Consider the following 129,157-nt stretch of genomic DNA (forward strand, 5'->3'; position numbering starts at 1 on the left):
GTGCGTATTTATATTTGGCCACACTGCACTGCACTCATTCCGTAAATACTCACATTCACTCAGTACCAGTCTATCAAGTGCACCATGTCTATCAAACAATCAAACGCCAAAACTCAGCAGTGCTGCCACCTTTGTTCCGATGTTTACAGGAATGCTCTTATTTGTTTTAAATCGAAACAACTAACTTTGATATTTGAATTTTAACCAAGGTATTGTATTTTTTCATATGATGAATTTTATACGTTTCTTTTGTATCATCATATCGGCTGCAATTCTGCTCGAATTTAAAACACTTTGGAGTTGATAAGGATTATACGTCACGGTAGCCGTGATGTAACTTCGCTTTTGTTTGCCACAAACTATTCTGGCAGCACGGCTCCCATGTCAATCAGCGAAATAAAATGGAGAATTTCGAGTGATTGTTGTTTTGCACAACATAAATCTCGCGTGCGGGTTGTCAAAAGTTTGTGTATTTCGATTGTTTAAAACCGGATGAAAAGTGTTGAAAACTAAAGTGAAATCTGGCCGGATCATGATGGATATTGCGTAAATCGGAACCGGCCATCATCCAGCGCACAAGGGGCAAAGAAAAAAGTACAATTTCGGAGGTAACCATCCATCTCGTTGAGGCCCGTCCGTAAGAAGCAAATCGTAAGGAGGCTTGCTCTTCTGCTTGGTGGGAGTGAAAAGAAGGCTTCGAAAGAATCTGAAAAAATGCGCCTCTTCCCGCAATTCCGTGTTTGATATCGGTGTGGCATTACATCACAGCGTGATTTAGGAATTCGGTCAAAGTGAAACCCAGGGTGGGCAGAATCCGCGCAAAAGAACGATGCTCTTCAAGTTTTCTATATCAATTATCTTTTTTGGCGGTGGAGTGAGATCGACACTGATGGACAGTGACGTGAGTGAGCGAGTGAGAAGGTAACGGGATTAGGAAGAAAATAGTGTACAGAAGAATGGGAGTCCGAGTCGTCGCCGGAGGCCGCCGCAGGGTGTAAGACACAGCGCGCAGAAGAGACGAGAAACGCGAGAGTCTTCAGTGTGTGGCGTGGTGTGACCAGGTGGTATAGCGGGTTCAGTGCTGGCAAGTGAAAAATAAATATTTTGACCGGTGTGCGATGGGAGGGAAGATAACGCTAGCAGGTCGATTAGCACGTCACAGTAACGAATTGAATCAATCAAAAGATTTAAGTATCTGATGCTACTCTACCTATCTTTAAAAATAGCTTATCTCTAGCAGTAGATAAACGAGACTTCCCGTAATTCATAATAATGAATTTTAGTTGACTTCATGCCCCAAACCAAAATAACATCTTTTATTTTTTTTATAATATGTTCATAATTTATACGCATTTCTAATGCTTTAATCTAGCTGGAAGGATATTCTTATGGTTTAATTGGTCATGTCGCATGGTGAAGGGTTGAATGGTTAATATTTTTTTTTGGTTTTCCATTTTTGTTGGCCTGGTTTTCAATTTTAGTGTAGAGAAGCAAGTTAAAGCTGATTGGTTTCTTGGACCATAATTTTCACTGAGAGCTTATAAAAATACCTAATTGGGCTCCATGGACTTTTTAATTAGTAAAATAGTCCAATTCTATTGTTCTACAACAGAACCACATAGAATGACCGACAGTTTAATAGAAGTGACCTTTCCAACGATAGAAAACCATAAGAAAACGGATAGGTAGAATACGAGATAGGACATTATTTTGAAAAAGTTAACCCTCTCCTTCCCATGGCAGCATAAGTGATTCACAAGGTTTTGGTTTGCCTTATGTTTGTCAATGGATCATTGAATAGTCAGGATTGTTCTCATCCTTGTGTATTCTTGAGAATTCAACTGAGCAGCTATTGAAAAAAAAACAATTGAAATACTATTGATGTACTTTTGATCCAGCGCTTTTTTCAAAAATACATTTTTGCATCTAAAATCAATCGAAAAACCTTCTGGAAAGGAAAGGGTTAAGTAAAGCAACCATAAGCAGCATCCACGATTTTTGGGATCTTAAACCTGGACGACTTAAATTTCACTGCACATCACATCACAGTTAAAGTAAATCAAGGTGGCAACTACCTGGATAAATTATCAAGGAATTTCAATTAGCACTGAATTTTGCCACCAATGAGGGGCTGTCCACAAACTGGGTGGGTATAAGCGAGTGTCTACGGGTCATATCAATTGTTAAATAAACATATGAACGACTACTACACAGGGAGGTGGGTTTAAATCGCTCAAAAACTATCTTCAGTGTACTTTTTTTTGCAAGTAAATAAAGTAAATTTTTTGATTGATTGATTGATTCTATATTTACCGGAATCTTGGAAGTCCATGAACTTGCACTTTTCTTTAAACATGTCAGGCTTTTATTTGCGAGAAATCGACGGCCAAAGTTATTGTTTACAAAAGCATTTACGCCCCTTTGAAATGTTGGCACTGTCTAGACTAACATTTGAAAAGGGCGGAATTCCAAAATAACCATATCGAGTAAATCGCTTTAAAATTTTGATGACCTAAAAATTAATCCTATTTAACGACTTTCCATTTTCTGGATCATTTTATTAGCTTGACATATAGTTAGTAATGATCGTGCATCACTAAAAACTAAAAAAAAAGTTTTTCTGCCGTGAAATTAAGAAGAAAACATCATACGCCCTGATAATTTCTTACATTTTGTTACCCCCCGGATAGCGTTGCCAGATTGTTTTCGTGATTATCGGTATCAAATGATTAAAAAATCGGTATTTATCGGTATTCACTATTTTAATTAATTTAAAAAAATTTCAAACTTTTGGACTAAAATCAAAGGAAATATTTGAATTAGTCTCTTAATGGTACCGACAAAACTTCCAGAGAAAGAATAAAGAAGATCTCGTGGAGGAAGTTTGAAAAAAAGTTCTAAAAGATGTCAAAGACAAATATTGTGAATCTGTTGGCAAAAATGTTTAGAAACTTTCTGATAAAATCCAGAAGCTAGAAAAGTTTGGAAATCGGAAGCCAATCCCGGAGGAGCCATTTCCAGGGGAAGTTAGGAGAAGCTCGGAAAAACCTTACAATAAGTCGGAAAAAAACCAACCTTCCCAGAAGAAGACGAAAGAAACTTCTGGGGGAACTCGATAGATACATCCGGTAGAACTTTAAATGAACTTCCTGGAGAAGACGGAAGAAACTTCCAGGAGACACTGGGAGAAACTTCCAGGAGACACTGGGAGAAACTTCCTACGGTAGATTGGAAGAAACTTCTGGAAAAAGTCGGACGCCAGAGGGCTTACGGAACAGTCGAAAGATACTTCAAGGAGAAGATGGGAAATTATCTGGAAGAAATAGATTTCTGGGTTCTCTGAACTTCAGTGGCGTCGCGTCCACATGTGCAACCTGTGCACGACACAGGTGTAAATAATTTTCAAAAATGCGTTTAGATTTTCATAGATTTTAATGGTCAGTGATAGTGATCTTTACTGCAGACCACAAGTGACCATGAATACACTATTTTATAGTGTGGTTCAATTAAATCTTCGACCTTGGTTTGCTTCAAAAAGGGTTAACTTCAGTTCGGATGGTCTGCCTAATCCTTAATGCATTGATTTCTAAGCGTGTCGATAACACTACCATGACAAAACTCGTTAAATAGTGCACCTAAAAGCGAGCTTTTTTGGGTTGCGGGTTGTAATTGAAGCTTTCAGCAGTCACGCGTCAAACGGGAGCAACACGGAAACAGCAGTCTGGTACGCTTTGGACGTTATCATACTTGCAGACCGGTTCGAATTTGTGAGTTTAAATTAGAAGAAAATTTGTGATGTATGGGTGCCTAAAGCATGCATTTCTCGCTGTGCACTTGGATGTCTGATTTCAGACAAAGAAAGTAATGGAGAAAGAGAGCGCAAAAGCTGAACTTTCCAATTTTTTAATTTTTTTTAAGTTCTCGAAACTGCCGATAAAAACACAGAGCTTCCCTAAAAATGTTCTCACAATTTTCTAATGCTCATGTAACTTCCCTTACGTCTCCAAAATTTTCATGAACCTCTCGGAATTTAACTGAAGTTTTCGGAAATTGCCTGAGTTTCTCGGAACTCATTTAAAGGTTCAGAAATCTCCTTGAATTTATATTCCTGATGTTCTCAAAGCTTCCCTAAAATTATCTCAATTCTCCTGAAACAAATGGAACTATCCTGAAAACCATTAAATTTCTTTAAAGTTTATAAGTTTATTGTTGCCATACATCAACAGGCTGGCTGTAGCCCAAATGATGTTAATAATACTAATCATAATAATAATAATAGTAAAATTAAATGTCAAATAATCACAGAAAGAGAAACAAAGCAACATGGTCAGAATGTAAAAAAAAACATAAATGTAAATACACTAATTTTCTCTGTCAGTCACTCAATTTAATTATTAAGTGGAGCTGCATACAAGACAAGTCTTGAAAGGATGGTGGCTACCTTACATACATACATACATACCAACTGGCGAAGACATTAAGCTGATGTTGAAGATTGTGGCAGTCAGCGATCGAGCAAATTCGTAAAAATATTTTGAGGTCGTCTGCATATGCTAATCGAGGTCCTTCGATAACCAGGTTCACGTCGTTGAAGTAGAGTAGAAAAATCAACGGTCCCAGATGGCTTCCCTGCGGTATACCTGATGTGGCAAAGAAGCTAGCTGATTTGCAATCTCCTATAGCAACCATAAGTTGGCGACCAGTAAGATACGAACGGAACCAACTCAAGAGATTACCGCTCACCCCAAGCCTGTCAAGTTTAGCAATCGCAATGTCATGTCAATTCAACTTATCGAATGCCGCGGATAGATCGGTATATATAACGTCCGTCTGTACCCGTTCAGTCATACTATCGGTAATGTAGGATGTGAGGCATAGCAGATTGGTGGTTGTAGAGCGACCGCCAGTAAACCCGTGTTGATCAGCACTCAGATACTGCTTGCTGTGAGAGAGCAACGGTTCCATAATAACAAGCTCGAATAGTTTCGAAACAGCACTCAGCGAAGTTCTTTGGGCTTGTGAAGTTTCCAAAATATGTCAGTTTCCTTAAGTTCATTTGAGTTCTCTGGGCTTTCCTGAAATTCCCGGGTTCTCTGATATGAACAGAAGCTAATGAAACTGTCTATAATTTATCGGAACCTACCCAAAAGTCCGGACTTCTGAAGTTTCAGAACTTCTAAAAAGTTCCTGAAGTTTTCCTGAAACTAATGGAACCGCAATAAAACTCTGGAAGCATTTCTGAAGGGAGGAGACGGAAGAACCTTTCGAGCGAAACCAAAAGAAGCATCCAAGGGAAGTCGAAATAGACTTCCGGAAGGAATCGGAAAATAACTTACAGGGCAGGGTAAGGTGCACGGAAATTCCTAGGAAAAGTTGGAAGAAACTTCAAATGGAAGATTAAAGAAATTTCAGGACGTTCAAAAATTAACGTTTTTATGCGCCTATTGTTCTGTCCTGAATAAAAGTATTTCCCGATTTCCAGAAATTATTGGGATAAACCATCAGCTGTTTCACGACTCCTTGGTAACCAAAAACGCTAGGAACTGTAAGGATTAGTCGAAAGAGTAACAAGCATAAGACATTTTTGAAGATGTTTTTTTTTAGAGCAGGCTCAAAAAATTTAATTTTCAAGAAGATAAATGTCTCTCACAATAGTTTCCTCTGAAATTAAGTGCGGGCAGACAGTAATAATTTTGATTATTAATAAAAAATCGGTATTAAAACTCAAAAATCGGTATTCTGATAAACCTTATCTGTATATCGGTATCAAGTTTGAAAATCGACATAAATAATATATCGGTATATCTGGCAACGCTGCCCGGATCTTCCACCATTTGAACTGCCAACACTGGTGATGCGCCATGGAAATACACCCTCGGGATTTTTTGTTTGTTGTTTCGCTTTGGTTCTTCGTTAGAAAATTTTGTGAGAGTTTTTGGTCTTCTTTAATATCAATCGGATGCATTTAAAATTAATCGGGCCTGACTAGATACTACAGAATCAGTCCGTTTGGCATATTAAATCAATATAATTCGTAGTTTTAGTGCAAGGCGTAACAACCAGATGCATCATAGAGTTGAAAGTTGGAAATACGCCATGTAAGAAGAAACGTTTTTGATGATTTGAAGTGATACTTTTTCTAGTAGTTTGTGGACTGTTCTCTCTATATGTGGCAAAATATGGTTTGTTTACATTTTGGCTCTTCCGCCCCTTTCAAATGTTAGTCTAGAATTAATCATATTTAGGGGAAGAAACGAGAAAACCTAAGGAAATTGATTATCACTATATGCTGGTCATCGTAAATCATTTTATAAATAATTTTGTCGATTTTTTAACAAAACATATATAACTTACATTTTCCAATAATTTTACATGACAATCTAAAGCTTACTATTTTTCTGATCATCTCTTCGTTTATACTTTAAAGTTAGTTGCAATGGTTGCAATACTTTTCGCTGACCTTTCTTTGCATTGTAATGTTTATTTACTTTGCACGATAGGTAGACGGTTTGACAGTTCAGTAGGTAGATTTGGGTTCACTCTTAGGGGCGTTTCAAATATAACGTCCACTCTTAAGGGGAGGAGGAGAGTCCTAGAATTTGTGACAGTACGTGTAATAGCAGGAGGCTGGCAACCCCATATCAATCCTATACGTTTGACAGTAGGCAAGATCACGGGCCTTATTTAAATACGTGTTGTAAGCAGAGAGACATAAGCAGTTGATAGCTGAGTAATAGGGATGAGAAAAAAACGTGGGGCGAAGGGCGGCGGTAAATAAATCGAAAAACTTGTGGATGTAATATTTGAATCGCCTCCTATACACAGACTCTATCATCGTTGAGCCCCCAACGCAAAGTAAACAGGACGGAGACGGATGACGAGTTTGACGTCAATCTCCGTTACGATTTGTTATAGGGCATGGGGGTTTGTAGAATTGGGTTGTTTAATTTTGAAAAAAGTATCGGTTTACATCATCTGAAAGAGCTTCGTTTTCTGAGCACAGCGATATTTTTTTCGTACCCACACACTTTCATCTTGATTTTTAAATCAAAATTGAAAACAAAATAATAACTTCACTGTTTGACACTAAACTAACAAACTGACAGCTCGCTCCCATATAAATGGACACCGAGGGGCGCTAATAAAGTGATTTTTGCAAATGTTATCGTAATTATTTAAAATAGTTCCAGTTTACCAAAATTGATGAAATTTTGGGTTTAGGTTCCACTTTTAATGTAGATTACGAATATACATTTACCTCAATACCCTTAAAGAACCCAATTGGCATATTCCGCGATGCGTAATATTTGCACGGGCTCATATCAATCAACCAATTCTGTTGAACATATTTTTTTTAACTACATAAATTGAAGAGACACAGCTTCAAACAACAATTTCTATACACATTGAATATTTGTCATTCTAAAACATCGTCGCTAGAACACTACCGCCATCTGTTGAGTACACTGTGATGTGCACTACGCTCAACAGATGGCAGTAGTGTGTACACGTCAAACGCAAAGGAATTTACTATGCGCGCCTCAGGTGGCAGTACTACCATAGAGGTAACTCTAAGACTAGAAGGTCCCAAAGAAACGTGCTCAACTTTTTGGCTCAGCTCTAGCACTCTTTTCGGTTCCAAGCTAATCGATGCACCCCTCGAAACAAAGGAAAATCCACGAACCCCTCATTTTATCTGTCAAACTTTCATAGCGAATCAAAACATACATAGTGTAGTACTAGAATCTCGACTAGAATAGGGTACGTTAATCGATTTGCTTAGGACCAATAGGTTAGTCAAGTAGTGAGCCAATTAAAAAGCGTTATTTTTGTATTGATTGTTGGTACTACCATCTTAGATATATTTAAATTTACCGTTAAATGCTTGTTCGATGAACGACTTGCGAGTTTTATGACTGTTTGCCTGTGTCTAAAATGAATTTACAATTCAGTGTCAAAATTTCAAAGGGGCGTAATTGCTGTTGTAAACAATGGCTTTAGTCGTTGATTTATAGCAAATAAAAACTTACACCTCCAAATGCTTGCTGGTTCGTCTACCAGTCCTCTGTTTGTTGGTGTCATTAATTTTCATGCGTGAGCTTTTGTTCGCGAAAAATCAACGGCTAAAACAATTGTTTACAAAAGCAATAACGCCTCTTTGAAACGTTGACACTGAATTGATATATAGTGCAGTAAAATAAGAAAATACGTTGTCAATTAGACACGTCTACCTGATATCCGATAGTTGTCGGGTAGATTAAAACTGATGTCGACTCAATGTTGGGTTAGTGTTGGGTGAATGTTGAATTCATTTCGGTCGGGCTGGGGTCTGCTAAAAGGTTAGTTGGTGCCTGGTTGGCTCAAGATTCTCGTCAGAAGTTCGACCAAGCCGACCGACCAATCCCAATTTTGATCAAGCCTTATTTTTGGGAAAAAAACCTATAGAAAACAATAAGGTTATCTTCGGAAAATTTTAACTCGAAAATGGTTTGTTCGACCGGTTTGGTGCCTTCGGCAATGTTGTAGGTTAAATATATTTAAAAAACTGAAATTTTTGGAAAAATATAAAAAAAACATGGTCCCATTTTTCTTTCGACTTGATATAATGAAATAACATAATCAAATAGGCTTCAAGCTTCAAGTCTTCAACAGATTTTTTGTATTTTTTTTTTTTCAAGAATTTGATTTTGATGCGTGGAACATTGCACCGTTGGTGAAATTGCCCCACTTTCGCCTACATGCTTTCGTCAGTTGGGTTCTGTACAGGTGCCTTACCTTACCTTTACCTGTTCTGGTAATGCGTCCTTAGCCCCATAACGTGGGTAGATCACCTTTTCGTGGTACGTTACAGGATGTAAATCTACCACCAATTCCTAGTCCAGGAACACATCTTAGTCCTTTTTTCTATTTATGTCTTGTTGATAGCTCGGCTTTGTCTACCGAGGATGAATAGCGGGACCTTTCAATTAGAATCGATTCCTTGCGATGAAGGCAAGAATGACAAAGGTATCAAAACCGAATACTTCATCATTTCTCAATAGTGATGGAGTAATAGGACATGCACTAAACTAAGGACACGGGATATGCTACAATAGATCAAATTCGACAGTGAGCATGCATAATAGACTGATGCAAAATTTGAAATTTTCGCTCCACAGTGCTTAAACGGCTGCAAATTGGGTCCTGCTTAGCCTACCAAAATTTGAACTACTTTAGTAAGAAGCTGACTTGGCACAATCCATTTCAAGTTTATATGGGAATTGCTATGGAAAAACTTATGTATTTGTGCATATATATCTAACAATTCACTAGATTACTATGCTTCTAAAAATAATAGCAGTGATTGTAGCAAATTTTCTCAGCTACAACTTATTAAAATGTATGAAACAAAAGTTATTAATGATCCAATTCACTGATGTCTTATGATTATGCTCATTAAACTGTTCAGCAGGCAGCATTGGTATATCTGGTGAGAAGAATAGAGCACAAATATCATGGCTACTATGTCACACTGCAGAATACAGTGTTGCCAGCAGAACAGCTGCTTGATCATGCCATAAGATTATCAATTTCTTAAACAATTAATAACTATTTAAATTTTCAAAAAAGCGATATGGAAATTGGGTAGAAGACAACGAACAAAAAGTTTGGTTTTAAAAAAAATAACCATAAAAGAGAGCTTAACGATATGTTCGAGGTATAATCCAAACCATTCGTGGGATAGTTTACCCATCCGGGATACAGTTCGTTTATGGTATTTGCTTATTAGGGTAGTAATTTCCATATAAACTGCGAATGATTTGTGTCAAGTCAGTTTTTTACCAAATGAGTTTAAATTTTGGGTTGCTAATCAGGACCTTATTTGAAGCCGTTTGAGCACTGTGGAGCGAAAATTTCAAATTTTGCATCAGTCTAATGCATAAGGGCGTAAACGCGATGATCGATTCTCTTCGTCGATTTTCTCTTTTGTTAAAAACTCGCTAGATTTAACGTGATATAAAATCTTGGGGGAGGAGGGTGTCTAAAATCTCTCAAAACTGTCTACGTGGTTTGTGGACAGCGCTTTCCGGGTCGAAACAATATCATTGTGCTCAGAAAAGTGATGTTTCGTTAAGGCGGAGGCATTAAAAAATCATTTTTTGCGTTACGTAATATTAGAACGAACCTTCATCTCAATAATCCGTGAAGAATCCTATTTTTAAAGTAATGTGTGTGACATGTTTCCTTTCTATATAGGTAAAACTTGAAAATGATAACCGTGGTTACTTGTGACGGAAGTACAATGAATAAAAGACGTAGAACATGTACGCTTTAATAAGTGAAATGTGGAAGAGAACAGTGTATGGTCAAATTTATAACTTATAACTGAAATAAACATAGAAAATCACCACCGTATCTGGAAGAAGTCTTTAAAGAAATAACCAAACGAATAGTCTGTGCGGTTTGGTGGATGGGTAGTCGATTTTGACAGACCGCGGACCAGAATGAAGGAGATGGTCGGTGGTTGCTGTGTTTGCTCCGATGATCGGGGATGGTCGGAGAACCCTCTGGTCTATTGTGATGGACAAAGTTGTGCGGTGGCCGTTCATCAGGCGTGCTACGGAATAGTGACGGTTCCCAGCGGACCATGGTACTGTCGAAAGTGTGAAAGTCAAGAACGATCTGCTCGTGTTCGGTGCGAGCTATGCCCTTCTCGAGATGGTGCACTTAAGCGGACCGATAATCAAGGTTGGGCACATGTGGTATGTGCTCTGTACATTCCGGAGGTGCGCTTTGGAAATGTCACTACGATGGAACCAATCATATTGCAGTTGATTCCACAGGAACGGTATAATAAAAGTAGGTGGTCCTTGAATTTATTGCCCAAGCCTTGTGCAGTACATGATATCCGAATGAAACGTATTTCATCCTTCTCCTCCTCAGCATGTTACATTTGTCAGGAATTGGGAAAAGGTTCCCGCTCGACAGCAGGCGCTTGTATGCAGTGCAACAAATCAGGTTGTAAACAACAGTTCCATGTAACTTGCGCTCAGCAACTTGGACTACTCTGCGAGGAAGCAGGAAACTATTTGGATAACGTCAAGTACTGCGGGTACTGCCAGCATCATTATAGTAAATTGGTAAATTCTGCTCATAGCTTAATGCTACTTAATTAACTCCACTAACAATCAAATTTATCCTTCCATTATATAGAAAAAAGGAGGCAACGTCAAAACAATTCCACCGTACAAGCCGGTTAGTCACGAAACAAACTCCAGCGATGGACCATCGTCTCCGGAAAAGGAGCTTGAACCTTCTACATTGCAGCAACATCCCAGTGGCAGCAGTATGAGCGGTGGAAGTGGAAGCAGTAGCATGAAATCCAACAATCGATTACCGGGAGAGCAAGGTAGCTCATCTTCGGCATCATCGTCGTCGAAGCAAAGGAAGTCGTCCAGTGCTTCAAAAGGTTCGACCAATTCAATTGCGACGTCGTCATCATCTGCCATTGTTAGCAGTGGAAGCGGAAGCGGCGGTATGGTCAGTCAAACGGGAAGCACTGCATCTGCAGGAATTGCTAGCATAAACTCTGGAGCCTCCAGCAGTAATGCCCCAGGAGGAACCACTGTGAAAACGAGTTCGTCCTCTTCTAGTAGCAGCAATAAGGATAAAGATAAATATAGCAAAAATGTAAATAAAGTGTCCAGTACAAACAAAAGTCACGATAAGGAACCATCGTCATCTTCGTCATCGTCCTCGTCTTCACAACGGGACAAAAGCTCTAAATCATCTAAATCCAACAGTACCAACAGCAGTACTATGGGTAGTGGAAGCAGCAGCAGTACTACTGGTCTGGGATCCTCAGTTAGCAATTCAACTAGTTCCAATATGAGCAGTTCCCTTCCTAAAGAAAACGATTTCTCCTCACTGTCGGCACCTACGTCTTCAGCCTCACCGATCCCCTCCAGTTCCATCAAGCAGCAACAGGAAGGTTTAGCTATCAAACCAGAGAAAACTTTAGCCCAAATTTCTTCTGCAGCTGCATCTTCAGCTCGGGCAGCATCCCTTTCGCCTGCTGCCATTCCTACGACGCTGATCATCAAACCCCCTCACGACCATTCGGGTACCAACAAGGAGATGTTGTCGAAGGAAGCTATCGCTAAGTTTACCACGTCGAATTTCACCGAAACGATAGTTGTCAACTCTGATTCGGTTTTCGGAACCTGTACCACTAGTAGCAATAGCGGTAACACCGCCCCAAGTGGCCCTATGGGAGGAGCTTCTGGAAACAACCCGAACAGTGCGGGTTCTTCCACTGGTCCCCCTTCGGTGATCGAAACGGGAACTAGCAGCGGTAACAACAAGATGACTGTTTCCGGAGGAAGCTCGTATTCCAGCTCCAGCTCAAGCATAGCGAAGAAAAGGAAAGCCGATGCTAGATCTACACCGACCTCGATATCCAGTATTGACATTGATATAAATCGGTAAGGAAGTTAGGTCTATTATGAAGTTAAACAATCATGTTTAAGGTTCGTTTAAATTTCAGTGATTTGATTAAAGACGTCGCTGTTTCTCTTGTGCCATTGCCATTCAATAAGAGCGATAACATCGATCCTGCTTGCTTGAGTGGCATCGAGAAAACGATCAAGAAGGTAAGTGGACAACTTACATAATTACCTATTGTACACACAGTGATGGATCGCTCTTTTAGGGCTTTTTCATTACTTTTTATTATAGAATGCTAACGTAAAATCCAGTTGAATTTTCAGTTAACCCATCGTAAAATAGATAGCTTACTGCTATTAATCTCCCTATCAAAATGCAAATTTTCCGCACCGTAGAGCCACACTATGTTTTTACTGAAGGTGCACTCGAGAGTGCTCTCAAGTGCACCTTCAGTGAAACACAAACTGTGGGTCTGCGGTTTGAAAATTTTGAATTTTGATAGGGTGATTAATACCCCTAAACTATCTATTTTATTATGGGTTAACATTGAAACATTGTAATGCGAGTAATTTCAAATCAAGTTTCCTACCACTCGAACATTGTCGTCGAACAATATGTTGACATTTTTTTTTCAAGAAAATAAGGTCTTACTTATGCTTAGCTAAAAAAAAATGGAATTGATTGCTTCATTTTCTTAGAATCACTGGTTGAATCAAACCTGCTCGACAATATGATTAATTGTAGAAACTTATTCAGTCAATTCTCTTAAGCTGACACAATACCTACCACAAGACCTTATTTTAAACACAAGGAGTTTTTCAAGAAAATTAATCGGAAACCTAGCCAAAAGATGCTCTATGTTTTCTAACATTTTTAATTATTCACCATAAAAATTACTCAAAAATATGTGATGGCATGTGCTATGAATTAGATAATTGATAATAATTTTAAAATACATTTGCTCTTTCAATGATATTTTGTCGATTATTGGATAAGGCAACCATGTTAAATAATACACCCAACATGGAAATGTAAGATTTCTTTACAGATTTGCATTAAAGTTGTACAGAATCCGTAATGTATCACCGAGTGTATCACCACATGAGCAGATTGATACATTTTCCAATTAAGTTTGTTGCCACTGTAGCTAGAAAATCGCACCGTGAAAGTTTTAGGTATATGAAAATATTAATTCTTTAAAAAAAAAAACCTGCTTATATGATGCAATTCCTTGCCAGAACTCCCATTACCATGTTTTAAAAAATAAATCAAAGTATTAAAAAATTCCACCCTTACAGTTGATGTAAACGACCCTCTTTTCTAATTCACTGTAATTCAAATGACCATTATGCCAAACGACCCACTATCTTGTTTGCATGTTTTTCGTAGATTATAACAAATGGACATTATGCCAAATGGGCTTCCCCCGCTAAAAACATATTAAATTTTCTAAAGCATTGAAATTTACTGCGTCCTTACCCTTTTATATTTTGTACACATTCCTTGGAATGAGAAAATTTTGTCACGGTCTACTAGATGTTCCATTTTTCAGCAATTATCGTAAAATACGCTTTTTGTTGGTGCATTATGCCATTAAATCATAAAAAGCGGGTAAGATCTATAATCTATTTGATTCTGCTAAAAGATAGGACATGACTATATGCATATTGTTGATCGTTGGGGAAGGGGCAAGACTATAGACTGTCTAGTTATAGACATGCGGATGTCAGTTTGACGTATCCAAAAGAACTGTCAGAGCGTGTATCCAAACGAGCAGAAGAAATGTCACACGTTTTTGTTGGGGGAAGTATTGTAATTTTGGATATTAAAGATTTATTAAATTATTTGGAATATTATGTTTCGAAAGTAAAACGTATTATTTAGTTAAATTTGAAATTGATAAAAGCTTACGCAGTGAGTGAGAACAATTTACCTCGATTTTCCAGAGAAAAGTGTTCGAATATGAAAAATTATTGAAACGGTTTGGATGAAGCTTGGTCCTAAAGTAGATTTAGGAACCAACATTCAAACTACGGAAACAGGTGAAAAACGAATGAGGAAGTAAAAATCAACAAACAAGCTGCTGCCGAAATCGGTTTGTTTTGATTTTTGCTTTGAGTCATGAGGCGATTGAACTTTTTCCTTACTTACCTTACCAATCAGGCTAAGGCCTTGTTGTCCTCTGCTGTCCGAAGAAGTCGTCTCCACTCTACTCGATCCATGGCCACAGTTCGCCAGCCTCGTAGTCTGCGAAGGGTCCGCAGGTCACCTTCTACTTGGTCGATCCACCTTGCCCGCTGCGCGCCTCTTCTTCTTGTTCCTGTTGGGTCGCTTTCTAGAACCATTTTCACTGGGTCGTCGTGCGGCATTCTTACGACGTGCCCAGCCCACCGTAGTCGCCCAATTTTTGCAATGTGGACGATGGATGGTTCTCCCAGCAGCTGGTGCAATTCGTGGTTCATTCGCCTCCTCCACGTTCCGTCATCCATCTGCACTCCACCGTAGATGGTACGCAACACCTTCCGTTCGAAAACACCAAGGGCGCGTTGGTCCTCCACGAGCATAGTCCAGGTCTCGTGGCCGTAAAGGACCACCGGTCTAATCAGCGTCTTGTAGACAGTCAACTTCGTGCGGCGGCGAATTTTATTCGACCGGAGCGTCCTCCGGAGTCCAAAGTAGGCACGATTCCCTGCCATAATGCGTCTTTGAATTTCTCTGCTGGTATCATTTTCGGCGGTCACCAGTGAGCCCAAATACACGAACTCATCGACCACCTCGATTTCGTCACCGTCAATCTGAACTCGGGGTGGGAGGCTAACATTGTCTTCCCTAGAACCTCTTGCTTTCATATATTTTGTCTTTGATGCGTTGATGGCAAGTCCAATCCGTCTAGCTTCAGCCTTCAGTCTGATGTACGTTTCCGCCATCATCTCAAAGTTCCGTGCCATAATGTCAATGTCATCGGCGAAACCAAGGAGCTGGATGGACTTCCTGAATATCGTGCCACTCGTGTCTATCCCAGCTCTTCTGATCACACCTTCTAACGCGATGTTGAACAGCAGACACGAAAGTCCATCACCCTGCCGTAACCCCCTTCGAGATTCAAAGGGACTCGAGAGTGTCCCCGATACTCGAACAACGCACGTCACTCGATCCATCGTCGCCTTGACCAATCGCGTCAGTTTATCCGGAAATCCGTACTCGTGCATAATCTGCCATAGCTGATCTCGATCGATTGTGTCGTATGCGGATTTGAAATCGATGAACAAATGATGTGTGGGCACGTTGTATTCGCGGCATTTCTGCAGAACCTGCCGAATCGCGAAAATTTGGTCCGTGGTAGCGCGGGCACCCATGAATCCCGCTTGGTATTGCCCCACGAACTCTCTTGCATATGGTGACAGACGGCGGCATAGAATTTGGGAGAGTACCTTGTAGGCGGCGCTCAGCAGTGTGATCGCGCGGTAGTTGCAGCAATCCAACTTGTCGCCCTTTTTGTAGATTGGGCATACGACACCTTCCATCCACTCCTCCGGTAATATCTCCTCCTCCCAAATCTTGGCAATTACCCAGTGCAGCGCTCTAGCCAGTGCTTCACCACCGTATTTCAATAGCTCACTTGGTAGTTGATCTACACCAGTTGCTTTGTTGTTCTTCAGCCGACCGATCTCCTCCTCAACTTCTTGAAGATCAGGGGCCGGTAGCCTGTCGTCCTCTGCGCGTGCTCCAAGGTCTGTTGCCGTGCCACCTTCGTTTTCTGCTGCTTCACCGTTGAGGTGCTCGTCATAGTACTGCTTCCACCTCTCAATCACCTCACACTCGTTCGTGAGAAGGTTACCGTCCAAGTCCTTGCACATATCGGCTTGCGGCACGTAGCCTTTGCGCGAACTATTTAGCTTCTCGTAGAACTTCCGTGTGTCGTTTACGCGGTACAGATTTTCCATCGCCTCGCGATCTCGGTCTTCTTGCTGACGCTTCTTCCTTCGGAAAACCGAGTTTTGTCTGTTCCGCGCTTGTCTGTATCGCTCCACATTCAATCTCGTGCGGTGTTGCAGCATTCTCGCCCGTGCTGCATTCTTCTCCTCTACTAACAGTTTGCATTCGCCGTCAAACCAGTCATTTCTTCGGTCCGGGATTGCAGTACCTAGTGCCGCTGCAGCAGTACTACCTATGGCTGAACGGATGTCCCTCCAGCCATCTTCAAGAGAAGCTGCGCCAAGCTGCTCTTCCGTGGGTAGTGCAACTTCCAGCTGCTGCGCGTAGTCCTGGGCAACTCCGGTGTCCCGTAGTTGCTCAATGTTGGGTCGTGGCGTTCGACTTCGACGTGTGTTATGCACCGTCGAGAGTTTTGAGCGCATGCATACTGCAACTAGGTAGTGGTCCGAATCTATGTTCGCACTGCGGTACGTGCGGACGTTGATAATGTCGGAGAAGAATTTCCCGTCGATTAGAACGTGATCGATTTGGTTTTCTGTGTGTTGGTCAGGTGATCTCCAGGTGGCTTTGTGGATATCCTTGCGGGGGAAAAAGGTACTTCGAACTACCATACCCCGGGAGGCTGCAAAGTTCACGCATCGTTGGCCGTTGTCGTTCGATACGGCATGCAGGCTGTTTGGCCCGATTGCCGGTCTATACATTGCCTCCCGTCCTACCTGAGCGTTCATGTCGCCGATGACGATTTTGACGTCCCGTTGCGAACAGCCGTCGTACACCTGCTCCAGCTGCGCATAGAACGCTTCTTTCTCGTCGTCGGGTCTCCCTTCGTGTGGGCAGTGCACGTTGATGATGCTGTAGTTGAAGAAACGGCCCTTAATCCTCAACTTGCACATCCTCGCGTTGATCGGCTGCCAACCAATCACGCGTTGGCGCATCTTACCCAGCACTACAAAGCCGGTTCCCAGCTCGTTGGTGGTGCCACAGCTCTGGTAGAAAGTAGCCGCTCGATGCCCGCTTTTCCATACCTTTTGTCCCGTCCAGCAAAGTTCCTGCAGTGCTACGACTTCGAAGTTGCGTGGTTGAAGTTCGTCATAGATTAACCTATCGCAACCCGGGAAGCCGAGCGATTTGCAGTTCCATGTTCCGAGTTTCCAATCGTAGTCCTTATTTCGTCGCGTAGGTCTGTGCCGATTGTTCCGATCCGTATTTCTTTCTTCGGTATTTGCAACTTTGTTTTTTTCCAGGGCGGCTTGTTGGGCCTGCCCCAACCCCCTGTCTCGCCGGGGGACCATCGTGCACAGCTCTGTTTAGAGTCCCACGCTGGCACTAGGACGGTGATCAGCCGCTCCTAACATGGAGAACAGACGCCGTTTTGAGCCGCACCTCCATGGTGAGCAGACGCTCAGGTTTGGTGAAGCATTTCCTCTATCACCGTACTATGGTTACCGCGCCAGTGTTCGCGTCGCACCTCTTCACTTTGCTATTGCCGGACTGGCAACATTGCCCAGGCTACGCCAACCAGCTGTGTCCATGTTTCAGCTGGTAGTCTTTTGTTATCATATGACTCGAGGAGGCGTGAAGTAGGAACTTGTGAGGACCAGGGCTAGGTATTCCGCTCCTTCCAGGTTGTCAACTCACCATTTTGTAGCCCAACTTGAACTTTTTCCAGTGCTGGCAAATTTATGGTGGTATTTTCAGTTGCCAGATCTACGGATTCTGCATCCGCATGTCTATAACTAGACAGTCTATAGGCAAGACGGGTCACTGAACAAGATGAGTCATCTATAGTTCTTGATTTAGTTATTGTTTTGATTGTCAACATCAATAGGCTCGATGTAGCCCCAATGCTCGTTTGAAAAAGCAAACCATCATTGGGGTTGCATTGAACCTGTTGATTTTGACGAACAAATAAATTAATAAATGTACTAGCTGATCTATCTTGCCCCATGACCAATCTTTTCCCACTTTACCCTAGAGAAAGGATAAACATATTTTTTTTTTCATTAGGATCTTGATATATTCGCAATGTCACACAAAAACGTTTAATAAATATGATTTCCTTTGAAAAGGAAATAATGAAATAATTTATCACAGAGCTTTTCTGAGTGTTAGTTAGTTAGTAATCATTTGTGTTATATAACAAACATAGATCAGTGCACGGAATGATTCAACCTCAAATTCAGGGAACTGTAAAAAAGCACAACAAGTTGTTAGAATTAGTAACAATAGAACGAACCAATCTTTTAAATTTGTCGAACCTTTTAACGGAATCCCTCAACACACTCAAAGCTCTTTATATAAATAAAAACGAAATTTATTGTGGTCGTTCAGTTTTAAAGCTCTTGTGGATGTCCTCAGACTGTAATATTTCAATACTTAATATTACAGCCCAAACACTCCTAGTGACGTCATCGAAAAAAGTGTATATAAGACCCTGTAAACAAATTCCTTGAAATTTCAAAACTATAATAACGTCATCGTGCAATGGCGTCTATTGGGTCATAACTTTTTCTGGATTTATGAAAGCAAGTTCAATTATAGAGATTTTACCTCTGGTTTTCTTCCAGTGTGTCACGAGGCTTTACATGCAACACTTATCCTTAACACTTAAGAGAGAAGATCGTAGTTTTAATATCACCTTTCGTTTTAAATCCTTGTATTTCCTCTCACTGTAGATTACACGAGCTTCTCGACGCAACAGACAGGAGAAGGATAGCAGCTCCAGAAAAGAGGCAACGAATAAACGCAAGGTAAGTTCCCTATACACTAGAGTGGGTCATCGTTATATGGAAAAACGCATACTTTGATTGTATGACATTCCCCTGAAAGCCATTCCCTAGAATGCCATTTCCCAGAATGCTATTCCCCAGAATGCCATTCCCCAGAATGCACCATTTCCCAGAGAAAAAATCCCCAGAATGTACCATTCCCCAGAAAAAAAAATCCCCAGAATGTACCATTTCCCAGAAATAGAATTATCAGTCAGAAAGCAATAATAAAACTCGAAAGAACAGCTCATGTTTGAAAGAAGGGAAAATCTCTATTAAAAGTACGCCAGTGAGCTGGAAGCGCCAGTGGGACAGAAATGCCATTGTATCTATTCATCATATGTTGTAGAAGAAGTACCTACATAGTATTAATTTAATTTTTGTAGAATATTAATATTGGGTGTATGCGTAATATGTAATATAGTGTAATATATATAATATATTTGAATAAATAAAAAAAAAATCCAATAGATGATGATTTTTCCTTCTTTTATTATGAGCTGTTCTTCCGTATTTTATTGAAAAAAAATCAACATTTTCAAATATTACTCCTTTCGACCTTTTATCATGATCTATTTTAAAAAATATAAAAGAACAGTTTGTGATCAAAATAAGGGAAAATAATCATGGCATGTCGTATCCGTAGCGTAAGTTTCAAAGTATTCAAATTTAACATAACATAGCTGGTTTCCATGGTAACACATGTGCATGCATGCGTTGTCAGGCTGGACCCACAGTCTGAGCCCTCGCTTATATTGACTAATATAGTCGTTATATTCATAGTCTGGCGGATAGAATTTCGGGAACCAATTGAACTGCCAAATAACGGAACCAATCGAGCATATCACGACCAACAACAGATAAGAGCACATCAGGTTTTGCGACCTAAATTCCGGGAACACTTTTCTCGCGATTTAAAGCTTGTCTAGGCAAAACATCTCCATTCTCAGCTGTCTGCCGAAGATCTTCGAAAGCTTGGTGCATGATGTGCTGTACCAGTCTACCAAATGTATAATCTCTACTGAACAACACGGTTTCATGAAAAAGCGCTCGACCACAACGAACCTGCTAAGCTATGTATCGACTCTTGTGAATAGGATGGAAAAACGACAGCAAGTCGACGCTGTATACGTGGACTTTGCCAAAGCTTTTGATAAGGTGCCACACATCCTTGCAGTTGAAAAGTTCAAAAGGATAGGACTTCCTGAGTGGCTGACACAATGGATTCTGTCTTATCTCACAGGGCGCAGTTCTTCGGTGAAAGTCGGTGAGTCCTACTCTGTTCCATTCCAGGTTCATTCCGGAGTGCCTCAAGGCAGTATCTTGGGACCTTTGCTGTTTGTTTTGTTCATTAACGACCTCTGCATGAAGATAAAATCTCCAAAATCCTTGTATGCTGACGACCTCAAGTTTTACCGAGTAATCACGTCGCTGGTAGACTGCTGTGCGCTTCAAACGGATATAGACGGACTTCTGGAATGGTGCAGTTTGAATGGAATGGAAGCCAATATCAAGAAATGTTGCGTGATTACATTCAGTCGTTCACGTACACCGATTGCTTTCGAGTACAGAATGGAAACTTGTTGCTTGAAACGTACGAGCACCGTTAAGGATTTGGGGATTCTCGTTGACAGCAAACTAAGGTTTGTCGAACACATCGCTTCAGTAACAGCCAAAGCGTATTCTCTGCTGGGATTTTTGAAGCGTAACACGAAATTCTTTGAAGATGTGTACAGTCTAAAGACGCTGTATTGCTCACTTGTACGCAGTGTTTTAGAATATGGGGTGCAAGTCTGGGCCCCGTACCATGCAGTTCACATCAATCGGATTGAACGAATTCAAAAGAACTTTGTTCGATATGCTCTTCGAGGCCTTCACTGGAGAGATAGAACGAACCTGCCATCATATGAAAGCCGTTGCATGTTGATTGATCTACAAACACTATCAAGCAGACGAGTATTCCTTCAACGCATGCTCATCTTTGATGTCCTGACAGACCATATCGACTGTGCAGACTTACTTGAGAAACTCCGCTTTAACACACCGTTTCGGGTGACGCGGCAACCGGAGTTCTTCCGCCGATCGAATCACCGTACTGACTATGGAATGAACAACCCTCTGGATGTCTGCTGTAATCGTTTCAACGAGGTTTCCAATATGTTTGATTTTGGTATGACTAAAACTGTGTTTAAGCTTAGAATTAGTAGATAAGTTATTTCTGTCTGTACGATGTTTTTATATATCGAAGATTAAATACATAAATAAATAAACAACATAATAATTTACTTTGGGAACGTTTTCCCTATTCCACGATGCTTTTGATTTGCGTTCGGTTTGCAAGGAATGAACCATCTCAGTTTTGATTATAAAATTTGAGCCCCTTTTCATTTGTTGGTTGGTCCCTTTTCAAGATCTCTTTGGTTCTCTTTTTTTGCTGGATAAAATTTCTCTCCGCTAGACTATGAATATAGCGACTATATTGACTACTACCAGTTGTTGCTTGTAGAGATAGGAATGTCAGTCCCACACAGATAAAAAATCTGAATTTTAATAGTGATGTAAACATTCATTCACGTAATCTTGTATTTCATTTCACGCAACCGAGCAACTTGTAAACAATGTTGTTTACAACAATGGGCTTTTGTATACAATATTTGCTGCATTGCATGAAATGTCTTAGAACTTTATATGATATACTTATAATGTAAACTTATATGATGACGCTCCATTTATGTGCATCATACTGAACAGAAATTTACACTACTTTTTCGAACTGTGCGTGATTACATAAAGTTTAGTGCATTGAATATAGTTGAAAATGTAAGTACTCTGGTGTTATTTTTTAGTTGGTACGTGTTTATTGTTTAGAAAAGAGAGCTATAGCATGCAAAAAATCTATCTTGATGACATTTTTCTTGTCCAGAATAGTTATAATATGTAACAACAAGGGCTGTATTACGACAAAAGCAAAAACAAAATCACGGAAATGGAACAAACTATTTTTCAGGGAAATAGTCAATTCTGGGGAATGGTTTTATTGGAAATAGTCCGTTCTGGGGAATGGCTTTCTGGGGAATGGTATATTCTAGGGAATAGCATTCTGGGGAATGGCTTTCGGGGGAATGTCATACAATCCATACTTTACCTCACCAATCGAGATCAATCTTTTTTTTTATTTCATTTGGGGTCCCAAACAACTGTGCAAAATTTGGGGACAATTGGTTGTAACTCGGCATTCCGCATTGCGTTTGAAATTTGTATGGAAATTAGTATGGAAAAATGCATTTTTATCTCTAGAGACCACAATTTTGCATGAACCTTGCAAATAAGTATGTATACATATAGTCCAGGAAGTGCCTAACAACTTTGCCTAAGGAAGTTTGATGCTATAATGTATCTAAAAAAAGTCATAACTATTCAAATATTTATGATTTGAATTAAACACCAAAAATCCCTTTTTCTGCCAACACTGCCGGTGTACCAATGGGAGTCAGATTCCAAACTGAAATATTTTCGGAGTTTTTTTTATGAATTATTCAAACACAATTGCTCTATCTCATATGTGTAGTTTCCCGAGCAAAGCTGAAGATCAAATTGAAATCAAAATTTATTTTGAATACTCCAGTTGATCTCATTTTGGTTGACTTAACGGTTAACACAGCAAAAATGAGAGCAAAATTTTACACTGTTGAAGCAAACGGAAAACTAATCCTGCTTTCAATGAAATCAATTTGATTACTGATTTTGCATTCATAATGTTTAACTGAATACGGGCCTAGAGTAAATGGTTACCATTCATGTTTCTCAAGCTGAAAGACTTAGGCTCCAATCTCACCGCGGGCAAGTCACGAGTGACCTAAAATGTGTTAAACAAATCAGATAAACTATAATCATTAGTTCAAAGACAGATGAATTTCAATTAAATTTTAAACAAGACGTAATTAGACGTAAGACGGGATTCATGGGTGCCCGCGCTACCACGGGCTAAATTTTCGCGATTCGGCAGGTTCTGCAGAAATGCCGCGAATACAACGTGCCCACACATCATTTGTTCATCGATTTCAAATCCGCATACGACACAATCGATCGAGATCAGCTATGGCAGATTATGCACCAGTACGGATTTCCGGATAAACTGACGCGATTGGTCAAGGCGACGATGGATCGAGTGATGTGCGTTGTTCGAGTATCGGGGACACTCTCGAGTCCCTTTGAATCTCGAAGGGGGTTACGGCAGGGTGATGGACTTTCGTGTCTGCTGTTCAACATCGCGTTAGAAGGTGTGATCAGAAGAGCTGGGATAGAAGCGAGTGGCACGATATTCAGGAAGTCCATCCAGCTCCTTGGTTTCGCCGATGACATTGACATTATGGCACGGAACTTTGAGATGATGACGGAAACGTACATCAGACTGAAGGCTGAAGCTAGACGGATTGGACTTGCCATCAACACATTAAAGACAAAATACATGAAAGCAAGAGGTTCTAGGGAAGACAATGTTAGCCTCCCACCCCGAGTTCAGATTGACGGTGACGAAATCGAGGTGGTCGATGAGTTCGTGTATTTGGGCTCACTGGTGACCGCCGAAAATGATACCAGCAGAGAAATTCAAAGACGCATTATGGCAGGGAATCGTGCCTTCTTTGGACTCCGGAGGACGCTCCGGTCGAATAAAATTCGCCGCCGCACGAAGTTGACTGTTTACAAGACGATGATTGGACCGGTGGTCCTTTACGGCCACGAGACCTGGATTATGCTCGTGGTACCATCTACGGTGGAGTGCAGATGGATGACGGAACGTGGATGAGGCGAATGAACCACGAATTGCACCAGCTGCTGGGAGAACCATCCATCGTCCACATTGCAAAAATTGGGCGACTACGGTGGGCTGGGCACGTCGTAAGAATGCCGCACGACGACCCAGTGAAAATGGTTCTAGAAAGCGACCCAACAGGAACAAGAAGAAGAGGCGCGCAGCGGGCAAGGTGGATCGACCAAGTAGAAGGTGACCTGCGGACCCTTCGCAGACTACGAGGCTGGTGAACTGTGGCCATGGATCGAGTAGAGTGGATACGACTTCTTCGGACAGCAGAGGACAACAAGGCCTTAGCCTGATTGGTAAGGTAAGGCAACAAGACGTAAACAGCAGAACTTCAAGTTAAGTTGCTTTCATTTAAAACGTCTTGGCTGCATAATGAAAGCACAATACGATATCAGACTTATGTCGCAACATTTGAAATCAAAATGAGTTTTCATTATGATAGGAACTGCACACTTTAATATCGATTTGCTTTCATTTTGTTAACCGACTTTGCTCGGGTTGAGAGCGCCCCCACCACCCATATCAATAGAAGTAAAGTATCAAACTGAAATAACTTCGGAGTTTCTTATCTTATCGATTTGGTATGTTCAGGATGAATTATTCAAAAACAATTTTTCTATTTCATAGGCATATTAAGAGATGAAGGGGTGGGAGGGGGCTAACTATACCTCTGCCCCCTCACTCATATAAATGAAGGTAAGGCTTCAAACTGCAATAACTTCAGTGTTTCTGATCTTGTCAAGTTGGTATGTTCAGATGTATTCAAAAACATGTGCTCCATTTAATAGGCGTAGTTAGATATGGGGGGGGGGGGCTTACTGTATGCTTTCCGGCGCTCACTTATATCAATGAAAGTAAAGATAAAGACTAAAATAACATCGGAGTTTCCCATCTCTCGAGTTATTTTGATGGGTTATTCAACAACATTTGCTCAATCTCATAAGAGCAGTTTGAAAACGAGTACCCCCTCGTTTAGTACGATAATCATTCATAAGATGAAATGCCTAACTGATGCCTATGGAATTCATAAGTCTCGAGCAACATGTGAAAAGGGCATACAAGCCAAACGTAAACAATGGCTTTCAACGTCGATTGCTCACGAATCACAACACGCCCAACCAAACTACAGCATTTGTTCGCTAACTGGGCTAAAAGCGCAGGTCAGTGAGCGAATTCCACTCGCTACCTTAGCTGGCTTGTCAAACGTAAAAAAAAAAACACTGAGAGGAACTTCAATGGATTGTTTGATCGACGTTAAAAAAAAAGTTCATTGAATTGACACAGCGCAAAGTTTGTTATTGTTAATTTCACAGCATTCAAACTCGCGAATTTATAAAGGCTTGCCGCTTTCGCTAAAACGCTTTCAAGTCTTGATTTCAGTGTGAAATGAAAGTAAGTTTAAATTTATGTATATTAACACTTAATATTACATTCGAATACCCCTCACCAATTATGACAACTAAATGTGATGTCTATTTTTGACGTGTAATTGCTTTTCAACCGGGCTACAGCCCAGTTAACGAACACCCCGTTAAAAAGCAGCCCAGTTAAAGAAGGCCCAGTTAGCGAACGAGTACTGTAACTATAGAGCAGTTCTACGCCTAATGATGAACCGTTCAAATGCGACCTTCTTCGATTTTTTTTTTTTCCTTGATTTGTTTTTCGTCGATCTTGTTTTCCGTGCTGAGCACCAATGCTACCGACGCCAGGAAGGCAGCTCCCACACCTGGACCCTACGTATCGGCCCATCAACTAATGAACCGAGGACCAACGGCTTTACTTCCCGTGATCAGAGATGTTATGTCTCAGAACATCCCGGCGGCGCCGACTGGGATTGAACCCAGGCCTGCTGGGGTGAGAGGTAATCACGCTTAGGGACCGTCCATTAATTATGTCACGCAAATTTGGCCCATTTTCAACCCCCTTCCCCCTTTGTCACATTTTTTGTATGGATCGTCACAGTTTTCAAAACCCCCCTCCCCTCTAAATGTGTGACATAATTTATGGACGACCCCTTACTACTAAACCACCGGCGCCGCTAACCTTCTTCGATTGGCATGAAACATTTGAAACAAAAAATCAACAACTTTTAGTCATATTTTTGAACATTTTTTTGTGAAACTTTGCACGGCAAACCTTTTTAGAACTTTCAAATCGTTTTCTGTGCAGAAATTTAAAAAAAAAATGTTTAAATTTAAAAGTTTAAATTGTTTACCAAAAGTTTTACACTGAGGCAAATAAGCTTAAGAATTTCATAAAGCACAATTTATGAACGACACTAATGAATAATATAAGCGTGACTTATGAATGGTTATTGTCTTACACGGGGTTGTATAACTTTACCCTTTTCCATTCCCCAAGCGTTGACAAGAGGTATGGTCCAGCTCCGTTTGATTATTGATTTTTTTTTTTTATTATAAGACCTTTTGCATGCCGTGATGTTGCATTCGACCGTGCGCATTTTAGTGGTTTAATAAAAGAGAACTACGAAGGCCGAATCACAAAAGGCCGAAAAAACTCGGGAAAGCGACAAAGTGGACCGGTGCGAGCGCCCGAGTTTTTTTCGGTCTTTCGTTAATTTGTTTTTAATAATTTAAATTACATTATGAAAATAAAAAAAAAATAAACTTGAAATTTGGGTAGTTTTATTTTTATTTTTGTTTGAGTGCTTAACGACGATTTAATGACAAGATGGCTTCATTTTTTTTTTGTGAATGCAGACTAGAGTGATGCAAAATTTGAAATTTTCACTCCACAAGACTTAAACGATTCCAAATCGGATCCTGATTAACCTCTCAAAATTTGAACCCATTTGGTGAGAAACTGAGATGGCACAAACCATTTGAAGTTTGTATGGGAATTACTATGGTAAAACCAAGATTTTTGTTCATGTCTATCTAATAATTCACCATATCGGTCTGCTTCAAAAACTTTCAACTATACTTGTAGGAAATTTTCCCAAGTACAACTTTGCTCAAGACCACTTTTTGATTAAATGCAAGGATCAAAAGTTATCAATGGTTCAATGCGCTGATGTCTTATGATCATGCTCAATCAACTGCTCAGCAGGCAACATTGGTGTTTGTGGGGCGTTGAATAGGACACAAAAATCATGGCTACTATGTCACGCTGCAAAATACAGTGTTGCCTACAGAGCAGCTGCTTGATCATGTCATAAGTTTACCAATCACTTAAAAAATTAATAACTTTTTCCTGTCTCGTTTTACATAGAAACGATCTTCAGCAAAGTTGTAGCTGAGAAAATTTTCTATAATAATGGCTATCGAATTGTTTCGCAGCTCAATATGGAAAAAGACTAGAAGGAAATGAACCAAAAGTTGAGATTTCCCATAGTATTTTACATGTAAACTTCAAATGGCTTGTGCGAAGTCTGTTTCTAACCAAATGAGTTGTAACTTTGGGAGGCTAATCAGGACCCGATTTGAAACCATTTAAGCACTGTGGAGCGAAAAAGTCAAATTTTGCATCAGTGTAATGCAGACCATTCAACGAGGTAACTGAGTTGTAAGAGCAGAAAGGCTTCAGATGCGAGAGAAAGTGCTTCAGATGCGAGAAAAAGTGCTTTATTTTTCCGGATGTTTGAGTATTCAAAATAACGACTATAAGGTGGCTTCGTTCAAGATGAAATTCAATATGGGAGGTATTAGCAAAAAGAAAATCGTCATTAGCAGCGATATTGCTCTTGGTCCATTTTTGCTGAACGTTCTAGTAACACATATTCAACAGCTTGCGCAACTCGCCACCCTATCAGAACGTTGCGTAAATAAACCGTCACCTTTCGCCTCTCATATTTCCTTACTCTTCTCTAACCCGCAGCCTACCACTTACTGTTTTTTTTCCCAAGAAGTCACCAAGTGAGAACACCGCTACATCTAATTACATCTTGGCTTCATTTTTTGTGAATGCAAATCATTTAACGCGCCGAGTCAGTTGTGCGAGCAGAAAGGCTAAAGCAAACCCCACACGCATCAATATTTTGACGCGAAGGGGAATTATTGACAATAATATTGATGATGTGAATTCAGAAATATTGTCAATCTCGATATATTGACGTCAATATCGAATGTATTGACAATACGATTATTGTCAATAAAAGTAATCGTGTAGGGTCCACTTAACAGATTGTTTGGATGCGGTTTTCAACAAATTCAGTTTTTGATAAATTTTTGACCTTTTCGGTTTTCGGTAATCTAAGTCTGAAATTTAGATGGTCGAAAAATCTAATGCTAGTGAATTAATCTACAAAAAAAATCTTTTTTCATCTTCTGCATCTAAATCCATCTACTCGCATCGCTCTCCACCTTTTTGCAGGAAATCTTCAAAATCTTCATCTATCGTTTCAACCAGTTGGCTTCGGATACGGTTGTATCTAAAGTTTGCTCATAGTTTTCGGCTGCATTTTCCGGATTAGCGCTGGCACTCTGCCTCCCGGACGGTTATACGTGTGTGATTGGTGGTTTTCTCGCTTTCCGAGAAGTTTTAGAATCGAGAAAGAAAACATGATTCATCGTGTTTGCAAGCATCAGAAGATTTGGCGCTATATCCGTTGTTTGATTTAATCTCCTGGACCAGAAATTTGTAGCATCGCGAGTGATTAATTTCAGTCTATTTACGCGGTGATGATGTTGGGGTTTTGCTTTCGCTGGCGCTGATTTTATGTGTTTTTGCATATTTTTTAATTGTAACAAGTCAAAAATTAAAATAAAAGTTTTCGCGTGTGGATAAGTGTAAATTAAGATCTATCATGTTTTAAGAAGTTTTTTTTTAGTGATGTTGTAATTAATGTGAAAAGAGTTTTGAATAGTTTTGTGTCACCGTAACGAAGAAGATGGGAGTGGCCGGCAATGGTAATTGTCATGCTTTTCCTGTTATGAACTTTGAGTGGAGAACTATTCACTCCCAAAAAGTTTTCCTTAAGCAATCAGAATAAGAACGTTAAAGTTGATACATGACAGTTGCCAGTATGCAATCTACGAATTACTCCGTTACACACGCACTCACGCAAATCTTCAAAATCTTCATCTATCTATGCGTACATCTCACAAAAGCTAAGTAAAATTGTTTCTGCATCTTAGATAGAGCCCCCCCCCCCCCGGTTTTCGGCCTTTCCGGTTTTCGATCTTTTTGGTTTTCGGCCTTTTGTGTTTTGGCCTTTTGTGCTACGGCCTTTTGTGCTTCGGCCTTCTGTACGCGTCCCTTTAAAAATGAATTACAATGAGTAATACCTCACAGAAAGCGTAGTTAATCCTTAAATGAGATAGCGGGCCCAAATTTTGCTGTTAGGAAGAGTAATCAGTGTCTGGTCAATTTGTTTACGTTTGTTACATACGATCTATTCAAATTGCATTCCAGAAATTTTTGTTCAGCGTAAGGAAATATTGATACACTTTGTAGCTTATGAAAACACTTTCCTGTTGACTTGAAACGATGATTAATGTGAATTTAGGTGCACTTGCAGTGTAGCTGCGAAACTTCGCGTTTCAACTGCTTAAGAGAAACGAATAAAAAGCGAACCACAAGAGAGTCATGCAACGCTCATGCACTGATTTGCTATGTTTACCAATTTGACACCGAGTGGTGACTACGACGTGTCTTAGTCAGACCTAGGTTATAGCTATGCTAGCTGCAAGTTGCAACAAGTTTATTTTTTAAGCATGTAAAACAAACTCTATTTGTAGTAGAGATCATTAGTATCTGTTAGTATCCTGGAAACTGAGACGGATTTAGTATACAAGGTATTAACAACAATCAATTCGAAACTAATGAGTTTAAATTGGCTCACTACACTAGGCTATTAGTCCCAAACAAATCGATTAACGTACTCCATTCTAGTATAAATTCCAGTATAACACTATGTTTGTTTTGATTCGCTATGAAAGTTTGACAGATAAAATGAGAGGTTCGTGGATTTTCCTATGTTTCGAGGGGTGCATCGATTAGCTTGGGATCGAAGAGAGTACCAGAGCTGAACCAAAAAGTTGAGCTCGTTTCTTCGGGCCCTTCTGGTCTTAGAGTTACCTCTATGGTATTAAGATTATAATGGCACTATTTAGGTCAACATAATATTTCACATAAAACGGCTTTAAGTACTTAAAATAAGATTTTTTTTTTCCTTGATTTGTTTTCCGTCGATCTTGTTTTCCGTGCTGAGCACCAATACTACCGACGCCAGGGAGGCAGCTTCCACACCTGGACTTACCTATCGACCCATCAACTCATGAACCGGGGACCAACGGCTTTACTTCCCTTCCGAAGGCAGGCGTGATCAGAGATGTTATGCCTCAGAACATCCCGGCGGCTTTAAAATAAGTTATAATTAATAACAATATTGAAATGCTAATTTTGAATATTTTTTTTTGAACTTTTAGATTTCCATAGGCAATAAAAAATCTTGAATTTTCCATAAATAATCCAAGAATTGCCATTTTTTGCAATCTTTTATGTAGAGATATTTCCATTGCTAGTTTTGAATTGATTGGATTTCTTTGTTTAGGGGATTTTCAGCCGGAAATTGTTGAATTGTCTGTTGCGACTTTTCAATTTTTAGTTTTACCGGTAAACAAGTTATTATGTATTGCAAATTTTTAATTTTCAATTACTACTTCCAATAGTTAATTGCTGTTTAGGCTGTGAACCATTTGCCGAGTTAAAATTAACTCGAAGGACATTTCGAAAGTTATTATCTATGTTCGAAAATCGATCGACCGGTGTTCGAGAAGAACTTAGCCAAGGTTGTCAAAATTTAACTTCTTGTCTGTCAGAAGTAACCACGCTCGGATAGCAGGGTTAATCGATAACTTTCCATCTGTCAAATGTTAACCAAAAGTTGAAATAATTCACCAAATGGTTCAGAGCCTTTTTTATCTTTATTAAGGAGATTTGCAGCCGTTGGCTGGCTCGTCTCCGATGGTTCAGAGCCTTAGCATGCAGCGTTATTGGTAGTTTCGGCCATTTCAAGTGCAAAATGTGAATGTTTTAGGTTTCGTGTCGTTTGTATTTTTAGAAAGAAAAAAATCATACCGATTAATACATATTCAGCCATCTGGGCTGTACTTCAACGGAATTTGAGAGAACAGGTCATGATTAAAAGATGGGACAAAAAATTTAATTATTATTTTCCCTACTTTTGATCATGATGTGTTCCAAATGGCATTATGCCAAGTGGGTTAGAGCCGATGGTGATTATTTGGCTAATTCGTCGTACTTAATCTGTATATCAGAGCTATTTTATGCTAATATAGCAGCATTATTAGCCAAATGGAAGTATATACATTTACTACGCCCATCTTTTTTTTTACAAGGCAGAGAAAGTTCTAGTTCCAAAGAATCTCTAACATCAATTCGACTAAATATTATTCTGCTATTGATCCTATTACTTTCATAAGATGAAAGCATATCGTTTAATTTAAACGTCACGAATTTACTCTAATCAGCGTTTAACTTGTCGCTTTTCAGCCTTAAATTTGGTTCTCGAATATACAATGCAAATTGATTCTTGCCACAGCAATCATCTACGATATTCATCTAGCAAACCCAGACTAGACCTGATCGTTTCTTCCCTTGGCTCTCCCTTCCATTTTCACTTATTTGCCGCATATTAGTAAAAGTTGTAAAGGTATTTGTCTGAACGAATCATAATCCTGTGATGAACTAAAAAGAGAGCGAGGGCAACAACATCGCTATATAAAACTGAACACATTTCATTAGATACGTCTCTACATGCTGTCCATATATAACGTAACAGTATCAACTTGTTCGTCCTCTTTGCAGTCTATCCATCGGGCAAATAAATTCTAGATTTGTGAGAGAATAAATTCTAGCACGCGTATGGTAACGTCTTCTACCGCCACGCAATAACATCAATATAATAAACGAAAGCCAGAGGGGGTAGCCGTAGGAGGAGGAGAACGCGATACCCTGCTAGGATTTTATTACTCTCACTTTCTTTGCCGTCGTTCGCTGTAACGGTATATCCTTGTAGATGTGATAGCCACGGGATGCACAGAGAAGCATATCACAAAACCAAAAAGTGGCGTCAGAAACATGTGCTCTCCTCTGTGCGCGTAGATTTAGTTTCAGTTCAGTTTTGATAGCTGTGGAATATTGCACAAAACAATACCATTTCTATACGCAAAAATGAGTGTTTGTGGTAGGGTTTCCGAACGTCCGGCTTGTGCTATTGATTATTTGTTTTGGTTTGCATTCGGTGATCAACGCAGGGCAGACTGTTGAAGTTGAAGTGTGATTGAACTCGGTTGAAGATGAAACACAAGAGTCACAAAAAGGATAAACGCGAAAAGAAACGCAAACGGGAGCGCACTGATGACGAAGTGTGTAGATAGGCACATACCTAGTTAGAATATTTACATGAATGAACATCACGTCGATGGCTGCAGGTGATTGATGTTTTTTTTTTTAATTTTCTCTTCATCAATGTTCGTCCTAGGCTAAAACGGAACCAAGCTCTCCTCATCACCCGAGTGGTGACACCAACATTCAAAACGTGAGTCCAAATTTGGTCCAGTCTCACACGTCGAACATCGTCTCATCATCAATTAAACATCAACAACAGGTAAGGCTGCCTATGCTTGATTTTAGCGTTATTTATTAACAGACATTCCATAAATAAGCAGACAGTATGGTGACTAAAAATGGAGTTTGAATCAAGTGGAATAAACGCAATCTGCATGGACAATAATTTTGATTTTCTCATGTTTGGTTTTGAAGATCAATATTCAATTATTAATGTTATGGTATACTCAATAATAGGTAGTTATGACATTGGTTTAATTTAACGCAACACAAATAATTCGTTACTTGGTCGTGTAGATTTTAGTATAATTTACAAATTTTAGAGTGATGGTGTTAGGGGATGTATCCGTCGTAGTGTTTAGCATCCATGCCTCGTACGCTAAATGTCACGTGTCTCATCCCGGACAATAATGTGTTAAAGTGATTGTTTTATAATACAAAAAATGAGGGTGTCTGCAAAAAGTATAGGTGAAAACCGAAAATGAATGAGAGTAGTTGAAGATAAGATACGACTTATTCCGTGGTTTTGCAAAAAAAAAACAAAATGTAATATTTTTTTCAATTTGGAATTATTTTCATTTACAATATAATAAAATCATTTTGTTTAAATGAACTTTAATTTTCTTTTCATGTCATTTCTGGAATAATATTTGAAATGGTCGGGTCTGATACGTTTGGCACTGGACACTTAGCATAATCGATTAGATTTGTTGATAATTGTTCATTCTTTGTATTGCTGCTCGTTCATTCGAAAAATCCAATCTGGTTTTTCGTTTGTTTCTTGTTTCAAATACGACGTGTTCTTCTACTAACTTTTAAGACTCGGAAGAACAGCTCATGTTTGAAAGATGGAAAAATCTGCTGCAACAATATTATCCAAAGCTCATACATGTTGAGCAGGCTGAGCAGTTATAAAACGTTATAAGCGGGAGCGGGACATTCAGCCGAAGGACATTTCGCCGAAGGACGTTTCACCGTATGTAATTTCGCAGAATGGGTCATTTCGCCGAAGAACAAGCCCTTTTCTGCGGTTTTGAATTTTTCTCAGTAAATTTGAATAAAGATGAACTAGCCTAAGGCTAAAAATCTCTAAAATAAAGATAAAAAAAAAGTAAATTTGAAATCAGTCTCGAAAAAAGATTAAGAAGGTTCGATTTTTTCAACCTGGCAAACTGTTCAAATGTAATGCTGCCTTCATGTTTAAATGAGCAGTTCTTTCGAGTTGTACTGATTTCAGAAATTTTTAAATCAATATTTTTAATTTATAGGAATGCTTCCGTCTTTTAAACATGAGCAGTTCTTTCGAGTTGTACTGAATTCGAAATTTTTTAAACAATCAATGTACAGATATACCTCGATATAACGTAACTGTCACTTTTGACTTCAATCTTAATAATCTTCGTCAATTTCTCGCTTATAACAATTTAATCATACAAACTAATATTACCAATAATTGGGGAATAATCTCATCTGTCCGATGGTGATATTACTTTGCTTGTTTGAACGATAATTTGCTTGAAATCGACGATGGAAATCAAAAGTGACAGTTACGTTATATCGAATACCTGTATGCCTCAAATAACAATGGTTTTATTATACTGTTGTAGATCATGACTAGATCTTGAAGTTTTACAGATTCAACAATGTATTGCAGGGTGTTTCGACTAAATTTGTGAACCTAAAATGCTTCGTAGAGCCTCATGTGGAATAATAAGTTGTAATGACAAAATACGTTGGGCTCTCTAAGTTATCCCGGGGAATTGGGTCCTGATGTTCTACAGACTCAACAAAGTTTTGAATTAGGTCTAGATTTATTATATGAATTCAAGAAGCTCCGTGAGACCTCGTCACATTAAGTGAGATAAGAAGTTGTATTAACAAAATATGTTCCATTCTCCAAATTGTCCTGGAGCTTCGATCTTAAAGGGGTCCCTAATAAATTTTTTATAGTTATTTTGTTTAACGACGTGTTCAGGGTATCATCCAAACCATTTGTGGTTAACGTTCGGGTATGGTATTTTCTTATTAGGGTCTACAGATACAACAAAGTTTTATACGATGTCTCGTCTAAATTTGAGAATCCAAAAAGCTTCGTGGGGCCCCATATTATCATGTGGAATATGTAGTTATAATAACAAATTTTTTTTTGAATATGTTATTCAGAGGTTTGAATCTTGAAGTTCTACAAGCTCAACAAAGTATTGTATTATATCCAAGTTTCTTATAGGAATCCATAAAACTCAATGCGACCGACCTCATCACATCATATGACATATGAATTTGTACTAAAAAATATCTCTGATTATTCAAATCAAATCTTGATGTTCTACATATTCAACTACGATATCTCGACGAAAATTCAGAACCTCTCGCAAATATCCTGATCTTGACGTTCAACAGGTTGTCCATAGAGCGTTTGTCTGATAGATTTGTGAAACTTTATCCTGAAGATTTATGCGACTCTATAGTGGCAGTAGTCATGATTCCATGCTGGAATATCTTGTGTGGACCATATTATCTAGCTTTGTATCATCCTGAAGAAGAGCAACGAATTTCAAGTTACCCTGTATTAGATATTCATTATGATATTAAAAACGCTTTCGATTTACTCAATCGCGAGAACTCTTTTACAGCGGTCCTCACTGGTACCTACTTTCGTAGTCTACCATAGTTCCCGAGATAGTCCGCTGAAATCGATACACCTTGAATGAATAATCTGCTATGCACTTAAAAGCTGCAGGTGTTTATGAACTGATGCCTGTAGTATATTCTTGGTAGCCTCACAACTGGATCTCGAATGATTGATCTTCATCTTCGATGTTAAAAAAAGAGCTGAAACGAGATATGGATTGGAACCTGGCAGGAAATCGCAGTAGAGGCAAACCCACTGGACCCTCAACAAGAAAATGAAGCAATTCGATAAAATAGTTTTGATTCTTCAAACCATTTTAACTAAACAACAGAGAGGGTCCATGAAGATCTGCGGCTTCAAAAAAGTTGGTAGTAACATCGTACAATATCTCATAGAGTTTGTGGAATCTCACGATTTGAGCTCCAATATGAATTTAAAAAAACTTAGATATTTTTTAACACATCTACGTAACTCATAATACGATTTGGTCCTAAGTAGCTCCATGAATTAAAAAAATAAGTCAGCGCATCGTACAAAACATTGGTTTAGCCTGTAGAACTTCAAGATCTGAATATTAGGATGATTTGGATGAATCGAATTATTTTATCGAATTTTCAATCAAATTAATAGAAGCATTAAAATGTATCCTATAAAAAATTCAATTGTTTTTTTAATAACTTGATGTGTATTATTTGTAAATCTTTGAATAATTGACCGGGAAAATTTGTAATTTTAAAATGGAAATTCAGTTGCCACCCTGCCTTTGGCATAATTGTCACAAATATCATTGGCTCAACCGAATTAATTTTACAGAACCGAGGATTCTTGTTCACTATACAATACATCTTAAAACTATAGTGAAAAGGTACAACACAATAAACATTTTATCTTCCGCTATCCAATAAGCCCCTTCCACCACAACGGGAGCCGCTTCCAGTGGTTTCATTGTATGGCAGATTTGCCAACGGGGTTCAGAGCGCTTCCACTGCAGCAATGGACGTAAAACGTGCCCGCATAAACAATAACCATAAGAAGTGCCTAACCACCAATTCGGGATATCATCCCAACTTTATGTGGTAGGGTCGTACCATCTATGATATCGTTAGTGTATGATAGCCGTTTATTAGGGTGGTCAGCACTCACACATTTATCACGAAACGGTTGATTTCCAAAGTCGACGACACATCAACCGAAAGAACTGCTGATGAAGAAGAATGAGGAGAACCACACAATGGTTGCTGCTGCGTAAACAGGCGATCCCGTGACACATATTAAGAGTGGTCTGCTTCTGTCGACAGCCGAGTGAACACTGAGGCTGTGAACCATTTGCCGAGTTAAATTTAACTCGTGGTTAAAAGTGACATTTCGAAAGTTATTTTCTATGCTCGAAAATCCCCGTGCTGTCGATTTACCGATTTTTGACCCACGGTTGTCATAAGTTAACTTATTGTCTGTCAGAAATAACCATTCTCGGATAGCAGGGTTAATCGATAACTTTTCATCTGTCAAATTTTAACCAAAAGTTAAAAAAATCCACCAAATGGTTCAGAGCCTGAATAATTCTTTAGGAAGAGGGAATGTATTGTCTATGTTTACTTCTATGCTTATAAAGATTATTTTGAGCAACAGTTTCGCAAATCAGCAATTACTATTAGAGATTTGCATCTTACTGATACCGGTGGTGATATTGGACTCTTTCACTCGAAAGCAAAACATATTACAAGCCCATCATGAAGTTAGATTGGATGTGTGTGTGTGTGTGTAATTTCTCCTGTGTTTCTGTTTGCGTGGTAACGATTGAAATATAATGAAAATGACCTCGAGTATGATATCGTCCTATTCCATCGGCTTATCATCTAAGAGGAAGAGAAGATAACTGGCTTCTAACTCTTGTATCTCTATCTATCTCTATCTCTACCTTACGCACTTCAAATCAGCCAATCACGAGCTGGTTCGCGTTTGACAGAAAAAAGTGGTTCGTTTTCGTCCCCGTTTTGGCGTTGACGGCGCCCCTGTAGCTCTTTACTCCAATGGTAAAATCCATAAGCAAACGTCAGACTGTGTGTGAAACATGGCGAACTTCGTACTATCCTTTCATCCACGGAAAATTCCCATAAGAAACTGTCAATCTTTGCTAGAAAAGAAGATTTTTCAACGGTGCCGTCAACGCCAATTATTGTCTCCTCTTCCTCTTAGTTTATCATCAACGTCCGCTCTGACATCTGTCATGCTGTCACCTTTCAGTTATTGAGACCTGCTGGTAAAGTTGGTGGGGGATTCCCAACAGTTTTAATGTGCACTTACCAGATGGCACTGCGATTACCTAAGGGTGGTGTATCCATTGCCTTGTTCGAGGAAATTGATTAGTGGGATATCTTGTTAATTAGATATATTTGGTTAATGTTACCTCTATTTTGCGTGGCATCTTTTAAACATGAACAGTTTTTTTTTCGAATTTAATATTATTGTTATGACTACCGATGGAATATTTTTTTACACTGCTCATGGTTTAGTAAAATGGGAATCCAGATTTTCGTCGATCTAAGAGTTCTAATATTTTGTAATCTAAATAAGCTATACATATATTATAAAAATAGTAGTGAATTTTCACATTAATATTAAGTTTTCCGTTTGTTCAGTGTAACAAAGTTTTAAAACATATGTGATCAAAATCAAGATACGATCAAAAATAGACGAGCATGTCATCATGAGGAAGCGCGTCAAATATGGTACCCTCACTTTATATTCGAAAATGTCTATAAAATATCACATATCCGTCATTCAATTTTACAACAATTGTTCGTCTGTTTTTCTCTCTTTTCAGCCGAACTCACCTCAGCTTCAACAACAACAACAGCAGCAGCAGCAGCAGCAGCAGCATCCACAACAACATCAACATCAACAACAACAACATCAACAACAACAGCAACAACAACAACAACAACAGCCACAACCGGGCCAGCAACATACGCCTAGCCTTGTGGTGTCCGTTCCGTTGTCGACAGCTACCGTACCTGGTGTGAATTTACCTGCTAATAATAATGGTGGTAGTAGTAGTAGTAGTAGTAGTAGCAATATCTGCAGTGCAAGTACCAATGCTTCAACTAGTAGCGCTAACAGTAACACGCCGAACATCGTGTCGCCTGGTCAGATGGCTTCTGGATCCAGTCTGTACCAACAGCTGACACAGCGAACTGGCGATCAGCTTATGGTTGGTATCGTTGAAACTATCCACTGCGACAAATATCGTTTTAATTTTTACCATCCCTCCACATCTCAGAGTGCAGCTACTAACCGGGCCAGTCCTGTGATACAACAACAACTGAGTGCGTCGAGTCACGTAATACAGAATCCCGCTCATTCGATACTGGAACGACAGTCACCTTCGATGAGATTGTCACCTGCCATCATCTCTAGCGCTGGATCGCACCAACATCAGCTACATCCTTTCTCCACCGGAGGAATGGAGCTGACCCCGAGCAGTCTCTCGTCCAATGTGTCCGTACTACAGAGCATTTCACCTGTGCCGATGAGTGCCATACAGAGTACGTCATCGTCGCCAATCATTCCGGGAGGTGACAGCGGTCTCAAGATTACCTTCGAAAAGCAAACAACGAATGCGCGGATAGCTGCCATTCAGGAGGAGGAACTTTCCGGAAGGAGATCAAGGTAGGATCGACGTTTAGTTCACTTTTTGTTTTGTTTATTTTCTATGATTGGTACCTATTTTTGGTCGTTTCGCTTGTAACTAGTTTTCCTTTTGTAAATTAGCTTCTGGGAGCTTGAAATCAGCAAGAGATCAAGTTAGGCCGCGTTAAAAATTTACGTTTTGTTGTTGTTGCATACGCAGAACAGTTTGCTATTTGTCTATAAAGAAATAATTTTCATTTTGAGTAAGTTGTGAAAGTATAGTCATCAAATTTGTGCTTAAACAGAGAAACTAAATTACCCAAACAACTTTAACTGGTGATTTGCGTTATCAAGATTCCCCATACTCAATTGGTATATAAGTTACCTATGTACACACTCAGAATTTATTGTCGTTTTCCGTATTTTTTTTACTGAAATCTCAACAGCTGAAAGTTCCGTAAAATTTTGACCTTCATTTAAAAGCCTATTTTGCTCAAACTTAATTTCAAACCACATTTAATCTTGTTTAAGTGTTCAAATCTTGTAATTGTAGTGCAGATTTCGGTTGAAAGTAGCTTTAAAACAATTAAATTGAATTGTCTTAATTTTACCGAACAGTTTAGCTGCTGAGATTTCGGTAAAAATTACTGAAGTCGGCAATATTTTCTAAGTGTGTAGATTTACATGTATCATGATTTACATGATACATGTAATACAGTGACTGAACCTGATTTTCCGGATTGCGTACTTTTTAATCAGGCATTGTTGAATTATCAAAAAAAAAACGAGTCTTTTGCATCTAAGCGAAGCTTACTGCCCACAAAAATAATTTTTATGGCTCGTTTTAATTTGTCTAAAATGATTGGAAAACGATATCTATCAACAATCAACGAAAATCTGTTTTTTCCTTAGGTTTCTGAGAAATTTAAATGTAAAGCTATTTGTTCTATTTCATAATGAAACAAATTGGGATTTTAAACAAAATCTGCGTTTTTTTAAAGTCCAACTTTTTGATGATATAGAAAAATGTTTTGACTCGTAAATTTTACTTTTCCTAATTATGTATCTATTACTTAAGGTTCTACAAAGGGTAATTAAATTTGTATTCGTCTTCTTTTTGAAATATTCTTCAATCGTCATCATTGGTTTACACATACATTCTCATATTATTAATACAAAAATTTAACACTTTCATGATTTTAGGACGAAAACTTCCTGGGTAAAATATCACTGTATTTACTTACTTGTGTTCTTCGAAGCTTAGTATAATAACACACAATCGAATACACAAAATCCAAAACAACTGCTACTCAAAACTCTTGGTGAACAAAATTGAACACCAAGAAAACCACTTCAACTTTACGGCACTCGTAAAAGTATCATTGAAAAAGCGTTGCCAGATGTATTGCCTCTAGCAATGGATTTAAGTTTATTAAAACAAGCAATTCCGGAGTGATTTGAGATTTGGGCGTAATTGCTTTTGTAAACAATCAGGTCAATTACTGATTTCTCTTGAATAAAAGCTCAATCTCACAAACAAACTATACCAAATGATAGAGGAATTATTCCTCTACCTCATAGTGTTATTGCTTTTCGAGATTGAGCTTTATTCGCGAGAAATCGGTGATTGACGTGTTTGTTTACAAATGCAATTACGCCCAAATCTCAAATCACTCCGGAATTGTGAAGTTTGACTCATTAATATAGATGAGTGGATGTATTTAATGGTGAATAAATATCAGAAACTGAGTAAATAAAACAAAAACGACCATTCTAGGCATTTTACCGGTCCAATTTAAAAATCCACAGAAGATTGAATTCAACACTAACAGGGTTGATGGCAGCAGTGCACGTAGCCTGGTATTCGCTTTCCCGCTCAGGGGTGTAAACAAACTTGCATACAGCGAAGTCTGGCATAACCATTTCAGTTAAAGTTTAGCAGGGATTATAAACAATTTTTAACAATTTTAGGTAAGGTCAATTTATGGTTCGCGTTTATGCGGGTACCTAAAAGTAAAGATGGACGAATTATATATTATATTTGAGAGTATTGCAATCGAACCGAAATTCAATCACCTTTATGTTTCGTGTGCCTCTCAAATTCAACTAGTATTTTTTGGAATCAAAAACAATATTCTAACTCTATTGATTAATTGATATTAGTTGGTTAATTAATGGCACCAAGAAATGTGCAAAATATTGCGAGGCAATCAATTATTATTTTGCACGTAAATCGAATCAAAAATAAAAGTCATGTGAAATGCTGGCTTCTAGCAAGGGTTACAAGATAATTTAGGTACAAATCCCTGCTGCCGAATTGTATTTTGTTTTCTCTGCCTATCTCTCCCTCGGAGTATTTCTAGTTTCAACCTAGTAAATATCATGGTCGTCGTGTGAGAATGAAGAAACAGATCCTATCATTATCACCAAGCCTACCTATCATGAGTTTTTGAGATTATTTCTCATATATTAAAAAAAATCTAACAAATTTACATTCATATAGACATTTAGATGTATCAAACAGTTATGCAAAGTTTCATGCAAATCGGAGATGGTCGAGTCAAAAATTCATTCTTTTTTGTTATTTGGCCTGCTTTTTTCAAATAATTTCAACTAAAAACTTTCTGGGAAGTAAAAAGGGTAGTCTTTTCGTACTTTGCTTAAAATTAGTATTGTCCTGATGTCGTATTAGAACTATACATTATCAGTACAAAACAAATAGCTTTTTCATTGGTTGCTGATGAAAATTTGATCCAAAATGCTTTATTTCAGGATTAATGCATGGTCCCAATGTTAGGGACACTTAGGCTGACATTTGGGACATCAATTATATTGTCATATTTTTCTGTTAAGTTGTTGCTATTATTTTTGCCCTGCATAAAAAAAATATTATTTAAATTCGCGAAGTTGGCAATGGCCTAATAAATCCAAATACAATCGAAATTCGCTCGTTGGACTATCTTTAAGTGGGTTACGTTTTAGTTGGACTGTAGCCTATAGTCGCTATATTTATAATCTGGCGGATAGAATTTCGATCTATCAAAAGCGGGACCTATTCAATATATTGTAGACCAACAATTGAAAAGGTACTGTCAACTTTCAACGCAAATTAACAGCATCATCGGATAGGGAAAACTTTCCCCAACCTGATGATGGTGTTGGTCTGCGTGGGCGAGCCTTGAGTCACGGAAAAAGGGTTTCCGAAGTTTTGATCGCAAAAAAACGATGTGTTCTTTTCTGTTGTTGGTCGCAGGGCTGGTAGCAGGTCACTTTTTAGTGACTTGGTCACTATTTTCAAGTCAGTCACTAAAAAGTCACTTTTTTCATCAAAAAGTCACTAAAGTCACTATTCCTTAAAATTTAGTCACTAAAGTCACTTTTTAGACCAATGTTGAGAGTAAATAATTTGAGTTTAAAAACTCAGAGTAAAGTCTGACAAGAAGAGTTGCGAACATAAGGAAACGTTTACTGTTCACGAAATCTAATATTTTATTTATTTTTATCTTGAAATTGTCATAGACCTATCATAAATTTTCAGAGATTTCTAAAAAAGCTTTAGACCCAATATTCTGGCTGTTTTACATGAAGATCTTGAAAGTTATCCAAGCCTACACTGCAACTAAAAGTTACGTAAAATTCAAATGAATAGGCACGTTTATATTTTCCATCATACTTTTCAGCATGCTTTGCATTCACAGTTGTACACACCAACTGCTCATTTGTTTCACTCAGCTATTGAAAATTGATTTTCTTTAAAGTAATTGATAGATAAGGATCATAGCTTACAAGATATGCAAAGAGTAGGTAAATCTTAACATTTGAATCAACAGCAAAGAATTACACATAAAGTCCGAGATGTGCAGCGAGCATTTCTCACTTGATTTTTACAACGCAAAAACAAATACAGTTTATTACTTGAATTAAAATCTACTTTTTCTTACTTAAATTAGTTAACAAGTTATTAGCAAATGAGCAGCTCGTGACGAAAACTGTGGATGGCAAGCATGCTTTTCAGGTGAATATTACGTATTTTGGGGGAGAGATTACGTTTGAGTAATTCACATAGAAATCAATTGATTTTCACGAAAATTTTATCGGACTTTCCGATAATCTTCAAATTGGCATAACTCAAAAGCGAAGTAGATGTTACTGGATTTTGTAGTAATGATAAAGTGAATTGGTGACAGACTATAGATATATATTTCGATTTATTTGAGTCATTAAATGATTGCATTCTAGAAAAATTGAAATTCACTCATTTTCTGAAATTTTATTTTTAATTTATAAATGAGTGTTCATGCGCCTTTACCAGCATGATATGTGGACTGGACCAGTGAATCCAATGGAATTCATAGCCATGTCATTGAAGTCCTATCTTGGAGAGGTTACCTGAATTTTCAGGTAAAAATTACCTTTCTCGTTGGTTCAATGTATAACAAGCTCTCAACATTTGTTCAAAGGCCAGAAATTTGAATAATCTTTGACCCCCGGTAGCTTTAGTATCCGTGATGTTTGTTTTAGTTGGTGTGTATATATGTACATTTAATTCTAAACTGCAGTTCTTCATGTTGCTAAATGCATCGCTTCATATATATCCTATATCAAGAACAACAAGTTTTTTGTAACCAAGCTTTCTTATGCCCTTTTCTCGCCTCCCATATGACACCAACGCAAACCATCAACATCGCCGGATAGGGTAAAGTTTCCTCTTTCCGATGATGTTGTGTTTGTGTGGGCGACCCTCGGTTGGCGAGAAGAGGGTATACAAAGCTTGAATGCCCTTTTCACATGTGGCTCTTGATATCTTCAAAAAATGCTATCTAAAATCGGTACTTTGAACATTTTTCTCTGTGTCTCTATTTAGCGATCCAATAACAAATTCATGATCTGCAGAGTGAGGAAATGGAGGTTAGAATTGGAACGTGCTCTTGCTTATTCAATTCATATGTATGTTTCGATAACAAATTTATGTGATCCTTAAATCATTTATTTTTTTTTATTTTTAAAAAGCATGAAAAATACCGGAATAACGGATGATTGGAACCATATCTTTCCGATCAATAAATGTCACTATTGGTCACTTTATTTTTGTTTAAAAGTCACTATTTGGTCACTATTTTCGTAATTTTAGTCACTAAAGTCACTACTATTACATCACATACCCACTACCAGCCCTGTCTGGTCGTGACATGATCGATTTGTTCTGCTATTTGACAGTTTAATTGGTTTTCGAGATTCTATGCGCCAGACTATAAATGATGTAGCCTAAATAGCCTAAATTTATAAAGAGGCGACATGTCAAAATTGGAACAATCGATTGTCTGTCAAAGTCATAGGAAAAGTCATTCCAATCGAGCAGAAGACCTGTCAAATGGATAAGATGGTCGTCTCTTTATTGGCGTCTTGCAGTGAAACTTTTCCAAGCTTTCGCCACCTACATTTCGAAGTGAGAACTACTATAAGGAGGATAGTTTCCATATTTTCCAAGTAAAACAGACGCTTTTTGGGGCAAAACGATTAATAAAGAAAAACTAAAAATTTCCCGTGGAAACTTTTGCCTGAATCGTGAAAGAAGACGTGTTTGAAAACTTTTTGTTATTATTTCGGTACGGATCGGAGATGTTTTCATGGCAAATTATGCATAACAAGTTTGCACCCACAGGGAGAGGTTACTTCCTGCGCAGCTGCATTTTTCGGAAAATAGTGAATATGTGCGATTTTCACTAAGATGAAAGTGGAAATTAAGTGAATTTACTTAGGAAAGCTTGTATCATGCTGGTGGTAATAGAGAATTGGTTGTATAGGACGCCAATATTCAATAAATGTTCATTTTGGCCTGTTTTAAGCAAACATCTTGATACTCACAATTTTCGACGGAAAACGCTCCGGACCTTGATTTACTCAACACGCACCATACTATAAAATGGTGCTAGATGGTCTTCAAAGTGATAACAAGATGACAAATCATCTTTATTTTGAGTAATTGAGCAATTTACTACTGTTTACATCATATTTAGGATGCAGCATTGATGGAGCCGTGAAGTGAAATGAATATATCTTATGAAAGTTCACCTGGAAAAGTCAAAGATGCACATCAGTCTGATCGTAAAACGTTTTCTTCTTCAATTCGAATGTTATTTTGGAAGGATTTTACGCAGGCTTGATGAAAATTATGATTTAATGCTAATTTTCACGAACTTTATATGCAGCCTGTCAACATTATCATCATCAGCTTTTGCGGCAATCTTCCAATAAATTCAGTCTCTTTAATGTAGCCCACCTAAATCGAAGTCCAACGTCATTTCTGACAGCGCTGATGCCTTTTCGAGGATGGACAATATGGATAATTGTTAAACTTTTGATGATAATAAACATGGTGTTTCCTCAACCAATTTTCAGCTTTGACAGCTCATCTCAACCTTTCACTAAGTGGGCTATGGGTTTAGCCCAACAGGCGAACGATATGATAAACTATGAGCATGTGCCTTATTTGTATAATAAATCTCATGCTCATCCTTGGTCCTGTATATTTCTTGTATAGTGTTTGTATAGTGCTCATTATTATTATACAAAAAATGCTCATGCTTGTAGTTTGTTATACAAGTGTATGCACGTCATATGTTCAAACTACGGAGTTGTATCATTTTATAACGCTATCTTGAATAACACTCTTGTAACATGTTTCAACTCTGTAGTCTGAACCAAGGCATAAAATGCAGAAAGAACACTTGAACATCCACTGATCGTGCTGATTTCTTGCTCAATGTTTTATGTACATCTAGTTTCATTTTTACTTCCGTTCGGTCAATTTTTAACTGTTAGATCACTCGGTAATAGCTTGCATTCAATACAACCGATCATTTACCCACCCAATATTGTACACAGATCACAATCAAGAGATCGTGGTGGTGGTACCGGAAGCGGAGGCAGCTCTGGTAGTGGCAAAACGCGTACATCCAAGAAACGCTCCCTGCAACAACAACAGCAGCCGCAGCGTTCATCGCCATCGATCACCACTGGCTCATCAACCACTTCCTCTTCCTCTGCCGCCAACAATGCAATGTATGCTAACGAACCCACCGCCACCTCCACCACCACCAGTCGTAGTTCGACGCCTAGCAATAACCACAACAGTAGCCACCCGAACGCTAGTAACAATAACCAGCTTAATCTGATTCTTAACAGTAGTGCCAGTAACTCTAGTCATACTAACACGGCCAATGGTAATAGTAGTAACAGTTTGCCACCATCTTCGGTCGGAACTACCATCATCGGATCACCGATTCTACCCCATGCAGAAAAGATATCCCAAATCAATTCCTCTGCTTCATCCTTGGCAAGCGCTGCAAATGCAAACGCATCCAATTCTTCGTCTATTTTGACTCCCACTATTACTTCCGCTGCTTCCGGTACACATGTAATTGAAACGGTCGGAATGATCTCTACCTCCAACTTCCAAAGCAACCATCCCACCAATACCGCTGGTCAATCACACCATTTGACATCTGGTGGCAGTAACGTTAACAGCAGCCACTCCGGCAGCAACAATAGTAGTAGCTTAACTGCCGGCACCAGCACCGAACACGGTCACGGCAATCCCAGTAGCAATAACACCAGTAGTAACAGTAACAGTAATAATGCTGTGGTGGTCACGCATAATAGCAAGAAGCTAAGGTCTTCGCAACCTTCTGCTGAAATACCCTCGCCATCTTCTTCCAGAACACCGGACAATAGTTTCAGTTCTTCATTCAGTTCCGGCGGAGGACTTAAGTTCTCCTACGAAGCACAACCCGGTACCAACCCTGCAGCTGTTGGCGCAACGTCAACCATTATTACACCTCTACCGACGGTGAAAGAATCTCCTCCCAGTTCTCCCGGTTCAGATCCCGGAACGGTTCGTAGCAATAAACGTAACCGAAAGCTATCGACGAACTCAAACACCGCTCTTGGAGCTCCCGAGCCCAAGGAAAGTAAATTGTTTCAAAATGGCGTAGTCCATGCTACTCATATGTTGGGCAATCAACTGAATCCCAACAGCAGTGTTGCGCAGAAAATGTCCGATCAGTTGACCATGGAACTCGAAACACATGCATTTGTGGAAGCGCCACAAATAGTAGGACCTCCTTTCCCGGGTAAAAATCAAACGGTGAGTTCCACTCCTTTCAGACGACCTTCATAATCAGTGATTCTAAGGTACTGTTTTTCTGTTCCGCTAGGCAAGAAGCAATACCAGTGCACCAGTACCAAGTGGACCTTCGCTAAGCTCGATGCTTGCAGGGGGAGGCACAGCTACCGCAAACGGTAATACGCCTCAGAGCCTAGAACAGCTGCTGGAACGGCAATGGGAACAAGGATCTCAATTCCTAATGGAACAAGCTCAACACTTTGACAGTAAGTATTCTTACCTTTTTTTTCCAACACAAATTTATGGATTAAAATCAATGTTATTCCCCCTAGTTGCGTCATTGCTATCCTGCTTGCATCAACTGCGGAGTGAAAACATACGGTTAGAGGATCATGTGAACAACCTGGTTGCAAGGCGGGACCACCTACTAGCTGTGAATGCCCGATTAGCTATCCCACTGAATCCCACCGCGATAGGCGGTGTGGGTCTCGGTGGCGGAAGTGGCACGGGTGGTGGTGGAGGTCCCGGTGGAGCAGGAGGACCCGGCGCTTCCGGTGGAAGTGGACCTGGTTCCATTGGATCTCAAGGTTTTTATAGTGCCAATCTAAAGCAATTGAAAACTGTTTAAATAGCGACTGCATTATGCTTAGGTCAATTCAATAACATGCACGGTAACGGACCGCACGAATCTGCTGGAAACTCAACTACCACCACCATTTCGAGCCGAAGTAGTCGGATTCAGCAACATCAAACTCAACAACAGCAATCACAGCCACATTTTGGCAGCAGCAGCAGCACCGGCAACCTAATACCACTGGAAAATGGTATCGATTTTCGGCATTCGAATTCGTCCCATCAAAATACCTCAAGTTCATCAATCAGGTAGGAGAATTTTCAAATTCCATCTCTTCTAAATTATGGTTTTTTTCTTTCTTAATATCTTCTTCTAATTAGAAAAATTTCGATTTAATTTATCTGTAAACTTGATTCGCCTTTTCTTTATTTATTTTCAACTTTGACCACACAAACCACAATCTGCCAGTGAGAAACCAAACACAATCTACGTGAACCTCTGAGAGTCGTCCTTCCTCCATTCTGTTCCGTGTGCCGTAATTCGTGTTCGGTTCCCACTATTTGGCCAAGCCATATGCCACAATGCAACTACTTCGCGTCATGCATAACGAAATGATACACACACATACACACAAACACAATAGGCAATGTTTCGCCTTTTTCGTATGCTCTTCAAATAACTAGTTATTCGTCTATGAACGTTCTAAATGTTTTGCGTTTGTACGCAATTGTATGAAAGTGACAAAAGTAGGGAAATTAATTTTGAATAAACCATTTAATACATTTTTGGAATCTTTTTTTTTGTGCGACAGCTGTAATTAGACCTTTGAACAACTTTTATAGTCTGTAAATTGATTTAGTTGTCCTGCCTTTTTAGGTTAAGATATTTTTCGTTTGCGTAATAATTTATACTTGTTTTACAAGGAAAGATATCAGTCTAGTTGGAAGATCGACCAGAAATATTTAATTTAATTATTTTAGTAAATAAAGTAATTGGATTCGACAATAGTGAACTTTTGTTTTATTTATGTTCGACATACCTATTTTCTCGATTTGGTTTTGTGTTGGTGTTGTTTGTAGACGAGCGAGACTTAACGAATTATAGTTCCATTCCGTGGGCAAGAACTAGAGATACCTGCAAATCATAACAATTTTTTCACGCTTAAAAATATCTGAGTTTAAAAAAAATGTCTGGAACTTGATAAAAAACTTGAGATTTCTACTTGAATAATTTCCGAAACTTAGAAGGTAAAAACCTGACACTCCAAAAGATTTCCATAATGTGGTAATTTTTTTAATTCAGGTTTTTGTTTTTGTTTTTTTCGTTGCTTATGTTCTTTTTCATTCTGTTTGTGTGTTTTAAAATATTAGAAATTCTTTCAAATTATATTCTTGAACTGACATTATGTGTGTTATGTGACTGTATTTAGAGTTTTGTTGAAATGATCGTATTCCGTTGCGTATTGCAACATAATTTTGATGTCTATCCTTTCCTATCCCCTATTCCTACATTCGAAAAACGGATTAACCATAAAAACATAATATTTATGGGACCTTAGGGAGGCCGAGTGTGCCACCTTAAATAATGTGTAAGTAATGGCATTTTCTGTACTACCTCACCCATGATACACTTTGTTCAAAGAAGCATTGCAAGAACGTTTCATCCCAAATTCATAAACTATATATCATATGGTTTTGCAGAGGTGTACCCGTGCAGTCGTTTACCATAAAGCTGTGAGGCATTACGTCATTTGGTATAATAGTTATTTGTCATCCTGGCCATTTGGCATAATAGTCGGTTGACATAATGCTGGGGAAAATTGTTATTTTAATATTGCACAAACATAATAGTAAAGACTGGACTCTGAAAAAATGATCACCAAAAATTCATTTTAAATCGGATACTTCTCAAATTTTCAGGGATTAAATAACTATATATTAGCTATGTTTTGGCATAATTTATTTATTGAATTACCTCCCCCAAGCTGAATGCTCGTACATTTCTCTTAACACTGCTCATGAGATCTTGGGCGAGGCTTTGCCCATCTTGCTTACACAATTTCTCCCAGTTTTTCTTCAAAGCTTCATCATCTTCAACTTCTTCTTCATTATCGCCCAAAACTTTTCGATCGGACGAAGTTCTGGTGTATTTGGCGGGATCGGGACCACATTAACGCCCTTCGCTTCGTACCAATCCATTACAGGCTTGGCGTAATGGCACGAAGCGAGATCCGGCCAGAACAGCGTGGGACCACGGTGAGAGCGGAGGAAGGGCAGTTAACGCTTCTGCAAGCATTCCTCTCGATAAATCTGCCCGTTTATGGTGCCGGTTGTAACGAACGGCTTGCTGTATCGTCCGCACTAGCAGATCGCCTGCCACAACAGGTACTTCTTCGCGAATTTGTCCATCTTTCTCTTCCGGAACTTTTCCGGAACCTCCATGCGGGACTTACATACAAAAAAAAACTCGAGGCCGGGGATTTGTTTGGTGTCCGCCTTGATGTATGTCTCGTCGTCCATGACGAGACAGCCTGGCTTGACCAGCCACTCACGGTACAGCTTCCGCGCACGCAATTTGGCCACCGTGTTTTGCTTGTCAGTCCGATTTGGCGCCTTCCTGACCTTAAAAACACGTAGCCCAGTCCGCTTCATAGTCTGCTGGACGAACCACTTCGACGAATTGACCTTTTTGGCCACGTCTCGGGTGGAAAGGTTTGGTTATTCTTAAAGTACTGCCTTATCTTCCGCGCCTTCTCTGGGTATTCCGTTTTCGGTTTTCGGCCGCTTCCAGCGCGCCGCTCGATGGTCTTCGTCTCCTGGAACATCTTCACAACGCGGGACACGGTGATTCCAAGTGGATTCCAAGCCTTTTGCCGATCCATCTGTGCGACTGACCAGGATTATCGATCACCGCGCCCAAGATTGGCTGGCGTAGCTCCTCTTGTTTCGAATGCATCTTGAAAACTACTTGACAGATCGCGATAAAATTTTGCACTCATATACATAACACTCTAAACTAGTATTACCCAAAATTTCATTAATTTTTACCCACGCGATAAAAAGTTACACCCAAAACAAAGTGTCGCATTTTTTCCGAGTCCAGTCTTTACATTTTACCTCTATTTGATTTCTCGTAAAATATAAACATAGGAGAAATAAACCTGGATCAACAATAGAAAAGGGCCCATCAGCATTTGTAAACAAACCGTTCCAAAGCCCTTTACTCACAAAGCGAAGGCCACCCACGAAAACCAATATCATCATCGGATAGGGGAAACTTCTACCTACACGATGATGGTGTTGGTTTGTGTGGGCGGCCTTCGATTTGTGAGGAATGGGCTTTAGAACGGTTTGTTTACAAATGCTGATGGGCCCTTTTCTATTGTTGATCCAGAAACCTCTTTTCCAAAGTTGACGAAATAAATAAATAAAAAAAATAAATAAATTAAAACAAATATTCAGTTGTTGGCTACAAACATGATTTATAAAACCAGGAAATTTTCGAACTGTTGCCAGGAAAACCGTGAAAAAATCCTGGAATTTTAAAATAATAATTCAGTGCCATCCTGTTAATTTATAGGATTTGATGCAATAAAACCACTGAGCGCATGGGTTACGTAAAATATTAGAAAAGATTCTTAAAAAGCGGACTGACAAAATCGGGTCATTACTGTAAAAACAACTCTATTATAAATCAGCATTGTACGGTAAGTGTACCAATGTTTGGTCCAAGATGATCCCTTATGGGCCCCATCTTAAATTTTAATTTTATTCATTCTTCACCAAATTTAAATTCATGCAAGGTTAGAACACAAATTTTGCATATATCTACGCAGTTAAAACAATAAACATTCATTCCAAATTTGAGTTAGATACCAAACTGGAGCACTAGTTACATAACTGGCACACTTACCCTAGTTGAAATTAAATTTCGTCAAAAGTTGTTTACGATTTATTCAAAATTTCATCTCAAATCTTTGTTTTTTTAAACTGCAACTGCAGTGCTATGGGGCAAAAGGGCCATGCGTCTTAAATGAAGTGATTCATATTAATGCTTGTTTATAAACATGTACAATGAAGCAATTTCTTTGACATTTTTGTATAGTTTAACTCATAAATGTAGCGATGGCACACTTGCCCCGTGTGAGGTTCATTTTAAGGCTGTGAACCATTTGTCGAGTTAAATTTAACTGGTGGTTAAAAGTAACATTTCAAAAGTTATTCTCTTTGTTCGAAAATTCCAGTACTGTCGATCGATCGGTTTTCGAGGAGAACTCAACCACGATTGTCAAAATTTAACTTCTTGTTTGTCAGAAATAACCACGCTCGGATAGCAGAGTTAATCGATAACTTTTCATCTGTCAAATTTTAACCAAAAGTAAAAATAATCCACCAAATGGTTCATAGCCTAAGAAGGTTATGTCGGAAAAAATAGTTGGGTATTTGAAATCCTTATTTTATGATGTCCAATTATTATAAATAATTTCTATTTTCGACACATAAGCACAAAATGATTTTTTGCTATTTTTGTAAGACGTCATTTTGGACAGAAATTTCTACAATGCTGCATAGGAACACCACTCATAGTTTCAAGGGTGAGCTAGTATTGAAAATATATTTATTTTCAAAATTATTGGGGTGGCACTCTTACCCTACCTGACCCTATTTGTATTTCATTATTAAAACTTTATTTACCATATTATAGGGGAAATGGATGTAATATTGGCCTAAATGCCCCTAATTTGGGCCCGCCATACATAAATTCAGCAATAGACTAAATTTTCAATAGCCACCAAAATATCCATTAGTACCGTCCCAATGACGCGTTCATCTAGATAAAATGGATAAATAGCAGATTTTTAGCGATGGGCCCAATCTTAGATCCATAGACCAACATTAGAGCCATTTCCCCTACTATGTGTTTTCAAAAACTAAAAAAAATTGTTTCACTGGAGAACGCTTCAGTTTCAAATATATTTTTCCTACGCATCATGTCAATCGGCGGTATGACAATTAGGGGCTGTTCATTAACTACGTAGACAGTTTTTTTTTATTATTGACCCCCCTCCCACTGCGTAGACAATTGTCCATACAATTTTTTTTTTAAATTTATATGGGCTGTGGATAATTTCCAACTCTCCCCCCTTAACACCTTCTGTTTTGATACAGGGAGTTCCCCGGAGACTGTGATAGAACGATTGTAATGAAGAGGTGTATTCTCTCACTGCAATAATTCTTAACTCATTTGACAGCCAGAAGGGCTTTCGTGCAGTAGAACCGTTAACGAAATTGGCTAGTCTTATTCAAATATAACAACTTCTTCATCCTTTAAGTAACTGATTATCGATAGCTGGGTAAACAGCAAAGTCTTCAAAACTAAATTAAAATTCAGAATTCAGAGTTCTCTGATCAATACACAAAATCCTACTCAAATCACATCCAATAGACATAATCGTTAATCGCGTTCGGTTTTCGAGGCCGCATGGAACGTCTTGGTTGCATGTTCGTTAGATCCACCCTGCGTTTACGTTTCGATTGGATTTTCTCATTGGAAACCTACATCGTCCGAATTTCAGACCCGTTTTCCACCATCGTCGCACTTCGTTCGATAGGTTTCTCTGCCATTTGGTCAGACCTTTTTAATGATACCAAGACGTTGGGAGCTGTCGACAGAATATAACCCTGAGTGACCTTCAGCTGCGTTTGGTAGTGACCACGCTTCCAATCTGAATCTGAGTTGTATCCGTCCGCCTCGTCGTCCGAGTCTCGCGTTGTCATCCTATCCATCAAATCGTTCAAGTTGTCGTTGTCCTCTGCACTGGGTCTTTCCTGGGGATCCTCCTCAATCCAATTCACCTGACGGTTCCACAACAAATTTTTGAGCTTGAAACATTTGCGCCTAATATGACCTAGCATGTCGCAGAAATCGCAGATCATGTTCGCGTACTTCGATTTGTTTTTCGGCTGATTCCTCCTAAACACGCTTTTGTCTGTAGAACCAGCACTGGCTGTACCATGGAACTTTGGCCTGAAATCCAACCCTTAACTGATGCTTTGTTAAGTTTTCTCGCATATTGATAAGTTCTCGCCAGTTTATCCAGTTTTGTAGCAGGCCTCAGCTAATAATTAAGAGTTTGCAAAGAACCAACCTGACCAGCGTCGCCGTCCCTGTTCGGAGATTCCGCATTGTTCGATGTCATTTCCCAGGTTGCTACAACTTTTTCGACTGTTTCCAAACCCGAGCAGGAACGAATATCTCCATACCTTAAATTTGTATGGATGAGCCTGACATAAGAGGTAAAATACCAAAAAATAATACCAAAAAAATGTTCCCACAATACCATTCCAATACCAAATTATGATAATGCAATACCAAAACAATACCACCCCGGTATTCTTTTGGTATCCAAATATCAATGTATTTTCCATGTAATTTTTTGGTATTATTCTTTGGTATTTTACCTCTTATGTCATGCTGGTCAATACCAAATTTTGGTATCAGATCAGAATAAGGTATTCATTAGTTATTTTCTCCTGCTCGGGAAGTGGGGTTATCCTCATTCAAGAGACGCTGTTGCAAACGCTTGTCATGCACCCCGGAAATGATGCGATCCCTGATCGCGGAATTCTTAAAATTTCCAAACTTGCAAAACTCCGCAAGAAGTTTTACGGCGAGAGTAAAATCCTCCACTGACCCATTGGGCTGCTGTTCCCTATTGACCACTTTGTCAAGCAGTTTTGGCGTGACTTTCTACCAACGATAACACAAAACTGGACAAACTAATTTCTATTTTTTTATGAAACGCACAAATGTTTGCTACTTTTATCGTGGTTCTAGAAGAAAAAGTCTAAAAAAAATGTTTTATTTCAAAGTTCGAGTGGTAGTAAACGTCATTTTAACTGCTAGAATGAAGTGGTTAATTGTTAAATTTCATAAGACACCTCGGACAACTCAGTGTTAGGAAACAAGAGTTTCAACACAGTAAAAACTGTTGGTCTACTCATAGTAATAAAATACGCTCTGTAATCACTTTCTTTGACCTTGTTCATCGAGAAAGAATAGGTGAAGCGTTCAACCCAATCAGAAAACTGTTCCGCCTCGGTGGTACAACTCAATTGTGAACGCCATACTGGATTGTGCCATGGTACGATTTAACTGCTCTCATCCTTAAGCGGCACATGGTCGCCTCCGATACTACCAGTGAGCACCGTATCAGGTTCCTTTTTTTCTGGGGATCTCCGCTTGGTCGTCAAATGGAACGCCTCAAATTTTTCTTTTAAACGCAATCTTAAACTGTACCTAGCTAGGTCCACAGACTATCAATCTAAATGATCTTTTAAATCCTACGAACTTCTAAACTAAAGTAAAAAGAGAAAACACTCTTAATGCCATGTAAATTAACGGTTATAGTCCTATCTAATCACTTCCAATCGATCACTGTGTGCTTTGTCTCTTTTTTTTATTGGGGGAATAAAAAAAACAAGGTTACCAATGCCTCTAAACGCACAATGGCGTCGGTAGCAAGAAACACGTTTTTTATTTGTCGGAGGGTTTGGAAACTATTTTGCTGTTTTTTTGCAATTCATTATGACCTCCAAACGAAATCGTTACCACGTGTTTGAAGTAAACCGCAACCTCACTTTCGCGGTAGCATTGGTTCACCGTCGATTTTTCACTCGTTTGACTGGCCGAATGCACTAGAAAAAAAAAATTTAACTCGTCGCCACTATTTTATATTATTAAATACCTTCTTGTTTTGATACAGAGAAGTTCCCGGGAGACTGCGATAGAACGGTTGTAATGAAGAGGTGTGATTACGTTGACGAACCAAACTAGAAAGATACCTTGTTTATAACTCTTTCATACAATCGCTTGTCTACTCGCACTGCAATAATAGCATACACGCTATTTCAAAACTACCCAAATTTGGGTAGAATCCACCCAGATCTGTCAAAACTGAACCTACCCAAAAATGGGTAAACTATGTTGGTAGTAACAAGTTGACATATGAACAAAGTCGATCGGATTCATGTCGATTTTGTCCATTTGTCAACTTGTCCCTCCCAACATAGTTTACCCATTTTTGGGTAGGTTCAGTTTTGATCGGTCTGGGTGGATTCTACCCCAGTTTGGGTAGTTTTGAATAGCGTGTAGCTCATTTGACAGCCAGAAGGGCTTTTCGTGCAGTAGCACAGTTAACGAAACAGGCTAGACTAATTCAATTATAACACTTACATATGTATGCAAGGCTTGTGCTACATTACCCCGAATGGCAGCTTCCTCGAATGAGATTTTGCCATCTTTTGACTGCTGCTCGTTCTTTTCACATTCGGAGTAGGGGAATTTAGAGTGATGGCGTTCGAGTAAGTGATATTCGGAGTCGTGTCTAAATCTAAAATGTCTCTAAATTGGACCACGTGGTTTCTGGATAGTAAGTTATTATTCGATATGTCCCACTTCATTCTTGATTACATTCTCCAACCGATGCGATGATGGCGGAATCGAGAGCACGTGAAATTCTATCAAAGTTTTGCATGCCATGGTAAAGGAAGCTTTTAAGAACAGGGTTCAGCAAAGACTCATCTGGTCCATCATTTCACATTTTTAGGGGGCTCAAATGTCATCCAGGATCCACGCAGATGTGGAAATTTAATTCGATGCATTTTTATGAGTATCATTTACATCCACTTTCAAGTAGATCATCAGTTGTGTGTTCGAGATAAGGCGAGATGTGGAAAAAAAAGTACGATTAAAAGGCTGCCCATGTCCTTAATGAGTAACACTAATGTCACTATATTTATAGTCTGGCGGACACAAAATTCCACAAACTGGCAAATTTGATTTGTAAAATTTTCAAATTTACATAACGTTTTCGTCGAGGTTTTCGTATTACGTTATCGTCAAAAAATATCGACAACTTACACTTTTCAACGCATATCTGCAATGCATTTCCCAAATTAAAATTAACGTTCCATCCGTAAAAAATAAACTCTCAAAAAGTATATTGTTTGTCATCTACACATTAGCCGTGTCGATGTTCTTCGTGAAAAACTTAAAAATAGCATTCAGCAACGCATTGATAAATTCACACCGAGATTATCATTGTGTGTGCCACGAAGTGAGGGTTGTTGTGTGTTGTCCGTTGTATAGTGTTGAGTGTTCAGTCTGTACAACCTCTGGTTGACGACGATGTGAATTATCTTTAAAAAGAAAACATGTAGGGGAATTTACGTATTCTCGTCAATCTAAGCAGCGTCCGCACTTCTATTAGCATTTTGTCAGCGTTACCCACATATATCACGTGTCTGTTTGTTAACATTCATCTGCTGCTTGCTTTTCTATCCATTCCAATCGACAGAATTTTTCAAACCGGTTTGAAAGCGATTTTACAACGCTTCAAACTTCTCAGGTGAGTGTGACTATTGTCGGCAGCCTCTTTTTCTTCGGCAACCTTCCCATTAGAACTGCGTGTTAACCAGCTGTTCTATTATCGGCAACTCGAAATCAGCCCCATTTTGTAGTGCGTATACTTCATTTGAAGAAAAATCTGGCATAATAGGATTGCTCGGTCGTACAAATATAATCAGATTGAAGCTGAAAGACTAAAGAATCGTTTGAATACATTCAGGGAAGTGTGTTGATCGGAAAACTAGTGAAATTATCGTTTAAATTTTGGTTGCCGAAAACAGTCAATGGGTGCCGAAGCCAACATTTACCCTACGTCGATATCAAGGGGCTTCTTTTTACCAAAATTTAACGTTCTTCTTTCAATCACCCTTGGGTCCGATTAGAGTTATGACACTCAGCTCCTTCGAGCTGAATAAGATAAAACATTGGCTTCATCTAAACTGGCCTGGGAAACTGGAGACATTAGACTTAGGTAATGGCTCCCAATATCATAACTGTAGCGTGATGCAATTCCACTGAATTCCACGTTCTCTGGAACATGCTCGATCTGTTGAGGTGGAAAAGCTGGTCCGTGCGCGTATTACTTTGCCATCCAATAACAATTCTTCTTCATGTTGCTTAGTGGATGTTCCCCTTAACCCTTTTTGTTTTATCAAGGTGTGAATTACTTTTTGCAAAAAAAAAGTGTGACTCAATTTTGCAAAAGTAGGCTCAGTTTTCAAATCTCAAACCTCGGAAAATTCAATTCACTTTGTGAGTAAATTGCTTTTTGCTAAATTGAGTCAAATTCAACTATATTTTGAGTCGGTCTCATCGTCCGTGTAGGTGAAGCATTTGTAAAAATGTTGTTTTGTGTGAAAAATACGTTTCGAATGCGAAAATATGGGCGTTTATTTTGTACCTATGCTAAATGTCATAAATTTTTTTTAACGAAACGGATTTCCAGTATTTTGGGTAAGGGTGCATTAATAAATGACGTTACGCGGAATTCAAGAAAAAATAGCTATCCTTCCCTTTGTCGTGTTTTTCCTAAATCTTATGCATTGCATTCACCACTCTCAAGGAATAACTGATGAAAATTACTCAAAGGACATCGTGGCATAATAGCTAAGTAGTATAAGAAGATAATTAAAAAATAAAATACTACTGACTTGGCAGAATACGATGAGCTACAACTTCCGGAGCTATCTTCAAAATCGGACATCATCTATATTCTTTTAGAATAACTATCTTGCTTATTTTTCCATTATTATTCCGTTGAATATTTTATTTTGGTTCGGTCATAATTGTGTAAAAATAGTCATGATATATTACTCAAACATATTTCTAGACATCACTCTCCATCGAATCAATCTTGTCCGCCTCCGTCTAACTCATCTAGCCGTCAATCATCGTCCGCATCTAGTGGTGGCCTATCTACGGAGCAGACTACGTCGCATTCCCGCTCCAACCGAGGAATCAGTAGCAGCAGTGCTAATAATCCTTCAAGCAACAGTGTTACGAGTGGAAATAATAATCCCTCATCTTCATCCGTTTATCAGGCGCAGCAGCAAACTATCTATAACACCGCCCACCAGGTAGAGTAAATAACAGTCATCCCTATAAATAATAGGAATGCTTTTCCTAACAACTAATCTATGTGTAAGCTATGTATATGTTTAACCACTCATCAGAAGAAACCCATACGGTCACCTACATCCAAATTCATCCAAATTGATAGGCTATTCATTTTCGACCATGATTCTAACGTTCAACTTACGGTGACCTTTCACCCAATAACGACAAACTTTACTTTCCGATCAAACTAGATTCCACTCTTGTTGGAGCATCACCAACAGGAGCACCATTCCCAACAGCAGCTACAGCCGCATTCGCAACAACAGCCACAGGCGCATCACCTACGGCAAACATCTCCAACCGTCTCGTCACGTTCCCATCTGTCTCACTCGGCACGTGCAGCGGGCGGAAATCCACCTGCCTCTCATTCCCACCATCCCGGTCCGCTTTCCCATCACCATCAATCACTGACATCCGCGGCTTCCTCACATGCGCCACCATCGCAGCAGCAGCAACCGCTTCCGCAACGGCAGCGACACTAAGTCAGTTTTAGTAGGCTTTATGGAATATATATAAATAGGCTAAAGGTTATGGCACCCTCTTTTGAGTACAAAATGGATGATAAATTCTCTTCGTAACCTACAGAAAAGTTTGCTGTGAAGCCGCACAACACGGTTTGATGCTTCGAATAAGACTGTAAGACAGATCAGGCACCCGAAATCGAGGTGCATGCCAAATTTTAAGACTTAAATGCACCGAAACACACCGACATGGATCATACTGCACAGTTGCAATTCATATCTAGTGCCGAGGAAAGTCCCACTAGCATATATCTACTATCCCTAGCGTTGGAGGTTTTTTTTTTAAAGTAGCACAATCACAGCACAGTTTTTGAGGGTTTCTGACTTGGTGATACATTCTCCAGCATGCTAATAACTTATACTACACTTAAAAAACTGGTTGTCAGTTTTCCATGTAATTCTGTCAGCAAATCGCAGCGAAATTCTCCTCGAAGACAATGCATCAATAGATCGTAACTGCTCTGCGGAATTGTCATAGCTTTGGTTCATACAATGAATTCATAACAACATTCTACGAGAAAAATGCGGATACAACCTTATTTGAGGGGGTCAGAAGGAAAGGGATGTAAATGACTTTGATCGGTTCTCTTCATAGACTTTCTCTTTTGATAGTCACAGCTTTACAGACAGATTTTGCGCTATTTCTGCCACATAGTTTGATAAAGGAGCTTCTCATCTGTCATCCAGAATGGCACACGAATCAAGGAATGTGTTTGCAGCTGAATTATTAACGAAAGAGAAAGTCGATGAAGAGAATCGATCAAAGTCACTTAGACCCTTTTCCTTCTAACCCCCTAATTTAAGATAAAGATCATTTCGATTATAAGTACGTGTCGACCGCAGATCAGCTTCAATCATCTGATACCGTGAAGATCCATCATTTCGCGCATCACTTAACTTCGCTCATTTTGTAGTGTATGTATTGTGATATTTTCTAAATTTTAATTTTTCTCATACACTAGTGAATAATGCCTATCTGCATTTTCAACCCAGTTTAAATATCAGCATTAAACTTTTTTAATGTGTGAAATTAGGAACTAGGTGCGTGAATTTATGGAAATCCATGCGGATGGTTTGACTAACGATATATGTTTACCGCTTACCTTTTTTTTTTTGGTTTTACCACATTTTTCACACAGAGGGCAACATGAGTTGGTCACAAAAATTAACCATTTTATATTTGTTCCAATCCTAGTCACTGTGCCACGATAAGGATCCAGGATATGATAGTATACAACTTCGTTACGCCGTCTAATGTTCAAACTTCAGTCTTCTGCGGGCCTCGCATGTTATCTAAATCTCTATGAAAATTTATGCATGCATGGCCGAAATGGTTGGGAAATGCACAGAATGCAACTGAAAATATGAACAATACACACAGATGGGTACAGCCATTGATAAAATGGGGGTTGGTTACCACTAGGTTACCTATTGCGTCTTAAAGCATCGCAGAGGGTCTTCTGTTTTTTTTCGCATACACAAGTTTTTTTTTCTATAACTAACAACTCAAAGTAGCACATTTTATGGGAGTAGTCGCTTGGCATAACGCCCATTAGGCATAACTGTAGTTTGGTATAATAGCCATTTGCCAGAAACGTAGAACAAATCATTCTATAGCTTTTATCGATATTTTCTTCAAAAAATATGAAAAAAAACAGCTCAATTGAAATGGAAATACCCACTAAATGATAATTTTCTCTTCTTGTGGGCTGTTGAAGCCCATGAAAAAATAAAATAAAAGAATTATTTATCGGTATGAGTAGCGTTTTTCCGCATTTATGCTCAACGGCAGTTATGTCTAATAGGCATTATGCCAAACAGCAGTTATGCCAAATCGAGGTGGACCCCGTTTGGCATACAGTCGTTTGGCATAACACTTGGAAAAATGGTTACTTGATGTTGCTAAGCGGTAACAAACCTGTAAAAAACAAACCATTATTTTGGAATTACGTATCTTTACAACATTTCGAATATATACTGCGTGGCATTTCGGATTTATTAGATTATATTAATAAACTGATTTTTAGTTACAACATTTTCCAGAATAGTTTTCATTTCCTGGAATGCAATTTTCCGGAAAATAGCATTTTCCGAAAACAATTTATTCCGAAAAAATATCAGTATTTTGATAAAGAACGGAATATTACAAAAAAATGGCAATTGATTTTTTGGTATAATTTTATAAAGAAGGGAATATTTTGTTCTTTGAAAATTTTAATAAAAGTAATAAATTATAAATGGAACTCTGGTGAAAAGCTCGGAAAATGAATTTAGGGAAATGGCATTCTGGCAAATGGTTTTCATGGAGATAACACATTCCGGGAAATGACAACCCGGATATTGTGATACCATTGTTTGTTCTAGTAAATTTAAAAATAAAGCTATAGGGTAGAGAACTACTTCAGTCTAAGCGCCCATTTTGGGCCTATCAAGCAGAAAACATGAAATAAATCCATGATTTCGGCGTTAACAAGTGCATGATGCGTTTGTTAAGATACTTTAGTTCAAAAGCTACCGAACGAAGTCAATAAGAACGCGTGATATGAATGTTTGCACCCAAATGAAGTGCTCCGACCGAATCAATCTTTATCTTCATCCGATAGGCCAAAGTCAATTCATTGGCGTTTCAATGCGTTAGGCCGAGTTTAGAATCCGTAGGCCGAGTTTGGCGTTAAGAAGCAGTGTTAGACTATCTGTTAGAATATCTTAACAATTTGTTTCTCTTTATCAATTCTTACGGTACGTACGGAAAGGTAAATAGATTTGGAAGCCATCAGTCCGTTTGGTGCTAAACTACGCAAGATTAAGAAAGATTTAGTAGTGCTTAATAGGCCAGAAATGGGGTAGTTAGACTTCTGTTAAACGGCATTATGCCAAACGGGGTAGATTCTGGTACTAAACTAAAAGTAGCAGAGAACAAAAAATTTGAATTTTTTTTTTCGATTTTGTAAGGATCGGAATCAATGGAAAAGTTCAGAGGAGTTTTGTGTGATAAATGGCAAACATGGTGCAGGCCTTTGAGATATCACACGCTCCCGATTGCCATTTTTCGAAGAACAAATTCATCAAAGAATTCATAATTGATCATTTTAGATGGTCAAGGTTTGAACCCACCACAGCATGCTGTTGGCGCTACTGTATATGGACGATCAAATGTAAAATACTGTGGAAGTCACAGCATAGTTCTGTCCAAACCTCAGCATTTTCATTTATCCATTATTCGATTTAATCGAACGCATATTAAATATTCATGGCAGAAAAAAAATCAATAGCAATCCATTTATGTTTAGTATATTATACTATATATTCAATATCGTTATTAAAAATTACCTTCCGGTGACCCGCAATCAGTTAACAAATGTTTTATTTACCTATTTATACTAGTTCTAATCCAACCTGATCAAATATCGTCCCATCAATGCTACAACTTGGTATCTTTGTATGAAATCTATACAAATATACTTAGTTGTAGCACTGAGGGGGTGATATGATGGTTTAAATTTATTTAAAAAATATTTTCGCATTCTTATTTTCAATCCATAACTAAATACTTCCATTGTTTCCGTTTCGTTGACGTTAATTTGACAGATAACCCATGGGTCAAATTCACACAAAAGCAGACGTAACGTATTCATTGTGGGTGGTCCTTAAGAATTGTTTTCTACGCGCAGACAGGTCTTCTGCTCGATTGTGACAGTTCATTTGGCTGCTGATCGGAGTTTTCGTTTCTCTCTCTTACAGGGCTTTAGTTTCATCTTCGCTCGAGCTCTGCGCTACTGCATTTGTCTCTTGGATTCTTTCAAAATCGTCAGTCTTCTTTTATGTTGTTTTCGATTTTATGATTTTGATAACTCCTGATCATTTTTTTGAGCATGGTCTGTAAATAGATATTCAATCATGTATTTTACAAGCAAAACAGGGCTGCCCAAAGTTTCCAACGTTGCTTTTTTACATAGTTGTATCTATGTTCGAGCTCATTTTTCAAGATGCATTTAGTTTATTTCCTAATCATTCTGGCTTAAAATCGCTGAAGTTAATTGGGCTAGAATGGTCTCATTAATCAGATTCAGAGACCACATTCGTTCTATGGACAGGCATGCCTTAAACCGTCTAAGACCAAACTAGGTTCTTAGCACCTCTGGTGTTTCCTATTCCCAATCACTGCTATGGAGGATATATATGTAACAAGCATGTGGAAAAGTAGCCCAAGTAACCAATGAACCCGTTCATTGTTTTTTGGCCGAATCGTCTAGTGGTCTACGTTGTGTGTAACATTGGCGCATTGCTTCACTTTGCCTGTTGACACAACTGACCATTAAACGAGTTTTTTGTCCAATGGTATTGTTATAACTTTCAAAACGACAGTAGGGGAATTTAAGTATTCTCAGCGACCATCTTTCTATAGCCTTTTTCTCTCAGGAACGCACACATATGCAGTATTGGTTTGTTTACAATTTTTTGCTGTCAGCTGCTCTAACAATTTCAGTCGAAATAATTGTCAAAAACTGTTTTGAAACGCTTCTACAAAGCTTCAAACTTCTCTAGTGAGAGCGACTATTGTGGGCATCACCTTTTTATCGGCAACCTTTCTATTTGAGCTGCGTGTTAAACAGCTGTGCTTTCATCGGCAACTTGAAATCAGCAGCATTTTGTAGTGCGTGTGTTTCATTTCAAGAAAACCCTGCTAGATTGCTTTTTCTCAGTGGTAAACATATAATCAAATTGAAGCTGAAAGCCTAAAGAATCGTTTGAATGCATTCAGGGAAGTGTTTACGTGAGAAAATCCAATTAAATTAGCGATTCAATTTGTGTTGCCGAAAATAGTCTGTCATGCCGAAACCGTCATGTCCCTATGTCAAACAACTGTATGTTAAGGTGATTCTTTGTAGAGACCAAAAATGGCCGCTACGTAGGCTATACATATACTTCCACTTCGAATTTTCAATTACACAAATCTCGGAAATCGATGCTCAATTTAACCTGAAATTGCTACTTCATGTATGCTGCAGTGCAGCAAACGTAGTGTAACAATTTTAATGTTGCACATGTCGTAAAAGCTTATATTTGTGCACATAATGTTTCGAAGTGGCTCCGGAAATAAGGATATCACAGCGAATCACCTTAAACTATGTTTACACGAAACGCAATTCACTTTTGACGTAAGTGATGAAACGTATACACAATTTGAGGGATTATTTTTAACGCAGGAGTCTGCTTTGGTGCAAAATGCGCACAATTTTCTCTATTATTTTAGAGATCAGAACATTTGTTTTTTGTTGGTTACTTTAGTGCAAAATGCATAATATTAATGCGATATTAAATAATTTGTATACACCAAGTTGGACGGATTTTAAAAAGATCATGTTAGTCTATTTACTAAGTTCATTCTATAATTACTTATTTTATCCGTTAATTAGATGTTACAACATCAACATACTTTCTTTCCCCATAACGGAGTTGATGGGCGTGGCCGGCAATGGTAATACTTTTTTGGTGCTAACCTCTGATTGGAAGCCTATTCACTCCCAAATAGTTTTCCTGAAGCAATTAAAATCAGAACGATGAAGTGGATACATGACAATTTCCAGTATGCAATCTACGAATTACTCCGTTATAACGTAACACAACGCATTCTATAATTTCTTATTTTATCCATTCAGTACTTCGTGCTGCATCTAGAAGAATTAACAGCTTTTCTTTGAACTAATTTTTGGTGTCTATTGTGTCCTGAACATGTCAAGTGGAGTTTTCTTGTTATTTTTGTGATAAAAATTCCTTATTTTAAAATAAACAACAAGCCTACAGTTTCAAAACTGAGGTTATGTACTTCAGCTAAAAAAAAGTTCATTGTAAGTGCATATGTATATACTAAATTCATAAATTACCCTCGTACATTAGTATTTAAAATCACTGTTGGAAACCATAATAACATAATGACAAAAGATTTTAAAACAGCAGTCTTAGGAAATTAGTAAGCTACTCGTAAGGTGTAGAAAATACTAGCAGTAGGTACTCGCACCAGGATGATGTTTGTTCAGTTGTGTCTTTTTAGAAACTGCCTTATTTGTTGAGTAAACCTACATCTATTGAACAATCATTGTACACGTACACTATTGTTTTACCCACACACAGTGCAATCTGATCAGCATTATTTCCGTTCACACGTGTATCCTATTTATTTCATTAATATATAACTAAACAAACACAGCACTCAGGTCAAAGCTCCGTTAGCGATAGCCAAACGGGGTTGCAGATTTGCGCTTAGAAACAGGTAGAGCAAAGAAAACATTGAACGATTTCACACAATTGGCGGTAGATTATTGGAACTTGACAACTACACACCCGTAACATATGAAATACACTAACCATGTTGAATACAACAATATCTAAGAAAAATGTAAAAGAATAAAATAAAATCACCCTGGTCTATTCTTAAGAAACCGGATGCACTCTGTAATCATTATCTCATTAAAAAAAAAGGAATAATAAAACAAATCTATCACATGTTGTATTGGTTAATTCAATATCACAGCAAAATAGGGCTACAAAATTCAGAGTAAATTGATCGCATTCATCTAAAAAAATATTAACAATATGGATGACAGGCCATAATGGATTAAATGAGTAATTCTGTCAGTCTATGATGAACTTGCCGCTGACACTGACTGCTAATGAGAAATAAGAATACGTCGTTCAACGTTACAAAAGAGTGTGCAAGAACAGTGAAGGCATACGTAAGGTTTAAAGGACACTGCCCTTAGATGACATTCGACCTATGAGGCTTATTCGAATCAAAGAGCATCACTTAAAAGTATCACGTTCCAATCCAAATGATCATCGTGCAGCTGAGTTTCCACCGCATGTATCGAAAATGTTACAGGCAAAAAGAGCGCAGTGTAAGCGTGAATATTACTCACGGTTGATCGTCACGGTTAAGCAAGTTTAAACGAGTATTTTTGTAATGTTTGTATCGACCTGGCGTCTACGATGACAAGTAATCGGAATATACATCGATTCTAAACCTCAACACTACCTTTTTTTTCCCTTTGGTTTGTTTTTTCCGTCGATCTTGTTTTCCGTGCTGAGCACCAATGCTACCGACGTGCCAGGAAGGCAGCTCCCACACCTGGACCCTACCTATCGACCCATCAACTCATGAACCGGAGACCAACGGCTTTACTTCCCATCCGAAGGAAGGCGTGATCAGAGATGTTATGCCTCAGAACATCCCGGCGGCGCCGACTGGGATTGAACCCAGGCCTGCTGGGGTGAGAGGTAATCACGCTTACCACTACACCACCGGCGCCGTTGACACACTACCTTTATCGTTTATGTTCCTTAGACCAGCCTCATCATTATGTGCTGCTGATCAACAGCCTGAACTCAAAAAAAAAGCTGCGGACCCAGACAACTTAACGACGGCTTTAGTAAAACCTCATTTAATATATGTGTTTCATAATATGTGTTTTTCGTTCGTGGCTGCTTAGTGACATCTTCAACTAAATTATTTAAACTGACCAGTATGCCGATTGTCTTAAGTGATTCTAAAGAACCTAACAACTATCGACCGATTTCTACGTTATCTGTCATTGATAAAATTTTCTAGAAACTTATTTTGACTACACGAAACGAAAATTAATTATTTTATTCATGTATTTTACTTATACATTTTTGCCAAAAAATCAGCCTTATACATTCCATAAGACAAACCACATACGTCCTGCAACTTCCACCATAACGCAGTAACCGCACTGGGGGTTGCTATTCAAGTGCGGGAAATAACAATCTGCCTCTCGGTGAACACCGGGTTGCGGCCGATGAATTGCTATCTATGAAATATTTGTTTTGTTTTTCATTTGAACATTGTGGTATATGAATAAATTTGGATTTGGGACAAAAATGTGGACCCAAGGGACAGCAAAGCATTCCTCTGGAAGACCCGGAACATCCGTAAATTTGGAAAATTAGTAATAAAGGATGTATATTTTTTAATCAACTTGTTGTTATTCTGCATGAATGAATTTGGATTTGAAACCAGTATGTGCACTCTGGTGGCCATGGAACGGTTCTTCAAAAGATCCGGAACATCCGTAAAGGGGGTCAATTTGTAGAAAAGATCCTAGAGCTCCGTATTTCTTAAAATCACTTATTTTGATGCTACATCAATGAATTTGGATCTGGGATCAGCATGCGAACTCTGCTGGCCACAACCCGGGAAGTCCGGACCATGCGTAAAAGCGATAAAAAAGATTCAAGAGCTTCACCATTCACTTATTCTGAAGCTACATGTATGAATTAGGATCTAGGACTAGCATATGCAAACAGGTAGCGGTGTGGTTCTCTGGAAGATTTTGAACATTCACAAAAGTAGTCAATTCGCGTAAAAATCCTAGTTTTATTTGGAGTCCCCTGAGATTTTGATTTTTTCCTGAAGTTCATTAATTTTTCTATTGTTCCGGCAATTTTAATCATATTTATTAAATTTTCTGAACACCTCGCATTGTTTCTGACATTGTGTGGTTGGATTCGCTGGAGGAGGAATTGTTTAAAAATGACTAGAGAAAGTTAAGCATCGGGAATGCGCTCCCGGATATATTGATTTGGTGAGTACGTTCCAGTTGAAGATTGTTCTCTCTAAATAACCCTTTTTTGAATACATTTCATTAATCAAACATTATTATATGCTGGGTTTGGGGGGGCAGCCTAAGGGTTTCAAAGGATTTGTAGATTGTACAAGGGTTCGTACATCTTGTCGTTTGTCTTCCAAAGGTCTTCAATGAAGTTGATTCACCCTGCTGCAACAAACCATCAGGCAGAACTTTACAACCAGTGAAGTATCTGCAGTCATAGGTAATCCATGCACTGATGGTGGGTTCTATTCACATCACATCACATCACCTCGCATTGTTTCTGAAGCATCGCAAAATTATGGAAATTATTGAAATATTCCATAATTCCTTTGAATTCCTTGAAATATCCTGCAATTTTCCTTAAATAAATGAAACTGATATGAAGATCTCTAATCTTCTACGAAGTTCCGGGAACTTCCTAAAATATAATGAAACTACCAATAAATCTATACTGGTAACCAATAACTACCAATAAATTTAAACTTGGTGGTCTTTAGACGTTTTTGAAGATTTCTGAACATTTTAAAAGATCTCGCGATTTTGTTGAACATAATCTGATCGTCGCTGAAGTTCCTGTTTTTTTTGCAGTTCTTTAAACTGCATTGAATACCATGGAACTTCCTTAAAATGATTTCACATTTTTCTGATGCTCATGTAAGATCTCTTATGTTTCTGATTTTTTTTTTAACTTCTTAAACATTCTTCAATTTCCATGAAATTAGTTTATTTATTTATTTATTTATTTATTTTTTTCATTCCTGAAGTACTTTCAATTCGATTGAAGTTCTTGGTACTAGCAACAATCAATACGAAACTAACGATTTTAAATTGGCTCACCACTTTAGTAGCCTATTGGTCCCAAGGAAACGATTAACGTACCCTATTCTAGTTGAAATTCTATTACTACACTATGTTTGTTTTGATTCGCTATGAAAGTTTGACAGATAACATCAGGGGTGTGTGGATTCATGCAGAACATGCAGGGGTGAGTGAAATAGCTTGGGACTGCTTGGGACCGTTGTTCTGGTACTGAGTGAGCCAAAAATAATAATGATTTTCTTCGGGACCCAGTGGTCTTAGAGTTACCTCTATGGTACTAGTCCGAACTAAATAGAACTGTCAAAAAATTCTCGAAGTTTTTCTGAATTTTATTGAATTGACCGGAATTTATCGGAGCTTACGCATACAAATCTCTGAACTTCCCTGAAATTCCTGAATTTCTCAAAGTTATGAAGTTATTGGAAATGCCGTTAATATCTTTGAAATTTCCTAAAGCTCTGTAGTTTAACTTCTTTGAGGTACTTGGAAGTTCTTTAAAATGTCAATTTTCCTCAACTTTCCTTTGGTTCCCGCAGTTTGCCTATGAAACTTCCTGAAATTCTCAGTACTTTTTTTCATTCCTCAGACTCTCCTGAAGATCTGTTTCTGAAATGTTTTCTGAAATTTACGGAACTTCCCTTATGTTTTTCTGATGATGTTCCTGGAATTGTTTAGAAGATTTTTAAATTTCCCTTTAAACATGGATCTTCTGTGTAGCTTTCTTAATGTTTTTAAGTTCATTCTCTGATTTTTTTTACTATCCTTACATTTTCGGAACTTCTTGATGGTTTCCTCTATTTTACTGAAATAAATGGAACTGCCATAAAGTTCTCGAAACGAACCTAAAGTTTTAGGAAGGTCCCTCAACTTCTCACAGTTTTCCTGATATTCATGGAACATTTTCAGAACTTACCCGAAGTTCACGTAACTTACTCATAGGTCTTTAAATTTAAATTTTCCTGAATTTAATGGAACTGCCCTGAAGCTCTTGATCTTGGCTGAAGTAAATTTTTCTGAATTCTTTTAGATTGCCCTGGGGCTGTCCAAACTTACTCTTAACGAACTTCTTAAAGGTTTCAACATTTTTTGATAAATTCACAAGCTAAAATATGTAATCTAGTAATCCAGATGGGCATCCGAAAATGCGTTTATGTCTTTTGGTGTGCAACTTTTATAAAATGAGCACACGAAGATCGATATTTCGATCATTTTTACGAATTGACCACTTTTATGGATGTTCCGGATCTCCCAGAGGACAATTTCGTGACCACCAGTGTGCGCATGCTGGTCCTAGATTCAAATTCATTCATGGAGCAACAAGTGATTTTTAAAAAAATCACTGGGCTATTCGGATCTTCCGGAGGACCGTTTCTTGAGTACCTGGGTCTGTAGTTGGATCTTAACCTTCAATCTTCAGTCTTCGTGGTTAGGTATATCAATATTGTCGAAAAAAAAAACAATCACGAAACTCTGTGATCAATTTCAGTTCGAACTTCGACGATAAGTTTAGCAACTATCGGTGCAAATTCACAATCGTGATAGTAACGACCGGTGCGTAAACAAGTTGCTAACTAAAATAGCAATGGCTAAAGTTGTCAAACTACCAGCACGAATAGAAACGCATTGGTGCGGGTGCTCTAAGAACGCATAAACGGTATGTGTGACCATTTATACATTTCATTTGACACACGATCTTCATTAACTTTTTGAAAGGCGTCTGCGTATTAGTTGAGCAACGGAAATTCGCCAGAAAGTATAAGGGGATTTCTATTCATGTAGGCTCGTCAAATACGCATCTCAAGCAAGCAAAGCGTTTGCTACTATTGATCACAACTTGCTAATACAAAAACTTGAGTCATAAAGAGTCAGAGGAACCACCAAGATGAAAATTTATCTTACAAACCGGTCCCAATACGTTTCAATTTAAGGGCATTACTGTAAGTGGTCAACGTATTCGACGCATTTTCTTTGATAATCGACTGCCTTTGCTTCCGACACTTGCAAAACAAGCTATCAAATGACAGCACCAAACTAATATGTCATATGACCGTCTCTGTCATACGACACTGTTGCCGAAGACCGCCCGTAGTTAGGTATTTTAGTTTTTCTCATTAGAAGAGCTGCTAATGTTGGTGGGCGTTGACTCCTAAATAGGACCTCAAATCCTTGCTCTGTCACAATGTTACATTGTGATTAATCAACACTCAAAGGGGTAAAATATCAAATTTGGGGTGAATTTGAAAGAAAGGGAACTTGGAGTGTAGAGCGGACTGCCCACTGGACGATTCTGAAGCCTGGGCAAATGAGTATGGGTACGGGTTCATTTGATTGAACGTCATTTCCAATGTATATATTGATACATTCAAACCATTGGAATTTGGCATTTGTGATAAGGCAGAGATAGGATGCGGAGGGCCCGCTTAGGGGGAGCGTAAGCCATGTTATGGTTTCCATTTATTATATAGTTCAGATAGGTTACCCAGACAACCAGAATGCACGTATATTCAGAATTGTTTTCGTGATATACAAACATATATACAAACAAACAATTCGTATAGAATGCAAATAAATGGCTTATACGTACAAAAGTAGAGGCCATATACGTGCATATTTTAATTTAATTTTAAACGAGTTGATTTAACATCATATACGATTTAATCTGTAATAACAAATTCATTTTGAAAAGTCTTACGATGTAATCCGATTTAATTTGTGATACAGTACGACGGAAAAATGAGTCATCGCATATAGGTCGGAAATTTGCATTCTATACGATTTAACTTAAACATAATGCGAGGTATGCCATTCTTATATGCGATTTTGACTTAAACTGTAGCAATTTACGATACTCTCTGTACATTGTTATACGACTTCTGGTTGTCTGGGTAGAAATGACAGGTTCATAGTGAGAGAATGTACCATATGGTGCCCGTTCACTGATCAAAATCATCAGGCCCTGCTCAAGAATAAGGGGATTGACGATGATTTGTTAAAGTTGGAGGGGCCGGCAGAGCTGATTACGGATCAAAACTAACATAACTCTAACACTAAAATGATCATGAAAGTAACGCTCATTCATTGCCCTTTAAGTCATAAAGTAGTTTTATTTATTTTCGGTAGACATTGGCCAAAATTGGATTTTTTTTTATATATAATCCTAAAAGGGACCTAGATAATAGTCTAATAACCTTTAGTCTGCGCTCGGTCACAATTTGTATTGTGATTAATCAACACTAAATGGGTAAAGTTTGAAATTTGAGATGAATTTGAAACAAATGGAACTTGAAGTGTAGAGTGCACTGCCCACCGGTTGATGCTAAAGTCTGGTCAAGTAAGTGGGTTATGGTCTAATGATTTCTAAATGGACAATACAGTGCAGGTGGGGGCGATCTGAGAGCTGAATAGAGTCAAATAATATAGGGAACACAACTGCCTGAGAACAAATGGGAACACGAACAGAAGGAAAAATAGCGAGAAAGCATGAGCAAGAAAAGAAGAATTAAATAAGACATTCATCGGAAAGAGTAAGCAGTCAGAAAGGATCACGGCGGTTGAAGACAGCTTATTTATACTGGACGGAACTGGTAAGTAGGATAAGAATTGTGAAAGGTGTGTGCTTGCATGATTTACCTATTTTAGAATTACCAATAATCCACATCAGAGCCTCATTTCCTTCAATTACTACTCCATCGCAGCACACACCTAATATTGATTACTAACCTTCATATAGTTTCAGCCTTATTATCAAAGGTGAGTTATAAAGTATAATTACCATGCATAGAGATAAGTTAATGTACCAGAACCTGGACGGACACGAACCTACCCAGGGAAGGACCCGGATACGACTACCCATGTGTGTCTAGAGTATCGCACGAGCTGACGAGTGCAACGGGAAAGACAGTAGGTGTATAGACTAGGGGGTTAGACCCTAGATAAGGCAACTAAGCGGTCGGCACAGCCTATACACTGAACAATTACAATTTATAATTGAGATTTAGACGTGACGCCCCCCTCGGATCACGGGGAAGTAAAGCCGTTGGTCCCCGGTTTATGAGTTGATGGGTCGATAGGTAGGGTCCAGGTGTGAGAGCTGCCTCCCTGGCGTCGGTAGCATTGGTTCCGTAAAACGGGGTATCTTTGATAATGCTAATGATAATGATAGTATAATATAAAGATTAAATTTACTCGCTCCACTTTTTCCAAATTAGAAACATTGGTTCCATATAGTAGCTTAGGGTATTTCCGTTGATATCGTATATAGTTTTTACATAGTATGTGTTACATATTTTACTAACAAATTAAAAAAACGATTTTCGTGTTTTTCGCCTGTTTAAAAAATCACTCAAACCATCGCTTATGAAATGTATTTCCGATATAACTATCACAAACTTAATGTTGTATTCTTATTGCTTATGAAGTTTTCTGATTATATCTCATTCAAAGTTTAATATTTAAAGAACTAAATTGTTTGAGTTACACTCATTTTTTTTCTACATTCATCGAGCATTATCAAAGTAACCCCAAATCAAAATACTAAAGTTCGGTAACAAAACTAAAAAAATAGTGCAAATGCTTTAATTTTTGTTCAACATACTAACGAATTAATTCTTCCCTGCGCTTTGGTCAGAGAGCGTATAGGGCGTCGTTGTGCCAATTTGGTCGTGGCACATTTCGAGTATGAGAGTGATTGCAGTTTGCTCAAAAGTGCCTGAGTAAAATGCAAGTATTTTCGATGATTACCCGTAGTTGTTACAGTGAAGATATACACCCATATTCTCGTTTATGTCTGGACGTGTTTGCCATACAGAAACATTTTTATTTGATTTTGTGTGGTGGATGGGTTTCTGGCGTGGACAGGCATATGGGTGATAATACTAAGTTTACGTTAGGATAACGTTGAAACATTGAGAAATGTATCGCTTCAGTTTAAGAGGCACTTCACTTCGCAACCGATGAACCATTCTGACGGCCCACATTGCCGTGCAGGTGCCGTGTGTTGGCAGGGTCCAATATTGGACAGTTTGACGTTTATAAAGTACCATCAGTTAAAACTGTATTTTTGAACTTTATCTCTATACATTCTTAGATGTTTCTTAGTAGATTATCATGTTGGTGTAAGCTGATTCAAAGAGTAAATGGTATTAACATTGAGCTGTCCATAGTTGGGCGTTGTTGAACTTCTGGTACTTGCACAACATTTCATGTGAATACCAAAGTAACCATATAATCACAAAATAGCTTTAGGTGTGGGCTCAGAGTGATACAATGTCACTGAGATATGGTTAGTTGGGTATTCAGATGAAACTATTACTTTAAAAAACTAATCCTGGTTGCATCTCTTTTTCGTTTTTTTCGTTTGCATGTAACACTGTTTGATATTACTAACCGCACCGAGCCTTCATTCCGGGTGGTGAGCGAACCTGAAGAAGAAGAAGAAGACCATAAACCCCTTCTCGGAACGAGTGTTTTGTTAGTGGACCTGGTCTGCGATTCAAGGTTGGACTCTGTGATGATAAGTATCACATAACAGGTAAAGTAGGCAGCATCATCTTTATCGAAATGTAAGTATTATTGACAATAATCATAACTAGATTATATGCACATTTATATGATAGGTACCTGGATCAACGTTGTTTAAACATGCGCATTCAATCGTGACGGCATCTAATTCTGCATTTTAAACCTACCCAACCCTTTTCCTTTCTACAATCCCTGAGCCGCTGGTTCACCATAAGTGTACCTCGCAGAACTTTTTTAACCCCCATGGGTAAAGATGCTGTGTTGCTCACTCCTCTCCCCTTCCCTGGTGTATTATGGATGGTGTGAATATTCACATCGGTGACATGGCCCCTGACCCCCTTGTACATCATAAAATGAAAATGAAAATGAAACATACTAACGAATTAATTCTTGGATCCTCAGTACTTGTTTTAAAAATATAAAATTTGAAAAACATTCATTGCTGTAAAAAATATTTAGAATATACTTTAAAAAACTATCAATGTAACCCCGTTTTACGGTATTCAGTACGGAAAACAAGATCGACGTAAAACAAATCAAGGAAAAAAACAGTTTAATTAAGATCATTTCATCAATATGGTATAAATAATCATTTTAATCCATAGATGAGATCAGAATGCCGGTGGAACATGCCATTAAGATGAGATAACGGAAGGAAAATTGCGGTTACATTCTCAATTACCCTGGAATGACGATTAACTCAGCTATCACTATCTTTTCCAGATCAATATGCGGAAGGTCGATCCTAAGTAAGATTCATCTGATTTTTTATTTGTGTGAAGTATGAAGTTTACTCTACTTATATTTTTTTATAAATAAAAGCAGCATTATTATTCCGCCCCGATCACGTTTGCTTTGTCTATTAATTAAAACATAGTGAACAATATTGAAAAGGAACCACATAAATACTATACCGCATTCAATGACTCTTATGCTTTAAACTACATAGCAAAAATCTATGTGGTTTGCTTAATGCATTCAATATAAATAATTCTTTTCGTGAAGGACAACTGTTCTTCAAAGTACGACTAACCATCATTTAATTGGGCAAATCGCAATGAAAACTATAAATCTAAATTGCGAGGAAATGCTTCCTAGCAAACGAGTCTTGTATTTGCGAATTTAACGATACGTAGAATGCGCTTATCGTTTCCGATCAATTACAAAATCTTCATCCATACCTACTGGTAATAACGGTCAGTAAGAATCAATTTCTACATTCATACGTACTGAAATCAACATGAAATAGCCAAATTTATCATCCATATCTGCTGGTAGCAATATTCAACAAGGTTCCGGATCTATCTATGAAGACATAGCAACTAGTTAAAAAAAAAAAACAGCTTTTGGAAATGACAGTGTACTATTCGGGGGGATAATGACGTTCGGGGTACTATACCAGTCGATGTAACAGCGTTCGCAGTAATCAGTCCGCATCGTGCTCTCTTGCCGTGCGGATCTATTTGCTTTTTGCTGAAGGAAGTGTTACTACTACCTAAAGCTACAACAAATTTAAACAGCACTTTTCAGTGCTCAACCTGTAAAATTTCTACCTTGTTCAACTCCTCTTATTCCTCTTCGATCCTTGTTTGGACCCTACCCGAGGTAATCCTTCTTGGATATCGATTTGGAAAATTCCTCTTCGATCCTTCAGATTCTTATAGTAATCTGCTTGGAAGTCGATTTGGATAAAAATTTACTGCCGCCATGGCGCCTAAACGCAAAAGAAAGGGGCAAACTCTTGACCCCCCTTCTGAAGAAATTAATTTGAGTAATCAATTTGATTTGCTCACGGATGATGAGAATGATCCATCATCCAAGAAAAATTCTAGTAAACTTTCCCGGCTTAATGCCAAGAAGGAAAAGATTCCCCCTATTGTGATAACCACTACCGATTTCCATGCTCTTCGCATGGAACTATTGAATTTCGTGAAAGTTAAGTTTTCACTACAAATTGGACGTCGGGGTGAATGCCGTGTATTGGCTGAAACCTTGGACGGATTTAAATGTCTTCTCAAGTATCTTACTGAGAAGAAGCACAAGTTTTTTACTTACGACACCAAAACTGAACGTGTGTTCAAGGTTGTCATGAAAGGACTGCCCAGTGGTGAATCCCTGGATCAGATCAAAGATGAACTGGCAAAATTACTTGGAGTTGTGCCACTCCAAGTAATCAAAATGAAAATGAAATCCCGTCCTGGCGATTCGCGCAACGGGATTTCTAATGATTTTTATTTAGTTCACTTCAAGTCTAGTGAACTAAACAACCTTAAGGCCTTAGAAAAAGCTAGCCTTATGCTCCATGTCCGAGTGAAGTGGGAACACTTCAGGAAGACTGGAGGAAATTTCCAAAACCTCACCCAGTGCCGTAAGTGCCAGGGATGGGGTCACGGAACTAAAAATTGCTACATGCCAGCTAAATGCATGAATTGCGGTGATTCCTCTCACGCAAAGGACGACTGTCCTGTGAAGGAAGATCCTAAGAAATTTAAATGTTCAAATTGTGGTGAAAACCACAAATCTAATTTTTGGGAATGTAAGACTCGCAAAGCGATCCTACAATCTCGTTCTAACCGTCAGGTAGGAAACGCTCCACGTTTCCGACCAGGTACAAATTCCTCTGCTGTTAACAACGGTCAGCGAGGAACAAATTCTACATTCGTACCCGTAGGTACAAATATCTCCCCTGCTTCAAATGTTTCATCTGTACCTACTCCCCTCACTGCTAACAATGTTCAGCGAGTTAATGGAGCTACCTATGCTGCTATTGCAGCGGGTAGAAATCAAAATACTAACCAACGTTCTAACGGAAATTTTGACAATTTTGACTTAGGAAGCATTACTGCCCCTAAAATGGAATTTTTACAGAAATCATTAATTGACATGATTTCTGATATGCTTAAATCTAACTCCATGTTTGATGCTATTCAAACTGGAGTAAAATTTGCAAATAATATTGTCATGACTTTAAAATTCAGTAATGGATTTTAAAGCATTAAATATTGTAAATTGGAATGCTCGATCTCTTAAAGATAATGAAGACGAGCTATTTAACTTTTTGAGAGTTCATAACGTGCATATTGCCGTTATAACTGAAACGTTCCTTAAACCTGACCATAAGGTTAAGAAGGACGCAAATTACTTGATTTATAGAAATGATCGTCTTGATGGACCCTGTGGTGGCGTTGCCATCATTATTCATAGACGAATCAAACATAAAATTCTTTCTTCATTTGAAACCAAAGTTTTTGAAACTTTGGGAGTTTCTGTTGAAACAAAATTTGGACAACTTACATTTATAGCTGCCTATTTGCCATTCCAATGCGTAGGCCAGAAAAAGAATTTTCTCAAGGGTGACCTCCAGAAACTTACCCGTCATAGGTCTAAATTCTTCATTATTGGTGATTTTAATGCAAAACACCGCTCATGGAATAATGCTCAAAGCAATTCCAATGGTAATATTCTGTTTGATGATTGTTCTGCAGGTTATTACACTATTCAATATCCAAACAGCCCAACATGCTTTTCTTCTGCAAGAAATCCCTCCACTATTGATTTGGTCTTAACTGATTCATGTCAACTTTGTAGCCAATTGGTTACCCATGCTGACTTCGGTTCTGATCACCTTCCAGTAACTTTTGAAATATCCCAAGAAATAATTTCTAATCCCAACAGCTCTACTTTCAATTACCATAGAGCTGATTGGGAGCAGTATCGAACATTTATGGAATATAACTTCGATCCAAACATTCCTTTGCAAACCAAAGATGAAATTAATTATGCTCTTGAATCTCTGACTACTTCTATAGTTGAAGCAAGAGCTGCCTCAGTACCAAAATGCGAGGTTAAATTCGATTCAATTATAATAGACGATGATCTTCAGCTCTTGATCCGTCTTAAAAATGTCCGTAGGAGACAATATCAAAGAACACGCGATCCTGCCATGAAAGTTATCTGGCGGGATTTGCAAAAACAAATTAAAAAGCGATTCTCTGCCCTGAGGAACAAAACTTTTGAAAATAATATTTCTAAATTAGACCCGAGTTCCAAACCCTTTTGGAAACTCACAAAAATTTTGAAAAAACCTCAAAAGCCTATTCCAGCGCTTAAAGAAGGTGGTAAAATTTTGATCACAAATTTGGAAAAAGCTCAGAAACTTGCTAAGCAATTCGAGAGTTCCCATAATTTCAGTTTGGGTCTTACTAGTCCTATTGAGAATCAGGTTGCTCGAGATTTTCTGAATATTTTCTCTCGGGAAAATATTTTTGATGATTCCTGGGGGACTGATTTGGACGAAGTAAGGTCTATAACTAAAAATTTTCAAAATATGAAAGCTCCAGGTGATGATGGAATTTTCTATATCCTCATCAAAAAACTCCCAGAGAGTACCTTGTCTTTCTTGGTAAAATTATTTAACAAATGTTTCCATTTGGCATACTTTCCTGATAAATGGAAAAATGCAAAAGTTGTTCCAATTTTGAAGCCGGATAAAAATCCAGCTGAAGCTTCTAGCTACCGTCCAATAAGTTTGCTTTCTTCAATAAGTAAACTTTTTGAAAAGATAATTTTGAATAGAATGATGCTTCACATCAATACGAACTCAATTTTTGCAGATGAGCAGTTTGGATTTCGCCATGGGCATTCAACTACTCATCAACTCTTAAGAGTTAACAATTTAATTCGTTCAAACAAATCTGAAGGCCACTCAACTGGAGTTGCTCTTCTAGACATAGAAAAAGCATTCGACAGTGTTTGGCATGAAGGTTTGATTGCTAAATTAAAAAAGTTTAATTTTCCACTTTATATTATGAAATTAGTTCAAAATTATTTAACTGACAGAACTCTGCAGGTAAATTATCAAAATTCCAAATCTAATCGACTACCTGTTAGAGCAGGAGTTCCTCAGGGTAGCATTCTTGGGCCTATATTGTATAACATTTTTACTTCGGACCTCCCTGATTTGCCTCAGGGTTGCCACAAATCTTTGTTCGCTGATGACACAGGCATTTCCGCTAAAGGAAGAAGTCTTCGTGTTATTTGCAGCAGACTGCAGAAAAGTTTAGATATTTTCTCTTCTTATTTACAAAAATGGAAGATTTCTCCCAACGCTTCCAAAACTCAACTTATAATATTTCCACACAAGCCCAGAGCTTCGTTTTTGAAACCTAGTAGTAGTCACATAGTCACTATGAACGGAGTTCCAATTTCCTGGTCAAACCAAGTGAAATATCTTGGATTAATACTTGACCAAAAATTAACTTTTAAAGATCACATTGAGGGCATTCAAGCCAAATGTAACAAATATATAAAATGTTTGTATCCTCTTATAAACAGGAAATCCAAACTTTGCCTGACGAATAAACTTCTAATATATAAACAAGTTTTTAGACCGGCCATGCTTTACGCTGTGCCAATATGGTCTAGTTGCTGCACTACCAGGAAAAAAGCACTTCAAAGGATTCAGAACAAAATTCTGAAGATGATTTTGAAGTTGCCTCCCTGGTACAGTACAACCGAAGTACATAGAATTTCGAATGTTGAGACTTTAGCACAAATGTCCAACAAAATAATTAATAATTTCAGGCAAAAATCGTTGCAATCCTCAATTGCAACGATTAATTCCCTTTTTACTTAGATAAGATTTAGTTTTAGTTTTTAGTTTTAAGATATCAATTGTTATACTGACATGCAGGTTAAAAAACCTGTTTAAAATACTGAATTGCCAAGACATGAACAATGTAAAAACACTTAGATATATATCATAACAATTAAGGCTGGTACGTTACTGCAGTAACTGGAGCACCTAGGTTAAAATGAAATGTAATTTATTTTGAATTTGGAACAAATAAAGAGTTAAAAAAAATAAAAAAAAAAAAAAAAAAAAAAAAAAAAAAAAAGCGTTCGCAGTAATGTCATAGAGTTTTCAATTATGGCCAATGGATTATGATGATAAATAAATTACATAAACGTGCGGTACGAGATGTCAACGTTCCAACCATTTATTGTTGGATTCTAAAGCATCGTGTTTAAATCTTAGTTTCAAACATATCCGATATTTTTAATCATCTTACCCCTTCAATCCCTACTAGTGGGCCTGGCCCTTTTTATATGTGTTGTGTATCTCTGATACAAATAGACTTTTAAGACCTGGCTGTATTGGTGTTAGATTAGATTAGACTTGACATTTAAGCAAGCATTTTTGTAGAAGTCATCAACTCTCTATCCCTTATATTTTTTAAGTCATGAAAGATTTTTGTATGGTTACTTCTAAAAATCAATAATTTGTGGTGGCAATTTCTCGTCGTTGTGCACGTTTCTTACAACATTTTGTTTTCGGAAGTAAGTCTATCTTCAATACTTCATAAGCTATGCAAGGTTTCGACCAAAAAACAGCACTTTTCTAAAACTAGCAACTCGAAGTTGGGCTAAATCTAGCCCGTTATTTAGAAAGTGTACACACAACAATTGGTCCCGAAAGGGTTAAAGGAAAACAATGATGCAGTTAAGTATTTGCCATTTTCTTTTATTATCAACTGTTAAGGCAAGCATTTGCTAGAATACCAACTAAATCACACAACTATGTTTTCACATAAAATCTCTAATTCGATATTACTAAACTAAAGCCCAGTAAACGGTTCACAAAATTGCACTGCTTCCTTAGTTCTTTTATATATTTTCTATCAACAGGTTCATTTTAAAGCTGCAACTATCACTGGCTAGCAGCTTACGGATGTTTTCCTCAAACTTCTTCTGTATCCAGCTAAAGTCCATAATGCTTTTTGGCTTACATTCTACCCAGTAGCGGTCGAATTCGAAAAACAAATAACAATAAAAGTGGTGAAACGATTCAATTGATAATCTAGGCTGATTGTAAAAATGGGTTCGCGCCAGGCCTGATTTCAGAAGGTGATAAGCCATGGATGTGAGGTTGATACCAACGATAGCCAGAAAGTAGCCATGCGTTGGATGGTGAGAGTGGGACAGAAGATGTCGAGCAGCTCCGTTGTACTCACGGGCGAAAAATACTAGGTTGTCCAAACCGAGAATGCCCATACCACGGAAGTCAGTTTTTGGATCGTCTCCCTGGAAATTGAGTTTGAATGAGAATCGTTGAACATTGTGGTATAGTTCCCAGTTACCTGAAATCCAATGTTTTGCCACTGATTGGAAATTCTATTCTCCAGTTGCTCATCTTCTGCCATCAGTAGCTTCCACAGAGTTAGCAATTTTTGTTCGTGCTCAGGATTCTCACTATCGTACTGTGTGCTTCTCAACTGTTCCACCAAGCAAAACAACCTTTTGTAGCTCCAAATCTTTTCAGCACAAACACCAAATGTCCTCGGGAAATCAACGTGTACCTTGGGATTTATTTTCTTTACTTGAAGAACCGTTCCAACAGCTCGGTTATGAATTTCTTCAAACAAGAAGTATTCATCAACATCTCGGTTGACCAGCTCGTTTAGAATCACAATCATTTGCTTGATCTTCGGTCGTCTAGAGAGTTCTAACGACGTCTGAACCTTTTTGGTTCGTACAGCTCCTGGCGCACATCCATAACAAATCCGTTGTAATTCACACAAGCTTGTGAAACGATGTAGGAGCCACTTCAATAGAGGCCTCGTTAGAAGGTAGAATAAGTTGAATATGTTAAATATCATCCGAGGATAGGCTGGTAACATCTTGATCCACACAGAGGTTGATTGTTCAAGAATTGCAAATAGATCCACGTACTCGGTTGCTCGCTACCATAAATCAGTCTATTGAACTAACTGTGTACGTAGTAACATTTCCATGGTAATGAATTATTGGTAAAGCGCTCTGTTGACTACCGGGCAGGCCCTCGATATAAGCATATGCCTCAGTATTCTAGTTAATACACAATGCGCATGACTCGTAAACTGCCAGAAGTATTCCGTGTATGTATCTTCCGAGTGTAGTTCGGGAGATGGCAAAATTTTCTATCTGGAAATGCTTTTCTCTAGTGCTAGAATCACTTTTACGGCTACTATTTGACCGATAGAACAAGACTTCACTTTAATGATTGTTTAGAAAACGATGACAAAATAATGGTAACTAAAAGTCCCTATATATAATGGGACATATAGCACGAAATGTGTTATGAATATTGGAGATCGAAAGATGTAAAGCGACTACATAGAATGAAAGAAGTGACAAACGGGCATCGTTGAAACGTGAAGTTGAAATTCGCTTACCATCTGGATTTGCTGGGAAGAGCAAAACTATAAATGTTATATTCCTGCCACTAGATGGGTCTGCTCTTAAATTACTGTTTCATAGGGTTGTAAAAATGTTGAAATAATGGTAGAAAACGTGCATTTTTAACCTTTTTTTTTCTTTATTTGTATCAATTTTTAATTTACATTCATTTTTTTCTATTGTGTTACCTGATTAAAAACGAATAAGAAAAGTGCACCAGTATTGGCCATAGGTTCCTATTTTGGCCACACCTTAGAAAACCGATTAAATGATAATATTCGTGCATTTTGTGGTCGAAATGTTTATGTACACCGATGAATATGTTTTGTACCAACAAACTGAACGCAACTGAACATTTCAAAATTGTAAACAACGTGAAATATCGTCAAAAGGTAGCCAAAATATGAACATGGCCAATACTGGGGCGTCTTATTGAACATAGCGTAATGAACGTAAATTTAGACGAGGTATACCATCCCGCGGCTGCAACATATATTCGTTATGCGTCAGGTAACACAGAAGGTGCTCCTGCCACTACAGTAGCGGTTCTCAAACTTATGTCAATTGAGACCCACTTTGAAAAATTACCTAGACTCGCGACCCACCAATATTGAATGCAGATTTTATAAAACCGAAATGTTTATAAAACTTCAATATTGGCTTAAAAATTCACAAAAAAGCCATCAAGACATGATTTCCATAACTCAAAAACATAATGACATTCAAAAGACTTAAAAACGGCAAACTAGGCTCGAAAAGCTAATTACAAAAGCCCTACCTCAAAACAATTAAATGACGAAACTCCGGGCCTACTTACAGCGATGAAAAAATGGATTTCAAAAAGGTCTTGGACACCGGCAAAATAATCTTGAATATGCCCAGAATTAACCATTATAACGTAAAAACACTATAAATGGCCTAACAACCACTGTGATCTAGCCTATAATTACCATAATGTCTTTAATATACTAAAATATCCTAGAATTACTTTGAAAACGCTAAAAGGGCCTTAAATCATAAAACGGCTAAGAAGCTCTCAAAATAATCTTGAAAGCGATAACCGTCATAATAATATTGAAACGTTAAGATGGCCAGTCAATGATTCAATTGACAAAATGGCCTGTATGCTATCATAAAAACGCCCAAATCACCTATTTACAACAAAAACTGACATTGAAACTCCTAAAAATAATGCTTCAATTATTCAATTCTGCAGCTTACTTTATACTATCCCAACATTAATTCTGATAAACTTTTCACGAAATTCAAACCACCATGACCAAGTTGTCTGAATTTCTGCGACCCGCCTGAGCGCAGCCCATTGATTGAGAAACGCTGCACTACAGTAATAATAGTACGGTTACACCATAGCTGATACCACGTAATATAGGTTGTCTTGCAATGGTCACTTGTACGGAAAATTTTCACCGGAAATCATATGTAATATAAAGATTAGGGTAGTTTCAAATATCGATTTCGCTCTACCAAGCTCAATCGATTCTAAATAAGGATCTGATAATTCCCTCAAAGTTTTAATTCATTTGAATGTGAACTCATACTGCACTGGCCCTTTGAAGTTTGTATGGGAATTAAAATGAGAAAAGGGAATTTGAGTACTCACATCCAAATGAGCTCAAACTTTGGGATAATTATCAGGACCTGATTTGAAATCGATTGAACATGATCGAGCTAAATCGATATTTTGAACCATCCTAATAAATATAGCGTATATTACATGATATCTGAACGTACTTTTTACCAACCTTATTTGATATGCTATATCTAAGTGTTTGATACTCAATGTGCTCAGCCATAATTTTTTATACAATACTGACAAACCTCATCCTCATAAATAGTTCGATTAGGTTAATTTTGAAAATATTCAGATATTTGTTTATTACGTTGAGTAGATAGAAAGAGATTGATGACGATTCTGAAGATTTCCTGCAAAAAGATGATGCAAGATGCGAGAAATGAAAGAAGATTTTTTGTAGATTGATTTACTAGTGTGAGATTTTTCGAGGATCTAGAATTGAGATTTAGATGTGACGCCTCCCTTGGATCCCCTGAGTAAAATTTTCCATGAGTTTCCAGGAAAATCTTTTCGAATATGAGAATAAATTGATAATTGAGTCATAATAAACGCGAAATTCAGCTCAATCAAACGTACCTTCGAACTTTTCAGTCTCGGGGCACTTATTTTTACATGACATGTGTGTTTACATCTCATCCTTCATGTCAAAGATGGATTCCGTCACGTGTAAGATTAGGTATTTGTAAGCGTGTACGTTTTAGATATTTTGAATGAAAACCCCTCAATTTTGAGTCAATCTCATCGACCGTGATGCTAACAGGGTTGGATATTGGTATATACTTCTCTAACGTTTGCTCATTTGGGTAAATTATAAGTATAGTTGCGCGTATATGCATACGGTTTTCTGGCACTTTTACTTTGATATCTCAGAGGTTCAAATTGCATGTCATTTAAGGTTCAAGACACAGTCAATCAATTTGGATTCTTCTTGTTTTTTTTTAAATATTCTTCAATCATCATCATTAGTATGTGTATACACACACAAGCCATCCGAAAATTTAAAGCATGTATTTCATGATTTTACATCGTATATTTTCTGGGTAAAACACCATCACTGCATTTGCTTACTTGTGTTCTTCGTAGAATTCCACAATTTCACGTAATCAAATACACAAAATTAATATAAACTGGAGGTCAAATCTCTTGCTGAACAAAATAAAACACAAATCACTTCGACTCCACTTCTTTGCTAGCGAACGTAAAATAATCATTGAACAAGCGTTGCCAGATGTATTACCTCTAGCAGTCAATATAAGTTTATTAAAACATGCAAATACGAAGTTTTAACCTATAACTTAGATGAGTGGATGTTTTTAATGGTGTATAAATATTAAAAACTGTATAAATAAAGCTAAAATAATTTTTTGGAACTTAAACGTTATTACTAAATTACATAGGTAAAAAAAGATTGAATTAAACACAAACAGGGGAGGTGGCAGCATTGCATGTAGCCTGTTATTGGCTTTCCCGCTCAGAGGTGTAAACAAAATGTCATACAGTGGTCTGGCAGTGTGAATGTTTTGTCTACGACATTCTTATATACGTGCATGTGTGATGTCACATTTGCTGTTGTATTGAAAAGTAAAAGAACAAAAGAGATGGTAGATTTTGCTCACTAAACCAGTTGATATTTATGATTCAACAAGTTTTAGCAATACTTTTAGAAAGTGATGATTTAGAATACAGTAACATTCCCAAGAATCAATCGTCTATTCAAGTAACGACTTCTTGACGATTTTATTCAACTGCATGCTTAATAATACTTGTATTATTTTTAATAATAACTTCTGTTAAGGCTTTGTTGACATAAATCTGGAGAATTTATTCAACCACAACATTGGGGTTGTATAAGGTATGTCGAGAAGCTTTTATTCGAATTACATGAGTTGTAACGGAGCTTATTCGATAACTTTTTTGATTATTCAGCATTTCTTAGACATCACTGCTTCCTTAAAACAGTAATGCTCTGTACACGCTTGTTTCTCATGTGAAGTAACGGTTTAATTAGACATTATTATACTTTTTTTCCCTTTATTTAACGTCGGTCAACAGGTATATCCAAACAGAGTTTTAATTTGTTTACACTCAAATATTAGATTTAAGTGAGTGTAATCCTTGGGGGATCAAGTCTCCGCTAACTGAGCTTTCAGCTTCAATCAACCTGAACAAAATATCTAAAAAATTAATAATTATGATAGAATTTGTTTATTCACAAAGTTCAATGAACTGTGAAAATTTTACATGTTTTGGATGCATATCCAAAAAGTGATTAACAAGGGGTGGGTCACTCGGCACAGTGTGCCGAAAACAGATTCGGCACAATATGGGCACACCTGGGTATACTAATTGGCCCCCATATGGTTAGAAATTTACATAAAACGTTTATAGTGGTTTGGATGATACCCCGAACACGTCGTTAAGCAAATTAACCATACAATTTTTATTACGAATTGTACAGACTGTATTTTTTAGACAATTGTGAACATTTGGGTATGCTTGGCAACCCGGTATTTCTAATAGCTCGAATGTTTTGAAACGGATTCGAAGCAGCACGTGACTGGAATTGCTACGAAACTTTGCTTCAATTTCGACTGCTTGCTAGTGGAATTGATAAGGACAGGGGAGGACGCTGCCAGGGAGCCGGGGAAAGTAGGCTGCGAGATCGTGAAATGATCGGACACTACCACATTGTTGCTTTGAGTTCGAGGAAATGCGTAGAGAACGATGAAAAGCGATTGTGTGGGAAGTTTGAACGACTCCCAATATCATAAATTTCGTTTGTGATAAAAGCAATATTTATTTATTTATTTATTCGTCAATCAATCAAATAGTAGACTACATATTAACATTAAGGTGATACGGCACGTCATGCAACAATGGCTGTCCCTACAATCATTAAATAAACGTGTTTTGGTATGCGTGCGAAACACATCTTCCTACAAAACAGTAAATTACTAAGTACATACCTTAAAAAATGGGCCTGAATTGTATGAATAAGTTCTGGATACATATTTCAATACTTTTCCATCAAAATATTGCCAATTCATTCACGCATTGGTAATATTTGCGTTAAAAAGTACGATCAGCCAATTTTGTTCTGCTCAGGGCATGAAATTTCAATAACTGTTTTCACTAGCTTTCACTTCTCAAAACCACACTAAAAACAATTACGACGCGTGCTTCTATAAGCACTTTCAAGTTAATTCACTTTTAAAGACGACATTTACTTAAATAATATCATTTGCATCGTTAAAAACGCGAGCCGCGAATAATTTTGCAAGCTGGAACTGTTTTGTTTACCTTTTTTCTACACACCGCATTACGAAGGTGTGCGTACGAATCATTTATCATCCTATCCAGTATTGTCGATTTAATTGTAACAAAGTGTTTAAAAACAATGGTTTTATTGCTTTTTAAGGTGCTTAAACTGTGTTCAATTTAGAAACCATTACTAATAAATGTTTAAAACAATTTCTTATTTTGTTTCTCAAGGCAAGAAAAGCAAGTAAATGAACCTAGAAATCTTCTATAGAAAACATATATGTTGTTTTGGTTGCACTGCTCGAAGCCATCAGCTGATATGCAAAAGGCGGCAAAAGGATGATTCGAAAACAAAAATTTACACGATAAGAAATAATATCCGTCGGCCAGTTCATTTTTGCCTACTTTTAACTTTGAGTATAATCACGTGGAGTATAATCATATTCACCTACTTTTGGGTACAACTAACTATTTTTGGGTAGAAGTGAATTGTCAATTCCACACAAATTGAACACATTAAAATGAAAACTCTTCGACTCACATTACCTACTTTTGGCTTCCTGCAATATAGTGCCGAGATTTGTCAAAATGAGTCACTTTGGGATATTTTTTCTTACCGTGTACCTGGAGTTTTGAGCTCTGGAATCACTTTTGGACAGGTCGTATGTAACCAAAGTGTACAAAGTGTGATGTTGAATCAATTAACTACTATGATGACTTGACCTGTTGGTCTTGGTGGCTAGGTGCATAATTATGTTCTGTATAGGTAGGGGTGTCCTGGGAGGTAGTAGGTCGATAATATTGGCAAATTGAATAGAAATGTAGTGATAGTCTCAATATTGGATGATAAAGAGATATCTTTGTCTTTTTAAAAATGACGAAGGTTGAAATTTACAGTAAAATGGACATAACTTATTCTTTGCCTTTCTAAATTTTTTTTTCAACTGTTCCACATTCGACCTAATAATAACGAACTCTAGCAGCTATGTTTACGGTAGTTGCGGTAGTGCATGATGTACACTCACACCACTACAGCATCAATGATAATCAATTCACTGACACATAGAAAGGAGAGAAAAAAAAGCGTGACGTATCGTATCACCTTAAGACTTATGTTCTATGACTTCGCAGGGTTCTGAAATATATTTTTAATTCTGTTGAGGGCATATTTAGGTCAATCATTTCACAATGATGATTATAAACAGTCATCATCTGATTTACCGGTCCAAATTTAGCGTAATTGGTCCGATGGCGATCTACTGCGAACAACTGTCGATTGCGTAATTGTCGGGAAGGTGCATACAAATTTAACCTTGACAATAGATCAGCTGAGTCAATGCGTTGCGAAATGATATTGTTTAATAAAGAAATCTTTGCGTAATCCCGAAATTCTTTCAATGTTTGAATGCTGATCAGCAAGCAACGTGCTTCATATGACGGGAGAGGAAAAGCCGTCCAACCTAACTTACGTAATGCATATAATAAAAATTGCATTTGAATTGACTCTATTAGTTCTTCATGCTTTTTCATATAGGGTGACCAAACAACGCTACAATATTCTAAAATTGACCTCACATAAGCAACGTAAAGTGATTTAATTGTATAAGGATCTTTAAAGTGGAGACCGAAACGTTTTATAAAATTAAGCATATTGCCTGCTCTATGTATTATTGTGTTATAATGGTCCACAAATGTCAATTTAGAATCTAGAATAACACCTAAATCTCTTACATTTTCACATTTTTGAACATTTTCATTACCTAATGTAATACAAAGATTTTGTTTGTTTAGTTTTCTACTGTACGTTATAAGATTTCATTTTTTGATATTTAGTTTCAATAAACTTTTACTACACCATCTGTAAAAAACATTTATTTCATTCTGAAACACATTCATATCGTTATCGCTATTTGGCTATCGCAATAGCCAAATATGACCCCGGGAAAAGTGATCGACTGATCGGATTGTACCCCTACCAAATCAAATTAAACGTTTTCGGCGGAAGTATCTTTGCGGAACGCTTTGCTCCAGCATTGTGATCTGCGATCGACAAACGCACTGACCACCACCAATGATATCAGCCACAACCAGAGTAATCCCTTTCTATCTGGAACATTATGCTTCACGACTCAGGTTTTGACTAACCACTCCCATAGTCTTCCCCAACCCCACTCAGTTTTTCCAGTTGAGTTTAGATTGAAAAACGAAGTATACTGTTTCTATCTTGACCTTGAACTTAGCTTAAATGTGAAAATGTTTCTGAACGAATCCAAATTCAGTTGTTTGAGACACCTTTTTGTTTCTGAAAGTCAACCGAAATGTAAACAATGATTCACGAAACGAAAATTCATTATTTTATTCATGTGTTCACTTATACATTCCATAAGACAAACCACATAGGTCTTATATGAATGCATAAACAGTATGTGTGACCATTTATACTTTTCATTTGATACATGATCTTCATAAACTTTTTTGCAAGGCATCTGCTTATAAGTTGACTTATATAGCAATAGAAATTTGCCAAAAGGTATAAGTGAATTTCTATCCGTGTAGTAATATAACAGTGTTGCTAGTTTTGTTTAAATGTTATCACTGTTTATACGGAAATTACTATGGGAATTGATTGATTTATCTTTATTAAGGAAGCTTTCAGCCTGAGGCTGGTTCGCCTCCAATTACTATGGGAAATCCAAACTGTTTGATCATTATCTTCTAGCCTTTTTCCATATTGCACTGTTCAAAAGTTCTATAGCTATTCTTATGAAAGAGCTAAGGTTTTTCAGAATAAAGGTTTTAAGCCAAACTTCAATTAAAATAGTTATTAATTGTTTAAGAGATTGACAATCTTATGGCATGATCAAGAAGCTGTTTTGTGGGCAACACTGTATGCTGCAGTGTGACATAGTAGCCATGATTTTAGTGCTCTATTCTTCGCGCCAGAAACACCAATGTTGCCTGCTGTTGATTGAGCATAATTATAAGACATTAGTGGCTTGAATCATTAATAACTTTTGATGCTTACATTATGTCGAAAAGTGGTCTTCAACAAAGTTGTAGCTGAGAAAATTGGCTATGAGCTTTATTATCATTGTTTAAAGCAAAGCGATATGGCGAATTGTTAGATGGAAATGAACAAAACATTTGGTGTTCCCATAGTAATTTAATTATAAACTTCAAATGGTTTGTACCATATCAGTTTCTTACCGAATAAGTTCAAATTTGGGAGGCTAATCAGGACCCGATTTGGAACCGTTGAGCACTGTGGAGTGAAAATGTCAAATATTGCATCAGCCTAATGGGCACACTTTAGATAGATAGATTTCTGAAACATAGGACTAAGAATTCAAGATTTATGGGTATAATTAGTTCTTAAGATTTATTAGTTCGATTGGCGATTGTGTATTAAGTTTAGGAAATTTTAGTAAAGTTCCTTTTTAAGTACTATTTCTTGAAGTACACGAAACAAATTCTCTAAATAATAAAAATAAAGAGAAAATGTTTTTTTTTTAAATTTTACTAAATTCCATTCACTTCTAAACAAGCTACAACACGAGCGTTTTACCAAAACCGCTCATACTCCATGCTCAGCTAATAAAGCCCAAAACAATTATATAAATCAATAAATATTTGATAATCCTGCAGGCAAGAGTTCAGAAATCTATCTCTCTACACATAGTGTTACAAATTGCTTATACTGCACAGGTATTTTTTTTAAACACTGTGGTCGTAGGAATAATATGCAAAAGCCCATAGTCCCATCATTTGGTTAACTAAACGTTAATTGTTCATCAAAATAGGTTGAATGTCAAGAACATCTAGGGAGAGTTTGAGAGGAAAAGAAAATGAAGTAATTTATTTGTGCAATGTTTGTATTTAGTTCAGGCGTATTTTAAATTTCACTTTCTGATATTTTACAGAATTGTTAGTCTGAATCATGCTTTGCCAAAAAAAAACTGCCAAAACTGTTATCATTAGCACATAGTCATCTGCACCTACAATGTTTGTTTTTGAGAGATGAGCGTTTCTCTTTGCACACTAATACGTGCACCTCTTTATCACATGGGCCATTGCCCTATACACATGTATATATTATCACGTTAGATTTCTTTCACTACCAGTATCGATGTGGGATGCTCCGGTCCAATGCGATCGGTGTATGTTTTACCGTGGAATACAAACTCCGAATGTGGAACTTCGTTTATTTGCTTGAAGTGATTTTTCGAGCCCACTTTCTGTGAAATTCTCGATGTAAACAGTGCTGACACCATTTTAGGTCGCTTGTGCTTGGAGTCATCTGGGAGATTCTCTATGGCCTGACCATTTTTCAACAGTTTGGCCAATTCGATGGAACAGGATACCAGAGCCGAGCCGATGCCTTTTCCTTCAAATTCAGGAAGCGTGGCTAGAAACATGATCTCAAACAGGCAATCAATATTGAACTTCTCAAACAGGTTCACCTTTGAATCCATTGTAATCATGTACTGCATGAGGCTCTTAGAACTCTCCGAGATGCAATGATCGTCGCGGAATGACTCGAAATAGTTGAGGTCACCCGGTGCGCTAGGTGTCTGAAAAATGCAAATCATTAGCGGTTCATTTCAAGTTAACGATAAGGTAGTATTTTCAATTGATCACTGCTCACTTGCAGCACGTTGAATGAAACTCCAACGATACGGTTACTAGGCACATGTCTTGCTATCAGTGACGTCCCGCTGCGGCCCACGTCTAGGCAAAGTTGCTCCAAATCAAGTTGCGCTTGCGGGTCGAGATTCACTTCCGATCCAATGCAAACAGTTTCATTCAGAAAGAAAGACTTCCGCAATACATCCATCGACTGTTCACGGTACTTCTCATCGTAATAGATGATTTCCACTTCACCGTTGCAGCACCGACCCCAGACTTGCACCGTCGTCGTCATGGTTACGTTGTACAACACACAAAGCACGACTTGCGAGTAACGCTGTTCGTCTTTACCCAGCGACAGCAGAATGGGAACTGACCACAGTCTCTATTGACGAGTTAGTATATCAGCTTGCTACATCGTACATGTGGTGGTTAAACATATTAGTAGCGTCCACAGGGATGAATAAAAAATTCGATACTCCAACACAACAACTTGTGAGCAGATGTGACAACCTTCCACCTTTACAGATCACTTTTCCAGAACAAATTCCATGAAAATGGTTGTTTCTCGATTGTTAATGGACCGATTTAAGACTATCAACCTGTAGTATCGTAAAGTGAGACAGGATCGAATTCGATTTTTTAATTTGTGTTAGGGAATGCGCTGTTTGCAGGCAATCGGTGATCATTTTGATCATCATTGCAACAGTTGGACATTTGTGTATTTTTCAATAGTGACCTATTGGAAATTAATAAAGTGTTAATTTTAGCAGATTGGTAGACAAATTTCCAATCGTTTGGCTTGCTTAGAATTAAAATCCATCTACTATTGACAGAGTTATATGTGGTCAAAACCTGACCTCTTTTCGTAATGCGGTCGATTTTGGTTTTTTTTTTTAAATTGCATCCCCAATATTTTGCCAATCCTACGTTAAGATATGATTTTTCATACCGAAGACATGTTGAAAGTTTCATCCAAACCGGAGAGGGTAGAGTCATAGAGGTAGACCAGTAGGTCCCGTATAGTCGTTTGCTAAATTTGCAGAGAATTGCATGATTCTTTCTTTCAAATATGAGCATTTCTTTCGCATTATTTTTCCTTGTTTTAAAAAGCTGCTCGTTCTTTTCTCACACCAATCTATGTATGTAACTTGTAGCTTTTTTTTTGTCGATATTGAAGAGTTTTATATATGCACTGAACTTTCGAAAATTCAGGTTTGTTAATTTGATAAGATAGCAAAATATAACGTTTTTAATTAATTTCAAACATGCACAGTTCTTTAGAGTTTTACCAAACGGTGGAAACTAAAGATTTTAAATTGGCTCACTACTTGACTAGTCTATTGGTCCCAATCAAATCGATTAACGTACCCCATTCTAGTCAAAATTCTAGTACTCCACAATGTTTGTTTTGATTTGCTATGAAAGTCTGACTGATAAAATGAGGGGTTCGAGGATTTTCCTATGTATCGAGAGGTGCATCGATTATCTTAGGACCGAAGATAGTACTAGAGCTGAGCCAAAAAGTTGAGCACGTTTTTTTCGGGACCTACTAGTCTTAGAGTTACCTCTTTGGTTTACTGTTTTAGTCATGGTTTTCGTGATTTTTAGCATCATGAACAAAATTTGTACTCACATTATTTTTCCTTCTTTTAAAAGCTGATAATTCTTTTCGAAGTTACTTTGGCTAGGATTTTCAATAGTAGTTTTTCCTTCTTTTTTCGGACATAAGACGGAACTTTGTGTTTAAAATGGACTAGCCTTATGTATCCTTCTATTTCTAGCGGTTTGTTATCTTTTTAAGACCAGCAAATTTTCTTCGCTAAGTGATACGAGATTTGGCCTAGTAACCATTCGACCGGATGACCATTGGGCCTGATGACCGTTCGGCCTAATGACTCAGCATAAAAATGGAAGATTGATGTAGTCCAATATATTTTGTTCGCAGTTATGTCTGTTCGTCTGTGGTTTATCACCTATCTCCCTTAAAAGGTAAAAAATTAAACAATTGAAAATAAACAGAACATCCCCTGAGCTTCACCAATTTATCAGCAATGCTTCCATACCAAAATAAATTCCTGAATGAAGGGTGGATAATTTAACCCCAAATGTGCGTACCACAGTCGAGTAGAGTAGGATTGGTATATGTATAGTAGATCATCAAAACGCATCACCCCTCTTAGGGCAACTTGAAGTAATCCGACGGTTTTAAATTAATTCCTGATGAATGGAATTAAAATTGCCTCAATTGAGTGCAAAGATTAAAATCACCGTTTCGCGTGAATTTTTATTCACGTGCGACTTAGCAGCCATTCCGGAGGGGTATTTCTGTGAAGCGTTGATTGTTTTTTTTCCGCTGCCAGGAAATTAAAACTTGTTTTTCAATCCAGGATTAGTTTTATCCAAATATCGTTATCGTTATATCGTTATCGATAAAATATGGTTATTTGAATCTAAAATAAAAATTTAATTTCGAACATTTCTCTTATTGTGGCTGAATTTCAGTTACAGAATTTATGTTTTTAAAAGAATAATCGATCTGCAAAGTTATTCAAGCAGTCAGGAGCGGAATAACAAACTCTTCTCCCTAAACATACCAACCGTTCCGACAGTGTTTATTCAGGTGATGCTCTTTTTTAATGTTCGATTATGAAATACTAGGGGAGGAACGAAACAGACTGCGCCTCTCCTGTACACTTACCAGTAGAAAATCCCGTGGAGTAATTGCTTACCAGTTGGCGAGCCACAAGGAATCCTGTTGGACACGCGTGAAAATTAACTCTTCCTCATTTTAAACTGTTTGCCGAAATGATTTACTGATTTTTCTTTCCTTAATACTAATTAATGATGCGACTCTAATGATGTTATTTTTCAGTAAAGAAAGTTTATTTACAATATATCAACATAGAAATGAGATCCAAAGGAACGACTAGAACTGTTTTTCACATTCATTGATTTTCATCCTTAATCATCCGTTCGAAATTCGAATGGGGAATAATTTGCACTGCAGTATAACACAATCCGGCATTCAATTCGGTACCCTAAACCAACCCATTGGAGTATGACGAGGGGCCAGCTGCGATGTTCCGTTGATTGCTTCGAGGATCCTCCGGTCGCCAGATCCGTGCGAAATAGCGACCATTAGCGTTGCGATCACCTTTCCGGTGCCACGAGAGGGAGTGAACCTGGCCGCTGCCACCTGCGGAAGCGAAGAAGATAAAACATTATACTCGCCCTCTTCTCTACGGTAGTTTCCTGACGCATATAGATAGGAAGGTAGGTAAGCGTGATGAGTGTCGCCGTCGCCCCTTCCATTTATTTAAGGTTCTCGCTTTCCTATTGAGAGCAAATTATGCTCGAACACTCGTGTTTGCATCGAGTGTTTACAAATCCAATTTAAGTGATGTTCTAATACGGCCAGCATTAGCGAAAATTATTTACTCAGACAGCAGCGGGAGAGCATCCGTCTTTTTCCCACCATCGCCGCCGCCGCTAATGTACACGACGATAGATGATCCCTTCACAAAACTCCCTCAAACTACGGGTGGAAGGTTTATGGCCGTGTTCATAAGTTCCCTTTTCCCAGATGCAAAGGGACTGTCCGTAAACTACAGTGAGCAGCGTTTCTCAATATATGGGTCGTGACCCACCCCATGTGCCTTGGGCTATCACTTGGTGGGTCGTATGGCTCAAGTGCCTTAAAGTGGCTTTAAGTTCAAAATCTTATAATAATTCCATTCGTATCAAACATTAACTCGTTTAATGCCCACGTTAAACTTATCAATATATTGATAGGAAGGCGAAGCATTGACCATAATATTAATGATGATAATATTTTTGATTTTTCTTCGCTTCGGTTTTCAGTTTGCTTCAGCTAGCATTTCATGTGTGTACTTATATCCCATCAGACATTACTACGTTAGACGGTCCGTATGTCGTTGGGCACAATGGCCGTTAGGCATAAAATCTAATAATCTATTGCTTATAATATATAATATATTGCTTTATATTATATACGTTATGTACCTCTAAACTTGGTTCCGAAAGCTTAACTTCGATAACTCAGAGCCAGGACTGGAAAATTTCATTTCCAATTAACCATTCGGTTCTATTTTTAGATAGCAGACTCGTGATCTAGCATTAGGGCTGGGAAAATCCGAGATTAATTATCTGTGAAGCTGGGTCTTGACATGGAACTCCCACAATCGAAATGGGAGAATATTTTGTGATGGGATCAGAAACAAGTGTTTCTTGTGCAAGATGGAGGAGAACCGGATAATTTCTTCAGCCATAATAGTAACTGGACGAAGAATTGAGTGGTAGCAGTTAGAACGTGGGTATGGTAGCAGGAGTGTAGCTTTGTACAAGAACAAGGATATATAGACAAAATGGTGCTCTAGGAAGAAATGGTGAATATGAACGTGGTGACCCCGGAGTCCAAAAAGTACATAGACGAAGAAGAATAAGAAGAAGCAAGGGGAAGAGTAACCAAGAATCAGTTATGTGACTCTTGTCGATTAAATGATATGTTAGCCATGTGTCAAATATACAAGTTTGCTCATTTTGAATGGCATGTTAAAAAATAAATATGTAAGCTGTACAAAATACTCAGTAAATTGGTAGCAATAGTCTATCACATTAGCAATATGTTTAGACTATGTTGCCACTGAGCAGTGATAACCATCTTTGATTGCAGAGCATATAAATCACTTCATGATTATTCTAGATGAACTAGCCAAAGGCTAGAAATCTCGCTGATAAAGCATTAACATGGAGAAGAAGTTTGTAGTTTTCAACTAAACCGTGAAATTCGTCAAAAACTGGATGAGCTATGACTTTATTATTGCTGCACATCTTTACGACCACCTTGTGAACCCCACCCTATTGAAGGATTTGGTGGAAAAGCTCCCTGCCGAGTATAGAATGCGATGGACTGGAAATCGCAAGCAGCAAAGAGAAGTAAACCTGAAGACATTCAATGATTTCATGGAGGAGATCGTCGGCGATGCATACAGTGTGTCAAACGCCACTTTCGATCGATACAACAAACAGGACCGCCCAAAGCAGCGAGATTGGAATCTAATTCACGATGAAACCGGAAAGGTGGATTGCTTGGTCTGCGAAGGGGAAGGGCACCCTGTGAAGGAGTGCAAGGCCTTCCTTGCTCTATCAGTTGAAGATCGCTGGAAGAAGTCCAGGAGCTTGCAACTGTGTCGAACCTGTTTGTCGAGTCATGGGCGTAGAGCGTGTCCGCTTCCAAGAGCAAGGGGCAAACAAGCGAGTCTCATGTGCAGTATGACCTCAACAAAGGATCCATTCCATCGTTACTGTTCCGTATCCTGCCGATTACACTGCACAATAGTCCCAATACGGTAGAATCGTTCGCCTTCTTGGATGAAGGTCGTCCGTAACCATGATCGAAAGCAGTTTGGCGAAGGAATTGGGTGTTAGCGGGTATAACAAGCCACTACCGTGCGGGACCGAAATCCGTACAGCACCGAAATCCGTACACCCTGTTGAATTTGTTTATTTATATGCATCATAACAATGTAAATATTATATATGAATACATATTCATGTTCATTCATACATTAGCTTAATGTTTACGTCAACAATTAAGCAGAATGTCATGCAATTAAAATAAGAAAAATAAAAACCTTAACACGTGTCGGGCATTTCTGTCAATCGGTTGCGTTCTTAACGATTTTCTAAGAAAATCTCTCGGATTTACTTCAGGTTGTTAAGCGTATTTCAGTGATGTTTGCAAGTAGTTTCCTGACGGTCGATCGAAAAGGTTAGTGTTTATCGTTTTATATCTCAATTCTAAGCAATGGATCGTTCATATGGTATTTATTTATCAAAATTAGTACTGTACGGATTTCGATCCATATATAACAGCTGATTCTAAATCCGTACACTTGTGCATCACTAATGACGATTCTACTTTATCCAATGTTTTTCAGCAGATCATGGAAACTAAATACATGCCGGAGGATTTGGAGAAGACTATGGCAATGATGCGTGCGGAGAAATCTTACTAAGAAGCATCCAGGGATTTTGCCGTTCAATTCACCACCATAAGAGATGCCGTATTGAATCGCTACTCTCTTATTTTATTCGTATTGTAAAGGTTATATTATTAATATCTTTTAATGAAGAGCGTCAAGAACCAGCCAAAAAGTAAAACAACGCAGCTCCCCTACAGGATATCACCAACACGCATATACAAATTAGGGACCATGCATAAATGACGTAGCATTTGAGGGGGGAGGTGAGGGTTTCAGAATTTGTGACCGGCCATGTATTGGATATAGCCAAATACGCTACGAGGGGGGGAGGAGTATAAAATTGATCAAAAATATGATACGTCATTTTTTGATGCTCCTTACAGAGAGCAGACAGAAATGGGACAGGGAGCATTCCCAGCAGTAGCTACCAGCGAGGAATGACCGGAAATAAACATGAAAGTAGTGCGGGCGAAAATTGATAAAGAGAACGCAAAGAAACAAAGGGTTGAGGAACGACAAAAGAAAAAGGTTGAGCGAGAGAGGAATAGGAGGAAGAAAAGGAAGAAGAGCAAATAAAGTTCCCTAATAAACAAATACCATGAACGAACTTTATCCCGGATGGGTAAACTTTCCCACAAATGGTTTTGATGATACCCCGAACACGTCGTTAAGCTCTCTATTATGGTTATTTTTTATTAGGGTTGGAAGCAAGAAAGCATTATAACTTGAAAAGGCAATGGTAACAATGGAGAAGAAGCAGAATAAAGCTGTGGAAAAGAAGCAAAGAAAGATCTGTATTTTTATGATTATTACTCTTTTGACGTATTAAATTAAATTAAGTTAAAGTCGTTATTTTACCAATTTTAATTTTCATGCACAAAACGAAAAACTAATCCTTGATGTCAGTTCATTGTCTTTTTTTGTTGGTTTTTAAGATGGTTGTATTTTTCTTTTACTTATCCGCCATTATAGGGCTACCATCTTAGGAACCGGTTAATTTATCGCTTGATGCCAGTGGGTTGGTGGAGTTTCAAAGTATGGCGCATCTTGCACGTTATCACATGTAAATTTCAAAAACCTCGAAGTTGTGATCGGAGGAAAACTCTAGTAAGAATTTTTAACCCAAAGCACTGGTATAGAATAAAATTTGGAAGAAATTAATCCTTAAACATGATATTAGTTAGCATAAAAATCCAGAACAGTTACCTTCTTAAATAAAAAGAATTCAGTTACCTCTCCTTTGAATCGATTGGAGCATCAATTAATCTAACGTTGATATCATTAGTTAAAAAAGTAAAAGTAAAATAAATGAACTTGAACCTTTGACGAATGATTCTTATGTAAAATCGTGCACTGAATTCAACAATGTAGTCGAAAAAACTGTCAGTAGGATAGTTTTTGAGATACAGCTAAAAATGAAAATTCACTTTAAACAAGTTTGATTACTATAATACAAATATCTCCGGTTGTAATGAGATTATATCAATTATTTTAACGCTAAATTAGAGGTAAGACATTTTTTAGTTCGATCAATTGAACATCAATTGTCAGTGAGATTGATGGTATTGTTGTTCGTTAATAGTTTGTTTTTTAAGTTTTCCTAAGAAAAATTTAATTTCTGCTAAGTTTTTAAGCAATGTAAATTAAAATGTTTATGGTGGTTCTACCATTACTCTCACGGAAAAATAGTGTTATAACGATCGAAATAAAATTTTATCACATTTAATTTGGCGTTAAAATAATAAATATCACTTCATTGCAGAGATATTTGTATTTTAGTTTTATTTAACGTGACATTTATTTTTTTAGCTAGGGGAAGGAGGGGCATAGTGAACAGATGGGGCATAGTGAGCATCCCGTACTTTGGCTCTGGATCTCCAACTGCATGAAACAAATCAACTGGTAGTAGGATCAATATCATTAAGATATTGATCCTACAGCCAACAAATTTGTTCTGAACGGCCGGAAGTCCAAGCTGGAGCACGCGCGATGCTCACTATGCCCCACCTGTTCACTATGCCTCTCTTACCCCTATATCTCCAAAACTATCCTACCGAGATTTTTTTGGACTGCATTTTTGGATTCAGCGCACGATTTTACATGGGAAATGACCATCAGCGTACAAAGTTCAAATATGCTGTAAACTAGTGTATTTAAACGAATATAGCTGTTTTCGACTCTTAGCCAAGCAACTACAAAAAAATACTTTATTCAAGATAGCAGCACGTTTTTTTTTCATTGATTTGGATCGATTTACATTCATGTACGGATTTTGATTCATGACTGTACGGATTTTGATTCATCCTCAACACAGTGTACGGATTTCGATTCAAAACTGTACGGATTTTGATTCAATCGTAAAACGCTGTACGGATTTTGATTCAAGATATGTGCAATTTAAATCCTTTTTTCTAATTATTAAAGGTAATTTTAAGACCTGGTGTTTGCAAATATTGGAAAAATAAAGATAAATGTAAAGGAAAAAGATGTGATACAGAGCATAATGTGATAGCATTATTTAGTATTGACCGTTAATGATTCTCTCGTGCTTAGGTGTATGGATTTCGGTCCCGCACGGTATGCCTTAAGTGGACCGGCGATATGGCCAGAGAGGAACGTGACTCGCAGTGCGTTTCAATTCTCATCTCCGGCTGCGGAAATTCGAGACGATTTAGGATGAACGAGGTTCGAACAATCCAAGCATTGGATCTCCGTAGGCGGAGTCTACCAATCGACGAACTGGTGAAGATTTACACGCACCTCGCTGGACTTCCTATTAGAGGATATCACAACGCTGTTCCCAAGCTGCTCATCGGCGTCGGCAACCTGAAACTGGCGTTTCTGTTGAAAGTTCGAGAAAGCGACAATGGTGGTCCCGCTGCCGTTAAGACGCGATTAGGCTGGTGTGTCTATGGAGGACAGCGTACCCAGGAGCATCCAGAATACAGCTATCACATCTGTGAGTGCGAACGAGAGGATAATTTCGACGAAGCCCTTGAAGAAATATTTTTCAAGTTAACAAGCACCGTATTTATCTCAGAAGAGGACAAACGGTCTCTACGGATACTGGAGGAAACTACTAAACGAGTAGGCGAGCGGTTTGAGTCGGGACTGCTGTGGAAATCCGACTACTTTGGGGTGGCGGACAAACGATTACAGTGCCTCGAGAGCAGAATAGCTAAAGATCCGGTACTTAAGCAGAACATCGAGCGGCTGATTGAAGAGTACCAGCAGAAATGATATGCTCACCACGGGAGGCGACCCCGGCGTAGTGGTTAACATGCATACCTCTCACGCCAAAGTCACGAGTTCAAATCTCACTCCCGGACAAGTCACGAATGACCCAAGAGTGTTAAAGAGTGTTTAGGGTTTTTGATCTAATTTCCGTCCTACTAAGCACAACCCGCACTTTACCTCGCTTTTCTGAACGAGTTTAAACAAAAAATGGAATATTTCTGTCAAAGATGACTTGCAAATTTATCCATCTTTCCATACGTACCGTTGGATTTGATAAAAAGTCACAAATTGTTGAGATATTGTCTAAAATCTAACACTGCTTCTTGATTCTAAATTCGTTCTACGAGTTTCAATTCCGTCCTAACGCATTGAAATGCCATTGGATTTTCTTCGTCCTACGGATAAACGTAGAAAAAGAGGATTCGCTAGGAGCGCTTCTTTTGTTTTGAGAACAATGAGCGTAAATATTCATACAATGCGCTCTAACAGGATTTATGTTGTAGCTAATGAACTAACGCATCGGAACAAACCTATTATTGATTAAAGCACGGTGGAATTATTGATATTATTAATCTTTTCTGATCAATAGAACGGAAATGGGCGATTACGACGAAGTAGCGCTCTTCCCTATAAAAAAAAAAAAAAGATATGCTCACCGGGCGACAGCGGATGAATTATCAGAAGCGGATCCACGTCGTACATGGTACCTCTCTCTACGAGCCGTGACCAACCCGAACAAGCCAGGGAAGATTCGTTTAATCTGGGACGCGTCCGCGAAAGCAGACGGCAATTCGCTACTTGTAACTCCTTTGTGCTTTGTCGTGTTCCGATTCCGGCAATATACTGTGGCGGTGAGTGCAGACGTGAAAGAGATGTTCCATCAAGTCGATACAAGAGGAGCAGATCGTCCTGCACAAAGTTTCCTATTTCGTAAGGACCCACTGGAAGTACCCCAAGTGTTCCACATGGACGTTGCTGCATTTGGAGCGACGTGTTCACCAGCTACCGCACAGTACGTCAAGAACGTCAACGCAAGATCCTTTGAGAAGGATTTTCCACGAGCTGTCGAAGGAATCGTGTTAAATCATTATGTTGACGACTACCTGGATAGCTTTATCACCGAGAATGAGGCGGTACGAGTTGCATCTGAAGTCCGGTAGATTCACCAACGAGGTGGCTTTGAAATTCGAAATTGGTGTTCGAATAGATCGGCGGTTCTTCATCACTTGGGCGAGAGTTTGCAGAATTCGGTAAAGCAGATGTGTCTGGACGAAAACGTACATTCGGCACGGGTCCTGGGAATGCGTTGGATGACGGAGTCCGACGAGTTCTATTTCTCGGCTACTATGCGGGGGGGATGTCGCGTCCATCATCGAAAACGATCTCAGGCCAACTAAAAAAAAAATTCTCCAGTGCGTAATGTCCCTCTTCGACCCACTTGGGCCCCTAGCACCGTATTTAGTTTTTGGCAAAGTACTGATTCAGAATGTCTGGCGATTAGGAATCGGTTGGGATGAGAAGATAGACGATCGGTTGTTCGAGCAATGGCGTCAGTGGACCGAGATGATTGATCATTTCAATAGTGTTTGCATACCAAAATGCTACTTTCGAAAGGCAGGGGGCAGAGCTCTACAGAACATACAACTACATACATTTGTCGATGCAGGCAAAGACGCATGTGCCTGCGTTTCGTATCTGCGAATTGTCAATGAAGACGGTGAAGTGGAAGTGGCATTAGTCTCCGCAAAAACGAAGGTCGTGCCGCTGAAACCCATCACCATTCCAAGGTTGGAGCTACAGGCCATTCCTACTCGATCAAGAAGCGTGTTTATTGGAGCGACTCAAGCGCAGCCCTCAGCTCGATAAGAGCGGATCCTCGTAAAGGGTGATACGGTCAAAATTTGGTCAATATCAACTTGACGTATTTCTTTCAATTTTGCATTTAAAAAACCTGAACACCCCTCATTTTGAAGGTGTGTGTGTGTAGAATGTTGCTCCTATTTTGATTTTGGAATTCACTCTTCAGTTGTCAAAATGCCGTCCAAGCAAGAAGAGCAGCGTATCAAAATTTTGCTCGCGCTTCGCGAAAATCCGAGCTACTCGCACGCAAAGTTGGCAAAATCGCTAAAAGTTGCCAAATCAACCGTTACAAATGTAATTAAAGTGTTTGGGGAACGTTTGTCGACAGCCAGGAAGTCTGGATCGGGGAAAGAGAGTTGCCGGTAGTTTCAAGCGAAACCCTAACCTCTCTCTCCGAGATGCCGCAAATAAGCTGGGTGTATCGTCTACAACCGTGCATCGAGCCAAAAAAAACGAGCCGGACTATCGACTTACAAGAAGGTAGTGACTCCAAATCGCGATGATAAACAAAATACGACGGCCAAAGCGTGATCCCGGAGGCTGTACACGACGATGCTGACGAAGTTTGACTGCGTGGTAATGGACGACGAAACCTACGTCAAAGCCGACTACAAGCAGCTTCCGGGACAGGAGTTTTATACGGCAAAAGGAAGGGGAAAGGTAGCAGATGTTTTCAAGCACATGAAACTGTCAAAGTTCGCAAAGAAATATCTGGTTTGGCAAGCCATCTGTACCTGTGGCTTGAAAAGCAGCATTTTCATAGCTTCCGGGACTGTCAACCAAGAAATTTACGTGAAAGAGTGTTTGAATAAACGTCTGCTGCCTTTCCTGAAGAAACACGGTTGTTCCGTACTGTTTTGGCCGGATTTGGCATCTTGCCATTACGGTAAAAAGGCCATGGAGTGGTGCGCCGCCAACAACGTGCAGGTGGTTCCCAAGGACAAGAACCCTCCCAACACGCCAGAGCTCCGCCCAATTGAGAAATACTGGGCTATTGTCAAGCGGAACCTAAAGAAGACCAAAAAACTGCAGTCTGTATTTAGCGTTCCGAGTGGCCGAGATCTTGGAAACTACGAATCGTAACGAGTGGCGCTGGGTGACATCGGAGGAAAATCCTGCTGATGAAGCGACGAAGCGGGGCGCCGGACTATACTTCAATTCCAACATTTTTTTGTTTTTTTTTTTCTTTATTTTTGTGATTTTTAGTCGTAGGCTAGTTCATCACATTCCATTCCAACAGTATCTGGTACAACGGTCCTAACTTTCTGTACTTACCTGAACGAGAGTGGACGATCTAAAATCCAGTGGAATCGGGAGAAGAGGAGCTACGAGCCTGTTACCTTCATCGGGAGATACACACCCCGGAGTGTATTGTGGACTTCGATCGGTTCTGTAAGTGGACGCATTTGCAACGTGTTATGGCTTACGTCCACCGCTTCATCAACAATTGTCGTAAGGTTGGTCGTAACACCGAGGCTCTCACGGCAAATCAACTGAAAATGGCCGAGAACTCTATTTTCCAGAGCAACAACGTCAGATAGAAAAATCGAGCAGTATCTACGAATCGACACCAATCCTGGATAAATGTGGAGTTATTCGTGTGGACGGTAGAATCGCGGCAGCGCAATGTGCATCGACCGATGTGAAATACTCTATCATCCTTCCGAAGAAACATCGATTGGCAGTGCTACTGGTTGATCATTATCATCGTCACTTCAAGCATGGCAACAAAGAGACGGTGGTTAACGAGATTCGGCAACGATTCCAAATTCCAAGACTTCGGTCTCTAGTGAATTTCGTCACATCCTGGTGCTATCTTTGCAAGATTCGGAAAGCTCGGCCGAGTATTCCAAAGATGGCCCCACTTCCGCAAGCTAGATTGTCACCCTTTATCCGTCCATTCAGCTATGTTGGACTGGGCTATTTTGGACCCTTCCTAGTAAAGGTTGGACACAGTCAAGTGAAAAGGTGGATTTCGCTCTTTTCTTGTATGACTGTACGAGCCGTCCACCTGGAAATTGCGAGCAGCATGACCACTAGACTGATGCAAAATTTGACTTTTTCGCTCCACAGTGCTTAAATGATTTTAAATCGGGTCCTGATTAGCCTCCGAAAGTTACAACTCATTTGGTTAGAAACAGACTTCGCACAAGCCATTCGAAGTTTACTTGTTAATTACTATGGGAAATCTCAACTTTTTGTTCATTGCTTTCTAGACTTTTTCCATATTGAGCTGCGAAACAGTTTGATAGCCATTCTTATAGAAAAATTTGGGAAAATTTCCTACAAGTACAGTTGAAAGTTTTTAAAGCAGACCGATATGGTGAATTATTAGATAGACATGAACAAAAATCTTGGTTTTACCATAGTAATTCCCATACAAACTTCAAATGGTTTGTGCCATCTCAGTCTCTCACCAAATGGGTTCAAACTTTGAGAGGTTAGTCAGGATCCGATTTGGAATCGTTTAAGTATTGTGGAGCGAAAATTTTAAATTTTGCATCACTCTAATGACCACCGAGTATCATGCGTTCGTCGATTCGTGTGCCGTAGGGTATTTCCCGTCGAAATCCATAGCGACAACGGCACAAACTTCCAAGGAGCACAGCGGTTTTTACGAGAGCAGATCAATAGCAAACTTGCAACGACATTCACCAGTTCGACAACAGCTTGTCGATTCATTCCTCCGGGTGCACCTCACATGGGCGGTGCCTGAGAACGATTGGTAAGATCTATTAAAACAGCGATGACTGTGGCCTACGATAATGAGAAGCTGGACGATCCGGTGTCAAGCAACCTGCAGTACAATACGAAGAAAGCAGGGTACTACTGAAGCGATCGTGGGTGATGATTCAAGACCGGCTGAATTCATTTTGGAAGCGTTGGAGACAGGAGTACTTGCCGACACTGACGAAAAGAACAAAATGGTTTGGCACAACAGAGAATGTGAAAGCAGGGGACGTGATAATCGTTATAGATGACACCAGAAGGAACGGGTGGACACGCGGTCGTATACTGGAAGCAATAACAGCGGCGGATGGCAGAGTTCGGCAGGTGATCGTTCAAACGAACGGAGGAGTATTAAGAAGACCGGTCTCCAAGCTTGCAGTTCTTGATGTGGCCACGAAAGATGAAATCACGTGTTCCACCGGGGGGAGAATAATGCACCAAGTTCTGACTAGTTGGTAGCCCGGCCATGCAATGATGGAATGGAGATGCGTTCTCCACGCGTGACGTTTGCACCAACTCTGGGACGAACTGTCATCGAAGATAGAACATAAATAGAGTGGAATATTATTATATGTGTATAAAACTATTGAAACTACTGCTAAACGTGGTGTGAATTATTAAATTGAATTTACTTGGTGAATGCATAAGTTATAAAGTTAATGGTTTGAAAAGATTGGCGATACTACGATTAGTATGTTGGATTTCGAGTAGGTAGAAACTATTACTATGTGATGAAGTTTTAGTCATAGAAAGTATAGATTGCAGAAACCTAACCTGACGGATCAATAATTTGTGACTATGGCATTACCAGACACTCCCGGGTAACTAGCTCAGTAGCATGAGACCCCTGAACTGTGTCGCAGGGCCGGCATGTTACTGAGTATTCGGAGGGGCTACGCGGACAAAGTATGAAACACAGGAATATTCACATTTTCTAACACTTTTATTTGCCCTTTTCTGTGGCGTGTGGGTGTGGGTTTTCACATATATGTGGCGTGTATGCGATGGTTTAAAATGTTACGGTACTCACTGTTGCAGCAGATTCTTCTTCGGCGTCGCGACGCTGGCGTTGGCCCACACGGCTGCTCCTGCACTACCGTGTGGCCGGAAACTTGCGGCGCGGGCTGCAGACAGTGTTGTTGTCGCTTTGGGAGAATGGCGGATCTGGTGGCGTTCATCAGCCACATACGGCTCAGCAGGCGTTGCTGGCTCGTTTGGCTGGCAGGCGTCTTCCGTCGTTGACTAAATCGGCTGACCGTGGCATGGCCACCTTGGTCGAGCCGAGACGGGACCCTCCTTGGCAATTAAGGCCACCGGCCTGAGGGAATCGTCCCTGACGGACGATCGAGGATCATTTACTATTAGGCTCGGAAGCCATCTTGACTTCCGAGCCGAGCCGTGTAAAACCGTTTTGCTTACGGTACGAGGTGTACATGTTGTACAAAAGCACAAGAGGTCCTGAACGGAGGTAGGCTTTCCAGCCCAAACCCCACAAGGGGGGGGGGGGGAGTTATTGTATATGCACTACACTTCACGATACCGGTCTACACGGACGCCTGATTACTTCTGCCAATTAGAAGGTTTTTTCTTTTACAACATGGCCACTCGCATGCCTTTTGCCGATCATTCTCCATTTTTAGCTTAATTGTCCTCCCTTTAGTATCTTTCGAGTGTTTTTGCAGCGGTACTAACCCTCTCGCTGCTGTGTGTTGCCTTCTGTCTTTTAAATTAAAATACGTGAATTTTCCAAACAACGACAACTCATACAAACGAAAATCCACGGATTGTAACCAACTGGTTACAAATTTAATTAATCTCCCGGAGATATACGCCAAATACATACACACTTAGAAATAACTAATTTTACACGTGATGGAATCCATCTTTGACATAAAGGATGAAACGTAAACAAACATGTCATGTAAAATTAAGGGTTCCGAGATTGAACAGTTCGTTACTCGACGAAAAGTACGTTTGATTGAACTGAATGTTGCGTCTGTTATGACTCAACCTCTGTCTGCAAAATTTGTATTTGTTTAATTTTGCTATCATGCAGCATGAGTGCAGTATTTGTTAAAGAAACCCTATTTTTGTGATTTTTGAATCTAGTTGCATTAAATTTGGTTGAAAATTGAGATCACATGATCAAAACTACTGTGTTACATGGCTTATAATGAATATACGTTATGCACGAGTACCCCGAATACAACGTATAATTCACCTAATTTAGAACAGCATTTGCGATGCAAAATTAGACGAACTATATGTTATATTCGGAGCACTCGTGCATAACGTATATTCGTTATAAGCCAGGTAACACAGTAGAAGCAAGCAATATGTCGTAAAAAGAGATTGAAGTATGTACTATTGAACCACTTGCATAAATTTCGATAGTTGTGTTCAAAATCCAAAAAAGTTCCCATTGCAACGGCAAAAAATTTGTGAATTTGAAATTTATTCGTACATGAAGCTTTTTTCTCCACAGGACGTAGAAGAAGCGGCTTTGGCCAACTATTTCTGTGTGACCTGACGAGGTAATGGCTTCTTTCTTCATTTTTTTAAAACTCTTTATTTGTTCCAAATTCAAAATAAATTACATTTCATTTTAAACAAGTTGCTCCAGCTACTACTATAACTTACCAACATTAATTTTTATGATATATCTAAGTATTTTGCCTTGGCAATTCAGTATTTTAAACAGGTTTTCTAAACCTGAATGTCAGTATAGCAATTGACATCTCAAACAAAAAACTAAAACTAAATCTTAAGTATAAAGGGAATTAATCGTTCTAATTGAAGATTGCAACGATTTTTGCCTGAAATTATTTTAAACTTCAAAATCATCTTCAGAACTTTGTTCTGAATCCTTTGAAGTGCTTTTTTCCTGGTAGTGCAACACTTAGTGCATATTGGCACAACCAGCGTAAATTATGACCGGTCTAAAAACTTTTTTAAATATTAGAAGTTTATTCGTCTTGGATTTTCTGTTTATAAGAGCATACAAACATTTTATATGTTTATTACATTTAACTTGAATGCCTTCAGTGTGATCTTTCAGATATTTCACTTTACTTTACCAAGGAATTGGAACTCCGTTCATAGTGACAATGTGACTACTAGTACACGCAAACCAAAAATTTATTACAATGAATGTTAGTTCCGTTTCCTAGCATCCTCTGTTCATGAACATCGCAACGAATGTTAGAAATTGACCATGTAGGCGATGTAATGATTTTTTGTCTTTTTTATTTCGTGTTTTATCTACGCTTTCGACTATACCAGTGAGCTTGTAGAACGACGCACATTGTAGAACATAGTAGAACGACGCACACACTTGCCTCGAATATCTCCAGCAGAAAAAGCAGACGAAGTCGAGTAGGCGAGAAAATGAGCGCTTCATATTTGCTTTTAGGCTATCCATATTCAGAAACATGGAGAGAGCAGTGAAAAAAACACAGGTCTGATAATCGCAACGTTCGTGGTTCGAGCCAAGTCGGCAGTCTGTTTCCAATTTTTTTCGACATAACTAATTTTCCTCACTAAAACACTCTACATTTTTCGGTCTCCAATTTTCTTGCATTGGACCGCAGCTAGGTATATCGCATCCTCAGTTCATGCGGTCTCCACTAACATCCTCTGATGATGCGAATTGTAAGCGAATCTTACATCCCCCGGTTGGGTGTAGGTTTCAAAAGGGAAGCGCTATGTAGAAATATTATATGTTGAGTTTTGGAAGCGTTGGGAGAAATTTTCCATTTTTGTAAATAAGAAGAGAAAATATCTAAACTTTTCTAAGGTCTGCTAATAATACGAAGACTCCTTCCTTTATTGGAAATGCCTATGTCATCAGCGAACAAAGATTTGTGGCAACCCTGAGACAAAGCATGGAGGTCCGTAGTGAAAATGTTATACAATATAGACTCAAGAATGCTACCCTAAGGAACTCCTGCTCTAACAAGTAGTCGTTCAGATTTGGGCGATTTTTTTAAAAGTGCAGAAGACATTTTACAAATTCTCAAAATCATCACATTTAAAAAATTGAAACTGAAATGTTCATTAATATTAGCGATATTTTTTTGCAGATTTCGTAACCTCATTAGACTTCTGCGCCTAAAATAAGTACACAGTAATATGTAAGCACTTGTCATAAACTTTACAAAGCTTCAATTCAATACTGTTCTGCTACTGCTTTCAAATAAGTTGATTGTTGTTTGATTAGAGCTCTTTCCTCCATTTTGAGCAGTTCCACGTCAAATGACGAATCGGAAAAAATCGACCATCTCCGAATTGCATGAAACTTTGCATAAATGTTCGTTATGGATTTTGTAAAAATTTCAAAATGGCGTCTTTCAATTTTTTCGAAAATTTTAACACGGGAAGGACACTTTTGAACAAAAGTTGTGAAGAAAATAAATGTTTAATTTTTTTCTAAATTGTTCGATTTTTTAAATTTTTTGTGCAGCTTATGAAAAATGCAAATCCGTAGAAAAAGAACTTAAGGTAATTTTTTTATTTTGTGTTTTTCATGTACTTTATACTCAGAAAACAATTTTTAATTTATTTTCTGTAGAAAAAAAAAAACACACACACACAAAATTTATCTAACTATAAGTTTTAAAATTTTACCAAAAGTTCTTGTTCTACGATTTTTGTCAGTTTTCAAGTGTCCATAGTTTTAAACATTTTAAAAGATTGCATTTTTATACGCTTATTCATTAAATTGTATTTTTTTAAATCCGGCAAGGACATTTAAAGATATTCGGGTTTTTAATTTAAATTACTTACAATAAATAAAATGCATTTTTTTCTCAGAAAGACATTTTTTTTCTACCACTTTGTCTCAAACGTCATTCCGATCCGAAATGTCATTTCCGTACAACAAGTTTTTGAAAATTTTCAAGCATGCTATTTTGAAAATTTTACAAGATCCAAAATTGCTGCATTTTATCAAAAATGTAAATCATTGTCCATAACAAACAATTACGCAAAGTTTCATACAAATCGGAGAAGGTCGATTCAAAAATTCAATTTTGTTTTGTTATTTTGGCTGGAACTGCTCTTTTGTGCATTCGCCTCTTGTTTTTCCTCTATTTGAATTTTAAACACATTTTATGATTTTTTAATTAAAAAAAATGTTCCAAGTTATTAAAAACATTATCAGCTGCTCAACATCCCTTCCGTTTATTGTACATACATGTTTTTTTTCAACAAAAGTCGAGGAACATATTATTGATTGCTCTATGGAGAAGTACATTATGTACAATGTTCCTCTCAATATGCAATTTTCACGATGAAACTGTGTTAGCATTGCGATGCTCCCAAAAATCGTAAGTCGGTACTAGTGTGGAAGACAGAAAAAGAAAACCATTTTGAAACTCCCCATCCATTTTTTGATTGTACGTCTGATTGCACCAGCAAGTGACAGTGAACATGCGCAGAAGAATCCCAAGAATTTGGCCCATCCTCCTTGGAGGAATGGGAATATGCCTATACCGACTATCGCACCGGTTGGTTGGGATGAAAGAATTTCTCACCCACTTTTGATGCATTTGGATGGCGGGTTATCGCTTTCTGCCCACTCCCACTACGACTGCGGATATCGATCGACACGTGGGAAAATCTGTATCGATCTGCAGGTGGTTTAGAATTTGAGCAAATTGTTCCTCTGTTTGAATGAGGACGATTCGAATAGAATCACTCCTGACGCATAGAAAATAATACGAAGTTTTATTGAAATTGTTCAGTGTACTTCAAGCAATTAGGTACAATCGTTGACGTTGACACACTCCAACGACCAGCTGCATTCTGAAATAACATTTGCTATAATTTGAACCATATTGTGGCGACCAGAAAACACGCTGTCATCGAAATCGGTGAAGCTTTGCCCTATACACTGATAGGCAAAATAAAGTGCCCACCCCATCATTTTTGAAATTTCTCTCATTTATTTGGTTCAAATTCAAATAAACACACCGTAGTCTGTTTCGATGTCTTACCTTTATTATTCTTTTAAAGTTACACCTATGGAATACTGAAAATATAAAGTTTTACTTGAAGTAAAAGAAAATCAATTTGGATTGAAAAAGAAAACAGTGACAAAAAAAAGTGCCCACTTCAAAAATCGGTATGTTTTCGATAAGTTTCCATCGGAAAACCCCTCGATTGTTTTTGTTTTGAAAGTTTGACATGTATTGAAGCAAACGGGTGGAACTGGTGCATTTGTACACGTGATCGCATTTGAATCAGTTGAAAAAAATGGAGGACGTAGTGATTTCGAAAGCAATTCCCGTGTGTATCCGAAAATTGGTTGTTCGTGATGTGCAAAACGGTGAATCGCACCGGTCTGTCGCTAGGAAGTACAATATCAGCAAAACAGCGGTCGGGAAAATTCTGCAGAAAATGAAATCGTTCGGATCAGTGGTGGATCGCCCTGGCAGAGGCAGGATGCGCAAAACGGATGCGAGAACGGACACCAAGATCATGCGTGAAGTGAAGAAGAACCCGAAGGTAACTGTCCGCGAGATCCAGGAGGCTCTTCAGCTAACAGTTTCCAGTCGAACTGTTCGTCGCCGTCTCGTAGCACAGGGGTTGAACAGCAAAGTTGCTCGGAAGCGCCCATTTATCAGCAAGGCAAACAAAGTCAAACGGCTTAAGTTTGCTAAGGAGCATGCTGATAAGCCCCTAGAGTTCTGGAAAACGGTTCTCTGGACGGACGAATCAAAATTCGAACTGTTCAACCGGAAGCGACGGGTTCGTGTGTGGTGTAGATCGGGTGAGGAGCTTCAGGAGCGCCACATACAAGGCACGGTGAAGCATGGAGGAGGAAATGTGATGGTCTGGGGGTGCTTTTCGTGGGGTGGAGTGGGAAGCCTGGTGAAAATCGACGGGATAATGACGGCAGATTCCTACATCGACATCCTGCGGGAAAATCTGGAAGTTTCGCTGATCCAGACGGGCCTTGAGGAGAAATTCGTATTCCAGCAGGACAACGATCCGAAGCATACTGCCAAGAAGACTAAGTCTTTCTTCCGGTCATGTCGAATTAAACCACTGGAATGGCCTCCACAAAGCCCGGACCTCAACCCCATCGAGAATTTGTGGGCGATTCTCGATGCCAGGGTTGACAAAACTGGTGTTACCAATAAAAATAACTATTTTGAAGCCCTGGAGCGCGCCTGGGAAGAACTAGATCCACAGCACCTGAAGAATCTAGTGGAGAGCATGCCGAAGCGCCTGCAGCTGGTCCTGAAGGCCAAAGGAGGACACATTAACTATTAGGCTGGTATTCTTTTACTTTATTTTATGTTTTCTGGAGTTAAAATGCAGTGGGCACTTTTTTTTGTCACTGTTCTTTTTTACACCCATTTTGATTTTTTTTTCTTCGAGTCAGTCTCTTCTTTTTATCTGGTATTCTATAAGTGAAACTTAAAAAGAATATAAAGAATAAGATATAAAAAATACTACAGTGTATTTACTTTAATTTGAACCAAATAAATGAGAGAAATTCAAAAAATGATGGGGTGGGCACTTTATTTTGCCTATCAGTGTACTTCTATTTATTCGTACCCTGACAGGGAGATAGCTGCACTGAATTAGTCACGGTTTACGCTTAATTTAGCATCTCTATTCAACAATAATTATTACACTGATCCATATGGACCGGAGGTTTCGTGGATTAATACGAAAGCGATCAATTCTTCCAGACGCAAATGTATATCACCAGCAATAATGCTAGGGAGGATACTTTTCGTGATGATTCGTTCGCCACGGCTCTCAATTTGATTCGCTTCATAGCGATTTCGTAAACAACGGAACCATAAAAGTGACATGTTCCCTTATTTTCACCCATCACGCTATTATACCTACCTACATACATAAGTACAAACCAAGTTGATATAGGAGGACCTACCACGAACGATGAACTTTTTCGGAGGTTCCTTCACGGGTGCACGCTTTATCGTTCCCGGTTCATTGCCGTTTTTATCCTTCCGAAGCATGTCCCCCAGGAAGGATATGTAGCTGATGGCAAGCTTCAGGGTGTCCACCTTACTCAGCCGTTTCTCGTACGGAAGGGTTGGAATGTGCGTTCGCAGGCCCTCGAATGCTTCGTTGATGCTTTGCATCCGGCGGCGCTCGCGGAGGTTGGCAGCCTGCCGTTGCTGCGCCTGTTGTGAGGCGCACTTTGGTCGACGGTACTTCGAAGAGCGTGTGGAGTAAATTCTGTTTTGCAATGAAAGACTGTATTTTTGTAAAACATCGTGAGATGATTTTCAAAACGCAATGGATTTAGAGAACATACTATGTTCGAAAAATAAGCTTACATAAAAATTACAAAATTAAAACACTCTGGCGATTAAATTACAGAATCTAATAGAATCTTACATTTCCCAGTTTCGGTGTACGCACGGAAATGGTATCTTTATTACAAAAAAAATGGGAATCCAGAAAAAATTACACCGTCTAAAACTCTACCACAAACAACGGTACCTCTCTGTGTCGCTATTTAAAAGACTATATAAAATTCAGCTTTTGTTAGAAAATTATAGAATTAGCCAATTGAAATGTAGCACATATGGTCAGTGCAAGAAGGGATTAAAATTGAACAATCAATCACTTTTATCAGAGATTAAAAAAAAAACATGCGTGTGGATATTTGATCTAGATGTTTCTCAAGTATTTGTTTAGTTGTGATTCTAGTTTTATGGAAGTCACTTTAGGAAAACTTTTGGTTTATCTTAATTGTTTCAATCATTGTATTTAGTCTACACTGGCTTGACGAAATGAAATAAATTATAAATTATAAATTATAAAGTTTGCGTGGAAGAACATGCAGCATTGGAGTGTGATATTAATCGCTAAATGTCTTTATGTCAAGTCATTGAACATTATAATTATTTATATTAATCATTCCAGGTTTTTATAACTGTTTTTTAATGTGATTTATTTTCAATCCCATATTAAGATAGTGTGGAGAATGTCTTTTGCCTCCCGAAACCCTATTTCAAGGCCAGAGTTTTTCTAAAGAAAATTCATCCGAAATCTATCCAAAACAAGCCCTAAGGTGTAAAGCATCATACTGCAAAAAATGAGCGTAATAAGTTATTGTTTACTCCATGCTTGGAATAGGGTCTCGCTGGGTCCACAGCTGTTCTCCACCCTAGACATCTGCAAAAATATCCTGAGTATGAAACATTTAATATCAAATTTCTAGAATCGCAAATAAATCGAAGCATAGGATCTTATTTTTGTCTAATTGTATTTTTTTTTTCTAAGTCGAGGTTTTGCGAATTTGTCGATATCTCTAAATACTGGAATTGACAATGGGGAATCAACTCTGCACACTGTGACGAAACACAGTATGACACACTGTTCGGCACGTTAAGGCACATGCTGATGCTATGCTGACGTATGACACCAGAAATATTATATAAAACGGCAACACTGTTGAGCGCCGAAGTTTTTCTAATCTATTTACCCGTTGCTAAGGTCTGTTTACTCCAAATCAAAAATGAAAATATCCGTCAATACTGGTGCAACAGTGACAGCGATCTTTGTAGCAACAGCTTGCACGATGGTAGGTATTCTTAACATTGAATTGAATAACTATTAGCACTTAATATTTGTTCCAACATATTAAATGTCCTTCAGGAAAGTTTTCTGGACAGCCTAAGCCATAGTACATATACCAACAGAGATGAAGAAACAGCTGAGTACGCCGAGGACATATTTGAAAGAGCCGGGGGAGAAATAATTCCACGGGAAAGTGGATCTGTATGTGGCTACCACTTATTCAACATCGTGGGTGTCAATGGAAAGATCATAAAAAATCAGGAGATCCACTTTGCTCTGGGTACTTTGTTCTGACCGATTCAAAAGATCGAAAGATCGTTTATGTCGCTTTCATCAGATACGAACCACGAAAATTTATTTTTGTCAAGAAACACCCTAATCTACTTGCAAACGTTATTTGTAGAAGATAAATATTAAACACAGCGTCTAATGTAATTACAAATATAGGGGAAATATATATAATGTCGGCCTAAATGTCCCTAATTTGGGCCCATACATAAATTCAGCAATCGACTAAATTTTCAATAGCGACCAAAAATATCCATTAGTACCGTCTCAATGACGCGTTCATCTAGATAAAATTGATCAATATAAATAAAATTGATTTTTAGCGATGGGCCCAATCTTAGATCTATAGGTCAACATTAGAGCCATTTCCCCTATCACTGTTGTTTAAAGATGTACTGCCTTTATGTCTTCAACAAATTTCATAGAATTTTACGTACTACAACTTTGCCCAAAACAGCAAACCTCTAGCATGCGAAATAAAGAAAGTTGGTCTCGCTGCGCCATCTTTGCGGCAAAAACATGATATATTTTAATCCACCAAATTAAAAATCCTAACTAAATCAAGAAACTTTGCTGAAGACATCAACTCAATTGGATGTAATCCCAGAGCAATATTTTTTTTCCTGTTAGATTTTATTCTTGGCCCACTGTGCAGTGTACGTGAAAGGCAAAAAATGGACGAATTTATTTTTATCTAGATCAGTTAAATTAAGTTTTTCTAGAGCAGTTTTTTACAATTTTTTTTTATTAATTGTCTCCCGATCGTGTGATTTTCAGACAAACTTGGTCAGCTTAAACCATAATTTAAGACCATACTCTTGCAACAAATGTCTGAAAATACGTTCAATTTAAATCTCTTCACGATGAAATTTTCTTCTTGAAGTTCAGTGTATTTTTTTTTCAATTTTACTGAAAATCACTGCACAATTTTTTTCAACATAGGGGAAATGGCTCTAGTGTTGGCCTACGGATATATTTATCAATATTATCTAGATCAACACGTCATTAGGACGGTACTAATGGATATTTTTGGTCGCTATTGAAAATTGAGTGGATTGCTGAATTTATGTATGGGCCCAAATTAGGGGCATTTAGACCGACATTACATCCATTTCCCCTTATTGTTTCGAATATTTTTGTAACCAATTCCAAAAAATCTTTCAAATAGGACATAAACAGTGAATCTTTACAACCACTTGCCAAGCATTTCTTGGAAAATTCAATTGGTGTTTTTTTTTTCAGTTCTTTTAATTTACCCCGTCAAAAAGCGGGCTTGAGTCGTAGAACTGAATACATTTTTTCTTAGAATCAACTAATTAATGTTTACCTTGAAAATATAAACTGAAATCATGTTTTTTTTTTTTAGGAATTGGCATTGTTACCGCAAAATAACAGTTCAAGAGCGCCAAATGTACAGGAGTGGTTGCTTTTTGTTACAATAGCTACAATTCATCAATCATCAATGCAATCCCATAACAGCAAACGAAAAACCCCTGTATCATAAGAATGAATTAAAAAAAAAACCTTCAAATAGATTACTTATGATGTCTATCCTCTTCTGAGCAGATTTTCTGAGACTTACTCTTTCAAGCCATCGTTATTTTCCTGGTCGCTGTTGAATCCACAAAACGAATCGCTGTCCGTAGTGTTTTCGTCATCTCCAAAGAAATAGTCCGAACTATTTGAAGTAGTTGAATCTACGCAGGCAGTCTGCAGTAAACCATGATGATGATGATGATGATGATGCTGTGGATGCTGCATGGCTGGACCATCAAAGAGATGCCGGCTCATGACGGCCTCGAAATCGAACGTATCCATGGAGAACATTTTTGGCGAATGTAAGGGATATTGCGCTACACTAGGATGCTATTTTCTTAATTATTAAATTTATCACAATCGATGACTAGATGGTGGTAATTATTACTGATGGTATTCGTACGACTTTCACATGATTGCACGTGCCTTTCTGTAAAGCAGTTCACAGTAAATCAGAGCCGCACGTGGCTCATGTAAACAACTGAATTATCAAACACTTTGCCATCTTCACAATACCCGGCGGGATGCCATTAGCATTAACTTCCCACAATGGCCACGTGTGGTCTATTAGGTGGTGGCGCTTACCACTTTTATCGGCACTGATAGCTTCCGGTGCCACAGTGCTAACGGTTGATGTTGATAGCGAAACAGTCGGAACAGGACTAATTGTCGTTGTTTAGGGGGTGTTGAATTCATTGCTTCGGTTGTGGAAATAAGAACGAGGGGAAATTCATTTTAACCATGAGAGAGAGAGAGAGAGCGCCAACAACCGGGAGAGAAATGAACAACATGTTGGATTTCGGAGAAATTTGTAATCGAATTTTCTTTTTGGCATCTAGGACTCTAGGAGCAATATAAAGGAAACGTTTTTATGCTTTGTACCACATTTTGCAATACATCGAGGAGGCTGTTAAAATTGTGTTTGTCTAGGGCCTATATTCATTCACATTCATATGCGCTTTTGCAATAACTTTAAGGATCCATACACAATTAAAACACCATATATTGCCTATGTGATGTCCATAATGGAATATTGCAGCATTGTATGGTCTCCATTTTCAATCACGCACGAAGAAAGATTAGAATCAGTACAAAAGCAATTTCTATTATATGCCCTTCGTAAATTAGGTTGGACATCATTTCCTCTTCCATTATATAAAGCACGCTGCATGATTATAAACATACAATTACAAACATTAAAAGAGTGACGTGAATATACAATGGTTTCGTTTGTAAACGATATCGTTTCGCAGTGCATTAACTCAGGGGAACTTTTATCAAAATTAAATTTGTATGCACCTACTCTACAACTCAGAAATTGAAATTTATTTGCCATAACCCATCATCGCACAAATTATGCAAAATTGCATGATGACGTCTTAAAATCAATACTGCGAAACCATTGACTTTTCAATGTCTCGGCATAAACTAAAACAATATTTTAACTCCATACGGAATCATATCTCGTGAGAAGTAAAAATAGAATAGCAGACCATTTTTATTTTTTAAATATTCTTAAGAAAAACAAATTTGTATGTGCACTTGTATTAGTCTACATCGGTTTATGAAATAAATAAATAAATAAATTAATTATAGGTATGGCTATGCTCCTTGGGGCCTCCCTTAGCTCAGTCAGTAAAGGCGCAGCTACAAAGCAAGGCCATGCTGGAGGTGGCTGGGTTCGATTCCCGGTCCGGTCTAGGAATTTTTCGGGTTGGAAAATTTCTCGACTTCCCTGGGCATATAAGAGTATGATTGTACTTGCTATACAATTATATTAATGCAGAAATGGTACAAGCATCGAAAGCTCTCAATTAATAACTGTGGAAGTGCATCTAGAACACTAAGTTGAGAGCACGCAATAAGCTAATATGCGATATGCAATAAGCTTGAAATGCGAAGAAGAAGAAGAAGCAGCTATGCTAGCGGATGAGGAGTGCTTTATTTTGAAAAAAAAAAAATGTTAAATTTCTTATAGGCCACCCTCCAGTTCGTTTCATAACCCCAAAATATGAGCCTTTGCGAAAAATAGTAAAGATTGAGGAAGGCTTAGAGGTCTCGCAAATGGTTTAAAATTTGTATGGCACACTGGAACCTCCATTTACGAACCAAACCTGGGGTTCGTAAATCGAATTAGTGCGTCAAAAAACATAAAAATATTGTCAAATACCCCACAATATCGGTCTTTTCGGAATCAGGGTTACGTGTACAAATCGATATCTGACGCCATTTTGAAATCCAAGATGGCGGCTTCCGGTAACAGAAAAACTTGGAAATTCTGTCAAATACCCCACAATATGGGTGTTTTTTTTTTAATAGGATTGACGTGTTAGAACCGGAAATCGATGTCTGACGCCATTTTGAAATTCAAGACAGTTAACGGGGGTTGGCAATTATCCACGGCCATACAAATTTTAAAAACGACGACGACGGCAGTGACAGGTGAAGGGGCCCCGAAGACAAAACGAAGAGTAGTGCTAGCACAAGGTAAGAGTAAACAATTAAGGAAGTGGGAGACGTCATGTTCTAGACCGTCCGTGCACCTTAGCATAATTGGTAATGCTCCCGTGTACTGAATGGGTTCCGTGGGTTCAAATCCCATCGGTAGATTTTTTTCAAACTTTCTCACACACACGAGTCAAAGGCAACATGTGTGCTTTGTTTATCAGTATCTTCTATTTTTTCCCAAAAACAACAACACATTAAATGTGTTGTTGTTTCGTTCAAATTTAGTGATTTGACAAGTGTAACGGATGAGGTTTTCAACTTAAACGCTTACACTATTTATGTAGTGAGTCAAATGAAAAAAAATCGCATTTGTTTACGTGAAAACAAAAAGAAAAAAAAAACTGTGAAATAGAATATAATTCGTATGGTGTTTAGCGAATGCTTTTGTTGTATCCACTTACTTTGAATGTTAATTAAAAAAGTTATGGGTTTGAGTTTGACAATCAATAATTAAAGCAATGTTTAATATTTTTTGGATCATAATCTTTACATAAACAATATGGATGCATCATAAAATATAAAAAAAAAATGAAGAAGCTAGGGCCTTTGGTTGGTGTCTGTTTTGTAAACTGAATAGTGGTTATAGACTCCTTCCTACCCTTCGTGAACAAGCTGTTCGGATTTGCGACTAACACTACGCGGTGAAACTGGGGGGGTTGAAAACGGTTACTTGACTTTTTATTGCTCGCCTGTTATTTTGTAAGAATAACACGGTAGATGCGTTCGATTTGAAGCTATATTTTTGACTGACTTGTTTGATTTCTGGCTATCTTTTATATCTATACGATCAGAATCAGAGAGAGTGTGTAGAGAACAGAAGGAACACGATTTCAATAGGCCTTTTGGCTCATCTGCGTTACCTACTCTAGCTGATAAGGTTGATAAGCAACGAAAGTGTTGCATTGGGGAAAAAGAGACAAATCTATTCTAGCTGAATAATTTCAATAGGGTTCACTATCCAACTAATTCTTCAACACAAGCATCCATATTTATTAACGGCAAATACCACTACCTCTCCACGTGACTTAACAGAAGTATTAACTTATAGAAACAAAAGGAAAATTAGTGAAACGTTCATCGTTTTAAGAAAACCGTCGAATTATTTGATACATCTTAACACAAATGGTAGTTCATAGACCATATTTCGGAAGCTCTGAATATTTCATTTTGAAAATTCAGATTATTCAAGTAACTACTTTGGTCATAAAACATCTTCCATTTAATTCCTCTTACTTAATTTTGGTATCCATGACAGATACGTATTACAATGTGCAGTCTTCATCAGTGTCATTCCCACTAAAGACTTTTCAAAAAACTAACCCCCTTAAGTACTCATCCCCTAGGTAAAATACGTATCTGTAATGGATGCCAAAATTAATTAAGTGGATGATGAAGACTGCACATTGTAATCGAAATACGTATCTGTCATGCACGGGAAAAAATCTGATTCCATTTTCATGAATAAAAAAACCATGAAATCAAAAAAAAAACTTGACATCCCATGAAATCATAACAATGATTCATGATTTCGTTATGGAAATTCAGCGGAATCATGACTGCTTCAAGCATTACCTGGAAAACCGTGCTCACCGCACTACATAGGTATCTCTTATACGCCTTTTGCCTTCCATCTTATATAAGTACTGATAGTCTAGTGTTCAAAGTATGGGTTTAATGATCGTAAGGTTCGTAAGTTAAACTCATGAATTAAGTTCATGATTTTAATTCGGATGATTCATGATTTTGGGAGTCTTGGGTGTGTTACGCAACCATAGCTCATGATGTCATGAATATTATTTATTGTGTATTTTCATAACATGAAAATACGCTATGTTCATGAAATCATGAGTCATTTTCTCATTTCGGATTTTTGATTTGTTCCCGTGTGGATACCAAAACTAATTAAGTGGAATTAAATTGATAACCATTTATTGATGTTTTATATAAGCATTCCGATAACAACCCAATTCCATTACTTCTTAACTTAGGTCAATATGTAATGAGTAGGAGAGTTGGAATTCGCAACAAAAAAAGCCAAATTTCCCGGTTGAGAATTATATAAAAAAAAACTTGATATTTCGCTGCAATTTAGCGGCAATATTTGAGCTAACAAAAAACTTTATAATGATAACATTTTCATAATTAAAACAACAATTTACCAAGAAAGTCATCAACATAACCATAAATTGAAGATTTCCACCGATGATTTTTCAAATTTAGTTAAGTTTAGTAGTCAAATTACTATTTTATTTCAATGTTATAGTTGGGAATGATTTGTAAACTTCTCGAACGATATGATCGACTATGTCATGTATTATTTATGTTCCCTAATACCAGCCACATGAAAAACAAACGAAGCATCATCATGAATACGATTTTGTGTCAACGATAAGACATGTCCTATGGTACTGAATTTAAAAAAAAATCAAAACGTTATTGTGTTTCAAAATTCGAGTGGCAGTAATTGACAAAACAGACTGTAGTGGTAATTTTTAAACGATAGATGGAGTAGATGAAAGCATAGAGTTGATAGTTCCGTTAGAGTACGGCAGTGTGAAGATTTCATATAGATATTAGAATAGCGAGCTAGGACAACTTTTAAGGAGTGTACAAATCGGTTTTTTCATCTCTCTTTACCAAACTCTCCCTTTGGATAGGGATGGTAAGGGGTGTGGGTGATGATAGTGGTGCTCATGCGTTGCACCTGGATCGATTGGTGAACATATTGGTGAAGGGCGATGGCATAGTAGTCCTCAATTGATGTTCTTGGCGAATTAATACGTTACAAACAATGTACATCTTTGTTTCAAAGGGATATAGTCAAATGTTCTACCTTATCTTGAAGACCCTTCTCCAGCATCCCAACCAGTAGATAAAGCAATGTTGTCTCTAGTCGTTCTTATCCTGTCTCGGTAACATCGATTTCTTTCAGCATCAGTTTTCAGCTGCTTCTTCGGAGGTTTGTCCGCTTGCAGTTCCTCTGCTCGCTTATATACGTGATCCACGCATGTATTGTATAGCCAAATGCTGTGACATGACTGTATCGATAAACTCGCAAACAATTTCTCAAACATCACTTACTTCGCACTACAATTGTAGGAATTTGAAGAGATTGAACTGCCCATTAATTTTGGTATTCGGAAATTAAATCTGTATTAGGGAAAACACATCAATCACAGAATCTAAGCATACTGGACGGTACCTACGTTTATGCAAATTTTAAGCCCTCTTATTAAGAAAATTCGGGTAGCATTTCATTACATCAAAACGATAATCGATGATAATTTCAATTATCATAGCAACAGTTGCACATTCGTGCAATTTTCAATAGTGACCTTTTGAAAATTGATAGTCTTAATTTTAACAGATTCGTAGAAAAATTTCCTAACAATGGCGTATTAAGAAATAAAATCCATTATCTCTGGATCAAAATCAGACCACTTTCATGCCGTGACCGACTTTGGTTTTTGAAATTGCACCCCCAATGTTGTCCCATGTATTTTTATGTTAGATTTATACTTATGAGTGCTGACATCCGATTGATGACCTTGACATGTCTCGCGTCACTTTTCATATAAACCAATCTACATTGATCGATTCTCTTCATCGACTCTCTCTTTCATTGATTACTTGGCTGCATTCATATTTCGGGCTAGTTTTTCTACATAATCTATTAAAAGAAACTATTATTAAGTGTATTAGACGATAATAACAGCTGAACATGGTTTGGAGCCGAGTTATTAACGAAAAAGAGAGTCGAGTAAGAGAATCGATCAATGTAGATTGGTCTATTTGAAAGTTAACGCGAGAAGTGTCCAGAAAATTCTCTTTAACAAATTTATGGTGGTCCTGAAAATGACTGATTTGTCGTGATGGTTGAGTAATGCTATTAAGGTGTTCTACACAGATAAGGCAGGCGAGTTGTAAGTTGTTTGGAACAGTGACGCGCTTGGCATAGATGGTCAACAACGGCTCATGACGAACAACTGAAATCCAATCAGTAGCAGTGCAAATTCTTCTTCTTTCTTCGGCGAATGGACCGCTCAGTGGGCTGCAGCTCGCGCTTGCGGGCAGCCTTTCGTCGAGTACTGGAGAGCAATCTACAACGCCACGTGCCGAAAGCACTGCTGCTGCTGCTGATGATGACCAATGGACACCACCACTCACCACACGCGGTGAGACCGGAGTGAATTTTAAATCTGTGTTAGGGAAAGCACTTTTCGCAGTCAATCGGTGATAATTTTCATTATTATAGCAACAGTTGCACGTTCGTGCAATTTTCAACCTTTGAACCTAACCTTTTGAAAGTTTATAAAAAGTTAATTTTAGCAGATTCGTAGATGACATTCCAATCGATTGGCTTGTTTAGAACTAACATCCATCCACTATTGAAAGAATTATAAGGGATCAAAACCTGAACACTTTTCGTAACGCGGTGGATTTTGGTTTTTTGAAATTGCACCCCCAATATGTTGCCGAAAGACGTAATCCTACGTAAAAAAAGCACATTTCCTTGCATATTACTACAAAAGAAAAGAGACGGACAGTCGTATTTTTCAACAAATCTTGCGGCATTTTGCGGAATTTAGGAAATTTCACGACCTAAGCCAAATTTCACGGAATTCGTGGCTTCCGCGTAATCGTGAATTTCCACTGTCCTAATATTAAAATACCCGGATCTTGTTTGAGCTATTACTATTTAGTCTTGAAGAATGATGTGCCATAGGACAGACTATGGATAAAATCAGGTTTTGGTCATTTCCGCTGCCTTCCGGGTCATATTCGAGTGTATATACAGCAACAGTGGTGCTTTCATTATCATCACTAATTCAAATAACACAGATTTTGAAAGATGTTTGTCATATTATCTTTATCAACTTCTAATCAAGTTCTGGCCTTTTACCCAACGTGATATTATTATACATAAAACAGTAAAAATGGATATCTTCCATTTAATTCCACTTAATTAATTTTGGTATTCATGATAAATACGTGTTTGACTTTATTTTTTTCCTTGATTTATTTCCATCGATCTTGTTTTCCGTACTGTACCAATGCTACCGACACCAGGGAGGCAGCACCCACACCTGGACCCTACCTATAACCCATCACAACTCATGGGCGAAGGAAGACGTGATCAGAGATGTTATGCCTCAGAAAATACCGGCGGCGCCGACTGGGTCTGAACCCAGGCCGCTTGGGTTGAGAGGCAGTCACGCTTACCACTACACCACCGGCGTGACCTTATTTAGTCAATTTTTTTTTCTAAACACGGGCTTTCGATAAAACTGCTCTTTAATTTAGAACCCTTCATAGACTAAGACATTTTCAAAAGGACGTATTTGCTTTTGTAAACAAAGATTCAAACGTTAATTTGTCGAGACTCACGCAAATAAACACCACCTCACCTTACCCTACCTGATGGTGGTGTTAGTTTGTGTGGGTGAGCTAAGAGTTTCGACAAATTGACGTTTGAATCTTTGTTTACAGAAGCAGATACGTCTTTTTGAAAACAAATTCATACTTGAAATTTGAATGCAGAATATTTCACTGAAATCCAAATGAATCAGAGTGAAATTTACAAGAAAATTTATTTAATATTATCAAACACTTCGGTAATTCTGTAAATACACTTTATAGGCAATTGCAGATCGTTTGGTAATTAAAAAAAAAATTATCACTAAACAAAATACTTTATGATATTTTTTATAAAAGGTGATAATTTTTTCTCCAGATTATTATAATTATATATATTACTCTTGTCCTGTTATTGTACAATCCATCCGCTGTTACTCTTTCCAGTAAACGAGAGACCGGTAAAATTCAATTTCTTTCTAATCGCTTGGAAGAGAGAAAGGCCAGTAATAAAATTCGAGGGAATAATTGCAATACAATATCCTTCAATGTAGAATGTACTTTTATTTATAATCCAAACTAAGCCTGCCAACCATGGAAGGATAGTTGGGTGTAATTCTAGCTATATAGCTCATCGATAGCTTTATGCATCCTTAAGTTAATGTTAAACATCCAAATATACCAAATGTAACCTATAAATTACGAAGCACCACCGGCAATTATATATCTGTCATATGGCATTTAAATACTTCCGGCCATACCAGCCGGACGGACTGCCGACAACGACCGAGGAAGACACGGCCTCATACCGCACACTTGTATTCCGGAAACAAATAATAATGTCCTGCCTGTCGAAAGGTGCGGATCGAGCTGTTTCCTCTAAAAGGGGTCAATTTGTTGTTTTTTCGTGTAAAAAGGGGCTTCAAATCTGTTTACCATTTGAGTGAAACACCTGGCAGTGAATGATATCGTCGCGAAAGGTTATGTACCTATGTGACACTCAAAGGTTGAGGGTGGAGAAGTGTTTTATTAGACCCTAAATTGTCATCGATTGTATTATTGGACTGTACTGCAGCGCGAAAATGGCACACATAAGTGTCCCATTGGAATGATTCATCAATGATTGATTGCTTTATTTTATTTTTTATTCAGAAATTTCGAATTATCAACTTATGATCTCAACTTTAGATTTGCTGGAAATTGATCAAGCCCACGTGCGTCCATCAAACAAATGCCGGGCTTGACAAAGATGATAATCAAGTAGGAATTACGATAATGATCAGCTAAATTAGCCAACCATGAAACATCGCAAGCGCATCATCATTCAGCACTTAGGCTAACGCAAACGATTCATTGTGCTTGTATAACCGCAACCCAGAGTTTATGCATGGTGTGGTAGGGGGAATAGACTGCAGCTGCATAAATTAAATTAAAAATCTTTGATGTGGTAAACGAAAATTAAGATATTATTGTTCGTGTTTGGAGTAAAACCTGATTCGCTGTCGATAGTTTTGATAAATTGAGAAATTTGGTCATCATGCCGTGGCTAGCGAAGTTTGTTTTTCCAATCCATATAAACTTATGGTGAGGAATGTCTCAACCCTCCTGTTGAAATTGCATGCATTTGGGGTGAATGTTTGATAGTATTGATTGTCATAAATTGTGATAATGAGCAAGATTGAACTTCTACATAATTTTTTCCAAACTTTTCGTACAATAGAAATTTGTTGTAAAAAAAGAAATTCTGCCACCTTGATGGCAAACATTGCATTGTAGGTAGGTATAAATCTTTTTACAGTCCACAAATATTTTCCTATGTGAAGCAGGCCTATGCGAGTCAGAATGATGTGGGGGTGTAATTTGTGATAAATGACTGGTACGAGGAATGATAAAGCGGTTTACATATGTTTCGGTGAATAAGTTTTCCCATCACTAGGTAAATGATTGATCGATTTGGTTTACTACACGCAATTCAACGTGCGGTATACAGAAGAAGTAGGCTCGATCCCTATTTCATATGAACTGTAGGATTTTAATTATCATTGGAATTTGATAATCATTTCAACTAAATGATGTTTATGAATATTTTGAAATCAAACAATTCGGAATCAAGCTATAGTACCGTATTGCACTGGACATGGTTTACATGAATTTTTGGCTGGTCAATCAAGCAAAAATCCGAATGCAATGAGCCGAAAGGATCACTCGGTTAGATAAGTCATTACAAAGACCTCAAAATGTGTCTATGTTTGAACTACCTTGAAAATTTGCATACAACTCTTTACAGGATTTCTTTGGAATGTTCTCATGAATTTTATTTCAAACCATTTCCCTTCACAGAGTTCTTCTAAAACAAATTTGAAAATCTCTCTGGGATTCCCTTACAATTTGCAGTTCAGAAATTCTATTCATCCTAAGATTTACTTCGAATGTTTAATGATTTTTCTGAGATTTCACTGAAGAGCAGTTCCATGTCAATTAAATAATCGAAAAAAACTCGACCTTCTCCGATTCATGTAAATTTCTGCGATATATAGCGCACATGAAGTTAACGCTAGATTTGGCGTAAATTTACACGATATTTCGCAATATCGCATAAATTAGCAATATTTTATGCAAGCCTGTAAACAATTGCGTTGTTTATGCCAACTATAGCTCAAAATTCAACGATGGGTGATTTTACGCAATAGTTAAAATTCAGATTTTTTTTCTATGTATACAATATGAGGCAACCTTTACTCCACCTCTATACAAACAAATCTGGTGCACTTAGTCAGCTGTTGGGACAAGCTCCTATTGCATATCCATTTACGCTTATATGTATAACGCTGCTATTCTGCTGTTTTTAATTGTGTGTGAACTGAAAGGCGCTTATTGAACCTTTTGCCGGTTATCCAATCAGCACTACACCTTTCTGTTGAGGCCAGATTAAATATCGTTCACGTTTTTTTTTTTGAGGAATTTATTGAGTTTATTTAGCAGTGAATCAAATTAATCGACATTAGTTATAAGCATACAACCAAATTAATTATCTACCCTGCACCGGAACGTGGAATTGAACTCGAGACGAAAATATTGGCAAACCTTGACACTACCAACTTAGCTACACCAACACTTTGAACTGATGTAAACAAATCTACATGCCCTTATACAACAAGATCGCTGAATAGAGGCTTTATACACTGCACTATGGTCCGAATCGACAATTTAGCAGGAAAAAATTGTTTTCTCCGTTGTTGTTCATTTTAGATGCTAAGTATCATGAGAGAAGTTGTTTGTTATCATACCATGATTCTTTTGAGCAAAAATTTGGTTAGGGTGGTCCTCGTTTAAATCCAAATTCAAGTTCAAAATTTTTTGTTTCAGGTTATAGGTAGTTACATTGCTGTGCAAAGTTGTAGAAAATATTATTTTAGACAACATTGCTTAACACACCATTTATCTATCTCTTAAGTTGAATGTTTTAGAGCATTTATTAAGTATTTAGTTAGGGTGTCCCTAAAAAAGCAGTTTTTTATTCTATCTTTTTTGAACCATTTTCTTTTAGAAAATGATCTTCAAAAGACTTGTAGAACAAATATTGGTGCACGTTTTTGCTAAACAAAGCATGTTGATAAGTCTTAACTTTAAAAAATTATAGACTATTTTGCTCAAAAAACCAAGTGGTGTTAAAATGCTTATAGCACATGGAGTTGGATCGCTAAAATTTTTCTTGTGGTATCATCTGAAACGCCATACTTAAAGAAATATTTGAGGAAAAAACTGCGAGGACAACTTTCTTTAAATTTAAATAAATCAATTTTAAAAATTCCCTAAAAAAACTTGAAAATTACCTGTAACTCAAAAATGTCTAAGCATAACAACATACTTTTTGCAAGGCGTCTGCTTATTAGTTGACTCATACATTTGAATACATATATACATATATACATATGAATAATCAGCAATGGAAATTTGCCAAAAGGTATAAGGAGATTTCTATCCGTGTATACTCGATATAGGGTGTCTCACACAAAAAAAACATAATTAATTCTATCTCTTTTACTTTACATTCTACAAAAAAGTTGTGCAAAGAAGACTTTAAGATCTAGTCAAAACCTACAATTTTGATAAAAATAGTATGTTGTTATGCTTAGACATTTTTGAGTTACAGGTAATTTTCAAGTTTTTTTAGGGAATTTTTAAAATTGATTTATTTAAATTTAAAGAAAGTTGTCCTCGCAGTTTTTTCCTCAAATATTTCTTTAAGTATGGCGTTTCAGATGATACCACAAGAAAAATTTTAGCGATCCAACTCCATGTGCTATAAGCATTTTAACACCACTTGGTTTTTTGAGCAAAATAGTCTATAATTTGTTAACGTTAAGACTTATCAACATGCCTTGT

At 38.1% G+C, this 129,157-nt stretch overlaps 4 protein-coding genes across 11 annotated transcripts; 1 reads left to right on the top strand and 3 right to left on the bottom strand.

Moving 5' to 3' along the window:
* Positions 1-384: 384 nt before the first annotated feature.
* Positions 385-60,515, top strand: Alh (Alhambra). 8 transcript variants are annotated; one of them, XM_065235288.1, is made up of 15 exons: positions 385-1,084; positions 10,237-10,839; positions 10,924-11,120; positions 11,194-12,464; positions 12,527-12,632; positions 19,038-19,112; positions 32,420-32,545; positions 37,962-38,348; positions 38,418-38,806; positions 45,653-46,913; positions 46,984-47,158; positions 47,225-47,479; positions 47,543-47,774; positions 58,205-58,451; positions 58,683-60,514. In XM_065235288.1, exons 2-15 carry the CDS (start codon positions 10,485-10,487, stop codon positions 58,971-58,973), a joined length of 5,367 nt encoding a protein of 1,788 aa, XP_065091360.1. In that variant the 5' UTR covers positions 385-1,084; positions 10,237-10,484; the 3' UTR covers positions 58,974-60,514. The 8 variants fall into 8 exon arrangements, with proteins under 8 accessions (XP_065091360.1, XP_065091367.1, XP_065091361.1 ...); XM_065235295.1 differs by having other exon boundaries at positions 46,487-46,913; XM_065235289.1 differs by having other exon boundaries at positions 385-1,061.
* A 19,975-nt stretch (positions 60,516-80,490) lies between these two features.
* Positions 80,491-82,108, bottom strand: LOC135712317 (ELMO domain-containing protein 2). The gene is made up of 2 exons (XM_065235280.1): positions 81,121-82,108; positions 80,491-81,064 (listed from the first exon to the last, which is right to left on the bottom strand). Exons 1-2 carry the CDS (start codon positions 81,658-81,660, stop codon positions 80,648-80,650), a joined length of 957 nt encoding a protein of 318 aa, XP_065091352.1. The 5' UTR covers positions 81,661-82,108; the 3' UTR covers positions 80,491-80,647.
* Positions 82,109-91,017: 8,909 nt separating this feature from the next.
* On the bottom strand, positions 91,018-92,000 carry LOC135712338 (uncharacterized). Its single transcript, XM_065235316.1, has 2 exons — positions 91,699-92,000; positions 91,018-91,624 (listed from the first exon to the last, which is right to left on the bottom strand). Exons 1-2 carry the CDS (start codon positions 91,972-91,974, stop codon positions 91,154-91,156), a joined length of 747 nt encoding a protein of 248 aa, XP_065091388.1. The 5' UTR covers positions 91,975-92,000; the 3' UTR covers positions 91,018-91,153.
* Positions 92,001-94,586: 2,586 nt separating this feature from the next.
* On the bottom strand, positions 94,587-117,556 carry LOC135712339 (pancreas transcription factor 1 subunit alpha). Its single transcript, XM_065235318.1, has 3 exons — positions 116,955-117,556; positions 113,424-113,734; positions 94,587-94,878 (listed from the first exon to the last, which is right to left on the bottom strand). The coding sequence occupies exons 1-3, from the start codon at positions 117,197-117,199 to the stop codon at positions 94,721-94,723; spliced, it is 714 nt and encodes a 237-aa protein (XP_065091390.1). The 5' UTR covers positions 117,200-117,556; the 3' UTR covers positions 94,587-94,720.
* Between the last annotated feature and the right edge of the window lie 11,601 nt (positions 117,557-129,157).

Source organism: Ochlerotatus camptorhynchus, unplaced genomic scaffold (genome assembly GCF_037179485.1).
Source record: "Ochlerotatus camptorhynchus isolate MF236.1 unplaced genomic scaffold, CSIRO-AGI_Acam_v1.1 ptg000471l, whole genome shotgun sequence".
Classification (NCBI taxonomy): domain Eukaryota; kingdom Metazoa; phylum Arthropoda; class Insecta; order Diptera; family Culicidae; genus Ochlerotatus; species Ochlerotatus camptorhynchus.

What these genes read in the sequence shown, in the direction of transcription:
- Alh (XM_065235288.1), top strand. Translation starts at nt 10,485, where the DNA reads ATGAAGGAGATGGTCGGTGGTTGCTGTGTTTGCTCCGATGATCGGGGA. An exon ending in CAATTAAACATCAACAACAG is followed by an intron (nt 32,546 to 37,961) that starts GTAAGGCTGCCT and finishes CTCTCTTTTCAG; the next exon opens with CCGAACTCACCTCAGCTTCA. An exon ending in ACCTCAAGTTCATCAATCAG is followed by an intron (nt 47,775 to 58,204) that starts GTAGGAGAATTT and finishes ACATATTTCTAG; the next exon opens with ACATCACTCTCCATCGAATC.
- LOC135712338 (XM_065235316.1), bottom strand. Translation starts at nt 91,974, where the DNA reads ATGACGACGACGGTGCAAGTCTGGGGTCGGTGCTGCAACGGTGAAGTG. An exon ending in TTTCATTCAACGTGCTGCAA is followed by an intron (nt 91,625 to 91,698) that starts GTGAGCAGTGAT and finishes TGCATTTTTCAG; the next exon opens with ACACCTAGCGCACCGGGTGA.
- LOC135712339 (XM_065235318.1), bottom strand. Translation starts at nt 117,199, where the DNA reads ATGTTCTCCATGGATACGTTCGATTTCGAGGCCGTCATGAGCCGGCAT. An exon ending in AATAACGATGGCTTGAAAGA is followed by an intron (nt 113,735 to 116,954) that starts GTAAGTCTCAGA and finishes ATTGCAAAACAG; the next exon opens with AATTTACTCCACACGCTCTT. An exon ending in GAAAAAGTTCATCGTTCGTG is followed by an intron (nt 94,879 to 113,423) that starts GTAGGTCCTCCT and finishes TCGCTTCCGCAG; the next exon opens with GTGGCAGCGGCCAGGTTCAC.
- LOC135712317 (XM_065235280.1), bottom strand. Translation starts at nt 81,660, where the DNA reads ATGTTACCAGCCTATCCTCGGATGATATTTAACATATTCAACTTATTC. An exon ending in GGCAAAACATTGGATTTCAG is followed by an intron (nt 81,065 to 81,120) that starts GTAACTGGGAAC and finishes CTCAATTTCCAG; the next exon opens with GGAGACGATCCAAAAACTGA.